Below are 143406 nucleotides of genomic sequence, written 5' to 3'. Positions count from 1 at the left end.
TTTGTGGGAAAATCTGACCACAGCGAGGTCCGTTTATAAAAACAAATATTAAGATGGGCAAAGTTCTGAAACTTCTTCAGCCAAAGAAACCGAAAGAGAAATTCAACCCTGGCTGATGAAAACATATTTCAGCTCTGGTTATGTGGGGACACCACTAGAAGAAAGATTGTGACCCAACTGGTTTTCTGACCAGCAGTTAAAGGCACAAGCTGAGATCCAAAAAGTGTAGACCCAAAACCAATAATTCTTATAAAAAGGCTCACATAAGATATGCTTGACTGAACGCATTGTTCCACTGGAACTGATCCCTATTTACACATGACTGCTGTCACAACTTGTGGGTGTTACTGTTCACTGACACTCAACTCTACAAATAGTTCCACACAAAACTGCTGATTTCATTCAATTATGCACAGATATACTGTACATGAAATAAATATATTGTTTTTAGATTGGTACGTTTTTTCTGATAGACAAGAGAGGAGACTCACTCACAAACCCTACTGGGAACAAGTTGAGTAAGTGTTAAAGTTTTGCACTGCAACACAATGCAAAGCCAAATGCACCTGGTTGCAAATTGTCTGCAGCCTTTCTTGCGTTTTCTCTCTGTATGAGCCAGCTTTGGATAATTATGTATCTTTTACAGTACAGTTTCCAGTTAAAAGTGCTTCACAAACAAAGAGCTTTACAGGGATCTGGAGGGCTGCTACATCTCTTCAGTGCTGCTCACATTCAAGGTGCATGAAGAGTGGTAGTTTACTTTGGCTGGTGTTGAGTCGAGTTCAGTCAAGCAGGGATTTGTAAAAAGATCAGAAGGTTTCACATTGTGGTCACTTTGTTTGATTGGACTTAATTCCTCTGAGTGCCACTAACACTCCTTCCTTTGTCGATTAAGTGTGAGTGACAAAAAGCACACAAAAGCTGCTCATTAGATAATAGTGACTGTTGAGTGAAGGCATTTATGTGATTTTAATCCACATTGTGCTGCATGTCCTGGCTCAGAAATAAGGCTTTATATATGTTTCAAATTATCACCCGTTTTCAAGGGCTGCAAAAGCCAGCCACAAAACAATTACCGCATGAATGAAAAGATAAATAAACTAACAAAAGGTGTTATCAAACAGGAGCTAAGATTATTCAAGCAAAGGGTTAGAAAGTTAAATGTGGCTCTGTGCCCTTTGCTCTTCTCCTTGAGGTTTTGTTTGTTTAACAGCAATAGATCCTGGAAACTCTTAGAGGTGCTAAAGAGGGAGGGCAGCCTGGGTGTCAGGAGGATGTTCCACTTCCTACAGCCAAAAGGTGACGTGTTGTGTAGGTTTTGTTTTCCGCCACAAACAGGAGGTTGTAGATGAAGGACAATTTAGTGCAGAAAACTGATGACTGAAAACTATTGACTGACTGAAAATTAATCAATCACAATGTTCGTAAAAGTAATAATGTCAAACATTTAGTAGTTATAGCTTCTCCAGTATGGGGATTTTCTGCTTTTCTCTGTTATTCATTGTGTAGGATATCTTTGGGTTTTGGACTGTCTGTGTTAGAAATAATAAAAGTACAAAAATCTACAAGACAAAAAGCCTGCAGCAGTGCTCGCAGCTCTATCAGGCTTTACTCAACAGCAATGCTTTGAGCTATTTGATAGCATTGGCAGGCTAACATGTTCACAATGGTGCTACCATGCTGATGATTTAGCAGGTATAATGTTCACCATGTTCACCATCTTAGTTTAGCAAGTTAGCATATTAGCATTTTCCAATTGACAGCCAATACAACATGCAGTTTATAGTATATCATGGCTACAGCTTTTTATCGCTTTCATTATTGATTAAGGTGCTTCACATTATTTTGATTAATCAAATAGGTAAGAGGAGAAAAAAGAGCAAGTTCTTACATTTAGGAACCAGGAATCATCAATTGTTTGGTATTTTTGCTTGAACAATGACTTACATTAAATAAATGAATGACTCAAATAGTTACCAATTAAGTTTCTGATGATCAAATAATAATCTAATAATTCATTAATTATATATATATATACACACACACACACACACACACTATAATAAAACACATTTATATTTGACTAAAATACAATTATGCTTCAGCTGCAGACGCACAGGAAACTTAGACAGCACATTTAGAAGATTAGAATAGCTTGTGCAGTCAAGGCTCCCAGAAAATTCTTTCCAAATGCCAGTGACTCGGTTTTATCTCAACACAAAATGTCTTTATTTGTGCAGAGACTGTTTTTGAGGTGGTTTGAGGGAAGCTGTGATGACAACATGACAAACTCCGCAAATGAGCTTGGTAATTTGACTTTTAGTAAACACTGAGGTTGGACAACAGTGGTGGTAAAAACGGGGTTTACGAAGGAGGAGGTCCGCAATGACAAATTGAGGACAGATCTGTCAAACTCTGTTTCACTTCTTCTCCATCTCATAATACAAACTGAGCCCTGACAGACAAAGATCAACACTGAAAAGAGATCTGCTGTGGCCAAATAGCGGCTGCACACCTCATCTCTCAGCAAACGCAGCGTGTCTCAACCTTACAACAGCCAACAGAGAGAGGAACCGCGCACAGCAACTCAGAACAGTCAGCTGCCCCATTTACACAGTGAGAATTTAAAAATGCCTTTATAGGAATGTCTCAGATCTATTGAAATGAATGAAGACACGCTAGATTAGAGAGAAATATCATCGTCATTATCTCAGGTTTAGTATCATCTGGTACTAAATAGACTGGATCCAGTCACCATGGGGGTTTCCAAGCTCATTGAGCACCTCTTGCACTTTATTCCTTGGTAAATAACAATTAGCTAAAGAAATCAAATATGTTAATTAAAGCTGACAATCACTTTCATTATCCGTTTATCTTCCAATTATTGTCTCATTTAATTGAGAACTTGCTGGCTTCCCCATACCCCAAGGCAACATCCTCAAATAGCTTGTTTTGTTTCACTAATAGTCCAAAAGCCAAGCGATTTAGTTACGGAGTTTAGTAACACATAAGATAGACAGAGAAGATATATCATTGTTGCTGGAAAAATAGCTCAACAGTTAAACAATTCTCAGAAGGGTTACTGATTAATTTTCTGTTGATCAAATAATTGATTAATTGACAAAATGCTGTATCCCTAAAATTCATTTTTTGTCATAAAAAGAAAAGGAAAATTGTGACTTTGCAATGCCACAAAAATGGCGAAGAAAAATAGAACAGCAGAGACAGAAATGGAAATTCAATTTACTCAGGTTTTTATGAGGCAAGAAATATAGCCAATTCAACCTGAAAATCGCTTAACAAAAATACATATGGCAGCAATGAATATGGGCTCTATTTCAGGAAAATTGCCGCTTATAGTTTAAGACGGAATTTTCTGCAAATATTACCAAAGGCAGCAATACGTCTATTTTTACAGCACTGTTAAGTTACGTTTTGTTCCTCAGGCTGAACAAATGTTTTGGCTAAGCCCAGCCAATGAGTGTACACAGGTATCTCATTAGGATCTTTTCTTTGGCTGGTTAACCACCACCCAACATACACAGCTTGGCTTCACGCCTGCTAAATAAGTACTAATGTCAAGATTAAACATTGTGGTTTTCCCCCCAAAATGAGGCCAAAGCACACATACACACACGCACACACATCAAACTGCTCAGCTGCTGAACCTGCACTATAATGCTCGGCAATTAGTTTGTGTTTTGTTTGATGATGATCTCTTCTGCCCCGAGGCCTTTTCAGCTACATGATGAATTTGTCCCACTAACCTCATCATACAACCCCATCCTCCAGCTGCGGCTCTCACTGGCTCATGCCACAGTGCCTGATTAACTGGCGCAGAAAAAAGGGAACAAAACAAAAAAGACATTGTTATTCTGTTTCTTAGATACCATTTTAAAATCTACTGCACTGCAGGTTAAAAGTTCAACAAAACCACCTCCTTATAGCCAAGCCACAAACAAATGAATCAGAGGATCATATTTCCAGGGTGATTGTTACTCATCATAGTAAAGGAAGCAGAATCCATTGTCTTTAATTACAATTAACAGCATTTAATGAGATTTGGAGACGTCTATTGTATGTTTTTTTTTTTTTTTTTTTTTGTCTTTTTTTCTGCTGATTTATGGAGGTGAAAAGAAATGACAGCTTTAAGGTTCCAGCTTGTCTCTGTGGCTTGGATGCAAGATACGCAGAAAACAAAAGATCTCAGAGAGGTGTTAAAACCAAACACAAGACAAAGCTCAAGTCAAGACCAAAATTACAGTGTGGATGACACCAAACATGCAGACAAATCTTTTATTTGTCTTGTAAATATTATTAACTGTGTTTTTCAAAGAACCACACCAAAACTACAACAGCTACTCTGCCTAAGAACAAGACAACATTAAAAAAAAGTCTGTCAAAGATCCAGGAGTTTTGAAAGGTCTGGAAACCTCAGTTTCTTACTTTGAGCACTGGGATCCTGGTTGAACACTCATTTTTGGGATAGTTTGAGGTTTTTTACATTAGGAGATTTCTGTATTTGTATTTCTGCTTGGGTTGTTCTCAGTGGTTTTTAAGTGGCTGGGGTTCAGTTAGAAATGCAGTTTCTGTCAAGTTCATTTAGCCATGCATATTTAATGCTTTAGAGAAATACTTAAGATTTGAAACATAGTTTTCAGGACTTTTGAAGAGTACCAAAGTCCTGATATTAGAGCTGCTCCACAGAGACAAAGCCACCTGTCTGAGAGGCCCACCGAGAGGCTGAAGGCCAAATCTCCAGCAACATGTCAGATTCTTTGATTAACATTCCTGCCCAGGACTCATTTAGCAGCTCTGTCAACAGGTGGACGCAGGGAGACAGGCGGCTCGCAGACAGAATAATTGGAGGGAATTCTGACTGTGTCCTTCATCACCGCTAATAATGAGACAGGTGAAAGAAGGAGCTGAACCTGTGAGTTTTTCTCTGTTTTCCTCCCTCTCCACCGCCTCCTCCCCTGGATGGAAAAGAAGAGATGAAAATACTTTGTGTGTGTTTATGAGACACAGAATTAAAGAGAGAGAGAGAAGGACAGAAAGTGTGCAGATATCAGAAACAAAGATCCCCGGTTAGAGAATAAATCCTGTGAAAGCAACAGCTGTTGTTTCCTTTTCTCCAAACAAAGGCCAAGGACCCACTGGAAGCTGATACGCCATTCAGGGGCAGTTGTAAAATGAAACGGGCACAGAGGAGTGAGTCAGTTCTTCTCTAAGTCATGACAATTTGTTGCTGCGGGCAAAGATAGTCCGACGAGAAGAGAATATCTAATGGCTTTTTTAGTTTCAACCAAAGAGCAGGAAAGAAAAACTTACGAGACTTGCGTGTATAATCAGACAGGGAATGATTAATGTATTCAGCTGAGCTGCCAGCGGGGAGGTGCCAAATAAATGAGTGAAGAAAAGCACAGAAAGTGAGACACACAAACAACAAGACTTTCTCAACTTATTTTTTGCTCGCACTTCACAGCTAATAATTTGAAGGGAGGGGAGTCATATATCTCCGAACCAGACGGTGCCATTTTCATTCTGCAAATAAACAAATATTATTTTCAGTGTTTGGTTTTGCAAATCTGGAACTGATTGCCTGGTTCATAAATCTCACTGTAGCCCTTGTCATAAAACATTTAGGGTACTGAGCAGGCGAGACTACATATACCACAAAACTGTCCTGACTTTACACTGACTGTTCAGCTCAAATAGTGAAAATAGTAGCTTCACAGCATGAATGATGTTATCCCTTTGGCTGCTGTCTGAGGTGCAGCCATAGGTCAGACACTGATCTAAATATTTACGTCCGTGTCTCTACAAATCCAGTTTGGAGGTTTTATGTTTGACTATCTCAGTAAATAATCACATGGCTTACAGAGAAATCCATAATTCTCTGCTGTTTTGCCATCTCGGACCACGCCAGCTAAATTAATTTCTGGAGCCGACCGCAAACTCGACACAAGTGTTGCAACGATTGTGTTTGGTGGAGATGACCACAGACTCTTGAGAGAAAGAGACAACTGCAGAACATACTTGAGTTTGCACTCTGGGAATGAACAAAAGAGATGGCATCTATTTCTTCTAAATATGAGAAGGACAGGACAGAAATGTTTATGTTTTTCTGGAGCACTTCAGGAACATCTTATCATCTTATCTACAACAGCCAGCAACAGACTAACTTGGCAGTTTTCAAAAACACGAGTGCACGGCCTGAGTGCTTACAGACTTGATCCATCTGATTTATCAGATGTCAACTTGATTACCTGATCAGCTCAAAGACTTTTATGTCTATAGTGGTGAATATTCTCTTTCTTATATTTTTGCAGACATTTACAGGGATAATTTGACATTTTGGGAAATGAACTTCAATTACACATAAATTTCTTGCCAGGAAAATTTGTTACCTTCGGACAGAGCCGGCCGAGCTGTTTCCCTGCATTTCTAGTCTTAATGCTGAGTTAATTGTCTCCCATCTGGAGCTTCATTTATGTTAGTGATGAGAGACCAAATTTCAGTTTTTCTGTGCCTTTAGAGCTGAGCTTTTTTTAGTTGTTTGTGTGGGTGTGTATGTGTGTGTGTGCATGTGTGTGTGTGTGTGTGCATGTGTGTGTGTGTGTGTGCATGTGTGTGTGGTGAAGTTAAGTTAGAAGGTGGTGGGTGGGGGGATTCAGGATTGAGTAGAAGCAGCTGGTGCCAGTGGTTTACCTGCTTGACTGCCACCAGCCCTGAACTGTCTGCGGCTGTCTGACTGATCCAAACCAGGAGCTTCAGCCCTGCAAATACTCTGTAGACTTTATGATCCCATTTAATCATTAAAAATGTTTGCATTCATAAAGCTTGAAAAAGAAATTATCATCCCTGCATGATCACCTATAAGTCTGACACATACGCATGTTAACCTGCCCAGCAAAATTAGTCTTACTACAAGGCACATTCATTTTCAGCGCAGAAGACAGTTAGCTTAGCTTAGCATAAAGACTGTAAACAGAGGGAAACTGCTAGCCTGTCTCCATCCAAAGGTAACAAAATTCATCTACCAGCACCTTTAAAGGTGCTTTGTAAGTATTTGCTCTTGCTACATGGAGAACGTTGGCATGAACAGCTAATTACTTTCCAATCCAGAAGAAATGTTGTGAGTTTGCTCTGCAGCACAATAGATGTCTATAACATAACATCAAAATTTCTTCATGTAACTGTCCTGCTGACTCTAGCTTTATATTTAGTGTACTGATATGAGAGTGGCATTGGTCGTCTCATGTAGCTGTTCCAAAGAACGTTACAGTCTTAGGTGCTAAATGCTTTACACTTGCAGTACGGTGCAGCACATATAAACAGCCATTTTCCCTGGTTTCAGTCTCGACATCCCTCCTTTCTTCTTTCTATCTCAGTTTTGCTGACACAAACACTCCCACTTCCGTGCCAAAATTTCAGCCTGATCACTTTCACTCTTGTTCTTGCTACTCCTACGGTACCCTCCCCCCAAAACACACACACACACACACACACAACTTCTCTGTGTCTTGCTCCAGACATTACTAACTCTGTTGTATGCCCCGCCTTCCTCTGCTGTTCCTGCAGTGTCTTTAACATGACATTTGAGAAGCTCAGGAAAAGACTCGCTCAGCTTTCTGTCTTTACTACAGAGCTGCTAAGCCGGATTTCCATGTGACGAGGGAGAAAATGGGCCTAAATGTGATCCAGGAAAAAAGCAGTGGTCAGATAGTTTCTGTCTACATATTCACTATCCTCCTTCAGTTCATCATTTTCACCATTACTTTCATTAGCATCGTTTTCTTTGCATATTTTAAATGTTTAGCATGCATGTGGACTCACAGCACATCATCACATTGCTTTACAGGCAGTATTGAACTGATGGACATGGTGGAAAACGAGGGCACGCATTCAAGTTTATAACTGAGTAGTGAGCAGTGTTCCTTCTGCTGTTTTCAAGTAAGCTAAGAAATTTCATCTCTGCCAAGAAGTACACTGCTCCAAACAATCACAGAAGAAGAGAAATGAGAGAAAGTCTTCCTGCTGCTTCTTTTTTTGTGTGTGGATTCAATCTGTCATCCTAAAACAATGCAGAGACATCTGAAAACCTGCCTGCTCCATCATGAACTGAAGCACAAAGAGGGCTTTATTAATGACCCCGAATCACCAGCCATGCTCTGGGTTGCTTTAGTAAACTGGACCATTGTGTGTAGGGCCTTTGCAGCTAGAGTGGGATTATTCATTATGTGTTTAGCTCATGTCAATCGAGTTTATTACAGATTCATCATGTTTTGTATCTTTGTGCTTCACAATTTTGGACACAATTTGACTTGAAAGACTGAAAAGTTCTTATTATAAAAGTGACTTATTTTGGGAAGAGACTTCAACGTAGTACATCACAAATGGTTCACTTACTTTAAGGGTTATTTATTGTTTAATGGGAAATACTTCATTTATAAAAAAAAAATCAGATGAAGAATGTTTAGTAGCTGCTGCGGGGAAGAAAACGCAACACTAAGAAATATTTATCTACTAAAACAGCAAAAATACACTTTTGTTTCCTGAAGATATGTCCCTTTAAATCTTGTAATTGCTTCCTGTTCCAAGTAAAACTCAGCACTTCTTTTACTGCCACTTGTTGGACTTCAAACAGAGACGCACTCTGCTCTGAACCTCTTTCAGCTGAGGGGTGAAGTGTAGCCTGCTGAAGGCTTTTGAATGTGTTTGCTCTTGGGATTTCACTTGAGGATGTTTACAAATGCCACTGCGGGGATCACAACAGGAAGAATAGAGATCTAAACCAGTGTTTTGAATGACACACTGAGCTTATGTGGATCTTTTATTAATCTGCTGAATACATAAAGAATGATTATCGCAAAGAAATCTACTGATAATGAAGAAATATAACCATGACTACAATATAATACTGACATAACCTTATGAGGTGAGACTACATCAAAGCACGTTTTTTAAGCTTATAAGGTGTTTAAAAATTATCCAAATGAATATACATAATATCTTATTACATTAAGGTCTATAAATAAACATTAAAGCGGTGGGATAATAGTTAAAAAAACACAAGAAAACACAACATACACAAATACACTTCAAGAGACTCACTGAGGCTGTGTGTTGAGGGATTAAACTGGGAGCCAGTGTTGTGATCAGTACCTTTCACTGCTTCCTCTGTCCCACGCCTGCCTTTTCATTAATTACTTTGAAGGCTCCCATTTGTGTTTGGGTTAACAAAGCCACATCAGCTCACACACCAACCCAACATATTTATGACCTACAGTCTGTGCAGGGGCTGTTCTGCATGAGCCCGCACTGCTGCCTGCCCTCCGCTGTGAAAAGAGTGCAAGCATAAAAGAGGAAATGAATGTGTGAGGGATGAATACGTGGCCCTGGGGGTCAGTTTAATGGAGTGAGACCCCAGCCCCTATTGACTTCCACTGCCAAACTATTAACTCCTCACAACTCCCAAGCTACAGCCTCATTATTCATTTCAGGGTGAAAGCACATTTCCTGTTTATGTATTTTGTCTTGTTTAGTTGACTTTTGTTGGTAAATTACCAACAAAATGACCAATGTTAATTTAACACTGGGAGAGTAAAAAATCTGTGTAAAAGTCACTTTTAACACCACACCACACCCATTAAAGTTAATGTGACACTTTTGGGTAGTTTTAAACACTCGCCTTGCAGCTGGATCAGCTCTTCAAGCATACCAGCACATGTCAAATCAATGATGACTTTGTTTACAACATTTCTAAGCAAAATACATGTGCAGAATCTTTTTTTTTTAATGTTTTGGTTGTTGTTCTCTTCTCCTCTGAAAACTGAAAATAGCACTGTATTTAAAAGACACATGACCAAACATGACACATGACACATGTCCAAACATGTCCATGTCTTGACCTCTGTAGCAGAGGTCAAGACATGGACATGTTGCTTCAGGTACTGGTCAAACAAAGAAATATGATCCAAGAAGAAGTTTTTGACCATTAGTAGTGCTATGGAGCACTGTTTGTACAAGTGGGCCTGAGTTATTTTTGTGGCACAACACATACTCTTGCTTATCGTTTCATGCTATTCTGTCAAAAAACTACTGATTCTAGGAAGACAGCTGCTAGCAAGTAAATGTGGATATAAACAATACAGCTATATAATATAAATAAACAAATACAACTTTTTTTTGTTTACCATAAAAAGCCCACAGGACACCTTTAAGTAACAGATTTAAGAGTCTGAAGCATTCAGCAGATGCCAAAACACTGCAGAGGTTTGTACAAGACAGCCGTGACATTAACCAGGTAAATGGTAAAACTATCCCATTCCTGTCACACGAGACGCCACCAGAAATTTGCATTTGCACGTATTTGACTGACCAACGGAAGCTGTTGCTGCATGACGTTGCTTTGCATTGTTTTGCTTTTTTTTCACATTACTATTTTACAATGTAAGCTGAGGCCAACTAATTAATGCTTTGCTCAACCATGCCACTCCTTGTCAAAAACTGCAAATAGTAGCTTAAAGAATGCTAACAGAGTGAGAATATTTATTACAACTGCAAAACGATCCTCCTAAAAATTCATGCGGCCTCCTGAGATGTCATGGCAGCTAAGAATCCCACTGCCTTTAGTGCATTTGTGAGTGTGTGTGTGTCGGTGTGTGTCTGGGGGCTGGGGGTGTTATCAATAACAAGCGAGAGGGGTATGTTTCTTTAAGACAAGCCCATAAATGGTGGCCCGGTCACCACCTCCTTCACTGAGAAGGGGCTGGCTGCAGTTCGAGTTTTCCTTGGCGGGTCAAGCCTGCCATTGAAGTCTGAATGGGCTGCCATGGCAGATTACACTGCACAGCTGTCCCCCTACCGTGGAAATTAAGTTATGCCCCGTGTCAGCAAGTTTTGTGTTTTCCTCTCTCTGTCTCTTTCTCTGTCTCTCGTAGCTGCCCCTCCCCCCTTTCCTCCGTCCCTCTCCTCTTATTCCTTGAATTGCAGGGGCCTCTCAAAAGTGCACAGCTAGAGGAGGTAGAGGTGGGTTATGGGTAATCATGATGGGAAAAAGAGATGAGTGGCAAAAGAGCCTTGCTGCATCTATCTCTAAGAAAAAAGTCTCAACATTTACAACAAAACAGCACATTACTAAGAAACTGCCCTGCATTCCTCCACAGACTTTCAGTTTTAGATGAGGGCATTTGAATACACACCCACACCTACACACATGTAAACACAAACACAAGCATACAAACAGAGGCAACCCTGACTCGTTGTCTCAGCGCGTCTTGGACTGCTTCCTGCTGCACTTGTGGCCCCTGCCTCGTGTTTTGTTTATTTGTGGGTGAAGTTGTTTGTGTTGTGGTCAAAGTGAAAAGCAAACACTCCAGCTCCTCCAGTGATGTGTGAACATCCTGGGAATGTCCCCCTGGGCCCGCAAAGCAGCTGGACCCACTGGCTGTTACAAGCTGATGGAGGATGAAGAGCCATTGCAGCCAGGTGGACAGAGCATAAGAAACTGTTTAACACCTCAATTAAAGGGCCGTAAAGTAAAATTTACAGCACAAAATGACCACGGTATATCTGTGGAGAGTTTATAGGGCTGATCAATACTAATTACTCAAAACAACACATTGCCAAGTGCTCAGACATTTACGCTCATGTTTTATATATCCAATGTCAAATGGAAATACAGTACTTTTCTTGAGGTTGTTTGCCAAATGCGACTTTTGCTGTCAGAACAAGCTAATAACTGACTGCGTCTCTGCCTTTTCAATCAAAGAGTTCTATGCAGCCTTGAGAGTGTAACTTATTTCTGCAAAAGCAGTTACAGACACAACCATTACTCACTATTTGAACCACACAGAAGAGTTTTCTGATCTGATGCCCCAGAGTGAATACTGGACTTACATTGTGTGTTGTATTCATAGCTTGTTTCCACTACCCTGAAGTGTAAGTCTTCAAGATCTACAACCAAGTCCAGTTGTCCTCAGTTCAAGATTTGACCTGGATGTCTGAGAATCTTCACAGACACCTATCTATATAGTTGCTTTCATTTTTAACGGCAGAGTCCACCTCTCCAGTCCAGCATTTGAATTCACCAAATTTGCAGATACCATTAGTAACCATGGGTGACGCCAAACCAACCAGGACTGAAATCTTAAGATTATATCTTTAATGTGACCCATCCATCCGCTCCTACCTAGGCAGAATGTTATGTTGCTTCCTCCTTTTGTCTCGACAGTTACTACAGCTATTAGAGGGCTCACTTTAACCTAAACAAAATCATTTGTAAATCGTGAAATCCACATCAGCATGGGGGTTTTTTCTGCGTCGTCTTTTTGTCTTGTAATTTTTCCAACATTACACTGGCTATATAAGCACTGTGGCACAACTAACAAAACCAGTGTGCAACATTTTGTGACCCTTTTTGTAAAACACTCAACAGCAACATTTTAAACAGCGAATATATCAAATGGCTGCCACAAACAGTCAGGTAGCAAAGCGTTCTCTTGGTGACAGTGGGATTAGTGCTGCAGGTTTTCTCTCAGGACCCGAGGAGTCAGGCTCCAGCTTGAGTAACTGGATTACAGGCCTTTTTCTCATTTCAAAGGGTTGTGAACTCAGCAGAGGTCTTGCATGATGAAATCAAAGTGGCAGCTGAAATAGACGGGAGAAAAACAACAAGAGTTTCTTGAAAGTCTCTTGGCATCAGCCAAGCAGCTAATGAGAGAGATGCAAAATCAATGATCTTTGCTTTGCCGTGTCACTGGCGTCCCCCTTCAAATGGCATGAATTCAGAGAGCAATCCCCAAGTGAGGGCGAGGAGGACAGCATCATCTGGAGAACTGAAATAACTTACAATACCAAAACACATTCCAAGTGAGAATCACAAGGAAGCAACTAACAGCAAAACACTTCTTTTGTAACTACCTTTTAACAAATGTGCGCCTAAGGAACACAGAGGGGAGTCGAGGTGGAGCCCATTCCATCGAATACCCTGTGGTAACTTTAGGGGATTATTTCCAAATCCTTTCAAATGAACTTTCCATCTCAGTGCCTCCTCCTCCGTCTCAGCCATTCCAACTGTCCAACCGTTTCTACATCACTCTCTGCACAACCTCGCATGGAGCCAAGGCCAAAACAAATGCCTGTGAGAAATATGGTCAGCGCACATCAGGAGTAAGGAGCTCCCTTCAAGGCCTGAATGTTAGAAATATAGTTTCGGTTTATCAATGTGAAAATCAGACATAAGAAGCTCATATGTGGAGCTAATGCACATAATGCCCTTTATGTGTATACACAACTATAGAAATTGTAGGAAAATGGTCAGATACACAAAGATTAAACTTTAGACCTTGAATACTGCGTTTACTAAAATCACAACAACATATATGTTCAAGCCACAAATCCTTAGAGAACATACTAAAACACAGAAGCATTTCAGGCTTTTTGTTTTGATTGAGGATTTTTTTTTACCCAGTAAAACATGTTCCAGCTGAATAGGTTCCATATAGGTTTTCCATTTACCTCTCCATGAAAAAACACCACCCCAACTGATGCCAGGACTTAAGTGAAAACACTGCAAGGAAAAGTAGGGCTAAGGTCAAATATTACATGTTGTCAAATATCCCTGAGAGTAATGAGGAAGTCATGTAATTATATATGGAAACAATTATTCAACTTACAATGTTGAATAAATGTAGAGGTAGGATGGAAAAGAAAAGAAAGTAAGAGTAATTTTGTACACTAAATAAAAACAAAAAAAGAAATACTGTTTGGATTATAACAGATCCCATTAGAAGCAGCCTACACCAAGCACTGAACCTCCAGCGCCAGTGCTTGAGAGAGCTGCACCTTTGTAAACACTGTGCTGTGATATGCATGGGGTGAAGGGGTGAAGTGATCTGCATGGGGTGAAGTGTGGGCCGTTTTGTTCACGAGGCCAAAGAAACGGAGCTTGGAAGTGAAGAGAACTCACCCAAGCAAAGTTGATGGAAGAGATACCTTACACACGCTCAAAGAGCTGGAACACAAACAGCCACAGTTTGTAAATTAAACCCAGAACCACCCCCAACACAGACACACACACGCACAGGCATACAAAACACACACTCCTCTGTGTATGTGGAGGAAGAGAGGAGGGCATTTCAACAGCAGCATGTTGTCAAAATCAGCTGTGATAACTTTTCACGTTTCTGAAGGATTTTTGTGGCTGCTGCATTTTATGAAATATGACTAAAGTAGCACTTTATGCTGTAAACCACCAACCAAAAAAGGTCTAAAATTTGCTTTGTGAGCACAAAGCTATCAAATGTATTCAAGCACTCATTGTACACCACTTCCATTTTATGACAATCAGGCCTGTTTTGTGAGATTTTTGCACCTCATTCATCCATTCACACACCGTGCATTATTATTGCCTAATCATCGCATGCTGCGCCTTTTCTAAGTGCTGAAACTGCCTGAACAAATGCAAGAGGCAAAAGAAAGACAAGAAGGAGGAGGAGGAGGGGAGAACAGACTGGGCTACAGAACTATTCTCCTGCTGGAAAGCTTCATGCACGGGGGACCGCATACCGACACTGTAAGAAACTGACAAGGTATTTTATTTAGGCGCCATGCTTATGAAGAGGATCTGGTGATCTCTCTTTGTGATAAGCATACACAGAGTTTCAGATTAACGTAACTTCTTTGCTGTAAAGCTGTGAAAACATGGGAAAAGAAATGTTTTGAAGTGACTTTTTCTATCAAGGTTATACTACTTTTTTTGCAAGTTCTTAAACAAATGCAGGTGGAAAGGGTAGCTTAACAGAAAAACACAGGGATTGTTAAGTGAGGATTCAAGATAAAACATCCCTAGCCAAGCCTGTCATTTGTTTTCTTCTTCTCTTCTTGCAGTGGAGGGTTGAGACCCAAGCAGCAGCAGATCGTTCCCACATGCTTCCCCGCCGCTCGGCTCTCCAGAGGTGTCAAGCCAGCCTGAAAGAATGAAGTGCCTCCCTATTGTGCTGCCCAACTATTATGTGCTTAACATTTCCATGACAAAGATGCCACTCGACTTCTCCTCCATCCATTCAGCTGGAGGGCCCTTGTCCCCCCTCTAATAAAACATTTCGCAGCAAATCATTGATTTAAAACCCCCAAAGTCGACCAAAGGGAGGTGTGGCATGATCTGCAAGATGTCTTGAAAATAATGTTGGTAATAATTCTACAAATAGCAAGAATACACACATACTTCCAGTAAAAGCTGCATACATTAGAATTTAAATAAGAGCCTAAATAAATACCTTCTTGTACCATACTGCATTTAATTACAGCCAATTAAAGGACTAATTCATACTCTAACAAAGTCTGCAGATTCTATGGTATTACTCCTACAATGAATAACAAGTCTGTAAGTAAAATACATGCAATAACAACTATTTAAGTCACTAATGTTTTTTATTCTCTAAAAGAATTGTTTACATTAGGAATGTCAGTAAACACTGAAATAAGACATTTAATATTTTGATTATTCTTAACTGAGAAGCACTCAAAATCTTAATTTTTCATCTATTATTCAAACTCTTAAATTTTATATATATATAATTTTTTGTCATAATGACAGAAAATACAGATTGTGCCTTTAATAGCGCATGACTGTAAATTCTGATTTAGGAGGGCAGGCCATGTTGGTGGTGGAGTGGGGAGAGGGTGACAGCTTCTTTTGACAACAGCCAGGTAAATCAAGACAATGTGGGTCATTAGGCTATCAGTCAACAGAGGAAGCATGCCTGCATTTTAAATGAGCCTGTATACTGTAGTTACAGAAACAGGAGTGTAGAAGTTGATATGTATGTTACACAGTTGTATTTGGTGTAATAGTGGAGCAGAAAGAGACCAGAGATATCCATTTATGGGACAAACATCATTTTAGAAATGAGTAAAAATGCCTTAAGCATCTCATACGCTGTTCAATATAAAAATAATGTTACTTTAAATTTGCGAATTTGAAATGACAGTTTTACCTTCATGAGAAAGAGGATTAATACAGTGTAATATTACCTGTGCAAACCTTTAATCAGTAATGTAAAACCAAACTAAGGAGCACAGCCAACATACAGCACTTTCAATCTATTCTGGAACAAGCAAATTCGCTTTTGCACTTAAAGTGACTTATATCATGCACAGCTGACTTTAACCATTATGCAAAGTTTAATGCAATTTTAAGAACTAAAAATAAGTGTCTGTAAAATTAAACTTATCAGATTGACATTCTTTTTATTGTGTAACTGAACTGTATCCATAAAGCATGTTACTCCAAACTGATGTAATCCAAAGGGGAGCAAGAGTCTTCTGAGAAAATGGAAAAAGAATAAACTGAATGCTCTTATGTCAGTATAAGTGATTTCTGCTCACATTGCCAGTGCCCTGGCTTTTGATAACTAACCCAACATTTATTTTCCATCACGCTTATTATAGCAAAACAGCATTGTTTAGGAGGTTTTAAAAAACCAAAAAGGACTGATCAACAAGTTACGCTGTAAAGGTTTTTGAACTCATTAAAAAACATTTTACTTTCTGAATTAAGGCACAACATAATCAGGGAAGTAATGTGGCAAAATCAACAAATAACTCACAGTCAAGAATGATATCTTCAAGTTTCCTTTATGCCTTCTATAAAAGTATATCATTGAGGCAATCATACAGTGGATTTAGACATTTCTTTCTCTAGGCTATACACAGTGAATAAATCATCTCATAGCCTAAAACATAGAGGATTCTCTGAAAAAATCTATATAGGCTATACACATATATACAATGTACATTATCTTTGAAGAGAACACAGTCAAAATAACGTCCCTTTAAAGCTGGAATTCTCAGTCTTTTATTCACATGATGGACATTTGGATGTAACTAGGTGGCACGTAATAAATTACTGTTTCGCTTTAACTTCTTATCTATTTACAAGTTCATAGATTCCAGCATTAAATACTTGTAAATCAGACAGTCTGGTGCCAAACGGCAACAGTCTATCATATAAAAATAGTTCATATCTTAAAAAAAAAAAAAAAAAAAAGATTGGCAGTGCACAGCATCTACTGAGTAAACGTTGCATTGTCACCAAAACAAACCAACTGTTTCTCTATTATGACAACTTTACTATCAGTCTGTGACTGTGAGAAAGTAGACAATCTTACTTAGCTTATCACATAAGCAAAGCATCTGGAGAGCTGAGAAGTGGTGTGGTTTGATACAAGAGCTGCCCGGAGCTCAGACAGTTTCAAATATCTTTCTGGTTTCATTTGCATAGAAAAGATCCTGATTTGATATCCTTCAGCGTCTAAAACTCTTGATTTAAACAAGGCCTGCACCAAAACACCTTTTCCTTTAGTCTTTGTGGCTCTAACCTTTCACAATAGTAGCAGGTCAATGAGTGACAAAAGTTTAGATTGCCATTTATCCAGACAATAGTCGGGGCAGATTATGAACCTGGGGATTAAATGAGGGGCAATAAAGCCAAAGTGAATGCCAGCAGGGTCAAAACACAGCGGGCCGCTGGATGAGAGGCTCCGCTCTCCAGTTCCTGAGGATAGTCCGGATCCAACGAGTCTTCTTCGTAGTCTGGATCCATGTCATCGTTGCCGCTGCCTTCATACCTCTCGGCAGAGTCGAAGCACAGCGCCTTCATGCTGCTCTTGACAAACTCACAGATGGCCCTCTCTGTCCCGTCACACATACAAGTGTCCAGCTGCTGACCCTTGGGTATTTTACGCATATTCGCGATCACATTCCGGCAGGCGTTCGTGCAGACTGCCCCGCTGAAAAGTTTCCCGCAGTGTTTCAAATAATCGTGTATTGCGGAGTTGCACTGCTGGTCTCTCTCGCACTGGCGCCGGGCTTCCGTGCAGCCAGTGCTGGTAGTCCTGGGCAGACAGGGCTCGATGGCCCGTTTGGTACTCGTACACACCACATCGTGGGCGCAGCTGCAGTCCTCCAGAGCCGGCCCGTTTTTGGTCAGATTGAGCTGGACAAGAGAGGAGATGCAGTGGCTGGGACACTTCTTCCTCTCCCCGGCCAGCACGGGGCCACATGCGCGCGTGTAATGTTCATATGCGTAATTGCACTCGGGCTCGGCTTGGCAGTTCATGATGGCTTGCCAGCATATCAGCCGCCGACCGTGGGACGGCGAGGCCACGCATAAACAGCCAAAAAACAAAAGCGCACAACTAAGAGTCGCAACAGATCTGAGGACGCTCGGTGCCAGTGCTCCAGGGGCTGCCATTGTTCTGGCTGCAAGAAACTGTAAAACTCACAACAGTGTCATATGTAAAACTTCTACACTACTTCCATGGATAGTGTCTTCACTGCAGACTGTTATTTATTCCGAGGCAGATGGTGTGTGATAGGCCCCGTGTGTGGGCGTTCAACAGGCTGGCAGTGCACTGTGTAATCCCCGGCTCCACAAACCCGTCAGCGCTGATCCATCTGAGCCGGATTCTTAAGCGAACCACCCGTTATCCATACATGATTGGGACGAAAACTAAAACAGGAACTCACAAGATTAATAAAAGAAAGGTTTTCCACAAGTTAGTAGAGTTTCTAATGCGGCTTATTCCATCGCAGTGATTCTGAGTTCATGCAACAAAGTGCTCCAGCTCAGCGATTCCCTGTTGCGTGCTCTCTCGTAGCGGATTTCCACCAAAAAGCGATGCCGGAGAAGTCCTGTGAGTCCTTTGGTGGACTGCGCTGGATCATTTAGCACTCCTTGTGCGCACGGGAGTGCAAACAAATAGTGCATGGGGAAAAACAACAACCCTTATAGGTCGCAAAGTGGTCCTCTACTCTCTCCCCTTTGAGCATTTGTCTTTCTGTTCCTCAGCCCCCTTTCCACACATTAGAGAGGTGCCTCTCATTGGTTGGGCCACTTGTTGTGGGTTTCTACGTAGCGATGGGCGGGAGTTTAGGGTAGGAGGAAGATGGTCTTGAGAAATACAAGGTGAGGAGGGATGAATGTGTTAGAAAGTAAATTTAGTGGAGGGAGTAGTTCTCCTCTTTTGAGAAATCTAAAAATACTAACTCCTAAACGTTCCTGAAAATAGAGTTGTAAAAGGAAACACAAGTTTTTTTTTTGAAAACATTGTTGATATTTGTCCAAATAATTATTACAGGCTTTGGTTTAGATTTTTTATATACAATATGTCTAACTACAATGCCATGACTTCTTTTACATTAAGGCCTGTAGGATAATAAAAAGACAGGGCTTTATTTAAATGGCCTGTTATATTCTATTCTGGCATTTTTTGTGTATAAATGTTTTCATTTGAGGAGCAGTCTGACTGTGATAGACTGGCGACCTGTTCAGGGTGTACCCCGACTCTTGCTCAATGTCAGGTGCGACTGGCACCAAAAGGATCAGTGGCACAGATAATGGACAGCTGGATGAATGGAGTAGTCTACTGAATAAAGTGTTGTTTTTCCATTACAAGAAAAGCGTGTTGGAGTTGATTTAGTAGAGAAAAGACTCCTTCCTGTTTAATCTATAAAAATGATTTTATCATTATTTACTAATGTATACCTTTTAAGGATATGATGATACATGCTACAAATACAAATTTAGCTTTGGTTCATAACCACATTACAATAACAGTCATATTGGTCGATTGAAATGGCTTCAGACATGTTATAGCCCAACTGACTTTTTAGCATACGCTATACAATCCTGTAGATTATGGATGATGACACTGCGACTGTGCTGCTGTACACTAATAAATTGAGCTCCACAACTTCATGCTAATGATCTGTGCAGCATCCTCACTGATAATTTAATCATCCACATCAACTCTTCTGCAGCAGAGCAACTGAGTGCACATTAATTGTAGAATAATAGGGCACCCAGTGAACATCATTTAATATAATCTCTCATTAAGGCCAACTTCCCACATATTTGTGCACTACATCTCACACTGTCAAATGTTAAGCTGGTGAATCAGAGCTCTAGCACTTTTATTTGCAGCGTCTTGCCTTGACACGTGACCTGACATTAATCCTACCCAGAGCAGTCAAACTAACATCAGTTAAACCTGAATGGCTTGCCTGTAACTTGCAGTAGCGCAGCTGTGTGAAATAGGTATCCGGTATTCCTCATTGCCTTTAAATCATAATATCTTAACATCTGCGGATATCTGTGGTAAAACTGGAAACCTCTGTTCCTTCTGTGATGGATTTATCATGGCATGATGGTTGAATAATTCTGCAAAAAGAGTTGATATCTGTGGCTCCTTGATTGTGAGCGATGGATACTCAAATCTTTTCGGTTGTTTTCTAGAGAGCTCAAATATTTCTATCAAATTCTACTGGAAATCTCTTGAGACGTTATGCTATTAGTTCTGCATGGGTATAAAGAAAATGTTTCACCGCACAACAAAGGGAGCCCAGAAAAGCAATGTACACTGCAAAGAGCAATTTGTCAATAAAAAAAATCTCTATACCTTGTTTGTTGTAGAAAAAGTTTTGACTACACAGCTTCTTTCCAAAGCCTTAGGTAGTCACCCTTAGATATCTCCCTGGACCTCATCATCAAAATGACACAAGTGTGTGTGTGTGTGTGTGTGTGTGTGTGTGTGTGTGTGTGTGTGTGTGTGTGTGTGTGTGTGTGTGTGTGTGTGTGTGTGTGTGCATGAATGTGTGTGGGTGTGAGTAAAATGATAGCCCACATGTTGACACATGAGCGGGAGGAGGCAGTTTAGTTCTTGAGGCTTGATGTGGATGAGGGAGTCAGGGAAAGAGAGCAGTAAGGGCACAAAGGCTGTTTGTGTTTCAAACAGCATTCTGATCTCAGGAATGTACCTTTAGGCCACAGCCGTGAGCTTCCCACTGCAAACAATGCACTCAATGTCAGTTACGGCTGGCTAGCACAGACGCTGCTGGCGCTACTCCAAGGTCCCAACTCGTCGAAAATGATGGATACAGGGAACTCAATACCTCAGGAGTCCCTCTCCTGCTTTTCCCTCCAGCACAAAGAAAGGAAACACTGTGTGCTTCAACAAAAGATTTCCAAACACCAAAGTCTTCATTGTTTCAAGTGCTTTTAGAACAACTGTAATACGAAACAGAGGCAACACCATGCAAGTGAGGTATTCATCCGTTTATCTTTTTACTGCATTAGTGCAAATAAAGCAGCAATTCTGCTCTTTAGAGTCCATAATAATTTTCATTTTTTAAAATGAATTAAGTTAGGACTTCTAGGAGAGAAAAGGCCTCTTTAAAACTCATCAAAAACATAAAAAAAAAAACTTTCATCCTAAACACTTACAGAAGGAAAAAAAAGAGCTGATCGAATCACTGAATCATCCAACACATTTGTCTTTGCCAACAGTGGTACGCTTAAACCAGATGTGCAGCAGTGAGAGCTGAGCGTTGTTACTTTGAGGGCTCAATTAAATCCGAATTCTTGCCGCAACAGTCAAATTAAGGGACAAACATAATTATATTAAAACCATGCCCTGCTGATGTTCAGAACACTGAAAGCTAGCGAACTTTAGCAATGTTTTGTGAAGACCATCATACCAGACTATTAAGCTAGTTGAAATAAAAACATACTTCAATTTTATACAGGACTAAAGCACTGCCAACAGGTACTATGTAAAATATCTAGTGTCATGTGTTTGTGTCTTTTTGGGTGTTTTTTTTTTTTTTACGTTTCACAGTTTCATTTAGCATGAAAGTAATTTCAATAGAGACAAGCTTTTAAAAACGTCTATAAAACTGATCTGTGTGTGAAAATGTTATTTCTTTCACATAACCCACACTACAAAAAAGGATAAATAAGGAAAGGACCAAACCACTGTGGATCAGTTGTACTCACTTTATTAACAACTCACTTTATTGTGGACTGAAATGTCATTAATAAAGTGAGTACAAGTGATGAACAGTGGGTGAGATTTTTTTTTTGGTTTCAGGTTTTCAGAGTCAGAGTTTATGATCTAACACACCTGTCCATAAGACTTTGTAGAGAGCAAGAACTTTCTTGTTCTTGTAGTTAAAGTATGAGTGAGTCCATAAAACAAACCGATCTCTATATTTAGGCCTCTACTTCTATCAGTTTCTCTAAATAAATTAAAACTAAGACATTTCTGACGCCACATTTGAAATGTTCTGTGATTTCTGCTGCCACATTCTGAGCTAACTACTGGTCACAGGATGTCTGCAGTTTCAGAGAGTTGTGTTATGAGGATTTCATCAGTTACTGAGTGAGCGGAATCCCAGCAGAGCGTTTCAGCCGCAGTGGGCCTGCAGTGCGCTGTCTGAAAAAAGGAAATATCAGAATACAGGAAATGAGTTGGCAGGAACTATCCATTCAAATTGCTTCCTCTTTGGGATTTCAGAGAAGTGATAATGGCAAGTGATAAGTTATTTGGAACAAAACCAAACAAGATTAAGGATTCATTTCCTTCCTCATGTCTGCTTATTAGTGTGCCACTGTTTTGTCCATCCTCTCCCGAGGATTTGTGTTGTTTTGTACGGTTTGGAACTGCACAGTGACACAAAAGTGATTACAACCGCACAAGTTGGCAGATAATGGTCGAAATCCATAAATAAACCACCTATTTCTAAAATTGCTAGAGTGCTTTGGCTGCAAAAGTCATGAATTCCTGGAAATTGTTTTGCTCCAGGGGTAGTGATTATGAGAAAATCCCCTGCAGGATGAAACAAAAACAACACGCTGTCTCTTTTCACAACACAGAAAAACACTGATATACTGCAGTTTTCAGAGAATAAACACCATTTACTGTTCAACACTGAGTTTGATGGGGTGGGAAATTCAAACTTCCTTTGCTATTTTACTTAAAAATTAACTATGAGGAGTAGGTGGACCCCTCTTTCAAAATCCCGCTAAATGGGCAAAATGTTAAACGAAGTGTTATGAGGGGGTGTGTTCCTTTAATCAGTAAGATTAAAGTCATCCATCATGTCAAACAGGCACTGATCCTTCTAACCTTTTTAACACAATCCACTGCACTATAATTTCTGCAGGATTCAGCATTATCTGATTTACACATTTGAAGATATAAACTCTAGTGGAGTACAGCAGTCGTCAGTTTAGCCTCTAAAACTGCCAAATATCCAAATGTGTTATTAGTATTAAGCAATACATTACAAAATGAAATGAAATCTTGGTGTGGGTGCTGTGGAGGTCTAGAGACCAAGGCGATGATCATGAACCACAATGTCCTTGGTTTGCACCTGGCCTCAGACCTTTCATTACCGCTCTCTCTCTCCCACCTCTCCTCTCTCTCTCCACTAATAATACATACATAAAATTATGTAAAATTGATGTTTGTATTATTTTCTGATACTGTAGAAGTCAAACAAATTAAATGTGGAGTTGTAATCAAAATTCTATTTTGTGCATGTGTTGCCCTACAACAGATTTTACTTTTGGTGGCTCCAAATGTTCAAATCTGCATCTTGAGGCCCTGGAATTACATCCAGGTAACTTCTACAGCGTTTATCCTGACAGATCTCTGTGAATCTCTACATGGCCTCTGCACACCACATATCACACAAGCAGCTGTTGCAACATATGCTGCTCAGCCATCAGCCTGCATGAACGGCTGTTTATACAGGCCTGAAGGCCTTTCATATCACTGCAGACAAACACCAGCACATATGGACCAACCAATAAAGACCCAAACCTCGACACAGACATATGACCTTAATCTCCCAAACATGGAATGCAGCAAGAAAGAATTTAGCAATATAAAAACACAACAAAGCATACATATACATAATCAGTTTAACCACAAGTGATAAAGTTCCTGATCTGCAGTTGATGAAAGGCTCAGATTTGTTACAGAGAACAGTGACAGACACTTGTGATAGTCCACACCTGCAAAAATTGCATGCATTATTGATGCTAACTATACCTATAGCTTAGGGAATATAAGAATGCCATAAACATAAACTTTGCCTATAGATACCCACAAATGGGTACAAACACCCAAGTGGGAAAGTTTCCTGCCTTGTGCCAGGATCTATCTTATAAAAGAATAACTAAACAAGATTAAAAATCAGTCCAAACAGTTGATGTTAACTTTTGATATGTGGCTGTGGCTCACATTTTGGTTGGCACTCAAGAAGTATTGAAGGTCAATACACAATGGTAAAGCATACTGTTACAGTGTTTTAATGTTATGTTAAGCTACGTCTTTGCAGATTTCTCCAAAATCATTTTACAAGTCTGGTAATAGGGCTGCTTTATGTTTTTTTGTATTTTGGAATTGAGGTTCCTAGATTGAACATTTTAAAAAAGAAATGAGAAAGAAAAAAGAAATGTACTCCACTGAGCTTCTCTGTGCATCTGTAGCATTTATGCTGCCCAGTCTCTGAGTGCACAGTTGATAGGATGTGTAAACAACAGAACACACAGCAGAATACCATCTCACCATCTCACATGGCTTTCAAACTTGTGTGCCAGAACCCCCTGCAGTTTTTTTGGCCGGCCTCCAAATCTCGAGCACCAATTTAAGAGATTAGACCAAGAAAAAGCACACCAGACCAAGACAAACGGCCCCCACCAGATCTCCTCCGGCCAAACTCTGGCATCACAGTCTGCTATAGAGACGTCAAGTAGTGCGAGAGGGAATGTGAAACCCTAGCATGTTCCCCCATTTGGCACGTTCCTGAGGCTCCAACGCAGTTATGAGGCCACTTCATAGGAGTGTAAACTGTGTATTTAAAAAGCCGTCATTGTGGGACTAACATTGGCCCTGGTGTAGGTTGTTAGAATAACTGAATGACACAATGGTTTCTTTTCTAAATAAACAGATGTGGGTAGGCTGTTAAAAGCGTCATTTTTTTCTCTTCCTTTTCGTCCCCTCCTCCCCTCCTCCATCCCATCTGTAAGTGGCCTCACACGCACGCACACACACTCACTCTCTCTCTCTCTCTTTCACTCTCACTGCTTCACTCTCTCACTCTTCCTCCCTCCGTCCACATGTCTAAGAAAGGCAAAGGGCCGGCTTCCTCCTGCAGCTGTTCAGTACAGACGAGCCTCTATTCCAGCCTCCACAGTGAAGTGATATCAGTCGGCTGCTTGGGCTGATTAATTGCGTGTCATTCTTAACTCCTCCAAGACCACTGCCCCTCTGCAGCTCCCCCAAGGCACCCCCGGCCCTCCCAACACTCCTCCTCCCACACTGCACATGGAGGAAATGAACTCACCACAATCCTGCTGGCATTGGACTTCTATCAAATCTAATTCTCAATGAAAGATTACTGTGGTATTTCAAAAAGACTGAGGCCAGTCCAAATAACAATAATGATTCAGAAGTTCTGTGGAAAGCTAATGAAAGGCAGCTTACCTCACAATTAGGGTAATAATATGATATATTGTCACTTCCCTCTGTTCAATGAAGCTCAAATATTTTCTACATTTGTTGATTTAAAGCTAGGTGAATAAAATTGTCTAGCACAAAAAAAGCAACACACTTCATTTTACCAGAGGAAACAACTGTATCTAAACTAACTCAACAGTTTCCAAAGACAGAAACAAGTTGCCACAAAGACTCAATGTTAGTAAGACATATTCCAAGGTATTACTTGTAAAGTATTGCCCAATCTGTCTGACTTAAGGCAATGTCCAGGAAAAACACCACAGTATGACAACTTCGCATTAATGTGCTACCAAGATAAGATGAAAAATGTGCTAAAAACACAGTAGATTATGGCCCATGGAAAACCATTGCCTCTGTTGTGAGGTCCGTTTTTGGCAAGTGCAAACTGAGGCAAATGAAGTTCAAATTAGAACTTGATTGTCTCTGAGGAAAAAGATGAAAACATTCTAATGTTTTGTTTTGTAATATTGAGTGGCAATTTGGCTTTGAAGGAAAAACACAGTGTGAGCCTGAGAGCTACTGAAAATATGATCAAGATAAGTAAATAATCTTTATCAAACTAAAGCTGGAAGTGTGTTTCAAAAGTCTGAACATTTCAACTTCTTGCCAATGTCCCCAGCAAAGTGGTGCAGGAGCAAATTCCCAGCTGGTTCTGCTATGCTGATAAGGCAGCGCGGCTGCCTGGTGACCAAATAAAAAGCACATGTCTGACATAGCATCAGAGATGCATCAATCCTCCATGAACTCTTGACTCTGCGGGGATTACTGTGGATAAGAAAGATGTGACCAATTGACATATTGCAAACTTTGAAGAAATGCAGGCATCATTTTGGAGAGTCAACTTTCAGAAAATGTTCTTCAAAAACATACATTTGAATGGTTCAGTGTTTTAATGTTGCTTGTATTTACTTTTGAACCTGACGGCTTGTTCTTAAAAGGGTTTTTCTTGTTTAATATAGCGTAGTACTGTTAGCGTACTGAACAATATGTGTTGCGTATCATTTTCACTTTGTTTGAAGCTAAATGCAAGTTCCAGTTAAAATGTTAAAAGGTGCAACATGCAAGTTTTTACAAACAATTAAAATTAGAAATAAACATGATACAGGATATCTTCTAGATTACTGAATTGTGCCTGTGTGTCATTCCCCTCCAGTTGCTTAAAACAGGCTTTTAAACAGATAACATTATCAGAAAGGATAATGAATTCTAAGCCAAACATGTGAAGACAAGACTTGCTGAGAAACCATCCTGAACACCAGGTTTTGTTTTGTTTTGTTTTTTTACTGCAGATTCCCTGCTTTCACCTTCAGCTTCATTTGGCTTTATCGATGCCAGTTACTTCGGCCTCAGGCTATATGCTGTTCCATTGTAGACAGCACATCAAGATGACTGACAAGTGTTCGGGTGAAAACAGCTGAGGGAGGAGGAGAGCAGGATTAAGAATATATTTCACTGAACCAAAAGGCAAATAGTTGATCTAAGCCAGAATCTCCGATACAAGACAGTGTTCATGTGGGCATCACATTTCTGACCCCGAGCAATATGACCCCCAACAGCAACTACAGCAGAGACAGAGAAATATCAACAGATCTAAAGTCTAAAGTGAATCAGTCAGGCAGAACAACAATTTTCTGGCCAGAAGACAGGAGATGTTGATTTTTAATGTGCCAGTTACGTCTGGTCATCACGAAAATATCTCTTCAAATCATTTCTCAAGGTGAATAACAAAATGCCTGCCAACTGTGTGTGATGCAGATGCCTGTGAGATGACTAGTGTTAGTCTGCGGGAAAAGAAAGTTAGCAAATTAAGCATAGAAACAGTCCCAGAGAAGGTTCATTTAGCTAGAAGATGATTTTTTCTTGTTTGATTGCACACCAAAATATATGTAAATTTACTAACTTAAAACTCTTTTGAACCTTTAAGAAATCGACAAGAACGGAAATAATCAGGTTCCGTTATCAGGCCCATGTTATCAAGTAATTACTTTGGTAAAACTGTTTGACATTTGAATTTGACATCTTCCTCTCTGAAGGATTTAAGTCTCATTCAGTCAATTTGAAATGCAAAACAGAAGAGAACTACATGTCACTATGGGAGTTTTGGATATTCTGAAATTGTTGCCTTTCTTTTGTTAAAGAAGACATTGTGTAAAATTCTTTCCATGAAATGTAATGTCCTTGGCAAACAGATGTTTTAATATTGATGCATTTGGTCCACTCACATGTGTGTCATGGTCTGGGATTTCAAATGTCTAAATCATCTCATAAAGACCAAGTTCATCAGAATTGTTGTGCAATCAGAAACATCTAAGATAAGATGGATTCAAAACCAGAAAAGAGCAAGAAGAAAAGCTTTCCAACATTTTTCTTCTGAGTCATGATTCAAACTTGCAAATGTTAAACAAAACCCACCTTGGTGCTGATATTTTGCCACAACATACCGTGTCAGTGTCTGCTTTCAGCCGATAACCGCCAGGCAATAACTCTAGTGGGGCCCCAGATGGCTTTGGACAGATTCATCACAACTAACACCTCAGGTCAGCCGCAGGTAATCCATCAGGGCGCTGGGCTAATTCAGCGGTGTCAGGTAGGAGCAAAATAAGTCTGTCTGACTTTTTCCTTCTCTCCATTTAGGCTGAGGTTATGACTCCATTGACACAGCTTATATGTAGGTTCGTGTAAAGCTTGTGCTCTGATATAACAAGGATGAACAAAATCTGTAACACTTCTCCCTATGAACGTAAATAAAGATTTGTATGCAAGAGTTTGTAATCAGTTTTACACACACATAGGATGGTGAGTTGTTTCTTACTATTCTATTACAAAATCATTTATCTCCTAGGAGAACTTGTTGTTGTATAATGTGGTGTTTGACTCAAATCACAGGAGCAACAGACAAAATATACCAGTCAGCTGCTTCATTATTCAACACTCTGGGCAAATCCTAACATGGCAGCACACAGGGAGGATGATCCGGCTTTCTGTGTATCCTGTGTCCTGGTCGCTCATAGCAACTGCTAACAAACAAATCACACAGAATACGCTGTGTAGAGTCCCATCCAGACAATAAGTTTTTCCTGGATTGGTTCTTTACATTGATGGTGACGAAAATGTCTAAAAAATGCATTAAAGCTGCCAAAAGGAAACATTTATTTAACGCGGCCTCCTGCTAAAGTGTCTTGGAAATTGCCTCTGCAATGCTGCATTACAAAGATATTGTTAAGATAAACATAACTTGTGGCTCATTACGCATGTTCTACAAAACATCTGCAGGCCAAGAAATCTAATGACTTCATATCCCATACTGGATCACTTTGATGATTCTCATTAAAACCATTGCTACAATGGTTTATGTTTGTTTGGTTTACGTTGTATAAACAAGTAAATCTGGATTAACTCACAGAATTCATGGGTAATTTAACGTGATCCGCAGGAAGGGGAAGCTCACGAAAGTGATGCTTGAAGCTTAGTTATTACAAATATTTATTTGCCAAGACATGCAAATATCATAGTGATTTAGCTCCAGTCACTATTTCTCAAGTCTCCAAAAGCATATGATTGCACTGTCTCTGTGATTTATTACCTACGCTAAGGAAGTGAAAAAGTTATGTTTTTGGTTTTATTTTTTGCAGTTTGTCTGTTCGTTAATTAGCAGGATAACTAAAGGGCTACTTAACAGATTTCAGTTATAACATAGCAGGAAACTTCAGTCTGGGATGAAACGTCTTTTGGGCTTTATATCTTCTGAATCACAATTATAGAGTCAAAGTTATATTTTCTTTGATTCATTGGTTAAAGAAAGATTATTCTCACTGGTAATCAAGCACATTTTCAGCAATTTATCTCTTTTGCTTATTCACATTTACAAATCATTTCCCTATGCTCAGAAAAATCTCAGAAAATCTAAAATCTGGGCCAATTTCATATAAAGTCTCCATAGTCCAGTTAAAACCAATATTTTAATGACACATTAACATGTCAAGTCTGACTGTTCCTGCAAAATTTGATTGCATTTCACAGATAGGTGTGCCATAAGTGATAAATTCAAATGTCTGTAACTCTGAATGCATATAACTGTCTGTAACTGAATTTTTGTATTACTCACCCCAAAGCCTAAATAATTAAGACATTATCTAAAATTGTGGACACTACTAGCTAATCAGCATGCCTACCTAACTCATTACTAACTACCTTTATTTGGATGCATATTTTCTGTTATTAATAAAAAATTACATCATTGGTGGAGACGTGGTGGAGTTATGCATTGTCTGGAAGTTATTTCAAGTGTTGCTGATAATTTGATTTTTCAGCCTCATTAAAACCAGGTTTGTTTGATTAAGCAGTCAATACCTTTTATGCACATAAACTTAACTGTTAGGTAAAATGCACCTCAGTCTTAAAATTAAGTCAGTGAACTCTTAAAATCACTATTTAAAATGATCAAAAGTAAATCAAACAGGACATAAAAGCTAAATTAGAAGTAATATGGTCCAGTGGAATGTATTTAGTCTTCCTCAAAAAGTTGGAAACACTGAAGAGCGGTCCTGGCATGTTCAGTGAAACGAGAGTTCAAAAGAGAGTGGGGGATCATACACTTTTTATGAAGTACATTATTGAAGTTGAATGTTTCCTGTGGACCTCTAGTAGCACTATGGAGCTGTTTTGGGTCAGTACAATACCCAGTCCTGCCAGTGGTTTCACACTATTCCACTGATCTACAGGTGGTGGTAACACGCCAAGATATGCAATGATGTGCCAACAAAGGCAGGGATGGTTGACGAACTGAGAAACTATTCGGCAGAAAAATTAGTTGCAGCCTTAAAGTAAAGTAAGTTCAACTTAATCTAGCGGTGAGAGGTATCTTAATCAGCTTCAATAAATGCTAAAACATTTGCCCCCTTTAGCTGCTTGGTTTTGTTGCTGCACTCACATGTCCAATCCAGGTGTGGACCCATGATTCCACACTCTGTCTCTTTGTGTGAAAGGGCAGGTGTGTCCCGCTGTGGTGGCCAAAGGTTTACGACCTTATGTGCTGCCACTTTCTGTTACCTCACACCATTAGCCTCTGGTCGTCCTCTGAGCGGGCAGGAATGTGAGTATGGATGTGCAGTGGCTTGCTCAAGACGCCTTTTATGACCCCTAGCTGATAGCTATCTCAGTCACCTTTCCAAACCTAACTGGAATTGTTTTGTAGGAAGATGTTCACCTGTTTACACAAACCAAAATTCCAGAGCATCTATTATTTATTTATTATTTGGTCAGGAATGCATATACAGACAGACAACTTAATTTCTGTCTTAGGAGATTTTACCGCGGAGACTCACAGGGCAACAAAGACTGATGCTTGAGAACAGACTAACAGTGAGGCCACATCTCCTTTCTATTACATACCATATCCATCACCACGAGGGACACTGAGGCAAAGAGGACATTTGGCATAATCGCTGTCATTTCCTGGACCCAGCCGTGCACCCTGGCTGTCTCTATGTATGGAGTCTGGCAGTCTGGGCCCATATAGACAGTGCAAACACACAGCGGACACAACATCATCCATCCAGCACACAACAGACCTCTGATCCATCTGCGACAGCAGCCGAACAATCTGCTCCTTCTTCTGGCCTTCCCTGTCCAGACATACTTTCTGTCGCAATCTGTCCGCCCCGAATGAAGATAAAGGAGAACACCAGAGCCTGATTTATCAGTCAGCATTGAACTATCTGAAAGTTCCTTGCACAGATGGCTGGATAATGTCAACTTGAAGACCTTTCTGCCCCTTTACTGATTTCTTTTATCTACCTCCTCCAGACATGTTCCTGAGAATACTCAAGAGCACTCATGATAAGCTTGGAGTTTCAAAGTCAGAGCTCAAGGATTAAAAAAAGTGGGCCTCTGAACAAGGCCAACTAGGCTAGCTAGATGACTGTATTAGAAGTCATGATAATAACTAAAAATAAGTCAACCGTTTCCTCTCATTAGATGCCTGAGATGTCATTTGAGGTCAAAAATGTCAGACACTCCAAAGCTAAGCTGATAAAATTAGAAAAGGATCAAAATACAGATGCACACTCAGCTTCGGTCAATAAAGCCGTTACCATTACATAAGCAAAGAAATGTAGCCTTACAAATTTATAATGTGACATACATGAGTCATGGTTTTGTGACATTTTTCCCAGATCGTGATTAAAGTTTGGATTTGGAGCAGTATTAATTGATTAATTTTTTTAAATTATTAATTGTTTGGTCACTTGGGAGCAACAGGCAGAAACACGGAGAAACATTGTCATTCATTTAGAGTCATTTTTATGGCCACCTTACAATTTTAAGTCTAATCTTCATTCCCCCTTTGGCTCTGTTTTAGTTTCCTCCAACTCCCAAAAGAAATATCTGGTTCTTCTATGTCACCAGTTAGTCGTTAAATTTGTCTTTGTGCCATTTGGTGCTGGGTAGTTAACATTCAGTGGTTTGTCAGATGTTTCTCACTCAAAACTGCTCCCTGCTGCTGCTGGAACAAGGTTCATGAGAATGAAGAGTCTAAGCCAAAACAGTAATGTTGCCCACCTTTAAACCAAAACGTTGGAAAAACTAAAATAAATTTTTTTAAAAAAAGCTCCACGGAGATCCGAGTTCATTCATTATGTAAACCTGGTCTTTCTTGACCTCCACTGCTCCTCAGGTCCATTAATCAATCTGTCAAGTAATGCAGGCCTACAGAAATTTGTATAGGTGATACTGGTGCAGCAACACACCTGACAATGAGACCTATTGGCATATATGGTTCAAGTAAAACAGCTAAAATGACATCGCAAGACACAATATTTATCTGTCTGTGATAGTTCTCATAGTCTTTTCTCCTCCTCTACTCTCCTGTCAATTTAAATACTCTGCTAATCACATTAAGCTTAAATGCTTTTCTCATCTGTCAGCGCAGCTCAACCCATGAGCACACAATAAAAAAAACCTAAGTGATGTTATCCGTAACTGGCATCAAATGTCCTTTCTAGAGGTGTAAAATAACGTCTGAAATCACTTCAACCTCAGATGTGTTTTGACGAAATCTTGCATGTACAGTAGTGGCAGTTTTTGTTTTGTTTGTTAAAAGTATGCAGACTCTGATAACTGTCAAAATGTAATCAGTGTGATCGTCTTGATGAAACGGGCTCTAAACAAACCAAAAAAATGGGAAATTATGGGAAAAGTTATGGGAAAATGTCACTATTCTTGTTTGTGTCACCTGCTGAAGTGGTGACTGTACTCTCCGTGGACAGGAAACAGAGAGCCATGTTAAGATAGAGGTCATTGTGTTTGGCTTTGATTTGATTTGATTAATGCATGCTTCCAGGGCATGACACAAACTTTTTGGTCCACCAGCTTCCAAGCCAGCAGAATAGCTCCATCAAAAAAAATGATCAACATGTTTTGGCTACACCTTTTTAGTAAACATAGTCTGGAAGAATCATCCATTTCAAATATTCTGCTTGTTAGAAGACTTTGGGTGAAAAGCAAAAAAAGTTTAAAATGATTGCGTCACTTTACTTTGGCTCAACAGTACAGACGTTTTCTCCTCTTACAGAAAAGGTCAGCATGTTTGTTCCTTGAATCTTTGATTTCAAACTATCCAGCACACTCACGTCTTATCATAAAAGCATTTTCTAGGGTTGCATAAGCCTCTTCACAGAGGAAGAAAGACACCCGGGCTCTGCTTTGAACTTGAGATAACATGGTCTCCACATGGTGTGTGTTAAGGAAGTGCTTTTGTGTGTGTGCATGCATTTGCATTTTCACATCAAAGTAGTATTAGGCACAAGGAGCATTTGGCAGTTAGAATCTGTAGGGTAGACTTTCTTAGATGTTTTTCTTCTGATGTTAAACATCAGCACATTCGCTTACATAAAAATCTACTAAAACATTACCCAATTTGCCACACCATGATGCATTTCTCTTGATTATAATTCTCCCCTCAACCTCAAATTCATTCCAGTTTCATGTTCGTTTTTCAAGTTGTACGTGTTTAGGGCATCCAGAGGACAAACTCCTCAGAGTCCAAAGGATTCCTTGTAAGTGGCCTGATTTTTCCATCAAGTCTCTGGTCAGAGTTTGGGGACAAGCAAGACCTGATTTACACATCCTGCAGCTCCCCCACCAACCCCCTCCCCTACCTGACAGGAGCAGCTGCACCTCATGACAGATAGGCCATGTCATCTCCAAAATTCCTGCAGCGCTGCCCTGCTCTCAGCATTTCTGTCAACACTCAATATGACGCTCTAATTTTACCAAGGCTGGCACGCCTGTAGAGTGCACACTCATATATATATATGTTCAATTATATAGATACGTGACATATGCCAGTGGTGGAAAGTAACTAAGCAGACAAACTCAAGTGCTGTACTGAAGAACAATTTGAGACTACTTTCCCATTCAAGTGGGGACTTTCAGACTGCTTCGGTGTTCTCATGTACAAAACACAAGATGATCATAAAAATACGATGTATTGCTTTACACAGACATGCCCAACAGTATTTAAAATAGTAAAAATAATCTCCACTTTGACCACCTACTACATTAACATTTTGCTTACATGTTAATGCATCAATTGTAAAAACCCGATGCCATTATTCTTCCACTCATTAGTTCTTTTAATTTTAATACTTCACTTAAGTAAAATTTTGAGTGCAGGACTTTTACTTGTAATAAATTATTTCTACACTGTGGTACTACTATTTTTACTTAAGTAAGGACCTAAATACTTCCTACACCACTTCTTACACTAGAACACACAAAACCAAAACAAAGACAAACATACACATACAAAAAAAAGAAAGTTCACTGGTATCTATGGATTTGTGGAATCAGTTCATGCTGAACTTTTTTTTTTTCTGAGAAACTGGTGTTCTAACATCCTCGTAACAAAGGCTCACTCTAAACTAGGTTATGCTCTAGGTTTGATCATACAGAACAGCTAATGCACAACTACACACAAACCAATGCAGGTCCACCAAGGTCTTGTTAAGGCCACGGAATGAGCTGCACAGCCCCCTGGGTAATGGACTGGGGATGTGCTGGAAGGAAACTCAAGCCTTCTTGCCATTCCAGGCAGAGCACAGCAGGCCATGCTCAATATCAATGACAAAAGCAGACAGGCAGCAAGCACTGATGCATAAAACATGAGCCTGAGAAAGTTAGCACAACTGAGTCAATTATCATTTTTTGAGGAACATGGAATAAGATGCTGCAACAGAATGTCTAAATCAGTGGTTGGTAAACCACATAATAACTTTATATACCAAAGAAAGTTGCCATTATTCAAGCAGCACTAACGTAAACGATGCTACCTTATTTTTCCTTCATGTGACATGATTATACAAACTGAAAGTCTGATGAGAGAAACAAAGGCAGCAGGACACAGGCTGAGTCAAACTGCCAGACTCCACAGAGGATATGACTTAAAGAATTCCTGAGGAAAAAGTTTTGCATATAACAATATTTAGTGAAAGATGACTTCACTAAGGAGTGTTAACTTTAAGACAAACACATTTAAACAAGCATGTAGTCAAACTACTGTGTAGTCCACAAAGATACAGCAGTTTTGTATAAATTCAGACAAGGCCAAAGAGTTGTTTTGGTTGAAACCATGTGGGACTCATTTGTGAGGGAACTTCTGGCATCGATTCCAGGGCCTGGTTTTGATGTTCAGATAGGCACGGTACACATTTCGGTCAACATGAAACCATTCCAAGATAAATGTGTCGCTGTCACTGTAATAGTGAGGAAAATTCCAAACCTAAACCATGCACGTTAAAATGACTTTTATTTCTTTTTTCCACACTTCAACAGAAATGTAGGGAGTTAGGTCGTTCCATATTTTCTAATAATTTCTATGCTACGTCCATAAAAAAGAAATGCCACTTTTAATATTTCTTGTCTGTAAAGTCGAGCACGGCTTTTTATGGCAAGATATTCCAGTAATCGAAGTCCATTTTAAAAAGTGTAAAAACCATTGTGTCTATAAAGTTACAGCGAACGTTTTTCAGTTCAGCTTTAACAGGCAGATTTGTGTCTGCTTTTCTCTCTTGCTTGGATCACATTAGTTGAGGGGCCTGTTTAGGGAGAATATAGGCTACAGCAAAGACCAACACAAGGTTTAAATCCAAAACTCTTTTGTTGCATCAGTTTCCTCTGCAGTTACATCAATTCTTTGAAAAAAGGAATCACTACAAAGGGACATAGAGGGGAGGACGGTTCCCGAAACAAGAAGCCTCCTAATAACTGGCTGAACTAACCTGTGACCTCTAACACAGGGCGCCAAGAAAACATCTGTGAGAGCTCCATCGACTATGGTTCAACTATTTGATTAGAAGAGACCATTGTCTTTTAAGCTTGTTGAGTGTTTCAAACTTTTTTCACACACATCTTCAAACATCAGCCAAAATGGGCAAGAGGGAGACTGATTTTTCCCCAAAGCTCCTAATACTTAAAAAAGAAACGAGTACATTAAATAATATAGAGCTACTTACACTGGTTCGTTTTTTTTTTTTAAGTGTGATTTTTCAGCAAGGTTCTCACGATGAAAACAAAAGTGCAGTGTCGAGTATGGGTCCCCAGAGCAGCCAGATTTAGTGATTGCCCAATTCAACTTCCACAGATAAAAATGCACGCAAAAACTAAAAGTACTACCTAAAGTACATGAAATTGCTCCCTATTACGGTGCAGGTAATCATTCATATAATGCTGTTCTTTGACTAAACTGCAACATATCTGAGTTCTTGTAATCTGCTGTGTTGCCCTGGAAACATGAGTGATTCACAGTAATGCCCTCACCATGTTAGCCATGCTGTGATTACAATCTGAGCAGCTATGAGAACGCCATTTGCTTTAGATGTGTGGTAAATTACAAGGAAAACAAAGCACAGGCACGCATATAGTAACATGCAGACACTGTGGCACCAAAATGTCAAATTACTCTAGAGACCAAAACTAGATTAAGTATTGTCCCATGCTTAAATGTCCAATGGCCGAGTTCTGGCTCTTTTAAAGATGAAGGAAACAGCAGAAGCTCCAACCGGTCCAGGATTCTCAGCAGGTCAAAACTACCTTTAAGTCTAAGTGGTTTCCTGGCAGATGTAGTGAAAGACTTAGCAAGCAGTTTAATATTTACCTTAAAGGATAGGTTCACTTTTTTTTTTTAACTCTGCCTTGAAACAATAGTTTTGCTTGCTGTGATCACTCTGTGATCTGTCCACACTGAATGTAAATAAATCCCTTTCTGAGGTGTTTCCTACATTCCAGAGTTTATTTGAAGCCAATATGAGGCTTGAGCAGCCTGAGTTACACACAATCAAGGGAGTATCTTCCACAGTTCCAGGCTTTTTAGTTCAAAATTCTCTCTGTGTTACTATCTCTCCACTGCAGCTGAGCGAGGAAGCACACACTGTGGGAACACAACAAGGGAAATTTGTACTAAAAAAAAACTGCAGCTTTGGATGAAATGACTTGATTTGACTAAGACTGCTGAAGCCTCATATTAGCTTCATACTGTATAAACTTTTGAATACATTTTATAACAACAATAACCATGGACTTTGTCCCTCATCACTTACACTATAAGTGCATTAGGAAAGATGTCTTAATGGCAAGTATGAACAGGAGGAATGATTACTGCAAGAAAAACTTGTTTCAGTGTTTGTGTGGCCGAATGAATGAAATGAAACCGTTTTAAGACACACTTGAAAAAGTGTGAACCTGTCCTTTAGACACTGGGGTGTCTTTGTGGAACTGTGTCCTAGATAACAGTCTCCAAGCAAACAAAACTACACCATCATGCACTTGTGACCGCGTAACTGTTATCACCAAGACACAATGTTCTAGCAGTGCAGAAGTAGTAAATGGATCAGGAGCAGCAGTGAGGTTTTCCTAAAGATGCAGTGAAATAGAGTGTGCATTATTTAAAGCTTTAATGAAGTTTTCTCAACAGAACTCATCACACTCAATTAAAAGAGGAGTCATTGCTTCAAACTAACACCCCAGGGATTAAAAACATAAGAAATGTAAGCATATAAGATAAACGCATAAGGTGGTCATTTTAGAGAAATCTGCACTAACCTATGTCAGATGATTCATCGTCTTTGTATATCTTAGAAAAACTGATAACTGTTCTGGTAAACGCGACGTTTGCAGCTTATCAACATGAGTATTTAGGATTCACAATCCTCAACATTTTCATTACAGCAAACCCAATAACTTTTTCATGACGGCTATTTTTGCTATTTATTTTTCCCTATTATATGCATTACATGTATTTATACTATGAAATTACATCTCTAAACACTATTTTTCATTGTCAGTGGTGGAGAAAGGCTGGAATAGTGACTGGGCAAAGCTACTTCAACTAAAAGGCATGTGCCACAGTCATTATTCCACAGATAATAATAAATAATAAATAACATCATGGTGACATTTTAATCAACGACAGTAACATATCACATTTTACTAGAATGAGCATACAAAATCATGTTAGAATTAATAAGTTATAGCAGTTGTAATAAATGCAAGAGTTGGCTTCGGAGCAGGAAATTTGAGAATGCTTTCAAGTGCTGGTATTATATATCATTCAGTGGTTGGAGACAGACGGGCAGTGGCAAAGCCTGCTGGAATTTCTTCACCTCAGCGGAATCTGACAGACTCAAATCAAAGTGTCTGAATGAAGCTTCTGCCTTTCTTTTCTTCATGCAACCTTAATATGCCACGAACAAGGCCTTTTCTTTGAACAGTAAAGAAGTATGCTGTAGCTGCCTCTCCTGCAGCCTCTGACTCTTTCAACCTTCAACTTCAGTCTACCAGCAGCTGCACGCCCGCATGAAGCTGCCTCCATGAGAGATTCACTGTCTTTATCCGACAGACAGAGAGACTGAGGATGCGGTGCAGGCGGCTGGCAGCCGCTGCAGGTTAGGTTTCACACTCACATATTGATCAGAAGAGATATAGAGGATCACTAACAAGGACTGAGACGCCCATTTTCACAAACTCACACCCCAAGCCCATTCATTTCTACTGAAGATGTAACTCTTTAAAAGAAAAGAAAAAACGAACAGATCACATATATACAGGTTCATTTCAAAATACAGCTATGTAGTTTCATTAAATCTGCGGGGACTGATGTTTTTTTGCCCACTAGTGAGTAGTGAAAGCAAGCTGTGAAAAATTCAATTTTGGTTTTGGTCTTTTCATGGGATTTATTCGCAATGTGAAAAACAAAGAATAATGTGTTTTTAATTATAAAAGTGTTGACCTGCCCCTTTCCATTATCTGCTGCCTTTAAGAGAATAGAAAGATGGAAGAATCCTCTGCATCTCTTATCATTTCACGTTCATGATTTCTAAGTAAGGGCCAAATACTTGAAGGGAAACGAGATACCTTCACTTCTGGTGGTGACAGCTGGTCAGAGAGAGACAGAGGTGTGTGCAGTGTATGTGTATGTGTCCGTGCGTGTGTGTGTTAGTGAGAGAGGATGCAGCTGCAACCTGGCTAGATGATGGTAGGGGTCCAGAAGCAGATGGGGGCTTCAAACTGCACTGCAACACGATATCCATTTTGAAATACCCACATATGTTGTTAAAAAAATAAATAAAATTACTTTCTACGCCCAGCGTCTTGGACATAACAGCTGAATAAAATTCTGTATTGTCCGAGCCCCTATTTATCTAATTTTTTATCTTGTGGTTTTTAGCTCATGTATCCGGATGACATTTTCTTGCGCTTCCCGCACACTGTAAACACATATACTTTGAGATGTGATTGCATAATTTCATTTAAAAAAAAAAAAAGAGTTGCATTACACTGCATTCATTTACAGGTGTAGTTTCTGTCCTTCTATAAAGAAGACAGTGCTTCCTATGACAAGAGGCATCAGCTGATTATGAAGTCCTGCAGTCCAGGATTGGAATCCAGCTTTTGTCCCAGGACTTCAGGTTGGAAATGACTGAAGAACTTTGGCATCTGAACTTAAGGAAACCTAATCTTAGGAATGCCCCCCCATGAAGCATCTCTCTATCTCCCCCACTTTCTCTGCCCTGAGTGCTTTTAGCCTATTCCTATTTCCTATTTAGGCCTCTAATGATCCAGCAATTTTGTTTGAATATGAATGTTTCTTTAAATTGACTCTGAGTCAATAATAGATTCAGAAATCAGCTTCTGATTACTGAAATATGTGAGAGGGTGTTCTGTGATAACTAATATCTGCTGTTGAGTAGAACCTGAGTAGAAACAGTCTTTTTGCAAAAGACAATTGACTGAAATTTTAATTTTAGCTAGGGACTATATTATGCATCTTTTTGGACACTATATAGTTTCCATTTTGGTTTCAATTAAATATTTTTTTAGTCTAGAAAAAATTCTAGAAAATATCAACATAAATCAAAAGGTTTACTTTAGCGAAGGCTCTTATCTCACAGAGCATTTCACATGTTCATGTACTTCGTAGTAAATTTAGAAGCAATTACATCTGAAAGATAGTCACTTCAAAAAAAAGTTTTACATCTGATGTATGTATGTATTAAAATATCTTTGTGTGTTTCAAAATGATGAACAGACAAAGGTATAAGTCACTCCTTATCAAATGAACCACTGATATACTCACATGCCTATACACTGTCCTATGAATGAAACCCAGAACTTGTATTGTTTTCTGAGTTGTTGTTGAAAGATACTCTGGGAAACAAAAGAAATCACTGAAGTCCTATAAGCTTTAGACAGTTCCTCTATGGAATGATGTTCATTCCTTTTTACTTCAAAATAAGTCACTGTTTTCCAGATGGCATATTAAAAGGTCCCTCACTGTGGGTAACTTCTTAACACCACAAATCCAAATTTAAATCCCTTACTCCATTTAAGCAGTTTCCAAGAAGTCTGAAGCCAGGATGATGACATAATGCATAATGTCACTAAAATCTTACACATTTATGTAATTACACGTTTTTCGGAGTTACATGGTGTCAAATCAGCCTCTATAGTCTAGGCCTTGGAGCTTCCATAGGGTTAAATAGATATTACAGACTGAAAGTGATAAAGGAGAAAGCTGCCTCACTGCCCTGGATGTGACCCAGACCTGGCGTCCCTCAAGGAGGTCGACCCCATGGGGCCGGGACTCCAGAAACTCCCAAGAATGCCATCAGTCTTCTGCCAAATCTGTCTGATTACTTCTACTTTTCTCATGTTTGTCTTGTGTGACAACTCTGGGAAAAATGAAAATTGCACTGACTGCACAATAATCCAGTGTGAAATACTGCAGATTGATTTCAGGTGACACAACACACCAGCTGCAGCGCTAGTGATCCTCAGACCTGATAATTTTGTTATTGATTCATTTCACAAAAGTAATATTACAGTGATGTGTAGTGATAACAAAACCCAATTATCCAGGAACTGTTCAGGGCCTTCTTAAGTGAACTATAGTGATAACGACTGCATGAGTTACAAGTCACTGCTTTGGATGAGTACAACCAGGAACAGAAACATTTCCTACTACTACTACCACCTCAAACCATTTATCTTACCACCAGAGTAACCTACAACAGTCCCAAAACAAACTTTTGCTCATCAACCTTAATTAAACTACCTGAACCCCCCCCCACTTGTATGGCAGTTACATGATTATCCATTAATGTAAAGTCAGATGTCTGTTGACTCCAATCAAACGCTGTGCTTTCTGGGGACTGTGAAGCCTCTATTATGGCTTTGTTTCTAACCATGTTTCTACTTTCTTTGCATTCCCAGCCTGAAAACAAAACAGGCAGAAGAAAATTCACGAGAAATTAGTTTTTCTTAGCTTGCTGTGCACAACTCAGTTAGAGACCACTACAAAACCAACTCTAATTCATGTATATTAAAGTACATTAAAGTGAATAAATGCATTTCCCAAAATGTCAGAACAAAATTTAGATTAAATTAATTTAAATTTCAGCATTTTGGGAAATACACTCATCCACTTTGAGTTAGATAGGAATATCAATACCACTGTCAGCTAAATGAAAAAGTTAATTAATAAGTTTTAGAGGTGCTGGAAGGCAATTTCTTTTTAAAAAACCCAGTCAGTCTAAGTATCTGTATCTAAGTATTTGTATCTTATTTCTCTGTTTAAGATTAAAAAATTAGGCTCCGATTAATGATGAAGAAAATGAGCTAATTAATGTTTTCTTCACCCCACCATGCTAGAACATAACTCTCAAGGCACAACAGCACGTAAATCCCTCTATATGTTACCCAAGTCTGGACATGAGTTACAGCATCTATAATGTGGTAGCTGTTTCACTTTTATCACTCCAATTATAGTTAAAAACATGACGCCTGCAAAAATGCCCGTTTGAATTTTCATTGGTGAGGGAGAGAGGAGGGGAGAGAGGAGGGCTGCACAGGGAAATGTACACTCAACGTTGTGAAGTGAGGGTTTATGAAGAGCCTATCCCCCCAGCAGGAGATGTTTTATTAGCAGTGTTTAAATGACCGGCTTGTTAAACATCAAGGCGGGCAGGCGGGCAGCCAGGCCGCTATGGCCTCAGGATCCGCTGCTCTGCTACATCGCTGGCTATTTTCACCCTCTTCAGAGCTTTATTTGACATGCTAGTGTGTAGACAGGGTTGTTTCGAGTCACAATAATCACTTTTAACTTAAGATAAAACACTAGATTCCCCACCTGTGAGTGGGAGTCAGGGCTCGGGTGGTCCTGGATTATTCAGTATGTCCACAACATCAGAGACAGAAAAAAGCAGGCCAGGAAAAAGAGCTTAAATAAATAGGAAGCCTTTTCTAAAGTCTTGATGATATTAAGACTTGACGTGTGCAGAGAAAGGATTAAAGAGAAAGGACATTTGATATTCACTGACAGACAAAAAAAATCGAAGGTTAGTGTTTTTAATCAGATCAAAAGCCTAATTTCTAAATTTTAATGTAAGATATAATGTGATTCCTTTTCTCAAAGGTCATGGGAGCACATGAAAAATAAATGATCCCTGGAGATGAGGACTGCAGTCATGGAAAATATGAGACATTAAGTGTGTTCTTTGATGATGATGACACAGATGGAACATCGGGAAATGGGAAAAGTCAAGCAACAGCTTTAGACGCCATTTCGTTTTAGGTCATTGCTAAGTTATTGCTGATTATTTCCTCTCATTTCTCTTGGTTTTGATTCCCTCTGAAAACAGCTCATGTCTGCTTAGTCCTGTACCCTCTGGAAGGTCAAGGAAAGAGAAGCATCACAAACATTAATAATCAGTGACATTGATTAAAAAGACTCTGAGGAATTTTGCAGTAACTGAATTTAGGTACAGAGACTCTAAAATACTAACCAAGTTAGTTTGTTGCAACGGGATTAATTAATGAATCAATTAGTTGATCAACAGAAAACAAATTAGCAAATGTTTTGATAACTGACAACTGATTTATGAAGGCAAAATACCTCAATTTACTAGTAATATTTCACTATGTCCTTAGTCTTTTATCGTTGTAAATTGAGTATCTTTGTGTTTTGGATGGATAGTTGGAAATAACAGGTCAACTGAAGATGTCACATTAGCCTGCAGGAAACTGTGATGTAAATCATTCACTGTTTTCTGAGTTAAACGAGCAAACTTTTTTTGTCATGTTACGTCTTTAACAAAGGTAAAGTCACTTCTACAAAACCACACTGAATAAACCTAACATAGCAGAATTTCCTTCACTTCTGTTGAGGTCATAACTGCTGAGTGACAACGATAAAAATTCTCAAGTGAAACTCAAGTAAAACCGCTAAAAGATTCTCATATTTTGACATGCATGACACCAAAAAATGCAGATTGCCTTTCATTTGCATACACACCCTCCTAAACTGTAAAGACACTTAGGAGCATCCGACACTGTGCAACACAGATGATTATTCTGCACTCAAGGTCAGAAACCTGCTATTGTGGTATCAAAGATGCTGCACCAAATCACGTCCCATCCCAGAGTCTGTCAGTCAAAATGGGAGGATTCTGGATGCGTAAAAGGCAGTGAAGACAGAATATTTTGCGAGATTTTCTCTGTCTCATCTTCCAGTGTTATTCTTCTATGATTGAATTATTTTATCCTCTCTGCAGTCTCGAATTGTATCAGCTCTGCTTGAGGGGTGAATATGAGGACTTCTCTAGCTGAAGACAGAAAATTGGCACAGTCAGCAGGACTCTGGAGGGATAACCTGAGTGACTTTCAGTCAGGTTTAACTCGACAATCTTTCTGTCTGAACATCATTTGCCTGCAATGATGCAGCTTCAAGCAAGGATCAGCTAAACTACTACTTAATGACAATCTCCTTTTTGTAGATAAAGTGTTTAATAGCTGTCTTTCCTAGTCTTGTTTAACATCCCCGTGTTTTACTAAAGCCTTGCCAGAGTCTGTAGGGAGGCAAAAGCTGCTCCATAAGAATCACAATAACATATGTATTTTCAAGGTGACCAGCTACTTGCTGCAAAATGAAACTGCGAAGAAAAAAGGACCAAGTCAGGGATTTGGGGATTTGTCAGTCCCCATCAGAGAGGGTAAAATAAGCACCATACATTCACTACTATAGAAGGTACTGTTTCTATAGTAACATTTACACAGACAAGAATAGCCTGCTATGTATACTGTAAGTATACAGGCAATAGACTTTGAAGTTATAACAGAAATAGACCACTCAAATTCACAGAAGACAACTTATCTCTGTGGTAACTCAAATCACACACTAGACTTAGAAACCTTATCATCAAATCCACCTGCAACAGTCTAAATAAAGCTCTGCTGTTCTGCTGGATGAATTGCTGGAGTGCCAAGCAACACTTGTGTTCGTTTGCAGCTCATTTGTGGTCCTGGTTGCACTTAACACTAAGGTGGTCTGGTCTGTTAGTCAAAACTGTTACTGATATATTACTGTGTATTATCACTGTTCCCATGTCCCAGCTTATAATAACTCCAGGTTTTTCCTGACTGAAGGAAATAATTGTATACTGATTGGTCTTCTCTTGAGCTTCTTTTTAGCTGGAGGTGACAGAGAGATGTAGGATAGTATTTAAATAAAGGAACAGTTTGACTTTGGTATCCAGTCTGGTTGTCTTATGATAAATCACAGAGAAGCAGATTTTACATTTATTAAATGTCTAAAAGACTGTGCTGTGATCTAGGAAATGGTGTGGTACAACTTTTAGTACGTCCATTAAAAAGTGTGTGACATAGTGATCCCAGTGCAATACCCCCTGTAAATTGCTGTTCGTCATTACTTATAACATGTGGTCAATTTGCAGTCTAATAATAATAATAATTGTGGCACTAGACAACACAAATATACATGTTAGACACATTCAATACATAGTTTTCCATGTGGGCCCTGTTGATGCAGGATGACAGTCGCCAAAACTGTCCAAACTTTTTTGTAATTTTTCAATGCTGCAAGCACCACAGATGGAATTGCATTCACCTTCTCAGAACCAGGACAAATAAAACCAAAATTACCTCCATGTCATGTATACTCTTTGTGTAAGTAAGACATATGTTTTTTTTATTGTTGTTTTTGTTCAGAGTAATTTGGATAAAATGACCATTTAACTTTATCAGCAACCTATAACCTTATAGATGCTTCCTAGTTCCTCTAGTTCGGATCTTTCAACATAAAAATGTTGCTGTTATTACCAGACATCAAGCTAAAACCTGTTTATGAGGTTGTCTTATCTCTTATTTTCTGGTCGTTCAATCATTTAACTTTTTCCTGTAACACTGATGACTTTTCCTTTACGGGAGCATAAACAAGCTTTTATTACAGAGTCCTGTGCCGTCCATTTGATAAATGTGATTTTGATCCTCCTAGAAATTGCTCAGCATGATTGTCGAGACTGCCTGTGATTTATCTGGTGTCTCTAGATTAAACAGTGTACACTCCTAGCAGCCTCAGAGACAAGCTGCGCTCTGAACAATTTCAAATGTAAATACAACCTGACTATGAAAATCAATCTTTGTGCTTTGGGGCTTCGCTGTGTTCTCACAGCAAACGAGGGCAGAAAGCAGAAGTCAAATCATTGACTGCACAGGGAGTCTTCCTGCAGCTAGGGGAAAACTTTGAGAAAGTTGTGCAAGTCTGAAAACCTGGGCTAGAAACCAAGAGATTGCGCAAAACAGACAATTTCTTTAGTTTGATACACCTTTATGCAAACAAAAGCATATAGGCTGATGGGATAATTCAAACAACAACATGAGAAGAAAGAAAACATTTGGTCTTACATGGACTCTAAGCAGAACAAGCTGAACAAATCCTCCTGTACTGTGATTATATTCTATTAACCCCAGCCTCTTTCTTCTGTAGAAGACAAGGTCTGAAAGCAAATGCTGGCAGCACAGACACAGCGCTGTATTAATGATTCACTAGGGAGTGGTTTGAGCCCAGAACATATTTCATGAGCCAGAAGGAATGAGAGCTGAGGTTTCTGGTTTGGGGTCATCTGAAGAGTCAAGACCAAACATCCCTTGTGGAGTCCCCACAGGAAGTCATCGCTAGGAGCGCAATTAGAGAGAGGAGGCCCCACTTTTCGCTCTGAGAGTCTCCCTGTCCAAAAGATAACATAAAAGTATTAGCATCTCTCTATCCTGTGTCCTGAAAGTGATGTTTCAAAAGGATGAAAGGATGTGACTTAGGTGTAATCTAATTACTATCGCTACTGGTGCTGCTCAACTGATCTACAAACTTTGCACAAGTATTGCTGAGGATTCAAGGCAGTGCACTGTCAACTGTGAAGTTTTCTGGATGACTGCATTTTGAGAAAGCTTCAAACATCAATTTTCTACATGCTGGCATGAAGACAAAGGCGGACATACACTACAAGGGCAGTGCAGCACCCGGACAATTTACAGCGTGCACATGCCAGGGTTTGATGCTCTCAGGAAAGCTGTAAACGTGGACAAAAGTGGGCCAAGCAATTAGCCCCTTCCAACACGCACCTGTCGAATGGGCACTGTACTAGTTTCTACAAAAAGGGTTGAGAATCTGACCAAGCACTGACAGTTTTTGTCGCTTTTTGCCCCTTCAGATCTACACCCATACAAGGCCTCTCTGGAATCCAAGAGCAACGGAGAACTTTAAGATATCCACGTATTGAGGTTCAGTGCCTATCTCTAGTTGGGAATTATCAGATTATACCAATTATTTGGCAGTAAAAACTATTTTCAATACAGTTACTCTAAAAATGAGATAATCATCTTTTTTAATCTTGTGAGAAAGTAATCATTTCTGTAGTGCTCCCAGGTTTAAGTGAAACACACTGAGAATGTAATGTTGTTTTATTTGGTTGCAGCCTTATTAGTGATTGATGGAACTGAAGTAATCTAAAAACATCTGACAGTTATCAGCTCATTTTCACAAAATTACACCAATCTATTTCCTTATGTTGCACAGTTACAATTTAGTATTCTACCAGTATTCTGAAACAAATCTCAACTTTAAAAAGTCCTTTCAACACACAGAGACTTTCCAAGTGTCTGCATGTTGATGTCTCCAACTGTGATGACTTTTACGTGACCACTTACTCACAAAGCTGAATGATGTGTGTTTACGCGTTGAAGAGCTTGGCATTAGCACCAGGTGGGCTCCTGCTCCAGCTGATTGTTTATGTTCATTCTGGAGACCAACCACCTACGACCGACATCAATTCAGGCAAGAGAGACACAACCACCATGTGAGAGTGTTCTCTTACTGTAAATATTTCCTTAGCTGTGCATTTGTCGGCTGCTGTCCCTGGCAACGCTCACATTTTAAAAAGGTGTGGGCTCAGCCAGATTTAGACAGCAGTGGTTCATGTTGTTAAAGATTACTTGTCAGTTAGAGAGTAAGTGCTCTCTCAGCAAAAATATCTTTCCACATGAGGACTTAGAGAAGGTAGTTTGGGAAAGGAATGGATGTTTTTATTTACTAAGCTGATTTATGGTGGCTTTGCCCTCATCATTACAGCAAATTAGTTGTTAGATACCTCAGATTCAAACCAGATTAATAATTAATCATATAAATAAGCTTTAGTTCACATCACCTCTTTAAGTGTTAAATAAAAATAAATAGCTCAGGCTATTTGCCTCATTTACAGTAGTCTGGTTAAAATTATATAAAAGGCTAGCCTTTTTTCCAGGATTTAAATTTAAGCATAGAAAATGTTTCAAGTAACTTCTTGTCAGTATATGTTTACACGATGGAAAACTCTCTCTAGCTGCTGACTTAGCAATATATATACAGTAAATTGATTTTACAATAAAGCCACAAAACATTACAGATTATAATTACTTGCACACCATAAAATATAATCTATAAAATAATACTCACTGGAGTGTATAAATTTGGATGGGAGAATATGAGAACACATTACACAATACAATAATGTTGATTTATGACCGAGAAGACACACTAAAAAACTGTACTGGAAAATATAGAAGAAATACCTCTGAGATATTCATTTTGGCTCATGGTTTTCTCTTAAAATTGATCACAGCAGTTTAAACTTTCATGTTACCGTCGTGTTAAGGAGTCTGGAGCTAGTTTCATATGGGGATTAGATGAAGCCTACCACCATAGGGTGAGTGTCACCAAAATCAAATCCTTCTTGTGTGTGGCATTTTATTCCACAAAAGCAAACACAAGCATAACTGGTCACTGGGCAGTCTCTCTTCTCTTTCTCTCCTTTTTCCACACATTTGAATGACTTTGCACTATTTATCTTCCCAAACAGTTTCAGTGTGAGAAAACATGTTTTCCCTGGATTTTTCAATCCAGAAAATAGCAAGTGACCATAACTTATTAGTTGGGTTTAGAGATGAATTTTTTTCACAATAAATAATTAGTTGCTATGGCTATGCTGAAGGGAAAATATGATGTTGTTCCATTGGAATGTCTCCTCTGTGTCCTGCCAAATCTGAGCTGGAAACACTTAGTAGGGAACCTGTGTGTGCTAGGAACCGCTAATAATTTGCTCAAGGGAACCCACATCTGGTCGGATGGCTGAGGCAGAGGTTAAGAGTGTCGAAACTGGGCCACTGCTCCTTGCCAGTTGCAGGCTGAGAATAGGGCCTAATGTTAAACAAAAATCTTAACTACAGGAAATAGGCCTGTTATCATAATATAACCATTTGCCTTGGCCGACAACCAGACTAAAATTGCTTCTTGTTTACTACTTTTGAGTAGGACCAAAAGTTTATGGACAGATAAATCACAAATCCTTAGCAGAGCAAGAGCAGTCACTGAGCCGTTTATTTTTGGTATCGTGGCCAAAAAGTAGAGCAAATACATGGAACAAGTGTGAAAAAAGGCAAGTTTGTTTACACAGCTATCAGCTTTGTTTGAGGGCTTAGATGATAATCCGAAGAGTTCCGCCCTCTGAGCTACTGAACACTGACGAGTGCTCAAACGCTTCACGACTTCTTACAACAGCTGCTTTTAGAACAGAAGCAAACACAGAGAAGTGTTTTAAGTTAAAACCTGGCTGGAACTAAACTGAAACTGAAAACCAACTAAAGGGCCAGTGAGTAGGATTTAGGGGGATCTATTGGCAGAAATGGAATATAGTATTCATAATTATGTTTTCATTGGTGTATAATAACCTGAAACTAAGAATCACTTTGCTTGCATTTGCTTATTATGAGTCCTTCATATCTACATAAGGAGCAGGTCCTCTTCCACAGAGCCCACCATGTTGCACAGCTATGTTTCTACAAGTCTACAGTAGCCCAGATTGGACAAACCAAACACTGGCTCTAGGGAGGACCTTCCATGTTTTTACATGATCTAAAGGCCACCGTAAGTTCTCCTTCACGCTTGGAAAGGGAAGGGTGAGGGGAGGGGTATTTGCTTGGTTGCAATCTGCAACCTCACTGCTAGGTTCCACTAAATCTGACACCCTGGTTCTGTAATAGGAGAAAAGAGATGTTTCTCCAGCCTGCAGTGGTTGAGTTCGTCATTTTGAGAGGTTATAAGCAGAAGTTATGGTACGTCCAAAAAAAAAACACTTGCTGTCTTCTAATGAAGAAGACAAGAAGGAAAAAACAGATGATGGAATAGCATCCAATAAGAGAGGGAACTTTTGGCAAGGCATTTGTATTTTGGCATCACAGATGAAAGTTTTTGTGATTTTTGGCCTTGAGGGTCTCACCTGCGCTCTCCAAACACTGTTAAACTCTGCTGATGAAGCATTCCTTCCACTCATTAAACCCTCAGTTCTTTTATGTAATAAATTAACTCAAAGCGACAAGCATTGCACAGTTTGACCTGAAGTGAAAACGACCTCTCAAATCCCCTCAAACCTGAGCGGTTCTCTGGTGACCAGGAACGAGCCTCAAATCAGAGCAGTATTTTGGCAGCGTGCCCTGTCCTGCACCGATGGAATCAGTGTTTTGGTTCCTGTGTCAGGGTGTAGTTTACCATCAGAAATAGGGTGAACCACATCCATATGAAGCACTGCATATTTGAGGTTATTAAAACAGGGGCTTAGTGGTGTACGTTGGCATGCTGATACTCAGTTCTGTGCATGATAAAGTTTTAGGACCCTGGGACAGTGCAGCACCCTTGTTACTGCAGTAGACCCGCTGAGAGGAGCCTAAAGTAAAAAGAAAAAAACAGCTGGGAACACTTAAGACCAAAGCTAGCATATTAAGTTTTTCCAAAAACAAAGTAAAGGTCTTTTCACTTCTATCGCTAATATATCAGCTTTTTTCTGCTCTTCTTAAATGTGAGCAGTGGTTGTTTCACCCAGTTTGTTTTGTGTTTTGCCTGCCACTGAAAAGTTATTTTTATGAAGCTTTTCAGAAACTGTAAGGTAAGGAGTCTGGGGTGGGACTGATAAGAAATAAGTACAGTGTAACGTCACAACAATAAAAACCTCTGAGCAAGTCAGAGTCCCACAGCAAGGCAACAGCTTTAGCTTCTTACACTCAGCCCAGTTTGGAAATGTTTAGTTTGGATTTTTGAAAACTTCTTCAAAACCAGACAATAGATCTTTTGAAAAAATAAACAGAACAGCGCTGTTAAATAAGAGCCCAGATGTTTCCCTTTGAAGAAGGTGGAGACCAAAACCAAGGCTAAAAGGAGGATGAATACTGGACTTATATTCATCAGGTGGACAAAAACGCTAAACGAATGCCAATGTTTATCTGTATTTCTTTTTCCAATGTGTAAATAAGGAATTACAAGTGTTTCCTAACTTAAATAGCGACAGTAATGTGATCACAGCTGTGATGTGACGCCCCCAAGTGGCCAGGTTTTAAGCAAATGACACAAGATAAAAGCTGCTGTTAACAGTTTTATCCAACATGAGATCAGAACTACACCAAAACGTAACATAAATCTTCAAGAAGAATATGACAAAAACAGAACATATAAAAAAAAAATGTGGGTATTGTGTGCAGTGTTTTGTCTTACGATCAGTTACACCAGCACACTGTGTAGAACACTCCAGAGGGATATAATTAATGTCTCAGACCAACAAAAAACAGATGTAATTCTGTTCATAAAGAGGCCACCATGCACCCTCTACCCATGTATTACTGAGAAACTATTTGCTCCAGGCACTGCGACATGCATATTTCTTTTAACAAGGATTTCTAGGCTCGTGATTCTCTCATATCTAAGTAGTGAAACACAAAGAGGACAAATCTAGACCAGCAATGAGTAAATGTGATATTTACTATAACAATGGAACACTACAGGTATTGTAGGAAAGTCAAACCACTTCAACGAAATACCTGATTACCAACTTCATTTTGCTGCATTTGGAGCTGGCACGTTTCTTCGGAAAAACAAATGAACATGTGGTGCAAGTGAGAAAGAGAGAGAAGGAGAGGTAATGGAGAGCACAAACCCTTGGCACATGTGTAAGGTCACTCGTATCCCACACAGCCAAGTGTTTCATTTGAACACCAATTAAAAAGAGCTCTTTGTGAAAACAGAGGAACCAACAACACAGTGTGCACCTACTGGAGGCACAAATTCCTCGACTGAGTCTTGATTTTTGCTTATAGTGGCAGTTTATCAAAAGGCAGAGTCGTTTTTATTTTGATCTCATTAAAACACAACTCGCTACTAAGACCAGAGTAAAGGTTATAAAGTACAGTTGTATTAGTCTGCTCGGAAGAAAAGTGGCACTGAAATGACTGAACTGTGGAGCCAGACATGCAACAGTGCCAGTTTTCCATGTGTATTATAGTTTTCCAATTACATCATGACAAGTACATTATTGGATTCTGTTATTACTACTCGTCAAACTCATGTTAGCTGCTTTTAAGTAAGTACAGTATACTGACACATTTTTTTTTGCCACTGAATGCAGTTTTTTTCTGTTCGATCATTTGGATGTCTATTGGTTTTGTAAATACTTACATCTTTCTAAGCAAAACTAGATTCCTACATCAAATGTGCTTTGCATTTCCCTAAAAGCAAAAATGACCATTAACATCTACAAGGGTGCAAGCCAGCTTTCCAGCGTCTTGTTTTTGGTCACTCTGACTAACTCAATGACTCACTTTTTAATAGGGAAATACAACAGATCTCTTTGAGGTTTACAATTATTTTCAATGAAAACAGTGACGTAAAGACAGAAGTTACCGTAACAAATTCTCCAGTATCAGCCCCTCTCTATGAGTTCATTACATGCAAACAGGGGATTTTATGTGGGAAAATCAAGGAAACAGAATCATTATGGATTCGATTTGTGTCGACAGTTTAATGCCATAAAAGCATATTTATTCTATTCACTGGAGTATTATTTTTGTTTTCAGGGTGGAACAGGTAAAAGACTGTGTGAGACAAACCAGTAGGTTTTTGTCTGCAGGCCTATCTTAACCATCTGAGGGAATCTAAAGCAGGGGGCTGTACCCAAATCTACAGACTCTTGTCGGAGTTCATTTCCCCAAAACCTCCTCCTCTCAATGAATTCCAGATGTTTTGCAGACGAAAGTGAATTTTAAGGGGTGGAGGGGTGCCGGCATTTGGGGGGGAGTTGTTCTTTTCGTGCACAGTATGTATAATCTATGTATGTACCCTACCTAAAAAGTCATATAGGCCCCTTACACATGGCAGGACTCCAAGGTCGTGCTGAGACACTTTGTCCTCAATGTCTTGTGAAACTCACCATTCTGCTGTAAAAACAGCGGAATTTAAAACATAATTTAAATTTACAATAAATGCAAATGCAGAATCTACAGTTTACACAGTTTCAACTAAGAGCAAGACCACACATACTATACTATTGCCAACTCAGTTCAAGTAACAGCCAGCATAGAAACTATTTCAAGTCTAATGAAGTCCTGACTTGCACATCTTTGGCACAGAAAGTCCACAATTCTGTGAGCCCTCAAATTTAAATAGTAGGTCAGGCAAACAAGCAGAGGAGGTGTTTCACATCTAGTGACTGTGTGTGGTCTGCCTCACTGGAATAACTTTAGGTAATGAAGTCATGACTGGAAGAAATATACTGCTCTCTACTTTTAATAAATATCAAATCCCTCTTGCCTGAGGGCCAGATGAAAAGAAGCCTCGACCTAATGTTCCTCTTGGCTCGTAATAAAGTGGCAGCCCCCATGCAAGATTCTCAGACAAGGGGAATCAAACGAAAAAATGCATAAAATGCAATTATTGTCTCTGCAGTCTCTGCAGAGTCGACACTGTAGAAAAGCACATTGACAAGATGCTTCTACTCCTGCAATCAACTGAACGGGAAGGATGCACTTGAACATTACATACTTTTAAATCTTCCATAAGTATTTTTGCTTAGCTACTTGTGGTTTGTTTTTCTTTCAAATATGAATCAGGCTGATGTGAGAAATTAGTGTTGTACCATGAACTTCCCTGACCCTCATCAGATTCATTAAGGCAACCCTCAAACCGCTCCACGCACCACCATCCTCGAACCAGTCTGACTTCTGGCTGTAAATCATGGTTTCGTGCTCGCCACTCTTTTGCCTGACTCACTCGAACCAGGACTGCAGACTCATTGTTTGCTTTCCTTCCTGGTAGCGGCACACGTTGGCTACCGCGCATGGCATTGGCAACAGATGTGGCGGGGCCCAGAAAAAATAAACTGGCCGACGACGATGCCGTCCGCAGAAGCTAAATATTGACTTAGCGACCTGTAATCAGATTCACACACATGACAGAATGGAAATAAACAGCAACATTTGCCAGTGTCGCCTCTGCCGACCCTCCCACCACAACACAGGAACCCCAGCTCGCTGGGAAAAACCAGCCGCCTAGGGCTCTCGGCTCAGCCGATCTGGTAATGAGAACTTGCCTGTGACGCCAAGGGGTGGGAATAAGAAAATGGGAGACATATTATGATATATAATTACTTGTGTGACACTCCTGCCTCCTACCAGCTCTAAAATCAAGCTTTGGATTGGACTCCCCTCGGACTCCTAAATTTTATCTCAAAATAGAATTTAACTTAAAAACTGAGGATTTCAAGCAAAAAGCCGGCTTTTGAAGATGAAGCAGCCGAGTCTACGATTATACTGGGCATTGCAGCTTTAATTTGACCCACAAAAATGAAGGAGCAAAAACCGTGTCCATACTGGATTTGGTGTTGTTAGATGCAGGATTTCTGTATTTGACAAACAAAAATAATGTAGCCTGTTTAAGAGATAACCTTTCTCCACATCTGTTTATAAGATCAATGTTAATCCAAGCATCTGTTTATCTGCCCTAGTCACAGTGCTGGCTCATCTTCTACAGAGAGAGAAAACATTAAGCCTGCATTCTCTGAGCTCTATAAATTAAGGCTCCAAATATAAGACCTTCATGTGGTTGGAATCTGGAGATTAAACAATGGTCATAAATCAGGCACATCTGGGATGCAATAAATCTGTCGTTCTATCTTTGGGCTCATCTCACTCTGGGTCCCGTTTACCAGGATTTGAAGAGCTCTCATTACAGATAGAGGGATCACTTTGGGAGGGGATTATCTCACACAGTTGTATTGTTCATCCATGAAAATCACTTTTTGCTATGGATCAGCATGTACTTGGAATCAAATTGTCCATGAATTTCATTACTTAGATACTTACATTTGACTCCAAGGATTATTTTGGCTCACAACAAGCGTTTTACTTTTCACTGATCTGCAAAAAGGCACATGATTGATTGAGTGGTGACTCATATAGCTTCATAATTTGAACTGAAACCTTCTGGCAAATCCCACCTTGCGTGTTATATCCCAGAATTACACCCCAAAGTTTTCTCGAGCCTGAATTATGATTGCACCTGCTGCCATACCTGCAGGAACTAGTAGTGTCAAATAATTTTTGCATGAAAATGTGTTGGTCATTTCTCTGCACACACAACCACTCCCTTTTTTATATGCTGAAATATGGCAATCATTCTCTCACTATTATGAAATAAATTTTCTGTCCTATTCAGAAAACTATTGAATATATTACAGTATAATCATGTTGCAGAAGAAGAGCAAAGCTTTGATCAAGCTGTAGTCACGTCTATATTTGAGTTTCACGCATAATTATTATTTCTCTCCATGTCTCCCTGGCTTATTTGCAGCAGATGTTTGGGAACTCATTCTGTATTGTACACCAAACCATCTGTTATTCATTCGCTCTTTATTTGTTTTGTTTTCTATGAATTGAACACACTCAAAATGAATCTTCAGAATCTTTTTTCACTTGCCAGTGGACAAAACTAATGAGGGATATGAAAGCTTTCTGCCGAGCTTTATGTTTTGGAGCACTACAGCCTTCAACCACATGCTTTTGTAGCCTATATATATGTATCTGAAGTCATCAATCTGAAGTACTGTAAGAGGATAAATTGATGTTGAAGTCAAGTAGATGTTCATTTTTTCCCCCCATAAAAGAGTTAGCTGAATAAAAAGCTTTAGTTAGACCACACCAAACTGGTGTGGAGCTTTTCCAACCCAAGCAGCACTCTAGGTTTTTACACACGTTCAATACTCTCAGCACACAAGCACTTTTAATGCACCAGAACCAGTTCCACATACAGTCTCTCCTTTCACATTCAAGGATCAACAACTCTGACAACATTAAAAGGTGTCCACTGTGATGTTTTATGCATTTCAAGCAAATGTCAAGTCTCAGCAAGTGGATTTGGAGTCTGTGCTGACATGAACTGAAACAACTGGCTGCCTGGAAGGTACAGTAAGGAAAACAAATTAAATCTAAGAATCTATAGTATGCTTTTGGAAAACTGACAGGTCTTCTTTAAGATGCTTAAAGTGCATCCAGCAGTAGGCTTGTTTAGACGTTATGTTCCAGACAGGACAAAACTTGTTAAACTTTGTAGCCTGAGCATCGAGCATTATTCTCAGGATACTGATGAAGGCAAGGAGGAGCAACTTGTCATTTTACAATTTGACTCATCTAATTCATGGCTATCGGACACTCATCTGTCCACAAAGGCCTATTCCTGCGTACAACAGGCATGGTAAATCATGAAAAACACACAGAAGACACAGCCTGTTACTAAGTTCAAACTAACACACATTCAGAGGGGGGGAAAAAAAAATCAAACAAAGAAAATATAAAACAGGGTTGTCAAGTCAAAAGTTGAAATTCAGCATGTTAGCCACCAAATATATGCAAGCATACATTCCTGATAGATTGCTTTGTAATTTGAACAGTTAATTTCTACTATTTACCAAGTAATTTGTCAATACTGAGGACTGTCGCCATGGTAATCTCCCAAAGTTGTAAACTTCTTCTTAACAACACTATAAACTCCTGTGCAGTGTTTTAGCATCTGATAAGTGTTATAGTTCAATTATTCAAACTGGACCAGGATCATATCCCGGATCAGAGCCAGTGCAGGGTATTATTATCTCATTGGAGACTGACAAATAAAATACTTAGTTAATGGTGATCTGTGACCTTGATCAGTTTTTTTCTGATTGGAGTTTTCAGCTTGCAGGCAGAATTTTATCGACTTAAGAAAGCTCAATACAAGTATTTTAAGACTACAGGCACAAGATTTAAAACCTGTTCAAGGAGGCCCCAAGTTCTCAGGTAATTATTTCAAAGTGTTCCCCTCTATCCTTTTAGGACACAATTAGCTTGAACAATGTTTTCTTGATCAAAATACCTTTATTAAACGTAGATAACAAAGATTTCACTCCAAAATTTGTCCAGTTAAAAATAATGAATATTTATGGCTATAACGTGCATTTGGTGTATTACAGGACACAATGGATTGTTATCCATTAACAGTTAACAGAAACAGATTTTAAAGTACTACTTTTTCCATACAGCCTAAAAACAGTTTTTGAACCAGACCCAGGTAAGATAGCTGCCATATGGTTCTGTTTGTGTGTGGGAATGTGTTTTGACATTTCCTCTCCATTGTTAAGATCTAAATGAACTATCCAAATGTTGCCTTTTATTTCAGTAGGAGGCTGTAATTGTCGGATGCCTGGATAAACTGTCAGCTTAGACCAATTCCTTCTGCAGCCATCTGGACCATTCACGATTTGGCCCATTAGTCCCCCTTCAATGCCTGCACATTTTTGGCCTCACTACACAGGAGAGGAGATAGCGGCTCAGATGACGCCAAAGGTAATCACAGGAACTCGAACGAGCCCCTGTCATTGGTGCACGGACCAGGCTGATAAGTTGGACAAAATGCGCATTGGAGGTTTAAGGAGGAGATTTTATTTCAGGCCAGGCTAATTGCCGCTGATTGCTGGGCAGATTGGTGGATCGTTGGCTAATCAAGATGGCAGCAAATTGATTAAACCCTGGCCAGTCCTTTGAATGAGGTCCTGTTCCCTCCAAGTCAAATGACTCTATAATGGAAAAAAAAAAAAAAAAAGAGCAATCAAGAAAGAGACACAACTGTTCCAAGAGAAATGTGTGTCATGTTCACATACATTCATCTTTTTGGTCTGTTTTATAACAAAGAGCATATAAAAGGCAAATTTGTGAATTAACAACACAAGAAAACATTACGGCAAATGGCAGAACAGAGTGTAACCTCAAAATCATTTTCAATACTGAATTTTGTTTTATATGAGCGATGTTGCATTACATAGCAAATGTAAGCTACTTTACAAAGATCTAGTATCATAAAGTCTGAGTGTTTACTTTAAGTTTTACAGGATCTAATTGAATTATTTACTGTTTAAAAATACTTTACTTGGCCCAAAAATAAACTGTTCAAACATAATCTTTCAGACACCATATCTTAGCTTGCACTAATAAATGCCAAAGTATAGTATAAATAAATCTGTAGCTGTTATGGTAACTACTTTTCTCCAGTGTAGGAAATCTTTGTCTTGAACGTACAGTATGCAGTCATGAAAACAAGTCCTCTGAACTGCACTGGGTTTTCAAAAAGACAGTTTATCCTTCTAATCTTTCTGTAATGACAAGAAGTCATAATGAGCTGTGTATCTGTGTGTTAAAATGAAGGCTTCACCTGCTGCAGGACTGCTGCCACATGCAGCACAAACAGATATTCTCAGTGTCTAATCTTCGCCTGGCTCTGCTAGACATTGGCAACCAAAGGCTGAGGAATGGTTGCGACGGCATCCAGTACTAAGCACATGAAAAGAATTTCTGTCATTAAGTACATATGTGTGCCCTGCTACTTCATGCTTCCTCCCTTAAGTCACCTAGTATAACTTTGGAAGATGGTAAATGTTTGGTGTATGAGTGACGGCCCTTCCTGGTTTTCCTGCTGGGGTGTCATCAGCAGAGTGTGAGGCAGCTGTAGGAAAAGATAGGTGAGCTACAGAGGTCATAAATCCTCCTCAGCCCACTTGTTGTTTGCATCGTAACTCCTCTTCAAAGAGAACCCCTGTCTTCAAACGAACTTGTTGCCTTCTCTGGCACAGGTTTAGCTTGTCCAGCTGTTTCAAGTGTGTGTCGTGAGTGTGCTCCCAATGTATTCTTTTGTGCTGTTCAAATGATGATGAATGGGATGTCCAAACAGTGCACTCATGCAGTATCAGTAACAGTTCCTGGAAAAGATCTGATCCCCAGAAAATCATTCTGGAGAATATCATGTGCATCTTTTCCTACAGTTTCCATCTCATCTAATGAATTTTCTATGGAGCTTTGCTCAAATGAAACTCTTCACTTTCCTCTGGCAGAGAGAATAATATGGATTAGTGAATGTTTTACTTCTGCAAACTGCAATGACAAAAAAGGAATCACCAGAATTTTCAAACTCAGAGTTCAGCTGTGTTTACTGTTACTTATAATCAAATATAAATATCCCACATTTTTAATTTACCCCATAATTAATTTGTCTGCGCTGTGTTAGCTAAACAAATTCAACAGCAACTGTGTTTTTGATTTAGTATATTTGAATAAGAAATTGATAAAAACTTTTTTTTTTAAGTTGGAAAAAATGAAATATGAGCAAACAGGAGAAGATGAGAAACGCTCCTATTTGCCCATGTTCCAATAATCTAAATGATGCCAGATTAATACTGTTTTCGAAATTAAACCCTGCCTTAGCTCGTTTTTTGGCCACATGGGGGCAGTGCAACAAGCTGTAAGAACAACACTGACACGTTATCACCTCATAAAGTTCATATGGCAGCGTGTGAGCAAAAAAAATAAATAAATAAACAAAGAAAAGGCATGTAAGACAAGCAAAGTCTTACGTATAAAATTAAAACATGAGACAACATGAAACAAGTTAATATAACTTTATAACTTTAAATTCTTAGGACTTAGATCTGGCTGGAGCTGCTATGATTAGCTCATCAACACAAAATAAATCAGCAACTATTTTATGTCTGGTCATTTTTTAAGACAAAATGCCAAAAATTCCCTGGTACAGCCTCCCATGGGAGTATTTTTGGTTTTGTTAGTCTTATATGATGATAAACTGAATATCTTTGGGTTTTGACCTGTTGGTCTGACAAAGCAACACATCTGAAGATGTTACCTCAGACTTTGGGAAATTGTGATGTATATTTTTTGTTACTTTTTTCTGACATTTTATTGGCTAAACAATTGATTGATTAACCAAGAAAATAATCAACAATGAATCAATAAACTGTACGGTGTATCATCTCGCTTATAAATTTTAAGTTTGAGGAGATACAAAGGGTCTATTATCCTTCTGGCTAACCCGAATGCCTTACTGTAGAGCAAAGGGATTTCTGCTTCTGAAAGAAAGGGGATGGAGGAGTGGAGACAGAGCAGTGACCTTCTGAAAATTACATTTAGATGTCACATAAACAGATCTGACCTTCAACCACTCTGTTGTCTTTTATAGCTGCAGTCCAGCTTCAGTCCACACTTGTGGTGACTTCTGCTGAGTTTACCCCTGAATTTCACAATGAAGCCGTACAGTTATCGATCAAATAAATTCAATAACGCTTCAAACTGAGATTTGCCTCAGTGGAATTTAAGTCCACCCTGTTTCCATTTTGGAAGAGCTGACTGTGATACAGTCACATCAGAGACAGGGGACAGCAAACTGTTGTTTATTCTTTATTTTTCTCCAAGGCATTAAGAAAATGCCAACAAGGTTTCCATTGTCAAAGAACAGACATCCTTTGTGTGCCCTGCCACTGAGTTCTGTGTTTCCAAAGCCCTTTGCTCTCTACCCTCTAAATCATATAATATTTCTGAACTACAATGACATGTGCAGGATAGGGTTTCTGCTCTCTCAGACATTTCTGTCAGAGCGTCTTAAAGTTTTGTCTTGGCCTGGAAACCTGAGCCCCGCTCCACAGGCAGCCCAACACAGAGACTAAAGACAAAGGCTTTCAGTAATTTATTGGTTTGCAGAGGTCTGGTGTAAAAACCATAAAAAGGTAAAGCCTGAAGGAAGAGGAATAGTTGCATTTGATTACCACATGCAGCAGCTTAGTTTTGCATGTTAGCATGCTAACTTCTACATTAACACTGAACACAAATTCCAGCTGAGGTTGATGGGAATGGGAATAGCTTTGTAGGCATTTAATCATAAACCAAAATACTGAACAAATTACATTTTTGACCAGATGATGGTGCTAGATGGAAAATATGGGTATTGTGCAAGTTGCTATACTGTATCCTGAGGGGTGCATGACTGTCTCAACCAAGTTTGATAACAATCCATCAAATGGTTGTTGGCACATATCATTCAAAACCACAGACGTCAACCTCACAGTAGCCCTGGAGGAAAATTCAGGGGATCACCAAAGTCAGCAGGATTTATCAACTGAGAACCATGCATTTCTTTGTCAAACGTTAGGGTAATTCATTCAATAGCTGTCCAGATATTTCAGTCGACCAACAAGCAGACACTGCCATCCCTTGAGCCACAAGCATGGCTAAAAATGAGAATCAGGATGAATGTGTACAGTTCACAAGTTCCTAGGACACCATACAATACGTGGTAAATGCATATGTACATCTAAGAGTGTGCTTCTGCGATTGACCTGCCTACAATTCCTGTGCATTAATATCTTGGCAGTAAAAGTGTTTCAGTTTCCTCTTTCCTTCTTTCATTTTCTCTCTCCATTATTCCTGTAGCTCTCCCTTCATTTACTCTTCTCCTCTTTTCTTATTGGCTGTCAGAGACATGTCTGTGGTTCTGTGGGATCCACCCATGTAAACAGGCATGTGTTACCGCCAGCAGACTGCCAAAACCCCTCAATTTGTCACTTCCCCCAAGTCAGTTAGTGTTTTGCGGCTTGCAAGGTGCTAGCAAAGGTACTTCAAGGGGAAACCTCAGGAAAACTGAGGCCAGAGATGGACGAGATGTGGTCGGTGGCTTGTGCTGTTTTGTAGGTGTGCTAAAAGTACAAACCACCAGACTGCCTCCAACAGAAACCAATACAACCTTCATCTGTTTACACTTCAGACTAGGTTTTAGTTTGACAGATGTTACTTTTTAGCGAATTAGACCAATAGGTCGTCATATTACTTGCAGCGTACCTAGACTGTGTAACCGACGGTCACTGGCATGCTCTGCACATCCACAACTTGGCATCTGCCTGGTCTGAACCACAAACCCACTATTCATTAGCAGCACATGGCCATGGAAGGTTAATATGCAAAGTACAGAGGTTGAACACTGTCTTATGCAACCTGACACGTCATATGCTTCAGCTCAAAAGTCACAGTGTGAAGAGTTTAAGAAAAGTTTAAGTAAAAAGGTAAGTTTCGAGCTGATCTAATTTGCTGTCATGTTATTATACTGAACATAAAATTCACTGATTTGACAAGGGTCTCAGCTGTTTGTACTTGTAACAGCTTGTCAGATAATCTGCTGCTGCATCTTGATAATGTGGTATGGGTATGATGGTGCTTAAGGTTTCACATGCACAAGGAATCCCCAAACTTACACACTGAACTAGGAAAGCTAAATATAATTGTTTTTTGATCAAATTTGCATTATTTATATTATACAAAAATACATGATAACATTAAATACAACTCTAACATTAGTGCATGCTTTATGTCTGTATGCGTATTTGTGTGTCTGTACACCACATAACAAAATATATTTAACAACACAAACAATCAAAACATAGGTAAAACAACACTGACTTTACTATAGGTAAGATTTCAAAAATCCATCAAATCCAAATCCTTTTGAACCGCTTATTGAATCTTAGCTTTACTTCTCAACATTTACAAGTAGCTTGTGACTAAAACAGCTAAAACTCCAAAATGTCTAATCAATTTTTTGTGGCTCAGAAGGCAGACAGACTACAGTTTTTAGTGGCAATAAAAGATCATAGTCTGTACCAACAGCCTGATGACCATCTTAATATGAGATTATCTACATAATGAAATGTTCAAAGAACAGTAGGGAAAAAAAAACTTGCTGCTGAGGGGATCAAATCTGTGATCATCAAACCTGTGTTGCAGGACAGAGGGACCCAACGACCAGGCCTCTTTGCCGGCTTGTTCATGACATTAAGATATATTAGTGCATACTGATTTTCAGCAGTTGTTGTTGTTGGACATCTTAGTGACTCAAGTGTCAGTGGTTTTGTGGGTGTTGGTTCAGTGTCGGCACAGAACAAAAATCTCATGTGCAAATACTTTCAGATGGGATTTAGCTGACGAAGACATGCAGTTGCCTTTGTCATCTGTGCATACGCACACACATGCAGATGTACACAGCCTCCCACACACAATAAACACACACACACACACACACTCGCCCACACACTACTCCCATTACTTGTCTGTTGTCTTTCCACAGCTCATGTTCACCAGATGCACCAAGAAACAGATGAGAGAGAGTGATAAAGACAGAAAGTGAGAGAGAGAGAGAGACCCTGATTCTGAACCACTGAAGGAGAGACTGAAAAATTAAAGGAAGAAGATAGAGAGATAGAAGGGAGGAGAGAACAAAGGAGTGAGTAGGGGGAGGAATGCAGATAGAGATGTGTGCGTGTCTGATGATTCACGCCTGCAAGGTGAAGGGGAAGCGGGGTCAAGGGGACTGAGGGGGGAGGAGGAAGGAGCAGGGGGAGTGCAAACCTCCTTTGGCCAAGCTGAAGAAAACACATGCTGGCCTCCCGCTGATATCTGTGTAAGTCATGAGACCGGCATGGACAGGTCTCCCCTCTTTCTCTCTCCTTCTTCACTCCCATCTATTTACACGCTCTTTTTCACACTCACACCATCTGCTCCCTCCTCTATCACTTTGTCTTCCTCCTCTTTCTTTTTTCCTTTCTTTGTAGGCTTCTAACTGTTGCAACCACATGTCCTTATCTTCTCTCTCTTGACCTCATGTTGTTTGGGCTTGAGTGATAATTCAATTACAGTTGAAACGACTGGTCGACCAAATGATTACTCAGTTAATAAAGAAAATATGATGAAAATAAACGCTTCTTGTAGCCCTAAATTGAATATTTTCATTTATCAACTTTTAGCAGAATCATAGTGTGATGATATGATTACATGATGATGCCCAAAATTCTGTTATCTACTTAAAGCAAATATGGATTAAAAACAAACCAAATGAGTTACAGGAGTTCTTGTATTTGATGGCCAAACCTGATCAGGTATGTTGACAGAAAAATACGATTGATTTCAACCTAATTGCCCAGCCCTACTTAGTAAATAACTCCCGGCATTCTTCTTGAGTGACGTGTCTCATGTGTCTGTCTACCTCATAACTGTACCTGAAAATGTGTCCCACTTTGCTTCCCTTCCACACAGCCTTTCACAGGGCACAAGGTCAAACCAGAACACAAAAAAAGCCCAGGAGCCTCCTGGAGATATCTTGGGAATGCTGAACATGACCGACAAATGAAGACACAGCTGCGCTCGTCTGAGAGCTCCCAGTCTCTCAGGAACGTGGTGTTATGAGGCCGCTCACACACGACTCTGTTTGCTTAGTCTCTGACACGGAAAGACAACCAACACGAGAGATGGGAAGAGAGAGAGAGAGAGAGAGAGAGAGAGAGAGAGGAGGAAAGGAACGAGAAAGGAGGAGAGGGGTGAGAAGAGAGTGGGCGGGTGAAAGACTGATGGGAAGTCTACAGATCAAAGTTAGCACAAAGACAGATCCTATTTGAAAAAAAAAAAAAAAAAAAAAAAAAGAGTAATACCAGGAAGATATTGGAAGAATATTGCTGTTACTGGAATGCTCAGACACCCTGCAGGTCCTCCAGCACATGATCAGCCTGGACTGCTTTCACAATATGTGGAAGTCAGACTGTACATTTGTTAAAGTGATATGTCCCCTTAGAGGAATACTGACACCCCATTAGAGTGTTTGGGCTTTTTCTGTTAACTGCAGACAGTTTCTCAAAAGAATGCAGAACATAGCCCTGTTCCAAAAATTGAAATATTATGAATTTTGAAAAGAAAAAAATACATTTCTCAAGTTCTTGTGCCAGTGTTTAAAACCAAAGGGATCCATTGTATTCAGCTTCTGTATCATTTTCCAAAGGTGCCCATAATCTTTTGAGAAATATTTTCCCACAAACTATCTTGAGAAAATGCACATTTCAAAAGGTGAAAAATTCGATTCTCAAATTACACCAAAGTTCCTTTCTGCTTTACAAGTAAAACTTTTCTTTCCAGCAGCCAATCATAGATTTTCATGAGATGTCAGAGCTCATGCTGCAGCCTTTTTAAGATATTATTTTGTGTTTTTCCAATGGGTGTGACTCACTTGGAGACAAAATGGCACAAAAATATGCTCCCATCCCTACATTTTATTATACATTTTATAGATTTTACTATTCTGTTCTGTAACGAGATTCTTAACTTAGTTTCAGTCTGAGAACTGTAAGATTCTCGCAGTATTTTGCCTGTTGAATTCATTTACTGCAAATCACATATACTTCACATTGCCGGTGACCTTTTGCCAAAGTACCCTGTAATATTTTAAGTATCTTTTAGAACAACAAACATACACATGATGTTAACAGTGATGATTACCTCTCAATTAAGCTAATTTTCATATCAACTTAAATGGAAAATGAAGCTTTCTGAAAAGTATGAAAACTCAGAAAAAAAATCTAACATGTTAATACGCTGTGGAAAATGATCGCAAGTAATGTTAACTATACATGAAATGTAGAAAATGGACTAATTTGTGTGACAACACTGGGTACATACAGCCTCATCCAAAAGGTGTCAGTCATTGCTCCTGGTTGGTGGCCCACTGATGTCAATCTCAAGACAAAACCCGCAGACACACACACAGAGACACACACACAGTTGAAACAGCTGGCCAAGCTAAACCTGTGTTAGTGAAGGCAACAAGTTCATTTGAAGACAGGGGTTCTCTTTGAAGTCATGTCACTTGGTCAGTGAGCCAACACTATTGTGAGCTGAGGAAGATTTACGACCTCTCCAGCTCACCTCTGCTTTCCCACAGCTGCTTTAACACTTTCCGCTGGTGACAGCCCAGTGATGTGTTATACAATGACTCTGAAGCCTTGTTTGGGTAGTTTATACACACATAAGTAGAACTACAAAAATTAGATTTCTTTCATTTTTCCCAAAGCAGGTGTGGTGTGAATATAAAACCTGAATTGAATTTGAATCTTGATTTCAATACTGATCCTGTTGACAAACTTATTCCATGACCACCTCCCCTACCCTGTGGTAGAGGGAAACTTGAAATTTAAGATCAGGGTGAGGCAGTCACAGTCCAATCATCCAGTCAAATAACGCCCCCTGCTGACCATGGGCAGGTACTCATTCTTCATTCTTGGCACAAATGTTCAAGACCTTGAGACGGCTGGATGAAATGACTTATATTTTTATTTACATACTGGGCTGTTGGCTGAACTTTTAGATGTCACTTGTTGTAGTAGTTTCAATAGTAGTCAAAATCTGGGTCGGTAAAAGATACCTAATATGATGAGTCAATTATTTTTTCATTGAACAGTGTGGTCTATAAATTTTTTTTTTAAATGCCCACCACACATTCCCAAAGTCCACAGCAACATTTCAAATGTTTTCCTTTGTCTGAGCAGTAACCCAAAACCCAGATAGAAAGATATTCACTTCACAGGTATGAAAAGAGTGTGTGCTCTATCATGTGCACATACTACATGAAATCATGTAAAGACTTGCACTCATGCAGAGATGATATAATGGCATCAAATGTGTTGCTCATCTCAAACTTTTCCTGTCTGACAGGAGAGCACAATCTGTTTCTGTACCTCACACCCACAAATATGTTCAAATGTCTAATTAATCGCACAGATAGTTGTATACTGTCTACAGCTGGATGATTATGCTTCTCTGCAGTTACACCGCCTACCCAGGTTTTAAGGCCCTTCAGAGCTCCATCATTATTTCTGCAAAATCCCCATATTCTCACTGCATTTGGTATAAATTATTGCCGCAATTGAGCTGCACTTAAAGGCCATTATTTATGTTACAGCTCAGGCTGCCAGGTTGAAACTAGAGCACCTGTCTTACATGGCCAAGGGGGAACTGGTGAAGCCTAAGCCCAAAGAAACAATGCCACCATTACACAACTCTAATGTATCTGCACATTCTTGGCTCCCTGATGGTGGAAGAACTGCCCTACTGTGATAAGAACAGCAGTTGCTTCCTTCTTACAAAGTCAACTTTTTAACTATTACCTTATGTCACCTTGAAACAAGCAGTTCCCTCTCTGATTTTCACATAAAAGTTTTCATTAAACTCCCGTCTCTCTTCTTTCATTACATTTTTTTTATTTTCAGAGCTCTTAAATGAATATACTGAGTTCATGGGAATATTGTTAGAGAAATATTGCCTTGGCAGTGGTATTTCTTTTAATAGCTGTCATGTAAAAGCAGTGGAAGTTTATGAAGCAGAGAAATAGACTGAGCTCAAACTTCTATGAGAATTTTCCATCCATACATCCACTAACACAACCCATAAATAATCATCGTCGCTAAAAGCAAAGCAATATAGACGCAGACACACTTTGATGTTTGTGTAAGGTAAGAAATACAAGAAATACAGCAGTTAAAGTTCAGTTTTAACAGCAGAGACGGAAGAAGCCCACGCTGTTTTTGTCCTTCACATTTTCGGTAATATACAACCATATTTGAGAAAATGTATCTGCATCTGTTGAAAACAACTGCCACACTGCATGAGTCATCCTGTTGCTGCAAAGTGTTTGTCAATCATCTGTAGCAGAAGCTGAATTGGAACATAAGGTTGGAAATATTAAAACTTTCTTTAGAACATTTCAGGTCTACATTAAAGGTCAAAAACTCTAAAACTTTTGACATTTCGATAATTGATCAAATGAATAAGTGAGGATTTAATAATTTCCTATTATTTATATAATTGTAAGTAGAGTATTGATTGAGTTTTTGGCTGTTAGTTGAACCATACAACAAATTTGAGGGCATCACCTTGTAGACCAATAAATCGATAAGGCCATTACATAGTTTGTCCACCAGACGGCGCTACCAATTTAATTTTTCAACAGTAAAATGTCCCATGCAGAAATTACCATGACTACTAACCCATATATCATTAAATACGGTACGTGATAATTCCTGATCTTAACTCTATTCTGTTCAACAATATGAAAAATACACAACTGTTCAGCCATAAGAGGCATGTAGAGCCATTGTACTGTTGCCTGTTTTATATATAATTATATAATTATATTTCTATTTCTCCCTAAAAACAACAGGACATGCAAAAATGATGCTTGTTAGAGAGAAATCTTTTGATTTAGTGCAGTCTGTGAACAGCACCACTACAGATTACTATACAACCAACAGTTTTAGGCTTATACGAGTCGTCAAACCTCCTGCCAACATTAGCTGCACACCTGTTGCTCCAGATTCATGAGATTTTTTTGTCACAAATGTAACGTTTATAAAAAAAATCCCGCATCCTGTGAAAATTAGAGCTCAGTTTTCAAAAACATGCATAACTTCTAACACAAAAATGCAAACAAACAAAGCCAAAGCAAAACTGGGGTCTCAAAATTGCTATGTTTGCAACCATGAAATTACAAGGTAACATTGTAGTTTATACAGCTATAAAAACATAATTATGCACCGTGGTTTTATGAATACTGCGGCTTTCAAAATTAGGTCCCTTAGAAAAGCTAAATACCTTTCTGTTAATTTGTTCCCTATTCCCAGGCCTTTGATTCGGCCACTGTGGTGAGATAAACGTTTATAAATCACGGGGTTAGCAACTGAGACACTTTCTGCGAGCACACAAATGTGTCTGGCCAGAATGAATATGGTTTTGATTTGCAGTGCACGCCAACGCTCCAGCCAATGCTAATCGCCAGGGAAAGCTTGTGAAAACCATGATGGATTTTGCAGACATGGTTTTGAAGCTTGGGGTTTCATCACAAATCCATTTAAGCTTTTATGTAATTTGGTTAAATATACAGAATCCTTTTTATCTTTTTATGTGTCCATTTTTGACCCACTAGCCTTGTTGGAAAGTATGATATAAAAGGGGAACTTCCCATTGATGAAATTTAAACCCTGCAGTGAGTGTGTGTGTTTGCCTACATTTGTGTGTGAATGAGAGAAAGAATGGCAGTGATGCTGACTGACAGAGACGACTGAAGGTAAAGCCAGATAATGTCTTGAGTTTAGGATTGTGGTGTTTAGTTTAAGGAGCTCGGCTGGCACCAGCATGAGAGAAAAACTCTGCTTCCTGTTCTGACCATTGTCCAATCCAATTTCCACAGTGTAAACTGGAAAAAACTGATCTGCTGAAAAGCAAAATGCCAGCCAGACAACACTGGCACTGACAGGCTGCTGCAACTTGCTGAGCTCAGTAGGAAAGAAGATGCAGAGACTGACGTTGTTGATGAAACCAAGGGGTCAAGTTTTCTGTGATGAAAAAAAAATGTATGTAAAATCCAAAAGATCAAAAAGTACAAATCAATTTTAGTATGAAAAGACAAACTGATGTTTGAACAAGTCCTTCGTTCTTAATCGGCTCAATAATAGTTTTTGGTTTGGTTAAAACTTCTCACACACTGTGATCATTCTCATCACTGCTGGTTTGTAGAGACAACACTTCCCTATTTCCCTCCATCCTTTAAACAGAGACAGCTTAAGAGTGTCTAACTACACTTATGGGTGATTCTGGTTTCTGGTGACATGGACCTTGCTTTTCAGCCATCACTGTGGAAGCTGTTTCTTAGGGACTACCAGACTCCAACGGGTTACATCTTTAATGTCACTGAATGATGAATCCACAGTGGTAAAAAGTTTGCATCTTTCTAACACTGTATTGCCCTTCCAGAATCAGCAAAGCACTGATAATTGACAGGTAAAAGTTGGTATCATTACGTTACATTACTCCCCAAATAAACACACATTTCATGTCCCTGTAGGATCTGTTCTTCTTAGACACTACCAATCACAGCCACAAAAAACATGAAAGGAGAAAATAAAGAATAAATATGAGGAAAAAAAGACCGCCTGAAATCTACCAATTTGGCAAATGCCACGGACACTTCCAACACAGAGCAAAAGCCAATATGCAAAACCACTAAAGACTGCTAAATGCTGGCTCCAAAAATTCTCTCGTAAAAATCAAACAATTATTTTTTTCTACAAAATGTTATGTAATTAATAGCAGACTTCACATCTCCCAAAACTGTCTTACTGGCAATTTAAAAAAACAAACAAACAAAAAACAAATGAGTCTGAGCCTGTTACTCTCGCTACTATGGTGCATCTATCTCTATACCAAGGAACCATCATATTATTGCTATATAGTGTATTGCATCAGTGTGCGAAGATGAGCAGTGCAGCAGCAGCAGCAGCAAAGCAAAACATTCATATTACGAGGGTGGATGTGCAGCAAGAGATATCAAGTTTTCAGCAAAACATTGTCAACATGTACATTTAAAATCATGGCTTGTAGCAAGAAATATCCTCCAATTTAATATCTGGTAACATGTAATCAGCAGAGGGCCCTCAGTACATGGATATATACAGGTAAGTGCAGCTTAACCATAGAACTGAATGTTAACGCATAGCAAAGCAAGATGACAAATAAAAGGCACATGGAAAACGTGAAAATGACTGCCCATCCAGCATGTGACAAATAAAATTTCAAATTAAATTAAATTTCACTCAGTTATAAGCCTTTGCATGCATTTACATAACAGCCAGACATCCATAAAAACTAATACAATATCACCAAATGTTAGTGACACGAGTTTGTGAAACACTATGCAGGCAGCAGACGGAATATGCCACAAAACCACACCAAACTCATTTATCTATTCTGTTAACAACTCATGTGGATTCACCAGCATGGCAGCATCATAATTCACTCGACAAACAACAAAAGTTCAGCCGCAAGAAATTAATTCAAGCCGACTTTCAATGAAAGCACATAAAAAAAACGTACATACAGTCAGCCAAGGAGCAGACCACAAGCAAGCCCAGACCAGCAAAATAGCGTCACAAACATTGTCATATCAAGCCCAAAAAAATAAATAAAAGCCAGGACTCACAATTTGCATATTAAAACACAAGCAGCAGCTGTTTACCTTGGAGAAGTCTCAACAGGTGGTGGTGGTCCACAGCTTGCGCTGGTGAGTCTCAGTACTCCATTATTTCGGCTTTATCCTTCCATCCTTCCATATTCGACCGGACCAGGTTCGTTAACCTGCCAATTAAATGTTATTTGCTGCGACTTATTTCCATCACGACAAACTCTGCAAATGTGCAGTTCGACTGCAGCGCGACATGGCATCCAAGGGCCTCGGTGATTTAAACAAGCCGCCATGCAAGGGTGGGAGGGTGTGTTGGATATGAGTTGCGGTGAAGAGAGGTTGTCACGTGCGAGCGGAGTGATCACATCAGCTGATGTGTGTTCAGCACATTTTAAATGTTCACCACCAAAACTTTATTTTCTCACTTAGGCCATGGAAATAAGATGAAGCTAAATGAAATAAAATAAAATAAAATACCAAGACAAAAATGTGGAACGTGTGAAGTGTGCATCAAAAACCTGAGTTTCTTAGAAGATCAGAGCTAGAATTTAAATAAAATGTATGAGGTTATGTAAAAAGAGAAAACAATATACATACACATATGTGCACTGTAGCAATAAAAATTATGTAAAACGACTGTGTGTCTGTGATGTGTTCAGTAGTCTGACAGCCTGGGGGATACACAACTGCTGCTCCCTCTGGTGGTGTTGGACTTTAACTGTGGTATCTCGTACAAGGCCAGGGTCAAACAGTCCACAGGGAAGTGGGAATTGTCCTTCAAGATGCTGGAGGCCTTTTGCGAACATCTCTGCGACCAGCACAGAGGATGAATATAATCATTAAGGTCTTTTTTTGGTGGATAAATGGGAAGGGGAAAAAATGCATTAATGTACTGTCGTTTGAGACTTTCTTTATGTTTTTCAGTTGCCTCCCAAAGGCATACTCACACTTACTCCATCAATCACATAATTAAACTTTGCGATGTAATACAAGTCACCCAAGATGATTACAAATATCTGCCTGTTTGAAACTGATATGCTGGCAGAGGGAGGTTGGGATTAGGAGAGTGAAGTGGTTGCAACCAGCTGTGCAAACACAATCTTGGTGATTTATGAACCCACCTGTGAGCTGCTAATGGCCCAAAATGATGCTGGAGCCACAGCAGCTCTGGCGCTATGACCCACTGATTGCTAACTGCAACACAGACTGATAAATATACAGGACAAAGTGGCTGGTAGGTGGTCTGATAGACAGATAAGAGACTGTTTCAGCAATTTACTTCATAATTCATTTTAATCTATGATCAGTTTGTTATCATTTTGCATATCCGCATGAGACTACAACTATATACAAGCTTATACAGTTTGTTTTGATATCTGACTCCAACCTCTGCAGTGAAATCATATTTTGCAGTGACTAAGTCTTTGATCATGACTGTATATATAACAGAGAAGATGAAAAGACAGATAAAGCATGAGTGTGTGTTTATACAGAGGGAATTGGGAACAAAGAGCGTGCAAATCCACAGTTGGAGCTGAACTGATATTAATAAACTGACACATCAGTGCAGGAGGCACACAATAAAAACATGTCATACTGGTATTAATGAGCCCCCTAACATGGTAAGTTTCAATCACAAGAATTACCATTTTACCTATGGCAATCTCTAATATGGTTTGACCTACCAGTGGGTGTTTATGTTACACATTCAAAGCAGCAGCATCAGAAGGCTGACTTTTTGATTTGATGGACCCCTACCATGCACCAGAAATCAAAAATTAAAAAAAAATATATATGTAAATGTATGTGTAAAATTTGCACATGTAGCCTTCAAAAATACAAAACTTTAATGGTGCAATTACACAAATGCCCACTAGATAGCAGAATGGGATTAGAATTGATTCAGTGCTGCAAGAAGGTGTCTCTGTAAGACATGACAAAAATGAGCAGCAGGAGTTATTTTTAAAAGGGAAGTAATTTAACAAGTGACTGTGTAGCCTTACATGAGGGACGACTTTATTAAAGAGTTTTATAAAATGCAGTTATACCCCAAACAGCAACTGACTCTCGGTCCAAACATGGATGTGTTTCAGAATCAAGAGATCAATTTCCACAAGGGTTGTAATTTCATCACTTTCTATTTATTATTTAAGTGTCTATATCAGACATATTTTTGTGAAACTGTCAAACTTGCATTAGGCTAACGTCAGAGCAAAAATCAAGACTGGTTTTAATGCTATACAGACCTGTCTAAAAATATCTGCAAATACATGAATAAAAAAACACTGTTTAAAATTTCACACAAATAACCACTGACAATACAAAATAGTTGCAGAGGAGCCTCAGACTGTCACAGCAGAGACACTGCTGTGGTGCCACCATCTCTGCACTTAGAACAAGACATTTTAATTACACTACTTGTCAAAAGTTTTAAAACATTACCATTTTCCAGTTTTTAAATTAAAGTCCAGTGAATACCCTTTAATGGTACATAGGTAAATAGGGATCTGCCCAAGTTAAAAGAAATGTAAAATCATGTAAATTTTTTTGGGGGGCGGTCGTGGCACAGCAAGTTAAGCGTGCAACTTTGGACCTGGAGATCGGAGGGTCACTGGTTCCATTCCTCGACCAAGCACAATGGATACATGCATATGGGTGGTGGTGAAGGAGACAGGCCCCTCCCCGCCTCTGCGACCATGACCGTGGTGCTCCTGAGCAAGGCACCAATCTATCCCAGCTCCCCCGGATCCTTCTAGGGAAGCCCCCTGCCACAGCGTCTCTAGTGCATGTGCATGCTTGTGTGTGTGTTTCGTTCACATTGTGTGGGTAAAAAACAGAATAATAAAAAGACATTACCTCCGGTTCTTCTGCATACCTTTCTTATTGTCAGTTGTTAAACTGCAGGAGTGCAATGCTAAATCAACGGAGTACCTCTTTAAAAACAAAATAAAAACTTAAAATTACAGCGGCAGCTTTATTTTAGTGCAATTCATTTACTTCTGTCATAAGGACGTCATGTCAAAAGCATGCGTTTTTAAGCAGAGGAGCTTTGTGCATCATTTGCGTGGACCTTCTTGTGTTTGTTGAGTTTTGACCAGGTGGAGAACTGTTCTCCACAAGTGCTACATTTGTAAGGCTTCTCCCCGGTATGTGCCCTTATGTGTCTTCTCAGGTCTGATTTGTGCCCAAACATCTTCTCACACACACTGCACTTATACGGCTTTTCCCCTGTGTGTGTTACGGTGTGCCTCTTCAAAGTCGTCCCTGTGGCAAATTTCCTCTTGCAGTAGGAACACTTAAAAGGCTTCTCGCCCGTGTGAACTCGCAGATGATTTCTGAAAGCTGAAGAATCTGCAAACTCCTTCCCGCAGTTGCTGCATGTGTAAGGCTTCTCACCTGTGTGAATTCTCATGTGCTTCTTCATATTATCACATGAGCTGAAGCGTTTCTCACAGCTGTTGCATTTGTACGGCCTTTCACCGGTGTGAACCCTAAGGTGCAGGTCCAGATTATAACGCCGGTTGAATCCGTTTCCGCAAACGTTGCACTTGAAAGGCTTATCAACAGAGTGAATTATTACGTGTTTATTCAAATCCCAACGTTCTCTGAACAATTTCCCGCAAGTGTCACATTTGTAAGTCTTTTCAACAGTGTGGGATTTCATATGAAATTTGTAGTTTTTGAAATTAGACATCACTTTGCCACACCTGTCACACTTGTAAGGGTTTTCATCATCTCCAGTGCTGCCTATTGACGTGTTCCCATCTCTCCTGTCTTGTGTTGCGTTAAAGCTTCCATTTGATGTTGTGCTTTCATTGCTACATTTCTCACTTTGTGTTAGCTCTGTACTCGTGGTTGATGCTGCTTCCTTAAATCTCTTTTTTGGTGTAATGTCAGTACTACCTTTTGATGTTGTGCTTCCCCTCTTCTGTCTCTGACGTGGTGTTGGTTCCTTATTTCTTGTAGACACTGTGTTTCGATCACTGTGTTTCTTATTTGGTGTTGACTCAACACTTTCAGTAGATGCTTTCCTGCCATTGCGATTCTTACCAGGGGTTGGCTCGGTACTATTAACTGATGTCTTCTTTCTACTACAATTCTTATTTGGTGTTGGCTTTGTGCGCCTGTTTGATGGTGTCTCATTGTTGCATTTCCTTCTTAATGTGGCTTTCCTTTCACTGGGTTCCTTTCGTGTCTTGTTGTGTTCTTCTGTCGGGGCTTTAGTTTGTGTTGCATTACTTCTGCTTGCGGCGATGCCTTCATCATCAGCTTTCTTATTTGGGGTTGGGTCAGTACTTCCAGTTGATGCCGTGTTCTCATCGTTGCTTTTCTTATTTGGTGTCATCTCAGTATTTTTGTTTGAGGTTGTGTCCCCGTCATCGGGTTTTGTTAGCTGTGTGCGTCTAGTTGATTTGGTGTTTTTTTTACATTTTTTATTCGTTGTTGGATTACAACTTGCTGTTGTGCTCTCACCGTTTTGTTTCTGGTTGGCTGTTAGCTCAGTACTACTGGTTAATGCTATGTTCTCATCATTATATTGCACGTGTCTAGTACTTGCAGCTGAAGCTGGTGCTGATCCTGAAGAACTCTCTCTGTCAGATCCAGGTAACGTATCGCTGTTTGAGGTGCTGGATTGAGGATCTCTATTTGCTGCAGTCTGAGGTTGGTCAGTGTCCAGAGGCTGAAGGCGATCACTGCTGACACACATCTCACCAACGGGAGTCAGCTTTGAGTCGTCAGTCTCCTGTGGCTGTGCAAGCTGCTGTTGCTCCTGACTGATGCATGTTTCTTCAAGCTCCTCTTTAGCCTGTGGAGGATCTGGTTGGAACGGCTGCGGCTGCTGCTGATTCTGGAGAACCTTATAGACGGATGTCTCTGAGAGCTCTATGGGGAAGGACAAAGGAATGGGACAGTGATGAACTGTATGTACATACACAGTATCAGCTCATATGTAACTGTTGTGAATAATGTGTCCATAATGAGCAATTCTAATAAGAAACACTGCAGCTCCACTACCATGTTTTCATGCCTGCTGACTTTTTAGGTTTATAATATTTAGTTCAAATAAAATAATTAATCTGGTATACTACTGAGCTACGGTAAAAAAAAAAAAAATCTGTATGCCTAATGCCTCATCTATGTGACTGTCCCACGTCATACCACAGACATAACATCTGAATCCTCGTTGAAGACAGTTATTTGGGTCACATGATCTCGCTCTCACTGTGCTGGGTTGATTCTTTAATGAATACTGCTGGTAATACTGGCATCTGGTTTACCGTGTAATGAGAACAGGCCTCATTAGAGAGGAGCATTTTGATTTTCACCAACCTGTCCGGTGTAACTTTATCTCGGGCGTCAACACGGCTTCCAACAGTCTGCGCTGACGAGCGATTTCTGTCTCGTAATCTTCGACTTTCCTCTCAAAGACGCCCAGTATTTCTTGAGCGGCCACAGTAAGGCGATCACAGACAAACTGTCGCATACTCTGGACCGAAGACATTGTTGAGTTCAAACCGAGACACTTTCTTAAGCTAAAACTTTAAACTCAAACTCGTCCAACTAACTAAACTTGTTTTCTTAGTTCTGGTCATTCTGACTCACAAGTGTTTGCCTAAGTACACAAGCTCATACCGCCACCTACTGGTGTGGAGTGTCCGGTACACAACTGTTTCTATTATTTTGCCCGCCCTGTATACATCAGCGAGGATATCACCACCATAATATTTTATGGTGAAGTTGTTATTGAGTGAGGTGTTTTGATTTTCCTGTTCTAATCTTAAAAGTTTTTTTCCATTTAGAAAGTTCATAACTCACTGAACCTGCAACTTCCGTTAAGTGTGTGCGAGAAGCTTTCTAAGCATCAAAAACACTGTGGCCATTGTCTCTTTATTTACTTGAGCTTTCTTTATTTCATCTGTCAGACACATTCTTTTTCTAAATCCACTTTAGTAGGTAGACACCATACATCTTTTTTCCAAGAGCCTTTCACTTCACTGATGCGTGATGTCAAGAAAATTGGTCTGTAGTTTGCAGGTTTCCAAGCATCTTTCGTTATAGGAATAATTAAAGCTTCTTCCAGTTTACTGAGATTCTTCTTTTATATAGTAGCAATCACTTCTGTCCCTCTATACTTAAACGTTTTAGCATGATAAAACACATTTCATCTTTGTATTTTAGCGGTTTTCGATTTATGCTCCGAGTTGAATCACCATAATTTCCATTACTTTCACAGCACTTTCTTCTCCTTGCTACCACCTTGGCTTGTTTGTTCTGTATGTTCTTTTTTTTTAACATTTCTCTTTCCATTGTCTTGCTTTCTTCTTCATTCTGCCTTTATTTTTGGAAACAGACTCCTTTGTGGCTTTTATTATACCTTCTTTAATTCAGATTTGAACATAGGAACACAGTTTGTTTTTTCGTTCGTGCAGGAACAAGAACAAAGATTCCTGGTTAAAAAAAAAAGTCAAACAGTGAGAAACACGTCTCTTGGTATACATTCATTTGTTTCTTCAGGGTTAAATAGCTTGCGAACTCTTCTCCTTCGAGGCTGCACTTGTAAGCCCCTCTTGGTCTTGCTTTCATATGAACACCTCAGTTATAAGGCTTCTCACCTGTATGCAACCGGATATGTTTCGTCAGGGTCGAGCTGACAGAAAACGCCCTCTCACAGTAAACACAGCTGTAAGGCCTTTCACCTGTGTGACTTCTCATGTGAATTTGCAAATGTTCTAAACGACGGAAACCCTTCCAACACGTGTTGCAGGAGTACGGCTTCTCACCTGAGTGGGTTATCATGTGCTGTTTGAGGTAACGCTTGAAGCCGAATCTCTTTCCACAAACTGTGCAACTAAAAGGCTTCTCAGCAGTGCGAGTCCTCATGTGACTTTTTAATTGTGTTGGTTTAGGCTGAGAATTACTAGTTGATTTTGAGTTTTTCCCACTTTGTTTTTTGTGGCCTCTGTCATTCTGTGTCTTCTTTCTTTTTGCCTTAATGTTTCTAGTTGATGTTGAGGTCCCCCTTAGTTTCCTCTTTGGTTTTGCTGCCTTTCCACGGTCGCCCTTTTCAAAAAGGAGCTGATCTTCACTGTTTGGTTCAGATACTCCGGAGCCTCTTCTGTCAGATTCAGATCTTACCCTTTTACCTGAAACGTTGTCTGGAGGCTCCTCCTCTGCTGCACTTTGACTCTGATCATCACTGTAAACCAGAGTCCAGTCTTGACTTTGATCACGTCTGTCACTTCTGTCTGAATTTAGGAAATCATCCTCCTGCTTCAGTACAAGCTGCTCTCCTTCCTGACTGGTGTTGGCACAGTCGCCTTGCTCCTCTTTAATCTGTGGAGTCTCTTGGTCCAGGCTGGAGTCCCTCTCCAGGTTACAGAGCTGCTGGTCAGCAAGAACCACCTCCTCCTCCTTAGAGACATATTGCCGTGGTAGCTCTGAAGGAAATGACAACGGAAGCACTTCTTAGTATAAGAACATTTGTACATCCAAAATAGATCTGCAACTAACAACTTTTTTCATTACTGATTCATCTGCTGGTTATTTTCACCATTAATTGTTTAGCCTAGTCAAAACCAAACAACACTCAAAACCTAAAAGCTATTGCCTCTTCATGTAAGACAAAGGAAATCATTTCATTTGAGAAGGCATTTTTGTCTGAAAAATAACTGGCACGAATAATAATAGATTGTCAAAATACAGATTATTTTATTTATTTCTGTATTTATTTATTTGATGGACTGATCATTGCACCTCTGTACCAGGCCCGAAGAGCTTACCAGACACACCCGTGTGATGGAGATGGTGAAACACTGTTTGAATGGTGTTGTTCATTCTTTTTGCACACCATTCTTTCTTTGATCGGTGAATTTTGGTGAGGTTGTGGGGAGGACTTTCCACAGCCTGGCAAGCCAAATGTTGACCCAACCAGTTCTCTTCAAAGATGCTTGACCTGACTCCAAACGTACCCCACCCCTAAGCGGTTGCGCCCACTTCCGCATTGCGAAAGCTTACAGAAATGAGAGGCGTTTCATCCAAACCGGGCTGGAAAAATCCTACGAACTAATCAGTTATGGTTATCCCGGCTTCATCAGATCATAACCTAAGCCATTACCCCCAAGCCCCGTCCACGCTGGGGTGGGGTCGCAGCTGCAGAAAAGGTTTTTTTTATAGCGGGAAGGTAACAGATTTCGACACAAGACCTGTCCCTGAACTGTCAAATTCACAGCAAACTTAATTCTGGTGGTATGTCATGTTTTAATGTGAAATTAATCTCTTTTAATCCTCATCGGACTGACTGTTGATATGAGAGTGATGTAAACAGTATAAATCAGCTGATTTGCAGTGAACACTGTGGTGGTACACACCTGTCCTGTGCAGCTTTAAGTCAGGCTTCAGGACGAGATCCAGCAGTGTGCGCTGGCGGTTGATCTCCTCCTCGTACACCGATATCGTCTGCTCAAAGACTCCTAATATTTCTTCGGCGGCTGCAGTTAGTCGCTCTCTGATTAATTCTCTCACATTCACCACTGCAAACATTTCCACTGTGAAAAATAAGTAACTCGAGTTACACGACCCCTCTCTCTCTCTCGCCGGCGTGTTTTTATTCCGGAGTAAAAACATGAGCCATTTCCGGTGGAATTTTCAGATTAAAAGCGTAAACCAAGCCCCACTTGACCATGCTATTTTAAAATCTCAGTTTTGTTCAAACTAAAATTTCTGCTATGCCTTAATGTTACTCCAGGGACAGTTCTGCAATCTCCTGGGCCTAATTTTTTTGCTTATGATAAGTGTAGACGTGTACCACCTCCATACTGATCAGGTTTTAAAGAACACAATACGTTCATACTGTAAAATGAGAAAAAAAAAAGGTCTCTACTGTAAAAATAAATAAATAAAAATTTAAACCAAAAAAATAAAATAAAAAAATGTGCAGGCAAGTTCACATTTAATTACTGCTTTCATGGTAATACAACAAACAGAGATGTCACTCTCAAATGCAAAATCTGGCTTCTTGTGATTGAGGCTGAACATTTTTTTTACAGATCTGGAAGATTATGACTGTTCCAAAGAAATACTGTTGCAAAGAGATTTATGAGTAATAAAGGCATATGAAAGGAAATTTTACACTAAGTCACTGTGATCTCGTCTTCATGAAAAAGCATTTTACAATTACAGAGATGTGCTGTAGCTTTTGCAAAAGTGTTTTTTGATCAGTTGCCATTTTGCCATTGTTTTAGAAATTCAAGGTTACTTGCCTTTATGGGGCCCTGTACGTCTCATCAGTGCAGGCATGATGGAATCTTTTCCCACAGGTCTTGCAAAGGTGCAGCCATTCACCTGTGTTCTAATGTGGGTTTTCATATAACTGTTAAGTCTGAAATCTCTGCTTTGCAAGTAAAGGTTTCTTACCTGTGTGGATTCTCATGTGGAGTTTCAACAACCTGCTACGTGTGAAATCTCTGCCACATTCTTTGCACGCATATGGACAGGCCTGGACTGGTAATCGGGTATACTGGGCATTTTCCCGGTGGGCCGACAGTCCTAGGGGCAGATGCTGTTTGTGTGTGTTTTTTTTTAAAAACATACTATCATCACATACTATCACATGTTTGGCTGTTGTAAGAACATGCTGCTTTGTGTTTTTGTGGCTGCCTCCAGAGGACAGACGAGGCTGGTTAAGTTAAAATATAGCTGTGGGACTGATCTTTGCAAAACAGTTGTAAAATTGTGCATCTTGGCAAATGTGAGTGTGTCAGTCTGAAAATAACTCAGCCGCACCTGAGGCGACGGGCTGAGGGGCCTGTCCAGGTTTCTCTTAATTTTTGTGTCATTTTATTCGACCTAAAAACAAAGCATGAGAAATTATTTCTTGTGCTGACAAGTGAAGGAATCTGAACTACTTGGTACAACGTGGTATTTAAATGAGAAGGAATCACCAAATCACCAGACCAACATACATACATACGTGCATACATAAAAACCCAGCCGTGTACAATGAGACACCCTGGCCTCTGGTCAGGGTGCCGCCTTCTACAGCCGTGTACAATGAGACACCCTGGCCTCTGGCCTGGCGACGACTCCCACACTCTTTCAACCTAATCACCACCCTCAGTCAGGGTGCCTTTTCTATATGCGGGCATTTTCCCCGGTGGGCCGACAGTCAACAGACAGACAACCAATCAGGATATAGCAGCTTTCGAAAGCGGCCCCACACCTTTCTCTGCACTGATCCCCGCCAGTTTCATAGTGTTGAGCGTGAAGCGGAGGAAAGGATGTGCGGAGAAGTTGCGGGCTTAAAGATAAAAAAAATCTCGCTATAGACGCTGCAAAATGTGCTAAAATAACAGACATATTCTCTGGAGGGGCCGCTGTAGCCTCCACGTCCTCTGCAGCCCAGGTTGAAGGTGAACAGGGAGAGGAGCAGCCAGAGACTGCTGACAGGGAACCCGAGGGACAGAGTGACCAGGGAAGTGTAGCACAGGCACAGCAGGTAAGCAGGTAGTAATGTTAGGATAATACCGGGACTTTTAGGTGATGGACAGGCATGAAAATCGCTCACCTTTCAGCGAAATTCGCCGTTTTGAAGCCAAAACAGGTGACCTACGTGAATCGTGTAAAATTACATGAGAATGGTGAGCAATGAATAACGTTCTTATTCCCTGTCGCAGCAGTTGCCTTAAATTGTTTTTGTTCCGTGCGAGTTTTTTCTACAGTATCACTGCAGTTAATATGAGATTTTTCTGATTATTATCAAAAAATAAAAATGTACTCTAAAGATACTAACTGTTTTGATGGTTTAGATAGTTGCACAGTTTTTCCAGGTAGTTCCAAATATTTTTATTTTGAATTTGGTTTTTTAGCTTTTCTATTTATCACTTAATAAATTGTAATAATCTGTCCCTCTCTTCCTGTCTAGTAAAGCCAGGCTGTTGAGGTAGCATTTGAGGAGAGAGAAGAGAGAGTGTTATAATATTTCTGAAATCTATTCCAAATATTTGAAGCTGTCATTTACTGGGGGCTCTAACTCTCTCCACTTCCAGGTGGACTGCCAGCCAACGTGCTCCTGACCTTGTGTGCAAGATGCATTTAAAATAAACCATTGAATGTGTCCTGGTCGATGTGGATTGGCAACGCAGTCAACGAGAGGTTCATAGAAGCGGAAGCACGTCTGGTCAGACGTCTGGACCGGCTGACAAAAACTGGATGCGGAAGAGTGAAAGAGCAGCACCTGTCTGCTTTATCAGTCTCAGTGATGGCGCCCTCGAGCAAGGCACGTCATCCATAATGCAACCAAAGACTGTGGTTCATCTAGGCAGCTCACAGGCGACACTGGCTGTGTTTACATGCAGGATACTGCCTTTAGTCAAACACAGTCATGCTACAGCAAAAAAAAAAAAAAAAAGTTCTTTACCGTCATGATTACATTAGTTTTTTGTGTATTGGTGCAACAAATCTGTCAGTCTGTGATGAGATTTATATTTTGAACATTCCACTCCAAATAAAACCAGCAGCTGCAACATCATACAGCCGTGAAAGTCCTGTTTCCCTTTCCTGAAACAGTACATTGCAACTGTAAATACACTGAAAAAAGCCATCTTAGTGGTGTTTCCATGTAACTTTAAAGGGATGAAGCCTCCTTCAGATCATACGCCTCATTGCAGGAGTTGCAATTTATTTCCCTGCCCACTTTCCCTCGACTTCTGCTTCATCTGATTCTACTGGAATTCCAACTGGAATAAGCACAAAAACGTTGCTGCATGTAAAGAAAGCCAGTGTGGATGTGACACAGAGCGTGCTCTGTCAGTTTCCCCACATCAAGAGTAACGACAGGTAAAAGAGGTCTGTGAAAAAGAGATGATAATGAGAAGGTAATCTTTTAAGATTGTGCTGCTCACCATAGAACACAAGGCATATTTACACACAAAAAAAAAACTTTCAATACATTGTCAAGCAAAATAATAATAATAATAATAATATTGATTAAAAAAACAGAATCTTCTGTAACAGATCTTATCCACACATTTTTCATCATTCTGCCAGTTATGCATCAGAGAATCACTGTTAAGTTCTGACTTCTTTAGCATTCCCAGTCATTCACAATACTGTTGGGACAGTTGGGTATTAATTAACAGCTCAGTTCAAAGATAGCAGTTACTGTTTACTGATTGTCAATAAGCATGAAGGTACTGGAGGACAGTGTCATCTGCTGGGCAACAGGGCTTCACTACAGAACAAAGGCACAGGTCTGTGGAACTTGTGGTCATTTTGGATAAATAAACAAAATGTACCAAACACTAGCTCTTTGTTGAAGCTTAAGCGTTCATTTGTAAAATAGAGAAAGCTATTCATTCTTGTTTTCCAATTACATTTCCTGAAGCCCCACCTGCCTCACTTCTCCTCTTCCTCTAACTTTTATCTACTCTCTTCCATCTCTTTCTAAATTAGAAACCTCTCCGCCTGCATTCAGGACCTGCCCGGCTGCAGGAAGTGAAGAGTCTGCCAACAATGTTCTGCAAACACTGATCATCATCACCTTCGTCGTCGTCGAGCGGCAACGCACACTCCAACATTCAATTAGTAAGGCACGTAGCTCGTTACTTTCAAAACCCAAGCACACTTGGCAAATAAGCAAACACTTCTTTAAGCCACAACAAAAGAAAACAGGTAGGCCTACATGTAATAACAATTATAATAATAATGTAAATAATATTAACCACAATAATAAGCAGCATGATGTGATACTATCACATGGTAGCATGTGATACTATCACATGTTTGGCTGTTGTAAGAACATGCTGCTTTGTGTTTTTGTGGCTGCCTCCAGAGGACAGACGAGGCTGGTTAAGTTAAAATATAACTGTGGGACTGATCTTTGCAAAACAGTTGTAAAATTGTGCATCTTGGCGAATGTGAGTGTGTATTTGTGTGTGTGTGTACTTTTACTTGTACAGCTTTCGTCCCTAGTGATGGTCCTCTAACACTCGAGGCTCCGACACATGCGCGGTAGCTCATTGAGGCAGTTGTATTGAACCACTGTACTGAGGTGTGGTTTGGTCACTGACGTTTGAAGCACTTGAGTGACGTTCGAAGCAGGTGAGTGCTTCAAACGCCACACGGATCACCAGATTGGTTCGGTTTGTCATGTGAATCAGGTGGCGGGATTGAGTGTGTTCAGAGATAGAATAGCTCTGTATTGTGGCGTTCATTTGTAGAGTAGGTCGGTTTGTTGCGTTTGTTAGGTGTTTTGAGAGTTAGCAGTGTTGATAGTGTATTTCTGGAGAATCAGTGTATATAGAGCAATAGATATATAATATATAAATTAGATTGATATAAAGAGTTATATAGAAAGGTATATAGATATATAATCCTAAATAACATTAGATATAGATAAGACATATAGATTCATTACATATAAACACACACACACACACCAGCCTCATAGAAAAACTGTTATTTCTTAATGAAAACTCATAAACAGTTACACAAGCTCACCCACTGCCCTGTTCTTCAAACACACCCTCTTTACCCACGTACACGTAAACCTCTTTACCACGAAGCCCAAAACATACCATGATATAATCTGTATTTGTACCAGTGCCATGTGAAAATGACATCAGTCTGTATTTCTAGAGCACATCTCATGAATGTACCAGCACCCTTTCAGTGTTTCACAACAAGGCCAGGCCAGGGTGTCTCATTGTATAGCTGTAGAAGGCAACACCCTGACCAAAGGGTCAAGAGCCTTCAGGTGCTCATCGTAAATGTCGGCACTGAAGGATATGGTTTTTCCATAATCCCTTGCCGTAATTCAGACACCCTGGCCTCTGGTCAGGGTGTCGCCTTCTACAGCCATACAATGAGACACCCTGGCCTCTGGTCAGGGTGTCGCCTTCTACAGCCATACAATGAGACACCCTGGCCTCTGGTCAGGGTGTCGCCTTCTACAGCCATACAATGAGACACCCTGGCCTCTGGTCAGGGTGTCGCCTTCTACAGCCATACAATGAGACACCCTGGCCTCTGGTCAGGGTGTCGCCTTCTACAGCCATACAATGAGACACCCTGGCCTCTGGTCAGGGTGTCGCCTTCTACAGCCATACAATGAGACACCCTGGCCTCTGGTCAGGGTGTCGCCTTCTACAGCCATACAATGAGACACCCTGGCCTCTGGTCAGGGTGTCGCCTTCTACAGCCATACAATGAGACACCCTGGCCTCTGGTCAGGGTGTCGCCTTCTACAGCCATACAATGAGACACCCTGGCCTCTGGTCAGGGTGTCGCCTTCTACAGCCATACAATGAGACACCCTGGCCTCTGGTCAGGGTGTCGCCTTCTACAGCCATACAATGAGACACCCTGGCCTCTGGTCAGGGTGTCGCCTTCTACAGCCATACAATGAGACACCCTGGCCTCTGGTCAGGGTGTCGCCTTCTACAGCCATACAATGAGACACCCTGGCCTCTGGTCAGGGTGTCGCCTTCTACAGCCATACAATGAGACACCCTGGCCTCTGGTCAGGGTGTCGCCTTCTACAGCCATACAATGAGACACCCTGGCCTCTGGTCAGGGTGTCGCCTTCTACAGCCATACAATGAGACACCCTGGCCTCTGGTCAGGGTGTCGCCTTCTACAGCCATACAATGAGACACCCTGGCCTCTGGTCAGGGTGTCGCCTTCTACAGCCATACAATGAGACACCCTGGCCTCTGGTCAGGGTGTCGCCTTCTACAGCCATACAATGAGACACCCTGGCCTCTGGTCAGGGTGTCGCCTTCTACAGCCATACAATGAGACACCCTGGCCTCTGGTCAGGGTGTCGCCTTCTACAGCCATACAATGAGACACCCTGGCCTCTGGTCAGGGTGTCGCCTTCTACAGCCATACAATGAGACACCCTGGCCTCTGGTCAGGGTGTCGCCTTCTACAGCCATACAATGAGACACCCTGGCCTCTGGTCAGGGTGTCGCCTTCTACAGCCATACAATGAGACACCCTGGCCTCTGGTCAGGGTGTCGCCTTCTACAGCCATACAATGAGACACCCTGGCCTCTGGTCAGGGTGTCGCCTTCTACAGCCATACAATGAGACACCCTGGCCTCTGGTCAGGGTGTCGCCTTCTACAGCCATACAATGAGACACCCTGGCCTCTGGTCAGGGTGTCGCCTTCTACAGCCATACAATGAGACACCCTGGCCTCTGGTCAGGGTGTCGCCTTCTACAGCCATACAATGAGACACCCTGGCCTCTGGTCAGGGTGTCGCCTTCTACAGCCATACAATGAGACACCCTGGCCTCTGGTCAGGGTGTCTGGTGGGAAGAACAGGGCAGTGGGTGAGCCTGTGTAACTGTTTGAGTTTTCATTAAGAAATAAGAGTTTTTCTATGAGGCTGGGGTGTGTGTGTGTGTGTGTGTTTATATGTAATGAATCTATAGGTCTTATCTATAGCTAATGTTATTTAGGATTATATATCTATATACCTATCTATATAACTCTTTATCTATATCTATCTAATTTATATATTATATATATATATTGCTCTATATACACTGATTCTCCAAAAATACACTATCAACACTGCTAACTCTCAAAACACCTAACAAACGCAACAAACCGACCTACTCTGCAAATGACCGCCACTATACAGAGCTACTCTATCTCTGAACACACTCAATCCCGCCACCTGATTCACATGACAAACCGAACCAATCCGGTGATCCGTGTGGCGTTCGAAGCACTCACCTGCTTCGAACGTCACTCAAGTGCTTCAAACGTCATTGACCAAACCACACCTCAGTACAGTGGTTCAATACAACTGCCTCAGGAGCTACCGCGCATGTGTCGAAGCCTCGAGTGTTAAAGAACCATCACTAGCGACGACTCCCACACTCTTACAACCTGATCACCACCCTCAGTCAGGGTGCCGTTTCTATATGCATTTACTGGTGGTGCATGCTGGTAGATGGGGACGGCGCCAATTTGTCAATTCCCCACACAGTAATATGATACATCAGACCTGGACTGGTAATCGGGTATACCGGGCATTTTCCCCGGTGGGCCGACAGTCAACAGACAGACAACCAATCAGGATATAGCAGCTTTCGAGAGCGGCCCCACACCTTTCTCTGCACTGATCCCCGCCAGTTTCATAGTGTTGAGCGTGAAGCGGAGGAAAGGATGTGCGGAGAAGTTGCGGGCTTAAAGATAAAAAAAATCTCGCTATAGACGCTGCAAAATGTGCTAAAATAACAGACGTATTCTCTGGAGGGGCCGCTGTAGCCTCCACGTCCTCTGCAGCCCAGGTTGAAGGTGAACAGGGAGAGGAGCAGCCAGAGACTGCTGACAGGGAACCCGAGGGACAGAGTGACCAGGGAAGTGTAGCACAGGCACAGCAGGTAAGCAGGTAGTAATGTTAGGATAATACCGGGACTTTTAGGTGATGGACAGGCATGAAAATCGCTCACCTTTCAGCGAAATTCGCCGTTTTGAAGCCAAAACAGGTGACCTACGTGAATCGTGTAAAATTACATGAGAATGGTGAGCAATGAATAATGTTCTTATTTCCTGTCGCAGCAGTTGCCTTAAATTGTTTTTGTTCCGTGCGAGTTTTTTCTACAGCATCACTGCAGTTAGTATGAGATTTTTCTGATTATTATCAAAAAAATAAAAATGTACTCTAAAGATACTAAATGTTTTGATGGTTTAGATAGTTGCACAGTTTTTCCAGGTAGTTCCAAATATTTTTATTTTGAATTTGTTTTTTTAGGTTTTCTATTTATCACTTAATAAATTGTAATAATCTCTCCCTCTCTTCCTGTCTAGTCAAGCCAGGCTGTTGAGGTAGCAGTTGAGGAGAGAGAAGAGAGAGTGTTATAATATTTGTGAAATCTATTCCAAATATTTGAAGCTGTCATTTACTGGGGGCTCTCCTCTCTCCGCTTCCAGGTGGACTGCCAGCCAACTTGCTCCTGACCTTGTGTGCAAGATGCATTTGAAATAAACCATTGAATGTGTAGGTACTGCGAGTTTGCTGGTGGTTTTTGGGAGCTGGGATTTTTCCTTTAAATGTTACGCCATGGTTTCCCCTAGGCCAAGACGTAACAATAGTAAAATACATTGCCTCGGGCAACACATACATAAATTAGTTCGTTGTGCACCGCTAATTATGAGGGGCCGGTCTAAGCCAAAAAAAAACAGGGCCGTTTTTTTGTCCCAGTCCAGCCCTGCATATGGCTTCTCACCTGTGAGTATTCGTATATGAGTTTTCAGTGTTGATGCCTGGAAGAATCTTTTCTCACAGGTGTTGCACAAATATGTCCTCTCACCTGTGTGGATTCTCAAGTGTGAACAGTGAATCTCTGACACGGGAGAGTTGTGCACATTGTCACTGTGAATTTTACTTCTGTGATGTATCTTCTGTGGCTCTGGATCTCTGGTTGATACTGGGATCTCACACTTGCCTCGTTTGTGATCTCGGCTCTCAGTTAACTGAGGGTTGTGAGAGAGGAGCTGGTGGTCACTGCTTGGTTCTGGTACCACAGAGTTTAGTTTAACTGGTATGTTGAGTGCTGACTCTCTCCCTGCTGCACTTTGAGTTTCATCAGTATTCATGTAGAGACTCTGATCTTCTCTGTGGTCACTTTCCTCTTTAATCTGTGAAGAATCTTGGTCCAGGCTGGAGTTCCACTCCAGGTTACAGAACTGCAGGTCAACGAGAACCTCTTCCTCCTCCTCACAAACGTGTTGCTGTGGGAGCTCTAGTGCGACAAAGGAACACTAGAGTAAATTAATAGTGTGATAATAGAAAAAAAATAAATATCTGACCATATAGCATTATTACAGCTTTGTACACCTATCCTGTGCAGCTTTATTTCAGGTTTCCAAACGACAGCCAGCAGTCTGCGCTGACGATCAATCTCTTCCTCACACTTGACAACAGTTTTTTCAAGGACTCTGAATATTTCCGCAGTGGCAGCGGTTAGCCACTCGTTGATAAACTCCTTCCGAAACCAAACCTTAGACATTGTTGCTTAAGTATAAGTGAAACATTTATCTGTGCTGCAACTTCAAAACCCTAGCCCTGTGAAATCCGGAACTCCATGCAGTTTATATGTGTACATAGCACCTGTTGTTTACTTCCGGTGGGTGTCACCCTCTTAAATTCCGACATCAGTAGACACGGAGCTTGTCATTCCGACGTCATTTGCTTTTATTTTATTTAAAATTTCTGTTTAATGCCAGCAGTAGAGGTGTACATATAGATTATGGAAATGGCCCCTATCATTGTCACATTTAAATATAATGCTGGATTTTAAAATCGAATGCCATAATGTGTGGCATTTTTATCTAACACCTAGCTAGTCGGAAATATGAGTAACAGTCATATCAGGGGCAGAAATGAGGGTAGTTCAACAAACTGTGGTGCCAATTTTCCAAACTGTATATGTGTGTTCTTTTTGTAAGGCCGCTATGTACAAGGCCACCTTATACTGTTACATAATATTATTCTATATTAACCTTCAAAGACTGTTACTCAAAAAGAAAGTACCAGAGCAACTGTTATGTAAGAATGTTTAATGGTTGGTGTCTCAGAAAAGTTATACAATCGGGACAATTAGGAAACCAACAGAAACCAGGACTCCAACAATAACAGAGCCAATAATAAAATCACTCCAAAAGCATACAAAAAAGAGAAAAAGGGAGCATGGTTAGAGATGCCTCAACTTGCCCAGACATACCCCTGGTCTGAATACACCTGCAACCTACACTATAAAAGATGATCAGTTGGTGAAAAGTTGGTTGTTTTGAAAACAGCTTGGGCTTTGTACTCCATGTTGAAGAATAAAGCTCTTGGGCAGGACCAGACTTCAACTGGCCCTGGACTGGGTCCACAGACCGGCCTGAAAAATCCACATCAAAACATATCTGACAGTATTCTATGTTAAACTAAAATATTTTGACCCCTTCACAATGGTAAATTTTCTATATTAAATTACGTTATGTGCTGACTGCACTCTCCTTAATGGCTGCTTTCATTTCTGCAGTTCACTATATGTCGCTGTGATTTCTTTTTGGCCAAGCTTCATAGCTTCAACTCTTTTTGCGACACAATCTTGAAGAAGTGTCAGTGAGAAGCTTCATGAGGCTTCGCCTGCCATGAGCCATTACAACTGAACCATCTCCCACAATTACAAGGCTACTTGCCTGTGTGTGTTCTTATATGCCTTGTCAGTTGAGACACACCAACATATCGTTTCCCACTGGTGTTGCAGGGATATGGCTTCTCACCAGTATGGGCTTTTCCAGTGTGGACTGTCAATTCACTATGACGTGTGAAAGCTTTTCCACACGCAAGACTATGGTTTTTCACCAGTGTGGATTCTTGTGTGCTTTTTAAAATTTGACAAATGACAAAATCTCTTACCACAGGTGTTGCAAAGGTATGGTTTCTCACCTGCATGAATTCTCAAGTGGATTCTGTAGTAACCGCCATGTCGGAAACCTTTCCCGCATGTTTTACAAGTGTAGGGTTTCTCACCTGTGTGGACGCCCATATGCTGTTTCAATCCTGACGTGTCACTAAATCTTCTCCCACAGGTGGTGCAGGGATACGGCTTCTCACCTGTATGCGTTCTCATGTGGATATTTAATTTGGACTTGTACTTAAAAGCTTTCCCACAAATGTCACAGTGTACCTTTTTACCTGTGCGGGTACTCAGGTTAGAGTTATTTACACAGCTACTGCGAAGTTTACTTTTGTGATGTCTCTTCTTTGACTCTGGCTCTGCTTTTTTAGTTGATATGAAGACTCCACATTTGAGTCCTTTGCGATCTTGGCTCTCAACTACATGAGAGTTGTGAGAGAGGAGCTGGTGGTCACTTTCCTTGTAAGTGGGAATCAGTGTAAGGGTATTGTCCTCCTGCTTCAGTACAAGCAGCTCTCCTTCCTGACTGGTGCAGAGTTCCTCCTGTTCCTCTTTAATCAGTGGAGGTTCTGGGACCTCTTGATACACACTGGAGTTCCTCTCCAGGTTACAGAGCTGCTGGTCAGCAAGAACCTCATCCTCCTTAGAGGCAAGTTGCTGTGGAAGGTCTGGAGAGACAATGGACATATGTAGGTTACTAATGAAATGTTTTAAAAATTATAAAATAATTAAGAGGCTAAGTTTAAACCAACAGGAGGCTGCCTGTCTGTTTGTTTTTTAAGATAATTAAGGTTTGACAGACCTATCCTGTATAACTTTAGTTCCGGTTTCCAAAGGCTCTCCAGCAGTCTGCGCTGACGGTCGATCTCATCCTCGTACTTTATTATAGTCTTTTCAAAAACTCCGAATATTTCTTCAGCAGCAGCACTTAGTCTCTCGTCGATTAACCTTTTAAAACTCTGGAATGTGGACATTTCCATTTAAACGGTCTAGCTAGCTCACTTTTCTAGGCAGGCAGCGAGGGGCAAAAAACGGGGAAAAAAACCTCATCCAATAACAATGGTTACCGGTATTCAAGTAACGAAAATGATTTAATTTCGTTTACTACTAAATGTAAAACCAATAGTCATTAAAGCACCGAGATCCGAAAGCAATGAGCGGTTTAGCTGCGGAGCACTTTCCCCGATGAGCACGAGTCAGGAGGGTTGAACAATAGATACAATTCGTTTGTCTCCGGGGGAACAATTTCGAGACGGAACTGTTTCCGGTAGTCGGTTACTTGTGTGCGTCAACGTTGGCTTACGTTTAATAAAAACATAAATAATAGAGATGTTTTTAGATGGTTTATTTTAGCTCGACGTGTTAACCCGGTTCTAGTATACTCTGTATCAATGGGTGCATATTACTGTGCCATATGTAGGCAAACAACATTCAACGGGAAGGGACATATCTTCGGAAAAAATCATCAGAGCAGACTGAGAGTGGTTCTTCTTAAATTCTTAGAAAAAGTAAGTAGGTTAATGCCAACTAATTCACACTGGTGTCTAATATTTTGAGTATTTTGTGCACACGTTGTCTTCCACCTTGCTGAACTTGATATGTTTGCGTACTAACGCTGATGCCAGCTGCCAGCCGTGGTCAAAATCCAAATAACCGAGTCGTGTCATCTTTTGAGTAACACTGATCTTTAGCCTTTTGTTTGGTATTCAGTCGTTTGTTTTACTGTTCATCATCCCTAAACAGTGTCCAATAATAATGAACAACCTCACAACCTCAGCCATAGTAATAGTGCAACTTTTATGTTTTCCTGTGGTTATTTCATCCACTGTTTCCCAGGTGAAGGAAGCTCGCCGAACACTTAAAAAGCCCCAAGTGGAAAAGTTCGACTGCACCCAGCACAAGCAGACATTCTGGTGTTACTGCTGTGAGCTTGAAGTCGACAGAAACGTTACAGACGGCAACATGACTGTGCTGTACGGAGGCTTGTTAGAACACATGGCCACGTAAGTTTTACTTGAGCTTATTTTGTTTGTCTTGCTTTGATATTTTTTATATCTTTTTATAGCCTTTGTTGTTTTGTAGAAATATAATGTAATACGTAATTTACCCAGGGGTGGCCAGACCTTTGCATGTAACTATATACTACAATAAAGCTCTAATACTTCAAACTAATAAGTATACATTTGTCAAATGTCTGTGTGCTTGGCAAAATTATCATACTCCTGCGCTTGTCATTAAAAAATTTTGTGATAAACTGCTTCCGTCCCCTGGTCACTGGTTGACATTTCAAATGTACATGGTTTCAGCCCAGAACACAGGAAAAATACACACAAGTTCTGGTGGGAAAATAAGGCTGATCCCAAGCTTAGAGACAAGGTCATCATCACAGAGAAGGAAAGTGAAAGGTAGGCCCAGTGAGCTAAAAGGCTAATAAAGTTTGTTTGGAAAATAAAAGATTCTCTGTGTGGATCTTTACTTACTACTTTTTTTTTTTTTTTTAAAGATTTAAAGCTGAACTCCCAAACGTGTTAGAATCATTTGTGGAGAAGGAGGATGAATTCATTAAACAGGTAATGCAAAATCACTTTTTGGGCTAAAAAGAAGTGCTTTGTTACCAGATTTGAAATCTACAGATGGCAATGTGTTTTTTTTTCTTGTTTTTCTTTTCATGGCTGCAGCAAGCTGACTATATCCGGTCCCAGGAGAAGCATCGTCAAGAGGTCCTTCAGTCTCTTTTAGAGGTTTGTTTTCCTAGGAAGCAGTGGCAGTATCCATCACTGTGGCCTTAACTGTTGTTTTTCATGATTTTGAGTTGCATGTAAAGCAGGAAATCCCACCATTCTGCAGCTAAGTGATTGTAACTGCCAAAACAACAATCCTCTGGAGAACCTGTTTAACTCTAAAATAGTTGGGGTTGGTGAAACTTCCACATCAGGTTTTGGTAAAAATTAGATGGAGATGGAGAATAAAGAGATGAGGTGAGAAGAGAGGTGTATGTTAACTTTTGGGGGCAACTAGTGTGTGAGGACTGTGATGATCAAAGCTGAGATGACGCATGATTAGCAGTCAGACTTCCTCTGTGAACCACTGTGTTGGCTTTTCCTGAATCAATATCAGCGTGACGCAGAGCCAGAGTTGTTCAATGGACCCAATGGCACAGACATGTCAGCGGAGGATACTGTCAGGTAACACAGTGTCTACCTGTTTCATTCTATCTTGTTTTTTTGAAGTGTATCATCAGTAGTGCTTGAAATTACTTTTGTTTGGGATTCATCTTGTTGTCTGGGGAACAGCTCTCAGTTTACATCTCAGGGATCAGACCAGCAGCCAGGTAGCAGCTTCGTCGATTCAGTGGTCGAAGTACCGTGGGCTGCAACAGGACAAGGCCTGACTTTCATAGGCTATCAGGTAGATGGGCAGCTATCATTAATAAAGTGCTTAATAACAAACCTTTTTTTTTTTAACACAAGCACAATGACCTTACTTACCTTACTACCTTTACTCTGTTACAGGATTCATCAAACAGTGGAAATGTTCATACAGGTACGGTGATATATGAATTTATGTAATGGTTAAGTATCTCAACTTACCAGGCAGTTGTTTTAACAGTCACCTCATACGTGGCCTTTACTGTGTGATATAGCACCATTGATGATTTCCCTGAAGTTTAGTAATCCTAATATTACACTTCATAAAAAAGTAAGGTGCCTCCTCTGTAAAATGCTCATGTATTCTGTGTGCATTTAGAGAGTTTTATGTGTCATAATCAATACAATCAAAAAAGAATATACTATATACTATAAAAAATATATCATAGCTATGTTTGGGAAATCCTTATTTTGCTAGATTCAGGTAAGTTCTGTTTTTCAGATTATTGTCTTATCTTCATTGGATGAGTTTGGTGGAGGTATATTTTGTGCTTATAGTAATATTGCTTTGCCACCTGTCACTCTTAGAGCTATATCCTGCGTGGTCCTAAAGAGAAACATTTTATTTGCATGTATAGTAAGGGTTTCCTTGGTCTTAATAAAATATTTAATGTTGTTGTGTTTTCCATGCTTTTCAAAGCTTCTGCAGAAACCTTGTGTCTCCAGTACTTATGATCTTAGTTCATCTCTTGCATGTGTTTGATGAAGAGTAATAATTTTGCCTCTCTGTGCCATAGGCGCTGTTCCTCCTTGGCTCCAGGATGATCCTCTGGAGGGGACCTCCAGTGCTACAGCACATCCAGAGATTGGCCCGTCACTGCAAGAGTTCCTCAAACAAAGTAGGAATCACACACAGATTTTTTTATGTTGTGTGTTATGCAAATTTGTTGTCAGATCAGCAGTTTTTCTCAAAGAAATCTTCCAGCCTTGATGATAATTTCCATGAGAAGTATGTGTTACTGGTTGCTGTCACATCAGTTGTAGTAACCAGGGAACTTATGACTCATCTTCTGCTGTTTTTATGGCTTTGTTCTCTGCTCCTGTGATGTGAAATCACAGCAACAAATTCAGATATAGGTACCACTTCTGTACCTTTAAAAATCATGACAATTAAGCAGTATCAACACATTTGTGATCGTAACCTTTGTAAGTCTCATTGATACAAATATTTCCACCAGGTAGACTTAAAGTAAAACAGTCAAAGTCTCACTAAGATAGGAGTATAATTAAAATGAACTCATCCGTCTTTTTCCAGAGGAGCAAGAGAAGCTGAGGAAGCTTCCACCGAACAGAGTTGGGGCCAACTTTGATCACAGCTCACATACAGACGCCAACTGGCTTCCTTCTTTTGGTAGAGTGTGGAACAGTGGCCGACGCTGGCAATCGAGGTGAGATCACTTCGCTCTTCACTACACTTTAGGACTAACTTACGTTTGATATCCTACAGTATGTGAGTGTGTTTGAACAGAGGAATTATTTATTAGAGACAGCTTTTCCCAAAATGTAAAATCTGCTCTACTAGAAGTTCTCATCAGTGTGCATAGATAAGCTTATTGCAGTAACGTGTTATGATAGTTAATTTAGATGTTTTTAAGGATCAAGTGTTTTGTTTTTTACCTAATGCCTGCTTCTTTTTTTTATAGACATTCAGTCTTCCTGATGTGCTCTTTTTTTGTTTTTGTTTTTTTTCAAAGTCAGTCTCATACTTGCTGTAAACCCCACAAATGGTACTCCTTTTTGTCTGCTTTATAACTGGAAAATTGTGGATACATATGCAACTCTACATTATTTATTCATATCTGTATAAATAAACAAGGTGCATTCACTTTTCTGGATGCCAGCTGTGTAATGTATTTAAGTATAAACTAAATATTTAGCTCTAGATAGTATAGAAAAGAAGAAGGTGCTGTTGGCTCATGACATTTAATTATCTACCAGGCAACTGAAACTTGTGAAAGTAAAAAAGATCTGTGCAGGACAGTCACCTACCAGAGTTGCCATTATGTAGGCAATGGAAATCATCCTGTCATTATTCTAGTACCAAGAAATGACCTCTATACTAATGTAATTTATTGGTGAGCATCATGGCCGTCACATAATTATCTCTACTGCCAGAACATAAATACTAAAACCCTTTTTATTGAACACTTACTATTGTATTTTATTGGTATATAAATATTGTTGTCCCTAGCCAATCATTAAAAAGCCACATAATGTTTGATTTTCAGTTCAGTACATTAACGTCGCTGGTCTCTGCATACAAATGTGACGTGTCCCCCCCCCCCCCCCCAACAGGCACCAGTTCAGACAAGAAGAAGGGCAGAAGAACAGACAAAAGAGGAAGAGGGAGCACAACACAGAAGGATCAAAGAAAGCAAAAACAAGTGAATGTCTGACAAACTCTGACAACGCTTAAAACCAAGCATGCTGTGTGAGAATTTATGAGTGTAGGGATGTATATAGTTTCCAAGATGTAAATGAGGTTTTTATACTATTTGTGAGGGGTTGTACTTGGTTGAAGTGCTCAGGCCGACTGGACACTAACCTTTTCTGTAACATAAACAGTAAAGTCTGCAGTAAAGATATTAACTTGGTAGTGCCTGTTGGAGATATTTATGTGAAAATGTCACCTTTGATTATTGCATTTATTTTGTATAAAAACAGCATGGTGAGCTCATGTGTAATCACTCAACAACACCCTTCTGCACACTCAGATTAAAACCAAACTGGTCACTGAGCTACTTTTTATTTAATCAGCTGCAAATCTGTGACTTCAGTCAAAGACACACAGAGCAAGAAGCCTCATTGAAATTCATATCCTGCTCACATTCTCCCACCAGATGGGAGCTCTTTGAAATCTGAGGACAGTGTGACTGTTCCGGCAAGTAAACAGCAGGGGGCGCAAGGCACTCACCTAGCAAAGGCACTTCTTGCGTGTTCAGAGAGAAGTTGACATAAAGGCAAATCTCTTTATGCCAAACCTAAACTGTATTATCCATTTTTAAACATGTTCTTTTTTTGCAAAAATATAAGATATTTAATCATGACAGGGTTTTTTTGTAGCTGAGTATTTTTTCTATTTCTCAGATTTTGACCTATCAGTATTATTTTGTAAACAATCCACAGCAGTAATACCTATAATGTTCTCAGTGTTTCTCTACAATAAACACATCTCTTTTTTGTGGTGAACCTGTACACTAAATGATGAGCTTTCATTTCCCTTTTCAGATCATGTTATGTGATGGGAAAGGCTTAAAGGCCACATATGCAAATGTTTGTCACTTTAAGATAAGATATGATAAAATGTGAAAACAAATATAAATGTTCAAAAATAGTGTATTGTAAGTCTTTTGTCTCTAGAATGAGAACTTTAGATTCAGTGCTCTCTAAAACAAGACAGTTCAGCCTCTTTTTGAATCCTTTATTATACAAAGAAGGATGTTAATTTCTATGAGTAAAGCTTAAAATAAGGCTTTTTTTTAAGGACTCACTTGATAACTCGTTTTGTGATAGGTATTATGATTTGGCTTTAATTGAATGCAATATACTGTAGCATAGCACAGCTAGGATAAAAATGACTGTTACTGTGTGAAATATGCAGCAGTTGCCAAGAGGAACATCAGCACACAGATGGATGAATTCCAAGAGTAAGTAAATGCAACATCCTATATTCCACTCCCTGAGCTTACAGAAGGCCCTTCTTTTATCTCTACAGGCCTCCTCATCCCCACAGCAAAGTGTGATCAGGCTCCAGTGTTTCTCCGGGTAGATGGGCGTGGATCTCAGTGCAGCCGCAAAGCAATATGGGGATCCAACGTGTAGCTGATCTATTCTTAGCTCTGTGACAACATGGCTAGGGCTGTTTCAGCACAAGCGGAAGAAAAGAAGGGGGTTACCGTGTATGCATATGATTTCAAATGTAACCCTTTCCGTATATAATTTTTACCACATGCTAATGTCAGTGCTGTATAGCTGTATTAAGTTTTTGTTCAGTACATCAGTACTTGGTTTACCGTAGTTTTCTGTTAAATATTAGAGGATCTACTAACAGTACGAGAGTCACCCTCAGCAGTAAAGAATGGGAGGAGAGAAAAAGCACGTGTACTGGGCGTTTCTTGGGTTAATCCATAGTCCAATCACAGAGCGAGATTTTTTTGAATAAATCTACATGTTTTAAAGACGGACAAATCCCTGCGTTCTGATTGGTCAAGGGGAGAAGAAGCGGCCAATCGCTTAAATGACAGGCGCTCAGCTGGCCGTGAAGCCCCGCCTCTTTCATATTAACTAGCAAACCCCGGAAACGTTGTCGCTTAAAGGGACAGGAGAGGAATTTCAGGCAAGGGTTGAAACAACGAAAACAGCTGCAAGCACAAAAAAAAGAGACAGGCACAGAGAGGAAGGGACGTAGACAGCCAGCAAAGCAGTCAAGCTATGTGGCAAGACGAGACTGAAACTGACCGATTATTTTACCCGTCAGTCATCCACAGCTAAGACGGCTAACGGCTTTTAGTCGATTTTCGCGTCCTTAACGTTAGCAACCTGGAATCCGACAACGCAGCAGTCAACACGGCAGAGAGATAACAAAAAAAGGCCAAACTCCCAGACGACAGGGACGCGTCAGTTCAGACTGTGTTTCTGCTCCTGTGTCCACCGTTTTTGTTTTTGGTGTTTTTATTAGGTGAGTAGGCTTTAAAACCTTTAGACCTGGCTAGCTAGCTACCTCTTAATCTTCTGCATTGTGTGAACTTTAAATATAGCTATGGATAGGTGGAAATTGCACAAAGGTTCAGGTTGTTTAAGAATTTCTGAATGGTTTCAGTTAAATGTTTGAACTTACAGGTGATCACGGTCGTCATTTTCTTTATCAGTCTGTGAAATTGAGCAAAGAATGAGTGGAATCCAGTCTAAGCCAGCTGATGACCTGCCAGTATCTTGCAGGGTGTAGGGGGCGTTCCCCTGCTTTGTCTGCTTTCCTCACCGTTTCTTTATCTGTGTGTGTATGTGTATGCATTCTGCGGTGCTTAGGGACAAAGTGATAGAAACCTAAGTGCATCAGTCACCGTCGTGGGTGTATGTGTCTCATCAAAATACATGTGTAAATATTTAATTTTGTTGTAACTGCTCTGCACCCTCATGCCCTCCTGGGATTGAGCATATATGGGCTGTACAAGAAGGAGGGATCAGCCAGCACTGGCATATATCTGTGAGATTATGACTGTAGCTCAGCGGGTAGAGTGATGATGATCACTGTAAAGCTTACAGGAGAGAGGATAGCACTGAGTGCAGTGGGCGTATTGTTCCCTTGGATTGCACTTGGGAGTTGCATTGCATCATGCAGTGAAGGGAGCATTGTTGGTACTAAACTGTTGTTACAGTATATATAAAACCAATAAAGTGTGAGTAGAGGCAGTTATTACAATGTCATTATGTTCAGCTGCTATTTCCTACTTCCTCCCATTGTCCTGACAAGCAGGGCATGATGGCATTGACATACACATTAGGCACACGTGTATGCAGTCACACTCACTCTACATCACCCATACAGCACACGTGCACATGGGAATCCGCCAGATGTCTCACACGCATATACACACATTACTGCAGCAAATCCATCTGCAGGTGTACATTTTTTCTCTCTATTGCTTGTCCTTGCATTGGTCTGACAGCGCCCCCCCCCACTTCTCTGTCTGAGAGAAACCAGGGGGCTTTGTCCTCAGCTGAGTGTGACGTCATGCAGATCTTTGCTGTGAAACAACCCTGAAGGCGAGGTGCATGTTGTTCAGCAGTACTGGGTCTGGGCTTGTCATGTGCACAATCATGCTTTGACCTAAGTTTAATCCTATGTCTGTTCAGGTGAGACAAAGAAACTGAGAAAACCCTCTCACATCAATAGAAAAAGAAGGGAGATAGTGAACAAAAACTGAGTAAGGATGAGCGTGGGACATTTTTAGCATAGAAGAAAAGCCAGGAATCCCCAATGATGACTTGCATGTTTGCTGACTTCAAAATTTATAACTACTCGGGGAAACATATTGTATGTTTCTCTGTGTACTGTTTTCTTATAGTAACATATGGAGCCACCACTGCCTTGTTAAGCTTTTTAATAGTTGATTACATCATGGTCAATATGATGCTGACTTGAGACTCATAAGAGCTCAGTTTCTCCTGCTTCTGTCTGAATAGATTAGGCCCAGACTAGCAATTTTACAGCCTGTGTCAAACATTGGCCTGCAAGAGGCTCTTCTTACCTTCCCTACGGTTCAGCTGCAATATACAATCTTATTCATCTGTAGTTCAGCTGATTATGACATTAATGGATGCAAGTTAAGGGACACCATTCAAGCTGTGGTCATCTGTGCACCCAGCCTATGTATGTTTGACCAAATGGATTTTACCTTCCATGCCTCTTACGGCTATCTGACTGAGTGGTTATGGTTGCATTTCTCCCTTTTAGCATCTGTACCTGGCAGCTCATTTTATGTGTGTGGAAAGTGGGGGTGGCTAGTAAACGCTTTGAGCTGATGAAGGCTTGTTGTCAGCCCTCCAATGTGTCTCTGCAGGATTTGATGTCAGAGATTACAGATGATTATGTGGGTTAGATCCAGTACGCAACAATTCTCTGGGGCTATATTGATCTCTAGTGTGTCTGTTTGTGTCTATGTGAGAGTGTATGCATGGGTTTTATTATACTTGTGTCATAATGAGTGCTAAATTATGTCTCCTAAATAAAGAGATATTTAGCCATTAAGGGTGTAAATATAAGGTGAAGAGAAGGGAAGCTCCCCACAAATTTAGTTGTACGAGCATGTGTATCTTACTGTGAATACATGTTTTAATACATAGCCTTAAGCCATAACCAAGAACCAGTACTGACTGGTAGACTGACAGGAACAATGTTTCTCTCTTGTTTTAAAATACAGAAATGCTACCTCTCTTACTAGCTTCTCTTTAATGTAGTTTTCCTTTCTAAATGTCAGTATAAACCATGTTGCACTGCCAGTGCCATGTAAAAATGAAGGTCCTGCTATTCCCATGACCCTGAATGTCCTGCAGTGACTGGTAGAGTCCAACATTGTCCTTGGGTAACAACAACATTTAGTTTAGTTTTTTTTTGTTGTTGTTATTTTCCTTTAATGATAACCAAAAGTCCTCACACTTAAAAGACTGAAGAAAACCTCCAGAGGAAAGTATCTGGTTGTCACTTCTGAAGTGCTTTGTTTTAAAAAGAAAAAGACATTACAAGAATTCCATTATTATTATTTTGTCCTTAAAGGAGTGTGTGTGAGAATAAAAATGCATGTTTAAAATCATTTTCTCACCTTAATATTCCCAAGCTCCTAAAATAGTGCGTGTGCAGCCTTGACTGGTGCACCCTTAACTGAGACCCTCATTCTCTTATCTCTGGTCTTTATTCACACACACACACAAACCCACACACTAACTAAACCCAGCTTCAGGCTTACCATTAAAGGTCAGTTAGTCCACTTAACAGTCTGTCAATAAGAGGAACTAGTAAGTCCTCTTACAGACCTGCAGTGTCCATGTGTTTGTGACTGCGTTTTCCTAGCATTGACTGACTGTGGTTAATATATTAATCTATTTATAGGGCATGGAAGGGAATGCCAGGGAATTAAAGGATGCTTGGAGTAAGTGAGCATCTGGAGATCGTTTCAAATGTGGTGGAGGGTCTAAGTCTATTGAGTGTTAGGCATTGGAAAATACTGAGACTGTTTGTTAGAAACCAGAGTTACCTAATTAGTGCGACTGAAAAGTGAATGAACAAGGAAAGACAGAGCCACAAACTAAACCTGATGAAGTATTTATTTAGAATTTTATAAACGAATGTTTTAGCACATATCCACCACTGGGGATCAGTAGTAAAATACCTGCAGAATTGAAATATTTAGAATTGGCTAAAAAATTGGCTATTAAACATTACTATTTTATCACTCTGAGGATTGGAAACTCAAACAAAAAGACTGCACCGCTCATTTCATTTCCTTTATTCATACTCATGTTTCAATAATAGTTGGAAACCAGCATCACACCTTTTGAGAGACTGGAGTCTGGAAGTTTCTCTCTTGCTGAGTGCTCCATCTTTGTTTAGAGGGTTTGGTGGCTCCATCTATAGTGTTGACTGCTCTTCTTTATTCAAACACAGCTTACAACAGAAGTTCAGAGAGAGGAGGATGGCAAAATGACAGTACTACCTGCTGAATAAATCAACATGGTTTGACATTACACCCTGAGTGGCAAAGTGCAGTTCTGTACAGTGTGGATATGTGAGAGTTTTATATCTGGCTGTAATTGACAGACAGCAGTACTTGTAAGTCTACATTTAATTCATTTATCAAGCAAAAATGCCAAACATTTGCCTTTGAGATGAAATTAGTCTGTCATTTGAGTAGTCAATCAACAGATAAGTAATCAGCAACTATATTGATAATCAATTAATTGTTTTTCACTGTATCATGCAAATGTGCCTAACTTTCCCTAGTTCCAGGTTTCTAGGTAAAGGTAATATTTTTTTTTTATAGATTAGTCAATGAATCGATCGTTCAGGAAAATTATTGCCAGATTAACCAATGATGAAAACAATTGTTATTTGCAGCCTGAATTTGCTGGCTCAAGCTTTTCTCCATTTAATATTATCTTATACTGAATATCTTTGCATTTGCATGGTTGGGCAAAACAATCTGCAAAAGTGCCACAGTGACTACACTAATGCATAAATACTAAAACTAAAATATCTAGATGGATAGTGGAAGATGATACAGTGGGAAAATTGCACCAGGACAATTTAGCACAGCTCAGAAACCGCAGCTGTCCGTGTGCTGTTATTTGCTACATCAGTTTTGCATTGATAGTCATTGCTGTTTTGGTTTTCTTTATGCAAACTACTTACAAAAAATAATTTTATATGTGTTGTTGTTGATGGTCAACATATGTATTTTGGTAATAAAGAGCTGTTGCAGGAGCTTTGTGCACATAATTAACAATGACTATTAATAAGGAGTATCTTCTTGGGTGTTATTGATATCACAAAGAGGTTTAAAATCCAGAGCTGGGAGCCTCATAAGTGGGATGGGTTTCACTTTTGATCCTAATGAATGACTTAGCATACAAATACACAAGTTAAAAATAAAACTGTGTGTAGCATGTGAGCCATTTAGTCTGTTGATATAACGTCCACACAACCCCCAGAATCAATGAGTAGATGTTGGAAGGCAGATGCATCTCTGTGCATTATATAGGTCAACACAGAGCTTAACAGGCTAAGACCTGTTCACTCTCTGCCCCTCTCCCTCTCGTCCTTGTCTTGTCCCCTCTGTCCATTACTCTCCACTATCGTGTCATTTGTTTTGTTCCCCTCGTCTAGCATCAAAGCCCTCCATCTCTCTGTTCTGCTTTTATACCCATCTTTCCATCTTGCGGAGGCTGAGTATTTATGACAAGACTGGGCCTTTGTATGCATCATTTGTTAAATTGACTTTTATACAGATGAAAGAGCGCTCCCCTTTGGACAACTGTGACACCCACTCTTGGAAATTCATTAATAGTAATGTTTTACATAATGGATTTTTGTAAAGAAAAGAAAAAAACAAAACAAAACAAAACAATAATGACTTTAAGTAATGATCTAAAATGGAAAGGAAACGTTCTTTTGCACAGTTTATACCTGAAGTGAAGCTGTTGTATGTTGGGTTCACTTGAAACAGTCAGTTGCCCAGTCATGTTTTCCTGATATTACAAGAACACACACAATAGTGTATTTCATGCAAACCTGAATGCATCAGTATGTCTCATGTGCCAGAGAGTTTTAAAGCTGTGGTATACAGAAAACACCTTCAAGCAACACAGGGCTGTTCATGTGTATGTGTGTCTTTGTGTTTGTTTTCCACAGTTAAAGCCTAAGTGAAGTGAGTGCTCATCACACGGTAGGCCTACAGAAAGAAATGGAGCCCTCATGCCTTTTGTTTATCACTGGGGCATATCTGTGTCTTTACTTGTATACTCGAGATTGTGGTTCACTGTTGTGTTGTAGGAGAAATGTTTGCGTGTGTGTGCGCCTGGCCTCTTTTGTGCCATGAGAGCCAGGGAACACCTGAGCCGGAGCATTTTTGTCAAAGTGACTTATTGTCTCAGTTAAACGGAATCAGAGGTAGGTAATAGATAGGGTATGTTAGCCTTCGTGATCTGATGCCTGTTTTTAGCCACAGCAAGTGGCCTGGCTCTCAGAATGACAGTGTTGATCATCAGTCAGTTGGGAGGTCGCTCCACCACTTTGCTCTAGTAGATCTAAGCAACTATTTAATGGATTCCTATGAAATTAGACACAGACTTTTATAGTGCCCAGAAGATTATCGAGCATGCTTATGTCTGTTTGTCTAGTTGTCTATTTGGATTCTGATGCATGTTACTATCTGCACATATTGAGTGTGTACAGCTCTGCCATAGGCTCAAACATAGAGCAGCAACTCTTGTGGTACCAAAGCTTCTCATTATTAACTGCTGCTTAATGACCGCAAGTGCGTGTGTGTTTGTGTGTATATGTGTGTGTTTGTGTTGGACTGATCTCAGGATTAACCCTGGCCCGACCTCTCTCTACCCTTCACCTTGTAACGTCCCCCAAATCAAAATGGACAAGCTGCTCTCTGTTTGTGTTGCTTGAACACATTCTTGTTTATTTTTACTGGCCTTTTAGTTTAGGTTAACACTTGTCCTTAAGGTCATTGTAAAGTTGTGCTTTGTTTTTACCCATTTTCCACTTATTCTACTGTTGTAAAAATTATCACATATCTCTAACAAACAAATGAGCTCTGCCTGCTCTTGTAATCTTCTCCACCATCCATTTTGGCTAGTAACCAGGTTGACTGGTTAAATAGTAACAGTATGCCGTGGTTAGGTATTAGTGAGCTATAGAGCACAGAAAGTGTTTTTCCCCTTTTCCTTTCACTGCCCAGATGGCAGGCTAGACTACTTTCAACTGATACCAGTCAGAGTGGTGCAACGCCACATTGTGCGAGTTCCCCAAGCATGAAAGGGAAAAAAGGAATTGATTTTAAACTGAAGGAAGATGCACAAAAAAATGCCCAAAGGCCAGGAGAAGGGAGGAGATGAAGAAGCGCATATAGACAAAGAGGGGATGTTACAGAGGGAGAGAGAGAGAGATAGGTGAAAAGACAGGCAGCTGAATTCAGGGTGAAGACGTGAGGACTGGGAGGGAAGGGAGGAGAGGTGGAGAGAGAGCGAGCAAGCTTTATTTCCTGTCCTCCATGAATAGGCAACATATTTCTCTGGAACATTCCATCCTCTGAGCTGGCCCGGCCTGTCACCAAGACTCAGGGTGCCACACTCCTCCCCATCTCTGCATTTCTTCCCATTGCACGCTGTCTCTCTCTTTTCCCTTTGTACATATCAAAAACCACTTGATTTCTGTCTTCTCTTCCCTTTTATTCCAGTGTTCTCACATCAAAAGCAAGATGGATTTGTAGGTGAATTTACATGTGGGAGAACAATAATTGATTTTTGGTGATGGATTGGTGTTGAAAGGAAGACTGGACTCACTTTTAATGATCTCTGTGAGAACATTTAATCACAGATTATAAGAGGCACAAAAGACGAGTTTCCTAGGCATCTCACAGTGCTGCTGCATATTGGATTAATAAATGAATGGTAGAAGTGTTTTCAGAAGTGGATGGGGAGACATATTTGGTAATGGAAAAACAAACAAAACTTTTTTCAGGATTGCTTTATTTGGGAAGTTTAGTGTTTAAAATGGACTAACAAAACGTCTGTGTTAAAGAACATCTATTTACTGCATCTACCCAATTTAAACCTAACCCCAAATCATAAATTTAACCCTAACACAGTAAAGCAAAAACCATGTTGGTTTTTATTGGTCAAATATATCTAGCCAGTTTGCTTAAATGGCAAAAAGATCAAAGTACACACACATATGCACACACCGTTTTTTCCCTGAGCAGTAAAGTTAAATGATTATACTTGAATAGGCTCTATGTCTCTTTTGAGCTTTGTGAGCTTATTTATCAACAGGCAGCTGGTCAAACATACCCTTCCAGAGAGAGTTCACCTCACCGGATTGTTACAGTGCTTTATAAACGTAAATATAAAGACGTCTCTCTGGGAGGGAAACAATCTACAAGAACTGGCTATTTGATAATGGGAAAGTTTGGTTGTAGGAGCTAAACTGGCAGGTAAGCATCTTATTCATTCATTCGTTCAACTGTAAAATCCATTTGCCTGAAGAAAGAAAGTGGGCCGTACCGGGCGCTGGTCTGCAGAGAAATAAGGCCTGAAATGTTGAAAATAGAAAGCAGTTAATGTTATTACCATGTGGTGACACATAATAACTGAGGCAGCTAAAAATAGAAAATGAACACTAAGACAAAAAAAGCATTTGCTGTATAAGTTAGAGAGCCAGTTTCAGATTTGCACTTTAAACTTCTCAGTGGTATAGCACTGAACATGAGAAGGGTGTAACATTTATTTGCATCCCAAAATTGAGATGGGTTTGAATCAGCGAGTGAACGCACCATTGCTTCTAATTTCCTCGTTAATATTAGCTGTGAAGTTTGCTTCGGCACATTGGAGCTTTCCTGATGTCCACTACTGCTGGCTCTCACCACACACTTGTGGTAGAGATGGACACACACATATACGTCTCCATGTGTGTACTGCTAACACACACACTCCTACATGCCAGTAGACACAGACACCAACACAAGCAGGGATCCGTGCCTCTTTAAACACGCTCAGTACCCCCCCCCCCACCCCACCCCACCAAACACGCACAGACACATATACACAAACTTTCCTTTCCCACCCTTCCTCCACCTCCCCTCTTCCTCTCGTCCTTTTGTTCTCTCCCTCCCCGTGAAGGAGGGTGAATTGGACCTTGTTTTCGATACTTAAAACTGGCCTTTTAAGACTGTGACTAACTGATTTTCTCAAAGAGGTTTTCGTCCTGGTAGAGTCAAATCAAACTTCTTCACGTTTTCAAGGCTGTGACTGTTTCGAGCTGGTGGGTAAAAAAAAAAAACAAACAGCTGGTGTCATTTTGAGAGGCCTCGAAAAACAAGGTGTGTATCTGCGTGTGTAACGCAAAGCTTCACATGCCTTGATTGAAAATTCAACCCCTAGTAGTCATATAGGCATCAAAACGAACACTGCCATGCTCTCATGTCAGGATTGCATCAATGCATGTTTGATGGAATGTGAGTGAGTGTGTGTTTTCAATGCTTCTTTCTCCTCAGCTGCACTCAGAGTGCCCTTGAATGGAGGAGGGCATTAATAGGGAAGACACACCCTTTTTTTCCCAAATATGGAAGGCAACATGGGCTCTTAAAGGTACAGAAGTGTATGAGTCTGTGTCTGTGTTTGTGTGCAGCCACAACATTGAAACCAATAACTGGTTTGAATGCTGTACCTTATCTGTGTGTGCTGATAAACAAGATCCTAAATACAGTGCTGCTTGTGAGCGCAAAGTCCCCATTACTAAAGATTTTTTTTTTACAAGCTTTGTTGTCAAAAGCAGGAGCTCAGCCTGTTTGACAACAGAAACCTTTCCTGATTTCAGTCGTCCCCTGTCAGTTTATCTTCCTCTGTCTGTCTTGCTGTCTCTGTCTTCAACGCCTTCTGCCTCCCCCCTCCCCCCTATCCCCACATCTCTATATTTGGAGGTATGTAGCTGAAGACGTGTCTTGTTTTCCTCTCTGTTCACTTTTACTGTTCACGCACACTCGAGAAAACAAGAAAACTGGGGTGTCCCAGATGGAAACTGAGCAAGAGATGGACATAGATGAGGAGTCAGTGACAGACACTGACTGAAATTTAAAGAGACAGAGAGCTATCAATAGGTTTGCCTCACATGTCTCGGCAAGCACACATCTGATAACAAGCCAACCGTTTTTTCCTAAATAATGATAAAGCATAACCAGGTACATATGTGTTTGTAACAAGTCCAGGGAAAGTTGTGTGCTAAATATCTTCTTGACGACTTCAAGTATGTTTTGTGCACAGAACTTGAACTTGCATAATCTCCACCCACAGTGTGTGTGTGTGTGTGTGTGTGTGTGTGTGTGTGTGTGTGTGTGTGTGTGAGTGTGAGGTGAGTGGATGCATGTGAGTGTGTGATGCACTTGCTTGCACTCTGTGTACTTTAACCACACCACTCTGTTCAAAATAGTTCTTGCCTTGTCAACATGCTGCCCCTTATTAGCTCACAGATGGGAAGACACACACACACACACACACACAGATGAGGGCTGCTTCTGTTACTCAGCTGATAAACTTTTTCACATGCACTTAATTCTCTAGCTGTACTCCAGCAGCAGATAAGCCTTCTACTTTTGAGCTTTTGCGAGCTGTATGCGCTGTGTTCATTTCATGCTACACACTGAGTGCCTTTGTCTGTGAGAGAATAAGACAACAAGGGAAGGGGGTAGGTGAACGGCGTAGATGCTTGTATCTTTAACTACACAACTACACATGTGGCTGAAGCACTATGAGAGTTAAACACTGTACACAAAACATGCTTGAAGCTGTCAAGGACACATTTAACACACACACACACACTGTTTGGGGAAAGTGCACTTCAGTCTGGTTACTTCTGCAGAACAAGCCGAGCAGGAGCGAGTGGGCGTGGTTTAAGCTCCCCACGCTTCCTCCCCCCCCTCACTCCCTCCCCACGGCCAATCAGGAACTCAGCCACTACAGCTGACCCCCCTTTCCTCTATCCAATCAGCTGGCAGCTCCCCCCCCCCCCCCCCCCCCCCACACTCTTTTCTTTCCCCTGTATGCCTTCACTGCTGAGTGAGCAAAGCACACCTTGCTCTATCAGCTGAGAGGAAACAGACAGAAAGAGAACACATACATACTGAGAGAGAGAGGGAGGGTAGGAAAGGTGGGGCTTATGAGTAGATAGAGGAAGAGAAGAGAGGGTGAGGAAGAGAGGGAATGGGAGAAGAGGGAAGGGGGTATGCTAGCATGTGGAGTGGCTTTTGTATTCAAGATATTTTGGAGGGGCGCGAATGAGAGAAAAGAAGAAAGAGGGCGGGGGGGAGCTCGAGCGAGAAAAGGAGAGGGAGGGAAAGCACAAGACGGGTGGGGGGTGAGGGCTGCTGATGGGTTTTTGATTTGTGTATGTGTGTGACTGAGGGTTGGGAGAGGTAGACAGGAAGAAAACAAGATACAGAGAGAAAGAGAGAGAGACAGAGTTAGTGCAGGCTGCTGGGCATCCTGACAAAACAAGCGAAGGGAGGCAGAACAACTTGACTTTTCTCCGTCTTTCTCAACACCACTTATTCAGGAGGAAGGAAGCAAAGAGACACGACAAGCCGGAAAGTCAAGAGAAAGAGAGAAGGCAGCTTAACCAAGTGGAAATAGAAACACAGAGGGGAAGAGAAAGAAAAGAGAGTAGAGTCACCTATCCACCCACCAGAGGGAAGAGAGGAAGGAAGGAGAGAGACAAAGAATGAGACAGTGAAACAAACTTCATAAGAGGGTGAGTGTCACAAGTTATGCTGCTGTCAAGTCAAGTGCACTAATGTTGCTCCTGTTGATTGCTGTCATATTGTCAGCTGGGCTCGGGTGACTCAACGTCTCCTAAAATGGCTACATGAAAGGGAGGCAGACAGACAGATAGGCCAGCAGACATATAGACAGAGGGAGGGAGGGAGGGAGGGAGAGACAGAAAGGGACCCCGTGTCAAACAGCATTCTCAGCAACTATGTCACTGAGCCAGCTTAGTTTAGACTGCCATGACTCCCCAGCCTGAGTACTGTGTGTGTGTGTGTTTGGTGTAACACAGCCTGAGTACTGTGAGCGTGTTTGGTGAAACACTGTCTTGCTCAGAGGTTTATCAGTTTCAATCAACTTTACCTCTTTCCCTCTGTCGCTTACTTTCGGTCTTTCTTTTCTGCTTCCTGTCTTTGTCTGACACTCACATGCAGACACATTCAGCTGTCACTCGATCCCCTTGTGCACAGTGACATTAGATTTCCAAACTGTAGATAGCTCCTGTAATCTAATCACCAGGTGATTGTTTGCAGGAGCACTTAGAAACTTTTTTTGTGTTTGAGAATGTGTTCATACATGTGTGAGTGTTTATCAGCATCCAGACACGGGCCTGGGAGTAGGTCGGGTGGGGTTCTGCTAAAAGTTGATGAGACAATCGAGGCATTTGGGAGGCTGCTAACTTCATGCTGATGCTATCACACCTCTGTCACAGGCTTCATAGAGTGCAAATGGTGGGTTCAGGACGCAAGGGGTTTTCACAAAAGGCCCATTCAAGATTATGGCTTATGTCACTGATTGAAAAGAAGTAATATCAGATCTATAACATGAGAATTAACCCCAAAAGCCAAATACCAAAACCAAAGCATTTTTTTTTTCATTTAAAGGGCAAGACAGGGCATTGTCAGGTTTGTGTGTGAGATACTTTGATAACTAAGCCAACTAAGCCAACATAAGCAATTCTTTTGACATTTTTCATAATCTGATTATTGGTTGATTTTGTAATTTGCTAATACCATTGCCAACTGCAACTGAAAGAGAGACATTTAATATACTATTACCTTTCTAAACAAACAGGTATATTTTTGTTTGTTCATGTGTTTAGGATAAAAAATAGAAATGCAAGCCCAGGCCCACAGCCTCGTTTTTTTTCTGTCTTGATTACTCTGGCACTGCGTTGGTGCCAGAAGGCTTTATCTGCCTCTGCCACTAAACTGATTTTTATATTAAAGGAGAATGCTGGGGGAATTGAGACTGAAGACTGTTTTTGGTCCAAACATTTCTCTGCACTGGACTGAATGAATGTTATGGAAGAACTGAAGAGAGAACATGCAATTTTAGTGTCTAAGGTGTATAACCTTATCATGGGCAATTATCCAGTCTAGCAATTTAGGATCTAGAAATGGTATATTCTTCTTTTTTTTTTTTTTTTTTAAATCCCTAAAGACAAAAAAAATTCTTAAAATGAGTGAAATTTTCTCAGGAGCCACTTGTTTTACAGTGGAAAGTTTGCAACTCTGCCGGGTTTTTTAATGTTGTGGCTCTACACTACTACATACTTATATAAAGTGTAATCTGGACAAAATCTTTATATTATAACAAACATTACGTAATTTAGACAGCAATTAAAAGGAACAGAATCTGAATTGACTGTATCTGTTTTACTTCTGACAAGGATTGTAAACAAACCCAAACAAAGAGTGATTTGTAAATGATCATTACTTTCCCCTTATGTTATAGTTTTTAGTTGAGTGTTTTTCTAATCGCTGACAGACAGAAAGTGATGGTGCTTTGAATGCTGTGCTTTGTGTGTGTCTGTGTGAATGTGTACACACATGCACATGTCATCTAAATGCTGTGATGAATGTATACAGGCCAAATGTCAGGGTATTTTCTGAGGATAGGTGCTGGCTGTGAGCTCTCCCCTCTTCACCTCCATACATTTTACCGAGAGCTGGTTTGTAGGTCAGAGCAGTCAACATACCTCCTAATGGAAACCTTCTGTTTACTGTTTTGTGTGTAAATGTGTTTTATTCCACCTATGTGTACCTTTTCAAAGTTTATGGGGTTGATGGTGTCTGAATTGTTCTTTTGCCTGTTTTGCAGATGTTTTTGCTTAACACACTGATACTCCAGTGGCCACTCCAATAGCCGAGGATGTGTCTCGGTCTAAGAGGTCCTTAATAGGCAGTCGAACCAACCTAATATACAGTACATAGCTAGATGTAGATCAGTGCTTTGTTTGGCTTTGTGTTAGGCTTTTACCTCCACCCGTTACACCACCCCTCTCTTTATAATGAAATGAAATCTCTCAGCACCTCCTGATGTGCTATAAGTCATCTGACCCAAGACTGTTAGGCTTTGACCTCATGACCACAGTCTTCCTTAGCCCAAAGGGCGCTCACACACTCGTATAGACACACAATGGTGCTCATGTTGAGGTGTGTTTGCATTCTCATGAACACACAGATTAGCACATATTTTAACACACCTCAGCAGCTAATTGTCCTCCTCGAAGGATATAACAATCTTCTAAGCAAAATGTTTGAGCTCCTGCTGAACCCTTTGACTTCTCAGTGCTAGTGTTTCTTGATGCTGTTCCTTGGGGTGCTCATGTGAACTTAGAGTTTAAGTTTTGGTTTCAGTCCACAATAACACTCAGTTGCCAGCTCAGGCTTTTAGACTGCCAACAAAATCCCCCAGAAAAACTATTTCTTAGACACTCAGTCACTGTAATGTTGTCATTAATGGAAGGTTAATTTCCCTTCTTTTCCTCTCTGCATCTTGGCAGTAAATAAATAGACAAAATTCTCCCTTCGCTGTCCCATCTCATTTTCCTATTTATTGCTGTTGGGAAAATCATTTCCCAGATTTGATTATTAGCTAATTCTATTTGAATGTTTTTGTAAGCATGACTCTGTCTACTCTCATTATGATCCAGAGCTAAGCCTGTGCCAAGGCAAACCAGACTTGTTTTTTCTATTTTGTCCATTTGTCCAGTCGGTCCCATAAACCACCTTACTAGGCCTTTTTGTCATTAGGTTTCTGTGTCATTGTTTGTTCAACATTTTTTCCTCATTTGTCTTCCCTCCTACTTTGTGCATGCAAATAAAACGTAACCCTAAAATGTGACTAAGTCAAACATGATGAGCCAGAGTTAATTCATTAGTTATCTGTGTGCATCTCTTTCTAGCCAAAAATATTTTTCAGCCTTTTAATTATAGCTTCAGTGTTAAATCTGATTATTTTACTGAACACTGTTGTCTGGGTACAGTCATCTAGCGTACATTCCACTGTGCAGCTTTGCTTGCTAAGGTAATCATTTGTACAATGTACCATTTTAGTAAATGACTGGTCAGAAGAGGGTTCTGGTGGATCTAAAGGATTTTTTTCGTATCTGAAAAAGTCCACTAATATGCACAGAAGGCTGCCGTTTGGTACAGCTTAATTTTTAGGCTCTGAGCTAACAAGTCTCAGAACTGCTGGTTTGTGAATTGTGTGGACAGTTGGCCCTGACACTGTTAAGTTCTACCTGTTCCTGCTGTATTTATAGTTTATTCAAGGTCTCTGACTTGGCAGTAGTCTGCCTGTTTCCCCCGTCTTCTCTCTCCTCTCTCTTTCTGGCTATTTCATTCTTGTCAGGTCTTTCTCCCCTTTACTTTGCCTATCATCCCACCATTTCTTCTCTTGCTCTGTCTCTTTCTGAATGATTACTTGTTTGTCCACTTCCAGTGATACTAATGATGTCATTTCAAGATTGCATGATGCCTGCCAAGGATGAGTAACTTCTTCATGCTTTCATGTCAACAGCATTCAGTCAAGGAAATGTGAGATAAACTTTTAGAGTAATGACTGTTTTAAAACAGTGATAGCTATTAAAGCTTTAAAATGGACAGTGTAATGACTTTGGTCCAGTCGGTCCAGTTAAGAGTATTTAAGAGAGTTAAGAGAGTTCTTAAGTTCCCAAGTCTGAGCTGACACACACCCAGCAACCTGAAGCCTTTCTTGGAGTGTCTCCCTTCCTCTGCTGGCTCCTGGATCAAGCCTGAAAAGGGCTGGGAAGGCTCTGCCAGCCTCCTGCTCAGCACAGTTCAAAATAAGGTCAGAAATCAAGTGGGACCTAGCACAAAACCTTTGGGTGCTCCCAGTGAGCTCTGACAACTATAAATACTTGGTGCTGACTCCTCTCCCATTCTCCCCCATCCCCCACTCCCTGTGCCCCCCACCCCTGGGCACTTGCTCAGGAGACTCCACCTGTCCTCAGGGGACAAAGCAAGAGGAGGTGATTCCTTGTATTGTATTGTTTTGAATGTACTCACTCGCATACAGTAAGTCATGTATCTTTTGTCATTTGACTTGCTAATGAAATTAGTTACATGTCCTTGTTTGACTGGGACAGTTCTGGTTTGGCCTTAGAGTGTCCCCCCACCCTGAATTATATCAGCAAAATAATCAAATGCCCAGATTTACAGTACTTGTCTTCCAAATATCCTTGTTTGGGCAGCACTTGATATGTGACTCTTAAATGTTTTCAGAGCATAGATAAATATTGCCATTTTACTTCCTGTTCATTTTCCAGGTTAAAGCAGTGGCAGTTTCATGGCATTTAGACTATGAATGTTGCCAGCTAGCTTGTTTATTTTCAATTGTGTTTTTTCTGTGGTGTAAACTTAAAAAGCTCTTCAAACCTGTACCATCTTGGGTTGTTAAAAAAAATCGGATTTATTTTATGTGCGTGTGTGCACTACTTGTTTGCTTTTTCCCTTTTGTGTAATGCTGTCTGGTTCCCGTTCGTTCTTGTGTCATCTTTGTCAGATTATCCCCTCCGTTCTTCTTCAAGTTGAGGACGGTATTGTCCCAAATGAATGGAGAATTTGGTTTGAGAAAAGACATGAAACCCAATATGTGCTCTTATAAATACTATTTGTCAGCCAAGCAATTTAAATACACGCTGGTGCTACAGGTCACCTAGAGTGCACCTAGGTAAGAAATACCCCCTGTATTACTTACCTACTTTGATCATTACACACTTGTATAGCAATTTGGGGATTTTATTCAACATCCCCTAAAGTCCCACCAGTGGATACGTTTCAGATATGTTTCAGTCTAGTGGAAAATACCCATGAACAATTCTCATTATCTACATTTCCTTTTTCTCAAGTTTTTTATTTCTTCTTTCTTGATCTTTAGCCCTTTATTATCAGTTCTCTCTAAATAATAATACTCTTAATGCATCATCATTGTTTTGTCATGATGATGCAAAAGGAAACTCAGGAGAGTGAAGTAACTAGTTGCTGTAATGTATTTCTAAATGGGAGCTAATTGTTTTTCTCTTCTTTACTAATATACAGTATGTGGATGCCAATTGAGTGGCGGTCAGATTAGCTTTTTTGGCTGTTTTCAACACTCCTCCAGTTGTCACATTTTACTTTTGAAGCTATGTAAGAACTTCAGTCATATTTTTATACCTGCTTTAGGACACAGGTCTTCATCACAGTCTGATGAAATCTTTGGGGTGGCTGTACCCACCTCATGGAGGACAGCCATTTTCTTGCATATGTCGATATTCTCTCGGAGGAGCATCTTTGCCTGTCTCCCCCGTGCCCCCCAGCACCCCCCACAGTCCACCTTCTCTCTCTCTCTCTCTCTCTCTCTCTCTCTCTCTCTCTCTCTCTCTCTCTCTCTCTCTCTCTCTCTCTCTCTCTCTCTGGCTCTGCTTCTTTTTCTCCCTCTTTGTCGCCAAACACAAAGGAGTCGTTATCCTTGGGCTACTGGTCTCCATGGCGACTGCTCACTGTGCCTCCCCTCCCCTCCACATTCCCAAGTTCTGGTCCAAGTGGGTCGGAAATGGCCCGCTTCTCTTGGCCTAGCACCATTTAGTGCCGAGTTAGCAGTGGAAATAACAACTCTCTGCTCCTCGAGTGGCTCCTCCATGTTTGATCCTCAAAATGGGATATTTCATCATGAAAATATAAAAGGGAATGAGAGCAGTATTTTTCCCTGTTGAGGGGTTTGATTATTTGGGTGATTTGTTCTTTGTATTGTTCTTCTCAACAGACAGAACAGAAATTTCATCTGCAGTGAGGGCATATTCGTGTTTCTGTGGCTTTCTGTGGTTAGGAGAATTTACGTAAGTGTGTCTTCCATAACCTGCATGTGTGTTTTCAGGGATTCTGGGTGGAATGACCCTGTCATGATGTCACAACCATGCACCTCACGCATAGGTGACCAAGGAGGGAGCGTCTGGCTATCAGCCAATCACAGAGGGAGCCCCAGTAGAGTTACGTCCGGTTCTGGTGCAGAAGCAGTTCCTCTCAAGAACCTCCTGCATTATTGACACTCCGCCCCTCTGGTTAGTTTTAGCCTTCAGGTTGATGATATGTCCAAGGTACCTAACGCTGACCATTGTGTACTAAATGTCTTTCTTGAACAAGCCTATAAAGTGTAATTGTAATGTATATTGACCAACTGGTTGCCTGACTAAGTTGTTTGTAACCTCTAATGGTTAAAACAAATCAATTTGTTTTTTTTTAACTCATTGAAATATATCTAAGATGTTCAATAATCATGCAGTCAGAAGTTAAATGTCTTCAGTTCTCTTGCAGCGACAAAAACTGACCAACCTTTTTATTTCTCCTCAGGTTATAGAACCCGTGCCCACCTCCTTCACTCCTACTTCCTCTGGAGTCCTTACTGTTTCCTGATTACCTACCTTGGGATGTTGGCGTTGTTTTTTGGCAGCTGCCATGGAGATAGACAGGTTTCTTTAGTTGGCCATTTTAGACACAACTTCCAGATGTTGTGCCAGATGCAACTTGTCCACACGGGCGGAATTAGACAAGGACGGGCACAGAGGTGAGATACTAATCTTGGGCATTTATTTCAGTGTGTTCAGTGTTATTCATTGTATTATTCAATGTATTATTTACAATTTACCTTAGGGGATCAATAAAATCTATCTATTCAGTTAGGCAGGAGACAAGTTGGGCTTATGCCCTGCCTGATTGCATCACATCCCATTTCTGAGATTAAGGAGCTGTATTTTCATACTGTTTTAAATCTGGAAGTTTGTGAGTAGGGATAAATACCTAATTTCCTCTCTTCTTTTGTGGCAAGAATACTTCCTCATGGCAGAAAAGGGCTACTTACATCTTGTTCAGATAACAGCATGACATAGTGAAGTCTTGGCATCATAACCACTTAGTTTGTAAGTGCCCAGAGGCATACAGTTCCTTTGTAGTCACAATAGTGACAGCAGAAAGGGATCCAGCACCCCAGCTTTAACTACTTACCTTAAAGCTGGTATCTTTATATTTTAGTTCTGTATTTCTTCAGGTAAAAATAGAATTGGCATCTTCTGCAACACTGAGCTGAAATGGGTTTCATCATCAAGGATGTACAAGAAGCTAGTGGTGTGAATTCATGCACTGTAATAATAGACATGATTTATTGCTTGTTGGGATTCATGCTGTTTGCCCTGCAGTCAGTCATGTGGAGGGCTGTTAAAGACAGGAAAAGCTGCATACTGTCTAAAATGTGTTAATTCTATTTGTTTACGTAGGCAAATACAAAGTCACTATTTTCAGAAGTCGAAGACCTGGATTTACAGATGTCATAAAATATCCTCACATCATTGTTGGCAGTTTCATGTTCTTTGAAGTTTTTTATGCCATTTTATTTTTTCCATCACTCATACAGCATACCCTTATACTTTATGATAATCTGTTCTGAATAGTAATGCTGTATTTTTGTGGCTCTCAGGTGCTGTGCGGCTCAGCTTCCTGTTTCACACAGTTTGACAATATCACAGCAGGAACTATAGGACTTCCTATTCCTGTGGAACATCTTGCTCTGCCTCCTGGCACTTGTGAGGACCTACTTGACCTGTTGCACAAAAGTTAGTCAAGACTCTTATCCTCAAGCGTAGAAACCATGCGGCACATTCACGTGGAATTAGCCCACAAAAAGGCTCCATTAGAGCTTCCAGCCCAGGAGGGGGACCTTCCTCCACCTACAGCACCAACACAGGCCCTAGAACCTGTGGTCAGACCGGGGGCTCCGAGACACTTTGGCCAGGAGGAGTTGCGGCTTCAGAAGGTCTACCAGCTCTCCATTTTCTCCCAGTTGGGGGGATTTTCTACCTCCACAGAATCCAACACTGATACCCAACAGAGGCCTGTCCGCTTGGGTGTGAAAAGGGGGCTAGAGGAGCCCCAGCTGACTCATAAGCGCCCTCACCTGGGAGATTCCTCAGATAGGGAGGCACTGGAGGGAGGAGTGCTGTGTGGGCCAGCCCCAGCTCAAGGTGTTGGGATGGGGTTAGCAATGGGCCCCGTTGGGCCTGGTTCTGTATACTCTTGCACACAGATGGAGCACAGAGACTCTGAGGGGGGGCTGTCACCCAGGTCTCCACCCCTCTCCCCAAGCCACAACCCCTCCCGACGCCCAACTCAGCACAATCACGATAAGCCCATTCCTGATGTATTTACTCCACTCTCACCTAAATCCCCAATGTGTGACCCACATGGGCATCTCTGTGATCAGGGCCACACCCTCGGAAGCTCAGCCAGGACTGAGTCTCCTAATGGGGGCCGCACACCTACCTACTCTTTAGGTAGCCCTGGAAATGAGAGCTGTACTAATGGCTCATCTGGAGGCCAGCGCAGCCCCCACCCATATGAAATGTCCACATATGAGACTCCCAACCCTGCCAGTCCCACCAGCCCCCCAGGCCCTTTCTCCCCCCCACACCACACAGAGCTGCAGGAACCAGGGGAGGCCACCGAATGGGAAGTTGGACTTGAATCTTCCCCACCTGAGCGAAGTGCCACCCAGGCTGCCTCCTCCTCTAATGGCCTGGCTTCCTGGGAGAAAACACCCAGCAGTAATGGCCACCGTTTATCCTCTGGAGGCCACTGGCCCGCCAAAAAGAGGCTGCTGTCCCCAAGCGACACAGGGGAGTCATGTTCAGAAGACGAGGGACCCTCCACATCCAAGAGAAGCAGGCTGTCGTTGCTGGCTCCAGGACTTGGCCCTGCCTCATGTCGCAGCACTGATGCTAAAGCTGCCCCTTACTGGAACCACCTGCTGCCATCTGCATGGGATAGGCCTAAGGTTAACACACTCACATACATACACAAACACACAATCATACAGCTGTCTTGGAAATTAGCTTTGATTAATGCAGTTTGCCAAAACAACTGCATCAGCCTATAGTTCCAACTACTGTACTAGCTAGTAGCTAACATTAGCTGTTATGCTATTTGACTGTAACAAGACACCCGTGGTGTCAAACAGAATATTCCTATGATCCTATGGTTATTCATAATATAAAGCACTTGAATGAAAAAAAGCAGAGTTGAGGAAAATGGTTTTCTTTTCTTTTTTTTTTTACATGATGATTCAATTTTCCAACAACATCTAGAGAGAAGCTCTAGGTGATTTTATTGCAGAATACGTTAGAAAACAGCATGTGCACATTTGCATGCGAATACCATGGCTTTAGACCCCAAAACATTTAAGCTTCCACAATGCAGAGGCTCCTAAAACTCTGAATATGGAGCAAGGAGCTGTTGTTCAAAGTCAGTAGTTGATGGTAAGGCATCTGTGAGCCTTGACAGACCTGGAAAAGAGACGGAGGCATAAATAAAGAGAAACTAAGAGAACAAGTAAAAGTGAGAGAATGAAGTGATGGCCGGCTCATTATCACACTACACTGGAACAGGCTGAGTAGCTCCAGAATAAAGCCCATTGAGGGAGGGTCCATTGTTCCCCCACATGAGTGTACTGTGTCTCTCACACATATACACACACACACACACACACACACACACAAACACATATACATCATCCTGCTTAAAAATGGTTCTGGAAGTAAATTGGCCATTTTTGAACATTGGGAGGCCAGAAAGAGCTTTGAGTGTGTTGGTTTGTGGGATGGGGAGTGGGCTAATGGCGACAATAGGGTTCACTAGTTCGCTAGTTGGGTTTCATACAGTGGTGTCATTGTGACTAGAGGTGTTCAGTGTATGTGTTAGGGAAGTGCAGGCAGAAACAGACAGATGTAAGAAAGACCCAAGGACACAAATTAGGGACAGAGAGGACAGTGAAAGTTAGACTTAAGGAAAAACAGTCACAGGTGATACTTTAGTAAATAAAGGTTAGAAAAAGGTATTTAAGAGACACAAAAAGGTGAGACAGGATAATATTCTGAAATGCCGTATGTGCTTTTGATCGAGTGTGGTGATGAGGTGACCAGCTGACAAAGAGCTTCAAGCTCTCTAGAGAGCCAGTGCAACCAAGTGTTAGCTAATACCAATAAGCTAACCATGAGTGAAAGGTTTTCTGCGAGCAAATGGCTAGCGGGTGGCGTAGGGTTGGTTAGTGACGAGTCATCTGATGGTGGGGTGGCCTTTAGGATGAACTGCAGCCTGGAAATGGGGAATATTTGTGCTCATGACACAGCGTCCAGTAGTCAGTGCTCAGTAAGTAAGAGGACACTTGAAATACAAAACTACTCCAACTGTTCGTACGAATTTCTCGAGCAGGAACAAAGAAATGCAGACATGTTATTTGAGTATTTGTTGTTTGAGTGTGTACTGAAAATTTACATTTTTTATCATTTCAAACCATTTAAAATTTCCGTTACAGATGTTTGTAAATAGCTATATTAAAAAAAGATAAATCAGCATTTTAATAGACAGAAACAAATAATTCCTTGTTTGTCCTCTTTTTGTCTAGACTGCCGCAGACTGCACAAGATCAGGGAGACGACTAAAAAGTGGCCTGCGATTGAAAAGGTGAGTCATCCATTATATTTTTGACAAAGTTATATCATGTGTTCAAAAATATTATCATAAAAAAGACGAGGTCCACTAAGAAGGGATTAAGAGAACAGGATTTAAACTTTAGCAGGTTTGTATGCACACATGTGGATGGATGAGATCAGTTTAGTGTCAGTCAGATTGACTGCAGTAAAGTAAACACAGGGAAAGGAGGTGGGAGTTAGGGTAGGTTGTATGTTATTCTAAATTAGAGGGTTTTGTGTCTGGACTTGAATACTCAGACACACTCAGAGGCATGTGACATGTTGGTTAAGACAAAATTAGTGTAATCTTAACCACTAACCACCGGTCTGTTTTGTGTGTTTTTGTGGTCATATTCAGTCGGCAGCTGCGCAGCGGCAGACACACAGACACCGGCCGCTCCGCACGTTCCAGCTGGCCCTCATCCTCCATCAGCAGATCACTACTCGGAAACTTTGAGGTACGAATTTTAACTATTACTTTAACAACGTAAGAGACGTAAGTAGCTTCAGGTCAAAGATAATGCAAACTTTAACCAATACCCTTTGCAGGTGTAGCTGGTTCTGTTTGAAGACATATTTCATAAGGGCCAATTTTAAGTCTTTGGGAAATTAAAACTTACAAATTATATTTGTAACAGACTAAAATGATAAATTATAAGCAAATAAATGATCGTAAAATAACAATTGAATGTAATTTGCAGGGAGAGGGCAAAAAGCACAAAAAGGGCTGATTAATTACCATTACAAAGTTTGATTTTAAGCAGAGGTTTTAGTCTATATTTCTAAACAACTTTAATAAAGATGGAATTTTTACCTTTTTCAGCATTTTCAAAATTTCAAAATTTTTGATAATATTGTAAAGCTGTTACTGCTATTTTTGACTATGCTCTGTATATGTAAATATCAGTGAAAAAAACACAATTGTTGGAAATATTTCCAGTGCTGAAATCTGTGTGTAAATAGGCCTAGATGGTTTTGTAATTGTTGCACAGCCTCGCCTGAGAAGGACTGACATTAAACATGGTTAACATATCTAAAATATTTTATTTACTCCTTAGTGTAGCTAATTTAAAGACATTGGATCCTAACATATTGACATCAAAATGAGGTAAAACAGTGCAATAAAACAACAAATAAAACAAACCTTCTTTGAGGCTCACGTTGTTCTTCAGCAGATGCATAATATATTACTTTCTTCAACGCTTCCTTGGTTTCAATTAAAATAAATAAATGAAATAAGAAATTTCATGAAAATGGTCCAAACCTACCTCTGCAGTGGTGCAGCAGCCCGTCCCTAATAACCCTTATGCTGAAAGTGTAAGTGGAAAGAGTTTTAAAAGGCTCCTGTCTTTGTCATGTGTGCTGCAGGAATCCATACTGAAGGGACGATTCTCCCCATCTGGCCGGATCGAAGGCTTCACGGCAGAGATTGGTGCCAGCGGCTCCTACTGCCCACAGCATGTCACCCTGCCTGTGCAGGTTACGTACTACGACATCTCAGAGCACAGCGCACCCTCACCCTTCCTGGTCAGTGTGTGTATGTGTGCATCTGCTAGATATTGTGTGTTTGTGTGTGGTTCTGTGCACACTTAGTCAGGCACAAACAATAAACCAAACAAAACACCAACACTGTTTATTGCACATGGCAGGTTTGTTTGCTAGTACGAAAATAATACACTCATTGAAAGAAAAACAAAGCAAAATTATAGATCAGAACATCTACCCAAAACAATAACAAATATAGAATTGGCTTCAACAAGGTTGGTGTTGGCTTGCTCCCTCAGAACCAGATGTAAAAAATGTGTGGTATGTTTTTCCCTTCATGCATATATCGTGAAGCCTTTTCCCACGTCTGTCCACATGAGCACTGAATACTGTACATTCATAAGATCAGCACGTACTTAGGAAGCTAGGACCAGCCTTAATATGTGAACAACTATAATCCTGCTTGCAAGAAGTCTTAAACTGTATCTGCTGTTACACAGGACCATTTGGAAACCAGCTGTTTCCACTTTATTAGCTTCATGCCTCATGTTGACTTTGAATTGTTGTGTATAAAAGTGGTGAATGTTGGGCCTCTTTTGATTCAGGTCTTTGAACTGTTAATCGCATTTAACATAATATGACTCCCTGTGTAGCTGCCTTTGTAACTGCAGCATAATGTAGTTATTTTAGAGTCAGTGTGCTTTCATTTAGGATTTTTCTGGGGGTTTTTTGTGTTTAGTGTTTTTGATGATGAATTTAGACTATGTGCTTAAATGACAAATGTGTTTCATCAGTGGATCAAAGTTCGCAGCTATTAAAATGAAACAAAAAAAAGAGTAATTTCGTCACTACACTGACTGAGTATGCTTATTCACTGCCATGTCTTTGTCTCTCTCCCTGACAGGGGGTGATTTCACTCGAGCCTCTTGGAAAGAAAGGATACAGCATACCCAAAGCAGGGACCATTCAAGTGGTAAAAGTTCTCATCATTCTCAGCTTGTTCTTTGCACAGGAAAAGGTTGCCTTTAAAAATGTTTAAAAACTAACTATCAGATATATCTCCCCTGTGCTACCGCAACATCTAAATGATATATCTAAATGCAACATGCTATTTCAAGAATTAAACTACTGCAAATTGACCTTCTTACACTTAATTTATAACCATTGCTAGCGGTCTTTTTTTTGCCATTTGAAAATGCTGACTTTGGTCTGATATATCTCTTCAGACCTTATTTAATCCCAACAAAACTGTGGTGAAGATGTTCCTGGTGACCTACAACTTTGGCGACATGCCTGTCAATCACATGACCTTCCTGCGCCACCGTATCTTCCTGGTGCCTGTGGAGGAGGGGGTTGAGGCACAAGGTGAGGCGTCTCCAGGAGGCGGAGCGCTAGACAGGAAGAAGATTCTCTGCTACCTGATACATCTCAGGTACGACTGAGGTTTCGTCTGTCTGCATTACTTTTTATACCTGAGATTCTGATAAAGATGTGTAAGCTATACAAAAATGTATTTTTTTATTCATAGTTGTTTCACATTATGGATATTTCATATATTTATGAGATTGGCATGACATTGGCAGTTATTTTGCATAGTTACAGCAATAGTTCAACATTTTTGGCAGTGTGCCTATTTGCTTTCCTGCCTCTTGTTAGATGAAATGATTGATATCACTCTCATATTTGTACAGTAACCATGAAGCTGCTGCCAGCAGTAGGTTAGTTTAGCTTAACATAAAGACGGGAAACAGGCAGGAACAGCTATCCTAGCTCTGTCATTGGGCCCAGCTAAGAAATGCTTGTGCACATAACCCTGGAAGGTGGATTTTGGGTAGAGCCAGACTTGGTGTTTACCCCCATTTCCAGTCTTCATAGCCCAGTATTAAAGTTAGAACAGAGTTTTGCTAACACTCACACTGTTGTTGGTTCTGCCCTTCTCAGATTCCAGAGCTCCAAATCTGGGAAGATCTACTTGCACAACGATATCCGGCTGCTATTCTCCCGCAAATCCATCGAAGTGGACACGGGGATCCCTTATGAGCTGAAATCTTTCACCGAGGTGCCAAGAAACCCTAAATACTCCCCCCGCGTGTGACCCCAGCTTGACCCTTTGACTCTCCCCAACGACAACGCAGCCCCTCCTGTGCTTCCTAAGAAGGATGGAGGGAAACAGACAGACTGCTAGAATGATGGACACAAAACTTGATAAGGCTGGATGAGACATACCACATCCTCACGAGACACAGCGACACATATGATGCAGTGTTGGTCATTGGAAAAGTCCCCCTTTTTATGCATTTATTCTCCATTTGAAATTTCAGATAAAGATATAAAATGTCACTCAACAAAACATGGCATTCCTTCTATCTTCCATTCACTGAAAATCTAAAAAATATCAGGCATATTTGTGTAGGAGCTGACGAGCATGCATGCAATCAAAAGCAGGACTTTTTCAACACCTTCATCTGAACAAAGAAAAAAAATGCACAAAAACTGACACACACACACCAAAACAGACCGACAAGACTCACGCACAGCACATGCTACATGTGTCACATCAGAAAAACTTATGGTGGCGACTCTGAGTTCAGTGTTAACATGCATGCCTTGTGACTTAAACACCTGAATTTTCCTCTAGTGCCGAAACACACTGTCCTTCACTCTGCCTGCAGCTCCAGCCGCCTCATTGGACCAATAATTTCCACAACTTTGGAGTTGACAAAAAACCCACAAACAGTAAGCACATCCCCGATGTGGGTTGAATAAGATGATCACCCCTCATGCTTCATATACTCACACACTTTCTGACCGGTGGAGGGGCGATGAGCAGAGACACAAACACTAGTGAAAGCAAGGGCTGAATTAGAATCAGCCATCTTGATTGGATGTCTTACAATTTAACACACAATAAAAACCACACCAACATGATCTGATCAAACTCAGGATGTCTGTTGAAGAATAAATTTATCTTATTACCTTTTCACTTACCATGGTACGGACCACTGTGTAGACTGTAAGCCAGGAGGGTCATACCATGTCATGAAAAACAGGGGAATCCAGTTCATTTTATGTAGCCAGACTGAGGGACACTGTGCTGTTTTCTTTTTTTTTTCTTTTTCTTTTTTATTTCTGTTCAGAACAGCCGGACGTTGGAGCAGAAAATGAAAAAAAAGACAAGCTGTAGTATTTTTAATTTATGTTTTCGCAAATGTCTTAATAAGCAATATACTGCACAAAGTAGAGTGTGTTTTTCAGCCGGACGAGCTTTCTCTCTGGAGGGGGGGGCACAGAGAAAGCAGAGAATTGAGAGGGAGGGAGGGATGAGGGTGGGTGGGGGAGGGTATTTAATGTGGGAAAAAGTCTATGTATATTTAAAAGAATAAACTCTGCGACTAGTGGGTAGCACCTGTGTTTGTTGCCGTTTTTGATTGACAGACATTGTGGAAATCCTACTTTTTTACCACATGATTGCTGATTCTGCACTTTGGCTTTCCACTGGTTTGTTATTGACACAGACACCATCCTTATTAAGTGGACTGGTTTATCAGGCAGATGTGACTGTTCCACACTGAATGCAGTTTCATCATCAGTGTCATTATATAATGTAATGTTTCAGCTAGTAGTTACACTCATTCAGTCATGGCAAACTTTTTTTCTACTCACTTTTTAGAGCCACAGCAATTCCTGGTGCAAAATATTATTTATAGGTATTAAATCACAACTCTTTATTGACAGATATCCTTATATCCGTTAGGTATTTTAATTAGTATAAGAAGAGGACAGCTAAAACAAGTATTTTGTGCTGTAATTGGAGTAGCTGACGTACTTTTTGAGTACACTCTTTGTTAGAGCAGCCAGCTTTTGAGTTTCATGTTACAGTCAGGAGGAAAGTCAGTTAAGTTTGCTTTTGATAGCTTTTATTTCAAAATACAATCTGAGGAAGTTTACTGAAAAGGAAGGAATTTCCAACTTGACAAAACACCTTCAGAGCCACAAAGAACGTTATTCAGCTGTTTTCCACAACAAGCAAGCTGAGCTTCACGTTATCACACATTATCCACCCTTACCTAAGACAACGCAGAAATCTGTTATACTACAATGTTTTAGTTCCACTGCGTAACACCTGAGAATTATCTGCATCGAAAAACATCAATAGTAAGATCAGTTCACAAAGAGGGTAATGTTCCATCAAGCTTACATAAGTTGTTTATTTGTAGTACTTTTAGCATGAGCTTTCTAATTGTGCATGCATGTGTTTAGATAAAACCAGATTGGAGACATAACATCAAGCCCTGGATTCTGATACTGCAGAAAATAAAACATACAATAAAGGAGGAAGTTGACTACTAGTCACACACACACACACAAAAAAAAATGCTTTCTTGCAGATGGTTTACAAATCAGCATGAGAGGAACTTTTAAGCTGTAATGTGCTTCCTCCCCAGGTTTCAGCTGCTCCACTGAAACTGCTGAGTGGCTAGGAGCAGACAGACATTGGTTGTTCAGGGAAATTCTGCAAATATTAGCATCAAACTGTGTCAAGTCACTCACTCAGTCTGAAAAGAAATTGCTGAAAAGAAAGTCCATGCTCTGTAAATATCCCCCTGCTAAAAATACTGAGGAACATCTATATATATCTCACCATTAAGACAGGCAGTCAATCCTGCAAACCACTGTTCACAATGAAAGAAGAATTTGTATTAAGAAAGATGAATATATACATATATGTGAAATATGGCCTGATCCTGAACTTGCCAAAAGATGAGGTTAATGTATAGTTTGTGTAACGTCCAAGTTTCCAAAATGGTGTGTTTTCTAACATACAGGGGACAGACAAACTCCTAAGAACACAAATTTAAAAAAAAAAAAAAAAAAAAGTAAATGCTGCACGTCTATCATATCATATCATTGCCAGTTACTTTTGACTTGTATCCTCTGTACCTCTGCTCTTCCATGTAGTCATGATTGACCTGATAAGAATAAATGTTAGGTACATATGGTGGCACACGTTCAGCCAGACAAATGCTGCTAAAAGGCATTTAAGTCCCAGTGACCCACATTTTAGGAGTGTTTGTGATTTAAGAACCAAAAGGGCCCATCTTTTTTTAAAAATTTTGTTTGTGTGTGTTTGGTTGTGGTTAAAAATAAATCAATCCACCCACCTCTCTCATCCACCAACCCACACAAACACACAGTCACTCATTCACACACCAGGGCTACCTCTAAGTTGTGTTTCTACAGCGGCTTGAAGGGCTTGGATGGGTGTGACTAACTCTGTACATTTTAACCAGAGGGGAGGGGGCGGGATAAAACCAGCAGTCCCTGGGAGACCTGTGTTTACATGAGAGCCTGAATAGGAAAGAAAGTTAAGGAACCTATGAAGTCAGAAAAGAAGCAGCCTTTCATGGTTCCTCTTTCCCTTAGCTTTTTTGTCTTCACACCTTCAGTATACATGACTATAAAGTAGGCTTAAGAGCATTACTGACAGTATTATCTTAAGGTGGATCTATGAGAGTTCCTACAGATGGCTGATTTGACTGGGTTTGTAACCCCTACTCTCTCTCCACTTTTGTGACACCAACATTTGCAATCCCAAATGCTGACTTGGCCTGTGAAACTGTCTCAAAGCATTTTCTGACCCCTGGTGGCATGTTATGATATTGCACCCCCCACTTCAAGTCTGCAGCAGGAAATCACTCTGCATCTGGATGCAAGTGAGGCCCAGGAAGTACATGCAGGTTTTTGATGAGGTGCAGCTTTAAATACTTTCAAATGACAACCTTGGTAAATTGAATGATTGTCTTTTGTGACAAACCTTTGCATCAGTGTTTGTAAATGTGAATAATTTAATGCTTAAACTGTTTCCCTCTGTGCGCCATTATAGCGCAACACTTGCAGTGGTCTTGATCCATTAACTTCTGGATCATAAACCCAGTAAATTAACACTGCACCACTGTATAATGTCTCTGCGGTGTGTGTCGGTTTTCCTCATTCCCAGACAGTTGAGTGGATCAGGGCTACCACTGCTTTTTGCTCCTGTTACATAAAATGGCCTTGGCACAAACCAACTGTGTTTATGTCTTAAAAAACAGCAAGTCATCTTCCCTCATTGACTGTTCAAGCAGAAATGTTCTGCGGGACTTAAATGTAAAAAAAATATTATTTGTCAAGACCCTATATAAAAAAAAAAAAATCGAAATAGATCTTTGAACTAAAAACCGAACCGTTTCTGGAAATATTCAACTGCTACTCAGCTCTCAAGAAATGGTTTATCCTGTCAAATCTTGAGGAAGATAAAATATTCAGCCACAGATGAGATGCAAACTCCATTCCATTTAACAAAACCAAGGTCAAAGAACTGGTCACTGATTTTCTAGGGAATTAGAGAAGCCTTTGCCTTTTATAAGCACATGGCAAGATAAGGTAATGTCTTTTACTGTGTGATATTTTACTGAGGGGAATATTTATGTCTATCCGACCATTAGTATCCATTAGAGCCTACACTGTATTTGCCTGTGGGTTTTTCATGGCTCTCCAGCAGACAAAGACTTTTGGTTTCCCACTGTGGAGATCAGTAATCTGCAGAAAAACGTGTGTTGCCATATATAGGTACTTTTAACCCTTGTAAATGAAACTGGTGCTCACTTAAAAATAACTAAAACTGTATGAACAACGGCTGTTATGATTTATCTTCAATGAATCAAAATGAAAAACACTCAAAGTCATATTTAAATATTTTAATTGAGTGTCAAAAGACAAAGACATCATTCATGTTACTGTTTGGTGATGAGCTTTGCTCAATGATTCCTAAATCACCTCAATTAATATTACCCATAAATAGTTGTACTGTGGTCCAGCTCATCAGTGCTCGTTAGTGGCAGGTCCCTCCTTTTTTTTTTTTTTTTTTAAAATAAAATCCCTGAGAGACTGCAGTTCCTCCTCATATGACATCAACCAGTGTGTGGGCAGCACCCTCAATGGCCTGGCTCAGGACTGACAGGTGGTAATGAACTTTGTCCCAGTCGCTTGACTGACCCGATGACTCAGCCTTGGCAAAGGCATCAGCCAGGCCTGGAAAGGTTGGCTCGCCGGCGCTACTTGAGGCCCAGATAACATGCCTGTGTGATGTACAGGGGAAAGAAAGAGTGATATAACAATGACAGGCAGCTGAACAATTAAAGGAGGTAAGTTGGAGTGAAGCAGCTTGTGAGCATGTGAGATAAAGAAAATATACTTTATTATATAGAATGAAAGCTTTCCAGGTGTTGCTATAACAAAACTAAGAGTCAGCTATGGTAGCAGCTCTGTCAGTCTGTATTTAGGCACAGTGGTCTGAGTTAACGTCAGCATGCTAACATGCTCACAGTGACAATATACTGTACACGTTCACCATTCTAATTCTATTTTGCACACGGCTAGCAGACATAAATATGAGGCTGGCAAATCCTCTTCTTACCTGTATGCATATTTGTCTGGGAAGGCCAGAGGGTCCAAGAAAGCGCGGTCCAGCAGCATGAGCTGGTCATTGATCCTTCTGACCTTCAGAGGGCTGAGAGAGGAAAGGTGGAGAGATAGAGGGGGGTGATTGTCATTCATTTCTATGCGGACAGCAGAGGAAATAGCAATAAGCCCTTATATGTATGATTGTGCGCTTACGTCTCATTTGCCAGCTCTGAACTGTGAATCACCTGGTCCAAATGAGAAGCTGCACTGCGAAAGCTGGCCACTGCACGTTTTAATGGCTCTGAAACAAAACACAGATCATTACAGTCCTTAGGTGCAGCCTGAAGACAATTTTATCACTTTTGTCTCCAGTTTTTTCTTCCCAGCGACAAACAGCATTTTGGTTCACTTCAGGTTAAAATCAGTGACATTGTCTAGCTTACAGTTATCAGTATTGCTTGGCATAAGTAAGACTAATGATCACTGAGGCATCTCAAACTGCCTTGTTCTTACCCACAGATATATTCCTTGCATTCAGCTGATGTTCATATAGGGTGATTGTTGTGCTGAGGTAGTCCTCCAGACTCTCAGCGTAGTCACTACAGTTCAGTGGCAACACTAAGCTGTCAGCCAATCGGATTAAGACGTTTCCTGCTGTCCTGGCAACGGCTTGATGACTGACAAACCCTGAGAGGAGGAAGTGGCAGACTGAAATGTTGTGCACTACAGGAAGTGCAGGGAAACTTTTTGCTGTCTTTTCACTTGTTAACAGAAGATGGAGAGATTGAGTAGAAACTATTGGGCTGAGAATAATAAAGCTTTTTGTTAAAATACACCAAATCTTTGAATGGTATAATGTAAAAGAAAGCAAAGCATACTCTATAGTTCCATGACAGAAAAAATGCAAGGACTGGGATTTCTACCATTAACTATGGCTATACAAGAAGTATAGTACAAGAAATGCCAACATAACAAGAGAGACAGTATTGCTCACCGGGATCAATGAACCTTGAGGCGTAGTCAAAGGTGTCGTATGCTGTGTGGTATGCAGGGTAAATGCGAGCATTTGTTTTACTCTGTAAGAAGAAAAATATCCATGATCTGAGTTAAATGACTGACTGAATGAGCTCAGTTAAATTTCGGAATCTGAATCTTCTACTGACATGTCTGAACCGAAATAAAAAAATTTTATTTGGTGAGTTTCATACCTTGTCATATGTGTATGCAATGTCCATCGAAGTGATTCCCAGGTAATGGACAAAGGCAGCGTAATCACTCCCTGCACCTGACAGGTATCCCATTCTGTCAAAGGAAGACAGAAATCAAGAGGCATCAATTTACTCATTTATTGACAGACCTATGATTTCTGTGGGGATACATACTCTATACTTCAATATGAACACATTCATGATGCAAATCACCTCACAACACAGATAAGAAACCACGTACTGTATGGTAGGAAAAACTGCTGCAATGACGATTAATTCAAATTGTCATGACCACATACTTGAAACGAAAAGGAACAGAAATTACAAAATCAAATTAAACCAGAGGTGGGGATGCAATACAAGATGTGGGAGAATCAGAAAGGTTCAACAGCAGTTGATTACCTGGGAATGGTTCCATGGGCCGGGCTTGTCCTGTTGGTATATCGTTTCCAGTTGTCATACACAGATGTGGAGTCCAGTCCAGGTGCACCGACCTAGAGAACAAACACATTTTCATGGGACAAGTTAAAATTGCTGGAGAGAGAACCAGCCAAGTAAATTTTTTAAAAACCTCACCTGTTTTGCGGCTGTGAAGATGACGTTCTGTACTGACGGCATCCCTGAAGCCCTGAGGGTGGCATTGGCTGAGGAGGTGAAGATGAATAGGTGTTTTGGATTAACCTCACTCTCAATTTGTACATTTCCAAGATACAAGGCTTATGGTCAGTGAACACAACCTACAGTGACAGGAACCGTAGGAATTGTTCTTCATGAATTTAACAATTTGTTCCACAATATAAATAATGTCTGTCAACAAGGTAGTTTAGTTTACAAAGTTTGTGAAAATTTGTCCACCTACAATGGCTCCATCTATCCAGGTGAAACCCAGAACTGAGACTATTACAAGGCATTACATATTGGTTTACACCTGACAGGTAGTGCAGCTGAAACTTCTTACCAAAAACAGCTATATCCACATTGATGTAAGCAACAGTGCGTTCGCTGAGCTTGGTGAAGTATTGCTGGAGAAAACACAAGATCACGGTCAGATTTGTCAATGCTGGTAAGTATACAAGCAACACTTAGATAATATCATGTTATTTACCATAGATTATGGTAAATTACATATTATGTCATATATTATTAGGTATGGAATAATTGTACATTTTAGTGGAACAGTAGCACAAGTAGAACGAAGTAATCGACTTTTTTCTGTAATTTGTTATACAGGAATACTCAGGTTTTCTGACATCAGCCTGTCATGACTAACCCCTAAAGGGGCTGTTCTCTGAACTCTTTTGGTTATGTTTTGAACTCTCTTTTGGACTCTCGGACTCTTAAGTTTTGTTCACTGTTCCTGTTTTATTTTGAAATCATGGCCCTTGTGTATCTTGTCTTGTTCTACTTCCTGTTTTTGTCACGTTTCCCTCCATTTGTGATTGTCTGCCCCCGCCCTAATTGGTTTCACCTGTTGCCCATTGCCTTGTTTATTTAAGTCTCGTTATTTCCCCTTGTCGGTTCGTCTGTGTCCATGCCCGAGTCTATGTCTTCCCCGTGTTCGCTCCCGTACCTGTGCCTTGCATTTTTCCCCACCATGTAAGAACGTTTTGTATTTTCGTTTGGTTTGGTTTCTGAGTATTTTTCTCCTGCGCCACAAGCTACTGGGAGAAAGAATTAGTCCGGGAATTGACCCGAACACTCGTTTTAGGAAAAACCCTGGATTGTGGAGATTTATCCAAAGCTAGCTGCACCGCTGGGGGTGTCCCTATCTGATCCAGCTCTGGTTGACACTTAGGGTTTTAAAAACAAACTGCTCAAATGCTTCGGGGAATCCCTGCCAGCCTCTCAGTCAGCTAGCATCTGGCCTGCTAGCCTCCAGCCAGTCTCCCATGCCCCTGCAGCCCGGTTCCAAGCCGACGTTCTGCCAGCTCAAGAGCCTTCTGCGTCGGGGGTCCCGGCGGATGCTCCGTGTCTCCAGTCGGCGGCCCAACCGGCTCCGTGTCTCCAGTCGGCGGTCCGGCCGACACCTGCTCCGTGTCTCCAGTCGGCGGTCCGGTCCACACCTGCCCCACTCCTCCAGCCGGCGCCTCGGCCGACACCTGCCCTCCGGCCTGCTGCCTCCTCATCGCTGAAGGAGACTCGACTTCACCCCCGTCGCCCTCCCGCCTCACCTCGGCTTCACCGCCGTCGCCCTGCAGGTTGGCCATCTGAGCTGCTCCGCCCCTCTGGTCGGCCTCCCCAGCGTCTTCGCTCGTCTGTTGGACCTCCGGGTCGTTCGCCTGAGGTCTCCTGTTCTGCCCTGGTTCAACCTCCAGGCCGTCCACCTGAGGTCTCCCGCTTCCCTCACCAGCTCTCTGATTGCTGGCCTCTGACTGTTCACTGTTCCTGTTTTATTTTGAAATCATGGCCCTTGTGTATTTTGTCTTGTTTCCCTCCATTTGTGATTGTCTGCCTCACCCTAATTGGTTTCACCCGTTGCCCATGGCCGTTTCCTAGTCTCAGCATAACATTAGCCTCTAATAAAGGAAGACTGCTTTTTCCAAATGTTCATAGTTTTGCTCAAACATAAAACAATTTAAGTACAGTTATGTACACATCTGCTTGCTGTGTGTTTAGTCTAATCTTATGCATTAATTATAAATCACCTCTGTGTATTCTGCAGACCCAATAAGGCCGAACTCCTCTGCTCCCCAACTTCCAAAGATGATGGACCTGCGAGGCCTCCATTTGCCTGCCACAGAGAGGGACAAAAATTAGCTTCTTTTTAATCCAGCACCAGGTTCAGTATGATACAATTTGAAGCTTTGACTTTGCTCACCCTGTTTGACCATCTTGCCCAGTACCCTGGTCAATTCCAGCATGACCGATGTCCCACTGCTGGGGTCGATGGCACCATGAACCCAACTGTCCCTGTGGTTCCCGTAGATCACATACCTGTCTGTTGACATGAACACACACTGAGCATGAACAAAAAGCAGCATCAGATTAATGACCAAAAAAGATGAAGGCCGATAATATCACTGGTTTGTGATTTGGTCACCAGTCTCACCTGGTTCGACACTCCCTCTGATTACTCCCATCACATTAGAGGAGCTCTCCACCTTTTCATGGTTGAAGATGTCCAGCTTCACATCACTAGAACAGAGGTTCAAGAGAGACACAGACTTTGGAAGTGAATGATGCCACCCATCTCTGTGTTAACACCATCTGCGTGTCAGCTTGGTGAAATGGGTATAGTGCTCCATTAAAATAAGTACTCCTAGTTCACAATTCAGTGCAACAATTTCCTGAATATATCTGGTGTTTGACTACCTGTTATTGAAATCAGAGGTTTGTTTGAACCCTGGACCGCCAAAGTTGTAGGAGCAGTTGAATCCTCCCTGCCATGCATTTGGAGCTGCTTGTCCGTCCAGCTCACTGAAATGTCCAAAGGGGAAAAAAAGAATTAGTTCATAATTGGCTATTTTGGGATGTATCATTCTTATACAAGTTCACAGCTTTGTATCATCCCACACCAGATTAATTTGTTGGCATCCTCAAATCCGATCGGTTGAATTGGAATAGGAGGGATCCCTGTAATGTTCTGGACTGGAATTCTGTAGGTTTCCTCTGCAAAATAATGAATCATTTGCAAAATTATGTTGGTGCTTCTGAAGAATTTATGGAAAAGTTCTATACTGTAACAAGAAGTATAAAGATGACCTGGTTTTATCTTTATGTGTAGCTGTTGTAAAAGCCCCACCTCAGATAATATTGGAGCCAAAGCGCAGCAGTAGTAAACACACAATTTAAAAAAAACAAAAACACTATGTGTAATTTGTGCACCATTTTTACACAAGTCACTGGTTACCTTTAGCAGCCAGGTAGGGTGTAAGCAAATCTCCATACTGAGAGTTAAAGGATCCTCGCTCCACCCCGGAGGGCGGCATGTACCAGGAGTGAGGATATGTCTCATTGATATCTGACATGAGACCATCATTGATGTCCAAAGGGTCTGTGTAGACAAGCACACCAATGACGCCATATGGTTCTGCATTGATGGCCTGGGAGAGACATACAGGGCGTTCAGTAAAAACACTTACACATATATCTTTTCAATAAACACAGTGTCTGTCTATCCTTCTTTAGACACTGTAGCTGCTCATATAGTTACAGTGCTGCAAAGACAGGTTTGACTTAGATTTGATAGATGGTAAACTAGGGACAGTATAAAATGTTTGTCCTCCAAACCTTTTACTGTCTCAATAAAAAGTGTTTTAAAAGATTAGAGATGTTGACCATATTGATGACAGTAAAAACTCACTAGCATGTGACTGCCACTTTTGGCACAGAAGTTTTGTCGTTCCTTAACAGATTGTTTCTGCTTGATTATATTTTTTAAAAAAAGAATCAAATACCAGCTTGCTAATGGTGCAGAATTAATCCAGTGTGCAACTCACTTTAGCTGCTCTTCCTGCTCCGCCATATCTGGTGATAGCGATGGTTCCTCTAAGGTCAACTGTCTGGTTCAGCAGCTGGTAGTCACTTGGTTTCCCCTGGTTGGCGTAAACCAGTTTCCCCTGAAACCATCAGAGAAGTCAACATTTGTTCAACAGCAGCAACTCAAGCAGCAACCAGTGAACTGGTGCCAGAACTGGGTGATGTGATCTTCTTAGACCACAAATTTAAATAATTGCAGCTACATGTTGTGCAGATATTTCCCCCAGTTTTTTCCTCAGAAATATATTCATTGTTTTTTTTTCTGATTCCTCCTAAAACAATTCCTCCTAAAATCATCACACTGCCCTCTAAAATACCTTTTACCACACTCTTGTGTTTTTCTGTGATTTCCAAACTAATGCTGACTAACAAAAAGTGTATCTTTATCGTATTCATTATTACAGCCTACTCCTCTCCTCTAATAGATAGATAGATGGCCACAGATAGTAATGTTATATATCAGTCTCTCTTTGTCGGTCTTAACAGATGGGCACTTGTTGGTTTATTAACTCAGTCTACATCACAGCTTGTAATGTTATCTGTACTTGATAAGACATACAAAAGGTTTTGGCCTTGAAGATGCCATATCTGTTAGGAAATACAGTTTTGTGGCACCAGTAAAGTACCAGAGAGTGAAACATCTAAAATAAGGTCAGTACCAGTTATTGTTCTTTTTGCTTTTGGCCTGTTAAATAAGATTTGATGCTATTTGATGTAACTTTTATTTACTTCTTGGGTTGAGAGATTTCTGCTCTTTCTTGGTGATCTTCAATTCTTCAGTCACCATTACAGTCAACTAATTGCTGACTTGTGCATTGCCACACATAATCCTGTGAGCTGTCAATGACTATGTATAAAAAAATGAATAATAGATAAATGTCTCTTATCTGTCACAGGACGTAAGAAGTTAAGAAAGAGGCCTCAAAGGTTATTCAGAGGTTACGAGCATGTGGCGTGTGCCATTGAGGTAGAGATGTGACGATCATGTGATTTTTATAGTTGTAGTGAATTATTTCCCAGAAATGATGAATGCTTTACTCAAACAGGAAGTTCCACAAATACGGACTGTCTACCTTTTTATTTGTCGATTTAACAACCCATCACTATACCTTAATGCTGGATGCTTCTCGTGAGATTGCACTGTGCTATTTAGTTTTCAGATTTAAGGGAAATCATCGTTTGGTGTTAAAGTTCATTCACCTGGGATAAAATTTACTTTGACATCAGGCTTGGATTCAGAGAATGTGTATGTGCATCGTGCCTTGGTTAGGTCCACTTGGTGTTAATTAATGCCAGGCTAATAGCGATAAAGCAGCTGTTTTAGATATAGTAAATTGGGGAATGCTGACAGTATTCAGTGCTGACAGTATTCAATACTTTTTTGGTTATGGAGTGATCTGCAGTCTATGAATTAGTCTGAACAAACCATAGGATTCAAATGTTGCCGATTAAATTTACTGATTTGCCAACAATTCTTCAGAAGCTTTTAACACAGTTTAAGATACATGGAGATGGAGCTTTTTACCTTTACGTGTCCTACAGGGGAGTACGCAGCATATGGCTGAACCACCTCAGGATCATTTTGGTCTTGAGTGTAAGGCTTCTCTTTTTCTCTGGCAGTGTGCAGCACAGTATCAGACGGGCTCACTGAAATGAACAACTCATGGTGACTGGTCTTCTGGTAAGCAAGTGAAACTCACTGGCAGAATGAAAACCTCCTCAACGTTAGAATATAGTCGAATCTAACAGAACGTGGACTTTTTTAGATTAGTCCCAGTTTTCTTGGGAGGTTGGTTTCAGTTCAGCTCTTTTAAATGTGATCATTTGATTTGGACCAGTGGCAAAGTATGATTTTTGTTTTGGCTTTTCAGACTCATAGTAACTGGAAGAGGATGGTGTGACTGTCCCTGCTTTGTTGTTGACTCACCTACAGTGACCTTATTGGGGTTCTTGGGGTCAGGGAAGGACAGGTAGACCATGTACTCCTCTCTCCAGGCCTCGTCAAGACCGGTTTCGGGGTCCTGCCATCTCTTTAGCATATACTGCACTGTCTGCTCATCTCCAGCAGTGGTGGCCATGTGGGGCACTTTCGACAACACCCTGTGGAGGAGCATGACAATAAAGAAAAGTTTGATTCAATAATGTATTGATTTACTGTATTTAGATATACTGTCTAAAACCTAAAATTGGTTCCTTGAGGAAACAACAACGGGATCATGAAACCAGTTTAAGCTTCCATGAGTTTTCAAGAAACCGTCAGGAATGTGTTATAGCAAAAAATCTCATGATGCTAAATGAATGAATAATGCAGATTCAGCCAAATAAACCTTCTCAGACTTTTCAGTAGGTTGAAATTCTTTAATAATCCACCTCTTTTACAGGTACATACAGGTACTGCTTTTCCTTTTGTAACTTTATATTTTCCCCCTTTATTTTAATCACTTGGACAAATGAAATCATGAAAAGGAAACCTGAGTGACTGACAGTATCTTAAACTGATTATTTATCAACTCACCTTAAGTTTTCCTGAATCTGAATGTTGTCCACCTCAGACATGAACTTCTCAATGAGACCCTCGTCCACATCCTTCGCCACCTCCTTCACCCAGGACGGTGCTGAACTGCTGCTTTGGGCAATACCATAGTGACCGATTAAGATGCCTGCGGTCAGTATGGCAGCGCCACAAAGAATCCCAAACAACACCTGCTTTATCATTCTCCTCTCTGGTATAAGCTCTTTAAAAAAAAAAAAACAGTTCACCTCCTCTTTGGACCTGAATCTTGTGAGCTTTCTCCAAAGGTCAGATATATTTTTGGGACAGTGTTTCTTATGAACCCATTATGGATGAGCATATGACTGCATCTGATTCCCAAACGATCACTGCAACGCCAGAGCAGCTGCTGAAGTGACCTCCCATAAGAAAGACGCATTATCATTGTAAAGTTTACTCATTACTGTTTGCAGATGGGATGGACTTCAGCCCTTTGTTTATGTGTGAGCGGCTGTAACTCACACACTCTCAGGCTGTGTGAGGGTGCCATACACATTTGAATTCCAGGTGATATTCGGTAGTGCATCTTTTAATTTGGTTGAAACTTTAAATCCCCACCAGTATCTGAAGACAGATAACAATTTGGAAAGTGATTTCTGAAAAGGCGGTTCTGGTTGCAAAAGCGGCCATCTACAGAGGGTTAAGCACAGACAAGGAAACCGTCTCTTGCTTATTCTTTTAGTGTGTTTATTCCAGGATGTTTTCAGACAAACCGTGCTTTCAAATACAATGAACTTTTTAAAAACTGTGTGGTGACAGGCGGAACTATGTAAATGTAATTCTCAAATGCTCTCCTTGTGTCTTCAGTATAGGCACCACATTACACAGCTTGGATTCAGGGATTGGGGAAAGATTCATTTTAAAGGATTTGTGATTAATAGAAAAGCAGTGTAGAATTTGAGAAGGAATCTTCTAATTTTTTTTTTTTTTCAGTAAATATGCTTTGAATACACAGTTGGTGTGAATCATAGATGTGTGTTGAAATGTTCTTAATTTTGCAATAGATTGAAGAAGAACAAATAGCTGACAGTTTAATTTCATTTTCAATTTCATCCAGTTCAGTAAAATATAGTTACATGTGAGGGACTGGAATCCAGATCCGGCCTAACATCAGACAGAAAATTTACAGGAACTCAAATGGAAACGTACATGACCTTTAATTAAAGCAATGGCGCACTCTAGTGGTGAAATATGGCGTTACAGAACATAGCAACGCGGAACTTCCTGTTCACAGTGGATGTATTTCCTTCTCTGTTACATTAATGCTGTTGCTTTGGTTCCTTTCTATAACCATCACTGACTGAAATACTAATGTAACTTTGCAAAATTTAGTGAAATCTTTGATAAACGCATGTCGGAGCTCGTACCTCCGGGCCTGCAGACACGAAGAAACTTCCTGACACACACACACAAAAAAAATCATTTCTTGCAGTCATGTCACGACAGCTGTAGGTGCTGGTGTTACAATGCATGACCTGAACTGACATGTACGCCAGCGGATGGCGTTTCCTGTCCTTCCCAGCATGCAGCATTCCTCCGTAAACTGTTTCACTTTCAGTACTGCATTGTTTGGACTCTGCGCGCAGGAGACGACTCTGTAAGTCGAAATTAAAGTTATGAAATAAAACACATAATCGACCAACGTTAAGAAATGAAAATTGAAACCATATGTCATAAGGTCTCAGTTTTTGGTAGATTGAGTTTTTTTTCTATAGGGCTGAATGAATGAAAATAGGTGTTAAGGCCGAGTTGCGTTTCCTGATCACCTGCCGTGTTTGTGCGTTGTCATTGTCATATTTCCTGTCTGCGTAGCATTAATTGGATTAATTATATAGCTCTCACCGAGTTTTTAGAAAAATGAGCGATATATTAAGGATGTGACATCTTATGCTCTGTAGACAATAAAGTAATTCCTGGTCATTCTCTTGGAATTATCTCTGTCCTTAGGTTCTTAGGAAATAAGATTTATGATTTAAATAGAATTAAACTAGAAAATGCACATTAAAGCAGTAGTATTTCTGTGCTTACTCATGCATTTGTATGATACTTGTATTACAGGTGAGAGCACTTCCTGCTTCCTTCGTCACCATGTTCGTGGCTCCTCTCCTGCTGCTGCTGTTCGTTCCCGTTCCTCCCTCATCAGGAGCACAGCTGCCAAATCAAGGCCAAGCCAAAGACCTCCCCATAGCCACCAACGGCCAGCCGTTCCCCTGGCACCGCATGCGACTTCCCAAAACCATCTCCCCGCTCCACTATGACCTGACCATCCATCCCAACTTGACCACCTTCGAATTCACTGGCGTTGTTCGTATTGAACTGGACGTGCATGAGGATACCAACGTTGTCATTCTCCATGCCAAGCATATGCAGATATCTAACGTGCTGCTCCTGGCACCTGAAGGCGCGAGGCGTCTTCAGGTGTTGGAGTATCCTCATTTCCATCAGCTCGCCCTGATGTCAGACTCGGTGCTGACTAAAGGTAGGAAGTATGAAGTTCAGCTGGAGTTTGCAGCCAACTTGTCTGACAGCTACCATGGTTTCTACAAGAGCAGCTACCGCACCAGCAGTGGGGAAGTTCGGTAAGAGCATGAAACTTATTTTTAAGGTTCTGTGTTTATGTGGCATTTTACATTTTTTGTGGCATTTTGGGATGTGCTGATGCACTTCCCTTCCATATTTGGCAATGATAAACTGATAAGCTGATGTTGAAAATGCCACATATTTAGCAGCTTTTTTTATCCTTTGATTGTCTTACAGCATGTTATGTTAAATATAACTTTTATCTTACTTTGATTTATTTTCATTACTAGTTTCATGGCTTCCACGCAGTTTGAAGCAACCTTTGCTCGGGGAGCCTTCCCCTGCTTTGATGAGCCGGCCTTCAAGGCCAACTTCACTATACGGATTATACGAGAGCCACGTCACATAGCCATATCCAACATGCCTAAGGTGCACACGAATGCAGCAGTTTAATTTGTTTTAAGTGCATGTACTGCTGTCAAACTGTTAATAATGAAACACACTGCACAGTAAAGAAGCATTCCAATTTTTCAAAAGGTATTAATTCACTGTACTTTATCTGTAATGGGCCCACTGACCTCTCTTTTTTTTTCTTCCAATTTCTTCTACCACACACCTTTGTTGTTGTGGCTCAGGTTAAAACAGTGGAGTTGCCAGGTGGTTTGCTTGAGGATCACTTTGACACCACTGTAAAGATGAGCACTTACCTGGTGGCCTACATTGTGTCAGATTTCCTGTCTGTGAGCAAGACCACCCAGCACGGCGTCAAGGTGAGGAGGACAACAGACGCTGGCCACGCCGTCATTTATTTAGTTCTCTCATTCAGAAACTGTTTATATGGAGATATTTGCAACTTTTTGAATTCACTGTATTTTGGAGAGACATCTTTGATTGTAGATGCAATATACATTTAAACTGTCAGTCATGCATCTGTTTTTAAAACCACCCATCCACATCCTCTTATATTAATACTGAAGAGTTTTTAATCGTGTTTCCCTTCAGATTTCAGTCTACGCTGTTCCTGAGAAGATCGAACAGACAGCCTTTGCACTGGATGCTGCTGTCAAGCTGTTGGATTTCTATGACGACTACTTTGATATTCCTTACCCGCTACCCAAACAGGGTCTGTAGAAATGCATGTTAGCACCTTGTTAAATTGTAAATAATTTTTACTGTACTCACTTTAAGAAAATTATTGGCAATGTAATGCCTTAGGATTCAATCAGCATAGATGGCTGCCACTTTACCAGAGTTAACTGTTGAAAATGGTGCGTCAAAGCCACAGGACTGCATGAGTATGTGATGTAGTCTGTACGTAAATTTAGATTTAGGCATTTAACAGTGCAAGTGTTCTCTGCCCCAGATAAAATATTTATCCAATTTGAAATGAACAGAGAAACAGTAGGAAAGTAAATTGAATTCAGAGGGAACCTGCAATGACCCTTGAAGTCATTTAAACAGCAAATATAACTTTTAATCAGCACGTTGAAAGCATGTTTTATGAATGCATGTTTCAGGGGGAAATCAAAGACACATGTATGACAGGTGGGCCAGCAGGTGAATTATACCATATTTATCTGTATTTATGTCCTTGATGTTGTTCCCTGCAGACCTGGCTGCTATCCCTGACTTCCAGTCAGGTGCCATGGAGAACTGGGGCCTGACCACCTACAGAGAGACAGGCCTCCTCTTCGATCCTGAAAAGTCCTCAGTTTCAGACAAACTGGGTATTACCAAGGTCATCGCCCATGAGCTCGCACACCAGGTACCTGGCCTGCGTCTGATTGCTCCACCAGCATTAGCTAGAAAATGAAGAATAAAAAAGGTGTTTCAGTTCTCCACTGTGTCCAATATTGCCAGAGTCAGGATGTGATGAGAAAGAATCATGTTACTTTTAGGGGATAATGGTTGAAGCTGGCAGCGTATAGTGTCTACAGTGCAGTTTAACAGCTCTGAACTTTAAGTAGCATTTGTTAATTGCCTCATTTCCTTGTACATTAAGCTGTTCTTACATGTTCTCCTTCCTGTCCAGTGGTTTGGGAACCTGGTGACGATGGAGTGGTGGAACGACCTGTGGCTCAACGAGGGTTTCGCCAAGTTCATGGAGTTTATTTCTCTCGATATCACCTACCCAGAGCTGCAAGTGGTGAGAGCTAAGCACATGGAACTGAAGTGTATCGCTCTTAGAACACTGCTTAATGAACGAGCTGTTAGAACATACGCCGATTTGCCTGTCTGACGTACAGTGCACTTAATCTTTTTTTTATTCATTTTCTCTCCATGAAATCCAGAAATGATTTACTGGCATAACAAGAAAGATAAAATAATTATGTCATCAGCTTTTTGTTTGATATAACTACAAAGAGTCATGTAAAAATGATCTCAAACCACAGTATTTGTGGATTGTTTTTACATTGTTGTGGGTGTGTTTCTGTAAAACATTTTATAGAAGCACACCCACGACAATGTTAATTTTACTTATCTCTTCCCTCCCCTCTCTTTCTCCCAGGATGACTTCTTCTTGGGGAAATGCTTTGAGGCTATGGAGGTAGACTCCCTCAGCTCCTCCCACCCAGTCTCCACCCCCGTGGAAAACCCCATGCAGATCCAGGAGATGTTCGACGATGTGTCATATGACAAGGTCAGCTTCATTCTGGGATGAGGACCATTCATTTGGTGTTGATGCACTTGGATATTTGATCTGTGCAATTATACGAGCATGTGTGCTTTTTTTTTTTTTTTTTTTTTTAGGGAGCATGTATTCTGAATATGCTGCGGGACTTTATGACTCCAGAGGCCTTTGAGATTGGCATCATCCAATACCTCAAACGCTACAGTTACCAAAACACTGTCAATAGCCACCTGTGGGACAGCCTGACTAATGTAAGTGATGTGTGTGTGAGTATGGGTAAAGTGGCTGAGGGATACTACACTACTGCTGCTTAAGTTTTGTGCCCTTTCCCAACAGATCTGCAATTCAGACGATCTTGACGAAGGCCGGATGAAACACAAAGAATTCTGCTCCAAACGCAACCGCCCCTCTGGAAACTCTGTAAGTTTTCCTGATTTGTAGCAACCTGGCTCAACAAAGCAGGTTGACTCCAGAGGTCCTCTTATGTTCTACTAATGTTGCTGTGCCACACATCTGTCACTGTTCAAGCTGTTAAATAATTTATTGTGTATCGAAATATGTGATGTGTGTGTGCGTGTGCATAAGCAGAAATGGTACTCTGATGATGAGCTGGATGTCAAGGCCATCATGGACACCTGGACCCTGCAGGAGGGCTTCCCACTGGTCACTGTGGAGGTCAGAGGTCGCGAGGTCAGGCTCAGTCAGGAGCGTTACCTGAAGACAGACGACCCCTCCCTCACTGAAGGGTAAAATGCCAGATTTAGAGTGTTATGGCAGAGAACATGAGTGGACAATGTCAGTCATTCACTCCATATTTTACACACAGTAAAAAAGATGTTAAGACAAATTCTGGTCTTAACTCTTTGAGTTAAGACCAGAATTTGTCTTTTGACGAATACTTAGTTCCTGTGTTTCGCCTTTGTAGGGAATTGTAGTCATTTAAATGCAAAAATCATCGATTGATCGACATCCGTTTGTTGCTAAATTGGTTTATCACAGTCATAGTAATTGTTACATTATGTTTCTAAAATAATTAATATTAATTTAAGATTGAAGATACGTTTGATCAATTATGGCCTCATTTTCTTAATTTTTATTTATGTTTTAATTATCATTGTGTGTTGATAGATTCCTGTGGCAGATCCCACTCACCTACACGACCAGTGCCTCCAACACCATTCACCGCTTCCTGCTTAAAACAAAGACTGGTGAGTGTGTTGCTCAATGCGATGACGCTGATTTTTAAATTGCTATGTTCGTAACCTTTATCCACATGCATAAAATTTAATTTCTGCAAGTCTTCTTTACTTCAGAGCTTGTCTTTACTCCATGCAGACGTCCTGTACCTGCCGGAGGAGGTGGACTGGGTGAAGTTCAATGCGGACATGAGCGGCTACTACATGGTCCACTACGCAGGCGAGGGGTGGAACTCCCTGATCAAACTTCTGCAGCATAACCACACAGCCCTGACTGGCAACGATCGTGCCAGCCTCATCCACAACGTCTTCCAGCTGGTCAGGTCTGTTTAAAGATCAGATAGTAACAGTTGGACCATCTGTCTATCCTCATAAAAGTAATGGTGTTGATTTGAAGCCTGTCTTGTGTGTTGCAGTATAGGGAAGGTGAAG

The 143406-nt window shown here is 40.6% G+C and overlaps 8 protein-coding genes and 1 long non-coding RNA gene across 12 annotated transcripts in view; 4 read left to right on the top strand and 5 right to left on the bottom strand.

Annotated features, from left to right (window-relative positions):
- Positions 1-16628: 16628 nt before the first annotated feature.
- Positions 16629-18851, bottom strand: gas1a (growth arrest-specific 1a). The gene has a single exon (XM_041043220.1). It carries the CDS (start codon positions 18260-18262, stop codon positions 17477-17479), a length of 786 nt encoding a protein of 261 aa, XP_040899154.1. The 5' UTR covers positions 18263-18851; the 3' UTR covers positions 16629-17476.
- A 52744-nt stretch (positions 18852-71595) lies between these two features.
- On the bottom strand, positions 71596-75852 carry LOC121184231 (zinc finger protein 37-like). The gene is made up of 2 exons (XM_041041781.1): positions 75592-75852; positions 71596-75144 (listed from the first exon to the last, which is right to left on the bottom strand). The coding sequence occupies exons 1-2, from the start codon at positions 75761-75763 to the stop codon at positions 73295-73297; spliced, it is 2022 nt and encodes a 673-aa protein (XP_040897715.1). The 5' UTR covers positions 75764-75852; the 3' UTR covers positions 71596-73294.
- A 312-nt stretch (positions 75853-76164) lies between these two features.
- LOC121184233 (zinc finger protein with KRAB and SCAN domains 8-like) lies at positions 76165-78853 on the bottom strand. The gene is made up of 2 exons (XM_041041783.1): positions 78630-78853; positions 76165-77699 (listed from the first exon to the last, which is right to left on the bottom strand). Exons 1-2 carry the CDS (start codon positions 78799-78801, stop codon positions 76855-76857), a joined length of 1017 nt encoding a protein of 338 aa, XP_040897717.1. The 5' UTR covers positions 78802-78853; the 3' UTR covers positions 76165-76854.
- A 1683-nt stretch (positions 78854-80536) lies between these two features.
- LOC121184236 lies at positions 80537-82184 on the top strand. The gene is made up of 2 exons (XR_005894281.1): positions 80537-80897; positions 81306-82184. It is a non-coding gene; the product is annotated as an uncharacterized LOC121184236 (long non-coding RNA).
- Positions 82185-89307: 7123 nt separating this feature from the next.
- On the bottom strand, positions 89308-90890 carry LOC121184234 (zinc finger protein 135-like). The gene is made up of 2 exons (XM_041041784.1): positions 90491-90890; positions 89308-90356 (listed from the first exon to the last, which is right to left on the bottom strand). Exons 1-2 carry the CDS (start codon positions 90666-90668, stop codon positions 89620-89622), a joined length of 915 nt encoding a protein of 304 aa, XP_040897718.1. The 5' UTR covers positions 90669-90890; the 3' UTR covers positions 89308-89619.
- A 12-nt stretch (positions 90891-90902) lies between these two features.
- On the top strand, positions 90903-96375 carry cenatac (centrosomal AT-AC splicing factor). The gene is made up of 11 exons (XM_041041782.1): positions 90903-91196; positions 91525-91691; positions 91995-92093; positions 92192-92258; positions 92367-92429; positions 92806-92873; positions 92982-93096; positions 93201-93231; positions 93854-93955; positions 94372-94504; positions 95412-96375. The coding sequence occupies exons 1-11, from the start codon at positions 91080-91082 to the stop codon at positions 95530-95532; spliced, it is 1083 nt and encodes a 360-aa protein (XP_040897716.1). The 5' UTR covers positions 90903-91079; the 3' UTR covers positions 95533-96375.
- A 1071-nt stretch (positions 96376-97446) lies between these two features.
- LOC121184980 (protein FAM214B) lies at positions 97447-124234 on the top strand. Of its 3 annotated transcripts, none has more exons than XM_041042918.1 (10): positions 97447-97794; positions 114822-115005; positions 115295-115508; positions 116415-117767; positions 119394-119452; positions 119819-119918; positions 120829-120987; positions 121850-121918; positions 122172-122377; positions 122887-124234. In XM_041042918.1, the coding sequence occupies exons 4-10, from the start codon at positions 116586-116588 to the stop codon at positions 123038-123040; spliced, it is 1929 nt and encodes a 642-aa protein (XP_040898852.1). In that variant the 5' UTR covers positions 97447-97794; positions 114822-115005; positions 115295-115508; positions 116415-116585; the 3' UTR covers positions 123041-124234. The 3 variants fall into 3 exon arrangements, with proteins under 3 accessions (XP_040898852.1, XP_040898851.1, XP_040898853.1); XM_041042917.1 differs by lacking the exon at positions 97447-97794 and adding an exon at positions 108134-108642; XM_041042919.1 differs by lacking the exon at positions 97447-97794 and adding an exon at positions 112024-112754.
- A 3435-nt stretch (positions 124235-127669) lies between these two features.
- On the bottom strand, positions 127670-136980 carry naaladl1 (N-acetylated alpha-linked acidic dipeptidase like 1). Its single transcript, XM_041042414.1, has 19 exons — positions 136591-136980; positions 136003-136175; positions 135601-135722; positions 134036-134155; positions 133447-133639; positions 133112-133205; positions 132909-133013; positions 132646-132731; positions 132415-132534; positions 132242-132327; positions 130555-130618; positions 130173-130240; positions 129999-130090; positions 129597-129690; positions 129383-129464; positions 128902-129075; positions 128602-128689; positions 128402-128494; positions 127670-128063 (listed from the first exon to the last, which is right to left on the bottom strand). Exons 1-19 carry the CDS (start codon positions 136788-136790, stop codon positions 127886-127888), a joined length of 2232 nt encoding a protein of 743 aa, XP_040898348.1. The 5' UTR covers positions 136791-136980; the 3' UTR covers positions 127670-127885.
- Positions 136981-137988: 1008 nt separating this feature from the next.
- Positions 137989-143406, top strand: part of erap1b (endoplasmic reticulum aminopeptidase 1b) — an 8327-nt gene continuing 2909 nt past the window's right edge. Inside the window, exons 1-14 of one of the 2 annotated variants that reach the window (XM_041042798.1) lie at positions 137989-138223; positions 138685-139205; positions 139437-139575; positions 139782-139916; positions 140149-140269; positions 140757-140911; positions 141179-141292; positions 141656-141787; positions 141898-142029; positions 142115-142198; positions 142364-142524; positions 142907-142986; positions 143114-143297; positions 143391-143406. The exon at positions 143391-143406 is cut by the window's right edge and continues 141 nt beyond it. In XM_041042798.1, the coding sequence (XP_040898732.1) occupies positions 138715-139205; positions 139437-139575; positions 139782-139916; positions 140149-140269; positions 140757-140911; positions 141179-141292; positions 141656-141787; positions 141898-142029; positions 142115-142198; positions 142364-142524; positions 142907-142986; positions 143114-143297; positions 143391-143406 (1944 nt within the window). In that variant the 5' untranslated portion in view covers positions 137989-138223; positions 138685-138714. The remainder of the gene's footprint in view (positions 138224-138684; positions 139206-139436; positions 139576-139781; positions 139917-140148; positions 140270-140756; positions 140912-141178; positions 141293-141655; positions 141788-141897; positions 142030-142114; positions 142199-142363; positions 142525-142906; positions 142987-143113; positions 143298-143390) is intronic. The other variant, XM_041042800.1, reaches the window with a different exon arrangement.

The sequence above is a fragment of the Toxotes jaculatrix genome, chromosome 7, assembly GCF_017976425.1.
Source record: "Toxotes jaculatrix isolate fToxJac2 chromosome 7, fToxJac2.pri, whole genome shotgun sequence".
NCBI lineage: Eukaryota > Metazoa > Chordata > Actinopteri > Toxotidae > Toxotes > Toxotes jaculatrix.
The sequence above is the reverse complement of the archived record's forward strand: the minus strand, read 5'-3'. Positions and strand labels throughout refer to the sequence as shown.

Coding starts and splice junctions, on each gene's coding strand:
- gas1a (XM_041043220.1), bottom strand. CDS start 18,262: ATGGCAGCCCCTGGAGCACTGGCACCGAGCGTCCTCAGATCTGTTGCG.
- LOC121184231 (XM_041041781.1), bottom strand. CDS start 75,763: ATGTCTTCGGTCCAGAGTATGCGACAGTTTGTCTGTGATCGCCTTACT. Junction 75,145..75,591: donor GATAAAGTTACACCGGACAG/GTTGGTGAAAAT, acceptor CCTTCCCCATAG/AGCTCTCAGAGACATCCGTC.
- LOC121184233 (XM_041041783.1), bottom strand. CDS start 78,801: ATGTTTGCAGTGGTGAATGTGAGAGAATTAATCAGAGAGCGACTAACT. Junction 77,700..78,629: donor CTTAAAGCTGCACAGGACAG/GTGTGTACCACC, acceptor CATTTCCTTCAG/AGCTACCACGGCAATATGTC.
- LOC121184234 (XM_041041784.1), bottom strand. CDS start 90,668: ATGGAAATGTCCACATTCCAGAGTTTTAAAAGGTTAATCGACGAGAGA. Junction 90,357..90,490: donor ACTAAAGTTATACAGGATAG/GTCTGTCAAACC, acceptor TTGTCTCTCCAG/ACCTTCCACAGCAACTTGCC.
- cenatac (XM_041041782.1), top strand. CDS start 91,080: ATGGGTGCATATTACTGTGCCATATGTAGGCAAACAACATTCAACGGG. Junction 92,874..92,981: donor TCAGCGGAGGATACTGTCAG/GTAACACAGTGT, acceptor TCTGGGGAACAG/CTCTCAGTTTACATCTCAGG. Junction 93,097..93,200: donor TGACTTTCATAGGCTATCAG/GTAGATGGGCAG, acceptor ACTCTGTTACAG/GATTCATCAAACAGTGGAAA.
- LOC121184980 (XM_041042918.1), top strand. CDS start 116,586: ATGCGGCACATTCACGTGGAATTAGCCCACAAAAAGGCTCCATTAGAG. Junction 119,919..120,828: donor CACTACTCGGAAACTTTGAG/GTACGAATTTTA, acceptor TGTGTGCTGCAG/GAATCCATACTGAAGGGACG. Junction 121,919..122,171: donor AAGCAGGGACCATTCAAGTG/GTAAAAGTTCTC, acceptor ATATCTCTTCAG/ACCTTATTTAATCCCAACAA.
- naaladl1 (XM_041042414.1), bottom strand. CDS start 136,790: ATGATAAAGCAGGTGTTGTTTGGGATTCTTTGTGGCGCTGCCATACTG. Junction 129,465..129,596: donor TTGCATACACATATGACAAG/GTATGAAACTCA, acceptor TTCTTCTTACAG/AGTAAAACAAATGCTCGCAT. Junction 128,064..128,401: donor CCAGACAAATATGCATACAG/GTAAGAAGAGGA, acceptor TACATCACACAG/GCATGTTATCTGGGCCTCAA.